A 144,179-nucleotide genomic window follows, 5' to 3' on the forward strand; every position below is an offset into this window, starting at 1 on the left:
CTCTTTAGCAGAGTTACAGGCTTGTCCTATGGCAGTCACATGTTTCTAGTATATGTCTTGCTATGAGTTTTGTGAGAGGATCTCTCGGATTCAGCACCACAGAGTGTTGGCTCGCCTATTTTTTTTACACTTGCATGATGGAAATGTCAACCTTGCAGGGGTGGACTTTACATTGACACCCGAGGTGATATCACATGCCACAGGGATACCTAATGTTGGGGAGGTGCGGAATAAGCGCAAGGTGCTGGATAATGTTCACTTTGAGCCTTTTGTCCGGCCACCATTCATGAGACATTTGGCAGGTGTGTTTCCATTCAGGTTTCTCAGGAGCGAGTATGCTCCCATGATGAGGCTCATCATGCATTATTTTACCTGTGAGGGCAGATTTTCACAGGTATATTCATATCATATTCGCCTCTTGATGCACTTCACCCGAGTGAGGATGATGAACATCCCTGTTTTCTTCTATCAGAACATTCAGAGGATGGTGCCCATGTTACAGAGAAAGAGCCCAGCACAGCAGCATAGGAGCCTGTACCATTATGGTTTGATTCAGCTTGTAGTATTGCATCAGTTGGCTCAGCAGGGCATCTCATGGGAGGAGTTCATCTCTCGTGAGTTTTTCACAGCACCACCCTCGCCACATCCTGAGATTATTCATGAGGAGGGAGGACCATCACAGCAGCATGACATCCCTGTCACTAGACATGTCAGCTCCTCACCTTGGGTTACCTATCAGAAAGGCCCGAGGGCCTTATTTGCAGTAGCTTGGCGAGTACTATCTCCACAGCAGGTGGAAGGGGTCTCGCCTTCATCATCAGCTCAGCGAGTGTTATCTCCACATCAGGTGGAAGGGACCTCGCTCTCTTCAGCAGCACAGGCAGCACAGAGGGGCAAGCAGCCCAAGATTGATGAGGGGCCATCAGGAGTTCCAGATATTGAGCTTGTTGATCTTGAGGCCATTTCTCCGAGCCAAGAGGCAAAGGAGGTCATTCAGCATCTCAGAGCTGAAAATGATGCCTTACAGACGAGATTAGAGGGTGCACAATGGACCATCACATACTTGGAGCAGCGCAACAAACAGTTGGAGGAGGAGAAAGCACTTGATGAGCTGTGGAGGATTCGTAGTGACCGAATCTTGAACCGAAGAAGACCCGGTGACCCATTGCCCGCTGACCGAGAGTCCATGCTCATCCGGGTAAATGCACACTTGGAGAGGCTGTTGGCTAAGGCCAACCAAGAGAAGAAATTGCTGAGGAACATGAAGAACCATTACTGGGCAAGAATGCATGTGTGCAAAGCAAAAATGAAGATGTTTCAAAGGCGGTTGGCCGAGGCACTAAAACGGAGAAAGAGGCCAAATCCCCTCTGTATCTTGGCTGAGGCTTCACTCAAGGATTAAGGCACTAAATAGCCTAGCCACGGCACAAATCCCAAGAAATTTTGAGAATTTTGGGTGAATTTTGGCATTTTTTTGGCAATTTGCAGGTTTTTCCCATTAACGGGTCTCACCGCTCGCGCGACCCTTCATCATGGCAACTCCTTTTGACCAAAACTCAGCATTTCCAGATTTTTCATGCAAAGTTACATATGCTCATGGATGGACTTGAGATTTGGTGAAGTTTTGGGCCTCCAGAAAGTCAAAAAACTAGCAAAAAATGACTTTCTGCCACGTTTTTGAATTGCAGAAAGCAGTCTTGGGAGATTTGATTTTTGATAGGGCAAATGAACTCCAAATTCCAAAATTCCAGTTGGGTTGGAAAGTAGACTCACAGACCTTTCCAACAAGCCTACTTTTGCTCAATTTGGCCACCTGAAAGTGCCCCAAAGATGGCTCTAAAGGCGCGCGACCCGTCAGGCAGGGGCGTGCGACCCGTTAGGCAGTTTTTTCAAAAAATGCACTGTACAGCCCAGAAAACGCAGATTTGACTCAGTTTGACTTTTTGGGATGAAATGTGATTCTCTTTGATGTAATTATTTTACTTTTTAGACACTTTTACTCTTATGTAACACTTCTAGAACATTCATTCATGAAAAGGGTAAATATTAAATGAATGAATTGGTTTCCAAGTTTATAGAGGCAAGTTGTTTTGACTGCCTAGTTTGTAGTGCTTAGTTTAGAAGTGGTTGAAACAGCTCCTAGGATAGTGAGCAAGACCCATGGAGGCAGGGAAAGAGGTTAGATCATCTATATTATGTACTTTCTTGCTCATTTTCATGGTTGGACTCTTGAGGGAGAAGCTATCATTGTATTATTCACTGTATCTCTGCAATTTTTGGCTAAGGAAGACCAGGGTTTTGTAGTCCTCTTTGGGATTCTTGTGGACTCATGTGTTGATGGTGTGTTTCTCAATGTTCTTGTAAGCTTGTTATGCGATTCATTTCCTTTCTTTTAGTTCTGCACATTAAACAAATGAAGTGTTAAAGTAAGAATTCATGCTTGCCATGCTCTGCTTTTAAGTTTGTTTAATTTCAATGTTTTCTTCTGTCTAAAGAGAATTAAAAGTGATTGTTTGCTCTCTTTAGCTCCTCATCTTTCATTCCTTACCATCCACCTCAATCAAAATCATCAATACTGTCTCCTACCTCGCCCCAAAGAACCCCCTGCAGAAACTGTGTCCAATCTCCGCACCCAAAATTGCCATCCCCTCAATTTGCCACCAAAAACCCAAAAAAAACCCCAAATCAAACTCTTTGATCAGTTTACTAGCCTAATATCAGTGTTACCTTGTTGGTCATCTCATCCATTGAAGATTTTACCGAGATAGACCGGAGAGAGCCTTCTCCTGCCCCGTAGGGCTAGCTACGAGGCTAAATGGTTTGATGTTGCCTTGAGGTTTACCTTTCTCAGCCTGAGGTGAAATTTCAAGCGCTAACAAGCGCCTTCATCAAGATATCAACATCCTGATCCTCCGTTGGAATGTATGAAAGTAACATGATTCTCCGCTGCACACAATCTCTGATATGATGGTAGTTGATGTCAATATGCTTAGATCTATCATGAAATAAGATTATCCGAGAGTTTAATGCAACTCTGGTTATCACAGTAAATCATAGTAGGCTCCAAGTGAGAACCGAACAAACCGACCAGGATCTTCCTCATCCATATAGCCTCGCATACAGTCAAACTTGCGGCCATATACTCGGCCTCTGCTGAATTGAGTGCCACGGATCTCTGCTTCCTGCTGTACCAAGAAAATGTTGTCGACCCAATACTGAAGATCCCTCCTCATGTGCACTTTTTGTTCGTTGGGCTCCCTGCCCAATCTGCATCCGTGAAGACACATAGCTTCACCTCATCCTCCTGTCTGTACCACAATCCATATCCCGATGTGCCTCTCAAATAACACAATACATGCTTGCCCGCCTTCTAGAAGAGCTTGGTTGGCTTAACCATAGCTTGTGAAAGCTGGTTAACAGCATAGCATATATCGGGTTGTGTATTGACCAGATACATAAGTGATCCCACCAATTGTCAATAAACAGTGGCATCCACTTCTTCTGCCAAAGTGGCAACCTCCTTCCTCCAAACTCCAGGAAGAGGAGTATCAACAGGCTTGCAGCCATGCATGTTGAACTTCTCCAGTGTCTCTCGAACATACTTACCCTGAGACACAAATAGTCCATCACTGCGCTGCCGAATTTCCAATCCCAGGAAATAATGAAGGAGGCCCAAGTCCTTCATTTCAAACTCCTTAACAAGATCATCCTTGCATGAAAGTATCAATAGCTCATCACCCGTTAGAATTAAATCATCTACATAAAGTACAATGATAAGAAACTTACCTTCCACCACAATTTGGTACAGGTTAGGATCCGCCTCACTCTTGGAGAATCCAAGTCTGGTGAAATAACTATCTATCCGTGTGTACCAAGCACGTGGTGCTTGTTTCAACCCATACAACGCTCTCTTGAGCCTGCACACATGCGACTCGCTGCTGAAGATCTCAAAACCTTTGGGATACTCAATGTACACCTCCTCCTCAATGACTCCATTGAGGAACACAGTCTTCACATCCATCTAATCAATGTGCCATCCCATCTGCGCTGAGAGAGCAAGAATCGTCCGTATGGAAGAATACCTTGCGACAGGTGCAAAGGTATCCTCATAATCGATCCCCTCTATCTGTGAAAAGCCTCGGGCAACAAATCTTTCCTTGTACTTCTCCACACTCCCGTCAGCTGCCTGCTTAACTTTGTAGATCCATCTCGAACCCACCACTGATTTCCCTTCCGGTCTAGGAACAATCTCCCATGCATTGTTTCTGACAATCGAATCATACTCTTCCACCGTGGCATCTACCCATGAGGGATCCTCCACAGATTCCTCGAAAGAGGATGGCTCAGTCCCAACACATTTTCTCATAAGAGCCATGTATCCAGTGTACCGATCAGGTGACTGTCTCTGCCTACATTGGGCTGTAGGTGGTCCTACAACTTTCTCTACATCTTGAGCCAGTCGCTCAGCTTCTGTCAAGCACTTTCGCCCTCTGATGGTTGGCGCTGCATGAGTGGTCTCTTCCACTCCATGAACCTCGTCCTGTGGCTGATCCATGTCCTGAAGCTCATCTTTAGGAACTAATAGCTCCTCATCTATATGCAAGTGTAGCTCCCTCTCAAGCAAACACTTCATGGATTTCTCCTCCTGAAATTTTATATCCCATCGCACAACAGTCTTGCCACTGTCTGGCAAATACACACGATAGTTGTGGGGCATATCAGTGTACCCCACAAATATCCCATCCTTTGCGGTCGGCTCCAGCTTCTTCCTGTCATCCTTCTCACATGCATGTAAACGTTAGAACCAAAAATCCTCAAATGAGAAATATCAGGCCTCTTACCAGAATAAGCCTCCTCGGGTGTACTCATGCCAAGTATCCTGTGAGGACAACGGTTCTGCACATAAACTGCTATATTGCATGCTTCCACCCACAAGTGAAGGGGTAGGCCTTGATCATGCAACATTGCCCGTGCAACACCCACGATCATTCTGTTCTTCTGCTCAGCAACCTCATTCTACTGTGGGTTATGGGGAGCTATGAGCTCTCTTCGAATCCCTTCTGCCTTGCAGAAATCCTTGAGCTCATCAGAGATGTATTCACCACCATTATCACTCCTAAGAGCCTTCACCTTCTTCCCCGATTCCTTCTCGACCAGTGCTTTGAATTCACAGAACTTTGAATATGTCTCGCTCTTCTTCTGCATGAAGAAGATCCAGCACTTACGAGAGAAATCATCAACAAAAATCACATAATACCTGTGTTTTTCTGTCGAAGCTACTGAGAAAGGTCCACACACGTCTGTGTGAATTCTCTCAAGGATTGTCGTGGTGCAACTATCCTTCTCGTGAAAGGTGGCTTTCACAAACTTTCCCAAGGTACACCCCTTGCACTGCTCTGACTGCGCAAGAGTGCGTTTAGGAAGCCCTATAGTGATCTGCTGCAGTATCTTCAAGGCTCCATGGTGAAGGTGACCCAATCTCATGTGCCACAACTCGCCATCATCCTGGCTCACCAATCCTTCTGCCTTGCATGCCATTGTTGCGCATCAATCTACATGCAACTGATAAAGGTTCCTCACTCGAACCCCTATCTTTCGGGTTTCTCTAGTTGTCTTGCTGTGCAGGAAAGCCTTTCCCTCGCTGAAAACAACATCATATCCCTTGTCTTCTAACATCGCCACAGAGATAAGATTATTCTTCAATCCTGGAACATGAATCACTTCCTTCAATACAAAGGGTTTACCAGACCCCCTCTTAAAGGAAATGGTAATGATACCAGTCACACTGTATCTACCATCATCGCCCATCTCGATGTGCACTCCAAGATCTTTTTCCTCCAGATCAGAAAACAAATCTCTATCTCCTGTCATGTGAAAAGAAGCACCACTCTCCAAGAACCACACCGATCCCATAACACTTGAAACCAAGCATGCAATCAATGAAAAATCAAGCTCAAACTGCGAGGCTAGAGCTTCTCCTGCTACAGATCCAATAGCTTGCTTTTTTTTCTTCTTCTGCGGACAATTAGTGGCATAGTGTCTGTGCTGCTGACAGTGAAAGCACTTCACCTTGGACGTGTCCTGCTTCTTGCCTTTCGCACCAGACCGAGAAGCTTTCTTGCTCTTCCCCTTCTTTGCTTTGGCAGCCAAAGTGCAATTTTCTTCATCAGTTCCCTTTGATGAAGATCCGTCCCTGGAATTCCGCCTGATCTCCTCCTGCACAAGATCTGACCAAAGTCTCTCTCATCCTGGCAATTTCTCCTGACCATTGACAAAGTCCTGATAGGAATGCCAACTCTTCAGAAGACCAAGTAGAGCCAAGCTCACCAAGTCCTCATCATCAACAGTTACCCCCACACTTCCTAGCTCATCTCTACACTGAGTGAACTTCGTGAGATACTTGGGCATACTGTCACCCTTCTCGCATTTTATGTTTCTGAGTTTATATTTGAGCACCAACTTCCTCTGATTGCTCTTGCTTTGGAATAGATCTTTCAAAGCTTTCCACATCAAGTATGGAGAAGCCTTACCATGCAGGCTGGACATAATGTGATCCTTCACGCCCTCCAACAGAATCCTTCGACACTTTGCTGTCTTCTTTTGCCAAGCCTCAGCTGCGGCAGCATCAGTGCCTTTTTGTTTCAAAGTGCACTTTATTTTTTTGAAGTGTGCCTCATTGTTTTGATGTGTGCTAAGGCTTGGAAGGGTGAAATTCTCTCCAGCAATGGCTTATTTTTCATATAGAATGTGTTTTTTCACTAAGGGAGGCAACAAAGACTAGGTCACTTATCCTAGAAAGTACTAATGCACTTAGATAGGGAGGAGACCTTAGAAAATACTCTAGTGCACAAGTATGAGAGGAAAATATACATCAATGAGGCTCATGAATAAGCTGCATTCACCTCTTAGTAAGAGGGCTAATGCCTTTACAGCTTGCACTGAGCAGGACGAAAACATGAAGATGACACTTGCAAAATGAGAATGACCTTGAAAGTGATACGTGCCATAACAAAGATAACATGAAAAAGACACTTATTAAAGTGAAAGAAAGTCAAAATAAAAGCCGCAATTATGAAAGTGACACTTGTGGAAGTGAAAGTGGGTAAAAGATGAAAATCAATAAAACTCACCAAAATAGAAGTACAAATGCAACCAAGGTGAGGGATATTGTCAACGAAAGTGCACACTAACTATCGAAATGAGCTCAAAATCACACAGGCACTGTCTTAATGGACGGTTTAAACTTGCGTATAGAAAGTGGGTTCATGAGTTCAACCAAGACTGTGCATGTGTGAGAAAGTGTCTTTAACAGGTAGAACCTGAGAAGAATATTTAAACATATCACAAAACAATAATCAACTGTCAATGGATATGGAACGATAGACTGTAAGATCCTCAGTAGGATCCAAAATTCAAGTGTAGGCAAAATTTTGGAGGGCGTTGATCACGTGTCAGCACACAGTGACACACTAGTAGAACTTCAACTTCTTTGTTTAGGTTTGATTATATAAGTGCAAGGTCTCATTATTTCAAGAAGTATTGATTCTTCTTCTAGATTATATTGGATCCCTACTTGACCTAGTTAGAGATATAGTCCCCTCCATTCCCCTACTCGGTCGAACACATATCACTGCTTACTAAATCAAAATTGTTTTGATATAGGAAATGGTAATATATAACTACAAGTTTAAGATAATCATAGTACGATTTTTCTTCTTTGGTGTTGCTCTACTCCTAACAAGCCTATACAATACCCCGACAGAGTCACTATAGCAAAACAAGCATTGCTTCCCTGCCAATGACCCTGAATAGTACCCTAGTAAAGCTACTGTTTCACCTCCCTTTGCAGTAAGTCTTTCTATTCTTTCGCCCTTTATTTATTTTATTTATAGAATTGTTCTTAGGCACTTATTTATTTCATGAGTGGAAGATTGATCTCGACTTATTGAGAGCATGAGAGGTTGTTCCTTCAAATAAGTTAATTTAGACATTTGATATTGGCTTGCTCTCTAATTGACGGAAAAGATAGAAGCTTGAAAATCTTGCACAAAACATTGACAATCTTTCTTAGAGGAAGAAAGATGTGTCATATCACGTAACCTTAGCCAACTTGCCACCTTACCTTTTCAATGAAAATCATAAGAAAGCAAACCTTGATGGATCCTTGTGAATATACCTACACTTATATTGTCTTTCTTAGAAAATATCAAGAGAGATCAAAACTTTCTTTTAGCAAATGAACTTACTACGTAAGATGTTTCTAATTGATGATGGATTGGATCTTGAAATTTAAAAAAATCATCTTGGAGATCCTAAAATCCTTTGGAGAAATAAAATTCACTTAATAGTGTGGAATGAGGATGAGAATCTTGCAAGGGAAAATAAATTTGATCAAATTCAAAAGGGTTTTCAAGACAGTGAGGACCTAGCATAACCATCAGTGAAGGTTGAAGCACCTCAACTACTTAACAAGTGTCTAAATATTGGGATGATAAACCCTAAAGATCAACTGATATAAAACAACCATAATTAGGTACACCAGTGGGAAAATGATCAATTAAATGATAGTTGTTAGAAAAAGAACCATGATCAGGCAAGCTGATTAAAGCATAAGATTCTCGGTTAGGAAAAAACAAAGGTAGATTAGTTTGCATAGATTTACAAATGCTTTGACTGAAAGAATCATCTTCCTCATATGGTGAATGTTAGGGTCCCACCCTAACCCCCTTATTTATGTAGTGGGATCGAGTCATAGTAAAGAGTCAATAAAGCCCATATTATTAATTGTAAGTGGTTAGCCCGCAATTAATGACGGGACCACAGTTAGTTGCAAATGGGCCATGGTATTAGATAGATGGTATTAATAAAACCCATGGTATTGATCCATGGTATTGCATGTATGAGTCATATATAAAGGATAGAGACTCCCTGCGAGGAGCATCGTGTCTTATTTTTGTATCGAGCTCTGCTCTATTGGAGGTTGCCCCCTCGAAGAGGCCAGTGAACATTGCTTCCTGAATAATAAAATATTTGTTGTTGTCTCTCACTATTCTATGTTCTAGGTATCTTTCTTGACATATTCTGTATTTGGGTATCTTTTGCAGGTTAAGAGCATAACAAGTGGTATCAGAGCACTTTCCAGGGCTAGTGGGATCTCCATTTCTTAGCAAATTGTTTTTTGGCTAGAGACGTGTTCCGGCATCTTTAAACCATGGGATCTGTCGTTGAGCGCATAAACCCGCGGATTTGGGAGGCATGCACGTAGGAAACAAGAGGTTGTCACGCTTGTTAGACTCCCTTGTAACCCCTGTGGGTACCCCTTTGAGTAGTAGCGCATTAGACAGGACCGCGTACGGACTGTCTTCCAAGTACCTTCTGGGTATATTGGAAGCCCCTTAGCTCCTCTGCAACCTCGCCACAGATAAACCGTTGGTCGTCTTGCTGCTACAGTACACCGAGAACAACACTCAGAGAGATTACTCGCCCGTACGATAGGGTAGTCAGGTTGTACCGCTAAGGGTACGGTTGATCCTCCTTAGCTAAAGCCCTGAAACATTGGGTGAGTACTACTATCAGACCCTTATATATATTGCGATTTGTACCACCTGACACTCCTCGAGACCATAGTTCCCTTTTCTATCTGGGGATCACGCATCATCTCTGCCAGATTCACTCACGCAAAGGGGTGCAGTAGCAGCAGACATCAGTCCCGCAGTTCCAAGTTAGCAGACCAGCCATTCCGATCTATTAGATCCATCAGATCTGCAGCAGCAATCTGTTTCGCTGCTCAGAGCTATCCGATCCACCATTCAGATCTCTCAGATCCACCTGATCTGAGTAGTTGTGTGGGGTTCCTATACCGGGGCATGATTTTCGCAGGAATTTTGGTAGCATTGACATTTTGAGGATTCAGCTACTGCAGATCTCCCGGGGTGCTTATTGGTGATCTAGCCCATCAGAATCAGGACAACGAGCTGAGCACGGTGGTACCATTCAATTCTTAGTGATTTTTTTTTTTTTGGGCGATCCCAATTTTCAAGAACATCAGGTCGGTGCATGGTAGAAACTAGAGCTCAAGCTATGGCCAATGAGAGGATGGACAAACCTGAAGAATCCTTGCAATCCCTCCAAATTCAGCTTGACCGACTAACTAGCATAATCCCGAAGGGCAAGGAGGAAGCCCATGAGGAGGCATATATTGGCAATGGACACAGTGGGGGTGAGTCTAGCCACTCTCTTCACCTCAGGGGCCCCCACCAACAATCCTGTCCGTGACCTCCCAAGTTGGATATGCATAAATTTGATGGTTCTCACCCAGTAGCATGGATAGCACAAATGGAGCAGTATTTCAATCTGAATAACATCTTAGATAATGAGACTCAGCTTATGGTGGGGAGCATGTACTTGGAAAATGAAAGGTGGCAATGGTGGGAATGGCATCAACGTTGCAATGGACCTTTTATGACTTGGACCTCCCTCAAAAAAGCTCTTACAGAACGCTTTGAGTAGGAATCTTCTTTCTTGGGTCATCTTACTAAGCTCCGACAGGCTGGCACAGTGGATGAATATATTTTAGCCTTTGAAGCCTTAGCCTTCTGCACTAGGGGTCTCTCCGATGTGTTCTACACAGAATGTTTTATCAACAGTCTTAAAGAAGCCATAAAAGCCCACGTCTTACTTCACCACCCTCCCACATGGATGGAGGCTTGTAAGGTAGCTTGTAATGTGGAATATGCGTTAACAGCCCAGTACAGTCGCCCAAATTTCACCGCTAAGGGTCGCCCCCCACAGGCTCACAGCACGACTCAAACACTTAAGGTTCAAAAGGTGTCACCTGCAGAAATGGCCGAAAGAAGGAAGCACGGATTATGTTACTACTGTGATGAAAAATACTCCCCATGTCATAAATGCAAGGAGCCCAAATTTTTTCAAATTGATGCCATTGATTACAGCTCATCGGAGGAAGATCCACCACTGGAGGAACATGAGGCGGTAGAAGAGGACAACCAAAAGGACAATGTCCCTGACAAACCAGTTATTTCGCTACATGCTTTGGCAGGGATTTCTTCACCTCAAACTCTCAAATCCAGAGGTTTTATTAAACATCGCCTAGTAGTAGTCTTGATTGATAGTGGAAGTACACATAATTTCATCCATCAAAAAGTCGTGGAAGCAGTGCATTTTTTTTGTACAAGCATTTTCTAACTTCCAAGTCCAAATTGCGGATGGGGGCACAATGAAATGTGAAGGTTGATGTGAAAATGTCAAACTTCAAATGGGGGATTATCAGTTGAAGACCCACATGTTTGCCATACATATGGGAGGGTGCAACATTGTCCTCGGTGCTGAATGGCTTCTCACTCTTGGGCCAATCACAATGGATTTCCAGGAGTTATATATGAGTTTTAAGCAGAACAACTCCACACATACCCTCCGTGGACTACAGGTGGGAGCTCCCTCTATCATCAGCTCGCATAGGATGGAAAAATTGCTAAAAGAGGGCCATCATGGAGTTATAGCTCAATTTAATGCCATCCAGGCAGTCGAAACCAAGTCTCTGCCGATTCATCCTAAGATGCAATAGATTTTAAATAACCATTTGCCGGTCTTTGACAAGCCTCATGAGCTTCCACCCTCGAGAGGGGAACATGATCATAGCATCACCTTGGTTCCAGGGGCCCAACCCCCAAATGTGCGCCCATACAGATATCCGTTCACCCAAAAGAATGAAATAGAAAAAATAATCAAGGAACTTTTGGAAGCAGGTGTCATTCGTCCCAGCATTAGTCCTTATTCATCACCGGTGGTCATGGTGCTCAAGAAAGATGGGGAGTGGCACATGTGTCCAGACTTCAAGGCCCTCAATAAGTTGACAGTCAAAGATAAATTTCCCATCCCAGTGGTTGACGATTTGCTGGATGAACTCAATGGGGATCAATTCTTCACTAAGTTGGATCTTCGCTCAGGCTACCACCAAATTTGCATGAAGGAAGTCAACATTCCAAAGACTGCTTTCCAAACTCATGAAGGCCATTATGAGTTCCTGGTCATGCCATTTGGTCTTTTTAATGCCCCATCTACTTTTCAGAGCCTTATGAACCACCTTCTCAAACCATATCTCAGGAAGTTTATCCTTGTCTTCTTCGATAACATCCTCATCTATAGTTGCACTTGGGCCACACATCTTCAGCATGCAGATCTACTCTTGCAACTGCTCCACAAGCATAAATTATTTGTCAAGATGTCCAAGTATTCATTTGGCATGGAAGAAGTTGAGTATTTGGGCCACATTGTGGGGCGTGAAGGTGTCAAGGTGGACCCCAAAAATATCCAGGCAATGCAGGATTGGCCTCAACCTAAGACCTTGAAGAGCCTGAGAGGATTTTTGGGTCTCACAGGCTATTATTGCAAATTTGTCTGCAATTATGGTCGCATAGCGAAGCCCCTCACTCAACTCCTGAAGAAAAATTCATTCTTATGGAATGAGGACGCACAACAGGCATTTAAATCTCTCAAAAATTCCATGTGTTCCACTCCAGTCTTAGCACTACCTGACTTCACCAAATCTTTTTTCATTGAATGTGATGCTTTGGGTACAAGTATTGGGGTGGTCTTAATGCAGGAAGGGAGACCTTTGGCCTTCACAAGCCAACAACTAAGTGGGAAGAATCTGGGCCAATCTACCTATGAGAAGGAAATGATGGCCATTTTATATGTAGTAGAGACCTGGCGACCTTACTTATTGGGGTGACGTTTCCAAATCCGCATAGACCATCACAGTCTTAAATATTTTTTGGAGCAACGCCTATCCTCCCCACAACAAAATAAATGGCTCGCCAAAATGCTGGGATATGATTATGAGATCATTTACAAGAAAGGGCAAGAAAATAGTGTAGCAGATGCATTATCTTGCCAATTTGAGGAGGGAAGTACCCTGCTAGCACTTTCCCTTCCCATTCTAGAATGGATTGAAGAATCTCGCAGGGAATGGTTTTCATATCCTGGGCTCTCCCAACATTTCTCAATTGCAGGCGGATCCAAATTCCACCAAGGGCTACTCGTGGCAGGATGAGATTCTTCGCTACAGGGACAGAGTTGTAATATCACCAACATCCACCCTCAAAGTCACATTTTGGTACAATTGCACTCATCCCCCATTGCAGGACATTCAGGCTTTTAGAAGACATATGCTCGCACCAGAAGATCATTTTTTTGGACAGGCATGAAAAAGGACATCCTCACTTTTGTCACAGAATGCGATGTTTGTCAATGCCACAAAGGAGAGACTGTCAAAGCACCAGGCACATTACAACCGTTGCCCATCCTGGCAGCAATATGGACGGATGTTTCTATGGATTTCATTACAGGTCTTCCAAAGTTAGGAAACAAGTCAGTCATCATGGTGGTTGTGGATAGACTTTCGAAGTATGCTCATTTCTACGCCCTACCCCACTCGTTTACACCGACTTTGGTCGCTCAATCTTTCATGGATCAGATCTTCAAATTGCATGGCATGCCCACTTCTATTGTGTCCGATCGTGACCCGATCTTCACCAGTAATTTTTGGCAGGAACTCTTCAGGCTACAAGGCACCCAACTAAAACTCAGTAATTCTTATCATCCACAAATGGATGGTCAAACGGAAGCCGTGAAGAAATGTCTGGAAACCTACCTTAGGTGTTTCACTTCAGAAAAGCAACATCTTTGGGTACAATGCTTACCTCTGGCTGAATGGCGGTATAACACCAACTATCATGCCACCACCAAAATGACTCCTTATGAAGTAGTATATGGTCAACTCCCTCCTTCCCCTACTTCTTATATCAAGGGGGGCTCAAAGGTACAAGCAGTGGATCAACTCCTACAAAACCGCGCAACCATGCTCGCCCATCTTAGAGAGAATCTTCATCAAGCTCAAAACCGCATGAAGCAACAGGTAGACCAGCATCGCTCAGAGTGCCAATTTCAAGAAGGGGATCATGTCTTTTTGAGGCTGCAACCATATAAGAAAACATCACTCAAAGACAAGGGTTGTCAAAAACTATCTCCAAAATTCTATGGACCATATCAAGTACTTCAGCGCATTGGAGAAGTAGCCTACAAGCTAGCTTTGCCACCTACTGCAAAAATCCATCCAGTTTTCCATGTCTCATGCCTCAAGAAAGTGATTGGGAACAATTGCAAAATTCAAACCAGTCTACTTGAATTGGACGAGGAAGGGTCAATCTGGCTCCAACCTAAACAGGTCCTAGACACACGAGAAAGGCATCTGCGTGGCTGCATGATTAGGGAAGTTCTCGTCAAGTGGAAAGACACCTCTCCGGAAGATGCAACTTGGGAACCAGCCACTATTCTTCAGCAGTTTCCACAGCTTCAGCCTTGAGGACAAGGCTATTCTTAAGGGGGAGGGCATGTTAGGGTCCCACCCTAACCCCCTTATTTATGTAGTGGGATCGAGTCATAGTAAAGAGTCAATAAAGCCCATATTAATAATTGTAAGTGGTTAACCCGCAATTAATGATGGGACCACAGTTAGTTGCAAATGGGCCATGGTATTAGATAGATGGTATTAATAAAACCCATGGTATTGATCCATGGTATTGCATGTATGAGTCATATATAAAGGATAGAGACTCCTTGCGAGGAGCATCGTGTCTTATTTTTGTATTGAGCTCTGCTCTATTGGAGGTTGCCCCCTCGAAGAGGCCAGTGAACATTGCTTCCTGAATAATAAAATATTTGTTGTTGTCTCTCACTATTCTATGTTCTGGGTATATTTCTTCGCATATTCTGTATTTGGGTATCTTTTGTAGGTTAAGAGCATAACAGTGAATGTAACAAAACACCTACTTGTGACGAGTTACAAACTAGATTGTCATCATAATCATTACAAAGGAATGCCAATATGGCAAGCTCATGAAACCAGTTGAGATGTAGTGCACGAAAAAGAGGAACTTGATTCAGCAAATAACATAAGCATTCATTAACACTGAAGAGGATATCTAGTGCCATGAAGAAAATAATTAGTAACAAAATATTCACAAGAAAGATGAGGAGTTGATTTCTTTCAAATGCATCTGATAGACATGAATCCTTTGGCCAATTATAATATTTAGAATGATCAACTTCACATCTCCATACATCCATGAAAGGTATACATTCTAAACCTAAATTTGATATAAGAGACTTACATGAGGAATGTTCAATTGAAACAAAATGCTCAATCCAACTGGAAACAAAATATTGAAAGCTTGAAAAGTTTTACTTGAAATACCACACAACTTTCAAGAGGGAATTTACATCCAGTGAAACCATGCAAAGCAAAGAATTATGCTAGGATTTAGTTAGGGGACACTGCTAGATTTGTGAGGACCTGAAATCACCATGAATGGAAGCTTAAGTTCCTCGAGTCCCTGATGAGTCTAAGAACTTTCAAGAATTGTAGAATTTCATTTTGAAGATTGAATCGGATCGTGCATGGTGTGTGGACAACTACAACCAATAATTGTAATAGGATTAAACTATCCAAATCACATCCATCTACATTAGTAATTTGGATAGAATTTATATCTTCAATAAAGATATTACACAAGTCATAAGGTTATTCTATTTTCACATCTAAGCATAGATAAATCAGACAAATCTCAAGAGTAACCTGGGTAGAATAAATTTCTTGATGCAAAATTGGAAATGACAAGGAATGGAAAGGATGCTTGTGTTATAGACATTTTTGGGCACTGCAACCCCAATAATACATGTCCATAAACCAAGGACTCCTAAGTCCCTAAAAGTGTTGCTTCACACCCTAAAGGAACAAGGTCAACTGATTATATCATCTCCCAGAAGTTCTCCATAGAAAACTGCTCAGAAATGGTCAAAGCTGGACCATACAGACTGCCCAATGTAGAGGGTGCGATGCATCTCACATGCCCAGTGTAAAGGGTGTGATGCATATTGGAAAGCCATTCTGTAGGGTGTGATGGGCGAGAGTAGACAAATGGCAGAGACAGTTTGCAAGGTGGATCGTCATGGAATCTTCTAGAAACTTCTCCTGTGACACTTGCCTCTCTGAATTCGCCCAGGGATGAGTAAGAGATCATCAATCTCCAAGTGGAATCAAGAACTATCAAAAGAGAGGACACTAATCAAAATCCCAGAAGCTAACTCACCTCCCTACAATCATCTATATATGGATCCCTCATCCCAGAGATCCAGAGGTTGGAATTTTGTAACTTGTAAGGAAGTGCTGTTGGTTTCTTGGTGGAATATCATAGTGTTGGGTGATCTAAGCTTTTCATGAGGTGAAGAAGGGCTTTCATGTTGGGAGGATGACGCTGGGTTAGAAAAAATGGTTGTAATCCTCTTTGCTATTCTTGATATTAATAAAGCTATTCAAGTTTTCCTCCACATTCTTGTATGTTTGATGATATATGCATTTGTGTGGTCAATATATAGCTGGTCCTATATTGTTTATGATTGTAGATCTATGTTCTTCGATAGTATTATGCTGCTTTGATTCCACAGGTGCTCTTTGAAGCTGGGAAGACGAAGTCAAAGCGGCAAGGATCTGTCAGAAGGGAGAGGAACCAAGCAAGGAATTAAGCGCAAGACTGAGGTTGGTGTCCTTTGTTCTCCTTTTATCTACTTCTCATAAAGGAAAGCGAAAGTAGTTTTAGTTTGTTTGTTTCTAAGATAGCTACCAGTCTTAGTGGGACTAGCAGCTCCAAGTGGACACTAGATTTCCCGATAACAAAATGGCAACTCCTCTTGGGAGCGAATAGATTGTTTGCTTGTCTATATTTGTTTGTTTTATAAACTTACAGACGGAGCCTGAAGTCAAGCCAGCTAGCCTTCGAACTACATTTGTTGTGCAAGTGCAAAGTAGATCAATGCTACTTTAGTCTATCTCCGGGTTTTGTTTATAAACTGAATAATCGATTTGCAAACATTCTAATTTCCCTAGTGGTGGCTCTAGTAACCTCATTAGATAAGCCCCTGTGATTTCTATTTACTGACTATCATTAGCTCGGCCTAAATCCCTGAACTAAGCTGCAAATTGTGACGCGGAACCATGTTGAAGTCTCATCCCTGGACCATCGCACTTTCTCTTCTTGGGAATCTGGATGCATCGCACCTCCCGTGTGTAGTAGGTTTGCTACATCGCACTTTCCCTATGTTGCAGGTGCGCTGATCAGACAAGACCTCTTCTTTTCTCAAATTTTGGCTTTTGTGTTCACTCTCTTCAGCTTTATTTAGGAGTTTTGCTGTCTGTGATCAGTATACCACTATAGAAACTCCCTTCTTTTCCATCATTCTGCCTCCATCATACAAAGAATTGTGAATGTTTTTATGTATTGTGCGCCACTTACAGTTCTCTTTTACAAAAGTAGCATAATCAAGCTATCGTCTTTTGATTTGAAAGTGTCACAAGTGTCGTTTTCATTCAAAGAAAAGAATTCTATTGTTCTTGATGATCGATTATACAATTACTCTTGTATTTGATTTGAATTAGTAGTTTTTCAAGTGTCAAAGGTAGTTTTCAATTAAAAATCGCAAAGTGTCATCATTATCTTCCTTTCGTTTTTGAAGAGAAATTTGTTCGTACTGCCGCTTTGAAAAGATAATTCAGATTTGTACTTAGCATTCTTCTTGTCATTCACACATTAAGAAAGCTGAAAACAAATACATGCATGTGCATTTTCATTTAGACTGCTTGTTGGTTTGATTTAGGACAGTGCATCTGGTGTGTGCTCTCTGCTCTATATTGAAAGAATATCATCTCTCTTTCTTTAGTAGCTAGGATTTTCATTGCAAAAAGAGGATTAAACGATTGCTTATCATCTTAGATTACATTTTAGGAATTGTATATCTACATCACGTGGTGAACCTGAAAGGAAAATTTCTTAAGAAAGATCAACTGTAAAATAAACTCAATGAACCTAAAAACGCTTTGGAACCTAACACACAACATTTATAAGTCTAGGCTAGAGACGTATTCCAGCGTCGTAAAGCTTGGTAACCATCGCTTTCATTGTTGGTTGGGTGATTCCTTCTCTTTGAGACGACAAGTGCCAGTACAGACATGTTCTCCCATGTACCGTCAAGTATATATTAGGAGACCACAATAGGCTATATCCTTTATCCATAGGAAGCCATGTCTGCTGCCCTATTGATCGCAATGCACTGAACACAACATTTGGGAAGATTGACTGCCGTACCGTAAAAAGTATTCTGTAGTTTTGCAATTGGTTTGGTAATCCCTCTGTATAGATCTCTAGAGTAGTCTCTTTCATTCCTTTTTAGACTCCTTAAAGGAAAAGGTCCATCTGAGCACTTGTCACTTCAAGCTCATTAAAAATCGAAGGCGACTAGAGTCATCTTTTGTTTTTTCTCGACTCTTAAAAATTGAAAAAACAAGTTGTGCCAAAGCGTCTAAAATTCATTTAATTCGGAATCATTTTCCCCTTTATTTTTAGTTGATTGAGTAATCCAAAATTGTGGAAGAAAGTCAATTGAAACCCCATCGTTCACAGAGACTTACGAGTCAACCATCTTTGTGTCCAGAATCAAAACTATTCCGGACGAAGTGAACTTGTTTAACTGGTTTGAAGTCCCTTGGTTTGGTTGGAACAAGTGTTCTGACGCCCTTGGAGACCCTGGTTACTCCAAACATTTTTGGTATCCCTGCCTTTACAGAAGAAGTTCCGCAGCCACTAGAGGACAGTAGAACTGATCCTAGTGTGAAGGTAAACATTTCTATTCTTGAACTGGCTCCATCTACAGCTGATTCAGAAGGTGTTGTTCCCCAAACATCTGTCGCTACAGAATCTATACCTTCTTCGGCACCGGAAATATTTTACGGACCTGATGGTCTACCTCTTCCACCTGGATTGATTGCTATAGAAGAGATTGTGGAGGATCCCCCATCTAGTACTCCATCACATTTTGGAGTTGGGATCACCCTATATCCTTCTTCATCGGAAATTAGTCTACCATTATCGAAAGTTCCTGTAGAATTGCTAGGAAATATTTTGGATAGACTAGATATGTCTGAACACCGTTGACATCTAGGACTGTGTCATCTCACACAGCAGCGGCAGAACTTCCTACTGCCACTCCAACAATTTTCGTCGGCGTACCGTCTGTCGCAACTAGCTCTCAATCGTTGGATGGAATCCATCCATTGGCTGTTTTGACAATATGGTCTATTCCCGTTTATTCATTCGGAATAATATCTGGAATCTCTTATGTTGAGTCTCAGCAAATTGATCCTTCGTAGTGTCAATTTGGGTAGTCTGGCCTCAAAGGAAAATCATTCCCTTAAACACTGGATTACCGTCGTATGGGGGGCAATATGCCCTGTCATTGTCTCCTCCAGGAGGTCAAACATACGAGAGTTCACAACAGAATTCAGGTTATACTGGAATTACATCCAATGGTTGGATGCCAATACTGCCTCAACAACCAAGAGTATTATACTCAATGCAACAAAATCTGCCTATGTCAAATATCCCCAGTACACCGACTATTGTGACGGTGTCGCAAGTTCAAGCATTGCCTGTTGTATGCCAACATCAAGTCTCTTAGGTCGAAATCCAACAACCCCTTGTCTCTACGATGCCACCACAATCATCGATTAGTGGCTCCTTAACTGGAATGACCCAGGCTCAAGCGGGTACCATTACCCCTCATCTTGGTCAAACAGCCAATATTGGACAACAACACATGGTCTCACAACCATGGTTGGTGCAATATCAACAACCACAATTCCAACAAGTTTACCAAGGATCTAAGCACCAAATCTTTGCAAGTAATGGGTAGCCGTATATTCAAAACGGTCAACATCAACCATTTCATAATGGTTATGCCCATCAACCTTACCAAAGTTATCAGCATCAAATGCACTATGCTGGTATGCAAATACCAACTGCTCAGGCAATCCCATCTTATCCTGGGTATGCTTCGCCGAACCTGAATCAACAGTTGCCCTTCCTGGCAACTTTAGAGTTACCAGATCTAAATCGGCTGACAAATGATCCAATCACTTACGCCCCTTGGTGGCCAACAATTCCTCATAAACGTTCGTCAGATATTCCTAAATTTAATGGAAATCCAGGTGAAGGCCCGTCAAATCATGTGATGACCTTTCATCTGTGGTGTTCATCTAACACTCTAAATGATGATTCGATTAGGATTTTCCTTTTTCAGTGAACGTTAACTAGTCTCACAGAAAAATTGTATATCGAATTTCCTAGAGCTTTGTTTGATAACTTTAGTACCCTAGCCACAACCTTTTTAACCCATTTTCAGTTACCCATAAGGTACAAAACAGGAATAGAGCTTCTTACCAATTTCAAGCAAATGACGGCCACTCACATATCCGATCATATTCATGAGTGGCGACGTCATCGTAGAATGGGAAAAACATATGTTCTAATCAGTTGTTGGCTGAATGGTTTATTAAGTCATTGTTACCTTCCATTATAGAAGATGTGGCAAAGGGAGGAGTCGTCACTGAAGACCAAGTCATTGCTCGTGCGCAATATTTAAATTTGATCTATACTCAGTCTAGCATGCTCTACGATAAAATCCTTGATGCTCCTATATCGGAATTTTCCGTTCCTCCCTCTCCTAAATCAAACAAAGACTCTCATGCCGAGGACGGCATGATAGGAACGACTAGCACGAAAACTGTAAAGGCTAAGTTGAAAAAGGCCCGTACGGTTTCAGGTCAAAATGCAAATGAAGAACTTCTCGCCTCAGAAGTAAATGTCGTATCGACTGACAAAGGCAAAGAAACCAAGCAACCAGGAGGCAAGAAGAAAAAGAAAGGGAAGAAGAAGAAACAGGAGGAGTCGTCCCCTGAAAAGACTTCTGCAAACCCTTCTGGAGATAGGAAACCAAATCGTCCATGCCTTATATGTGATGAGGATCATTGGACAAGAGAGTGTCCATATAAAGCTGAGCTTAGAAAATTCTTCAAGAATTCAAAAACCTCGGTGGTATTGACTAATCCATTTCCAAATCCAGGAACAAATCTGGTTGCTAGTGACAATGCTTCCTCGTCCCAAGTGCTAATGTTGTCGGTTTCGAAGCAGCAAAATGATTCTTTAATATCGACAAGGAATAACGATTATGGGAATCCACAACTGTCGGACAACAAGGCCAATGATCAACCTATTAGTTCAACAACAACTTCGACCGAAGTTGTGCCACCCATCATTCCTGAACTAACGATAAAGCCGCCAAAGGGAGTAGTACACAAATCGACATTTAATCCTCGTGCCAGAGCAGCATAGCATTATAATATAGTGGAGGATCAAGCCCAATCGCCATCCACCATGTCGACACTTGAAGTACTGTAAAATTTCCCCTCCCAAAAGTAGGCTTTATTATCATCGATAGGTGGGATTGACCCAATGGATTCCAATATTGTTACCTTTAATCACAAAGGATATGACCCTCAGTTACCAGCTCAACTAGCTTTCCTGATTCAAGTGAAAGCCCTCAACAAAACTATTCATCGAACAATTATTGATGAGGGGGCATCTACATGTATTATGTCGATGAGTTGCTAGAAAACGTTAGGATCTCCACCTTTGTCACGATCTTCGATGACATTAAAATCATTTGATGGACGAACATACACCCCATATGGGATTTTAAGTAACTTGCAAGTCGAACTGGGGGGAAAAACAATAGAAATAGATGTTGAAGTGATTGACGGAAACCTCGATTACAACATCCTACTGGGAAGGCCCTGGATATATGCTATGGTAGCCGTTGTGTTGACCTACCTCAGGAAGATTACATTTCCCTTTCAAGGAGGAATTACAATCGTCGACCAACAAAAATTTCTCCCCAACAGTTCCCAAGTTACGGGAAGCATTCTGATGATCCATGGAAGCCCTCATTTGCTTCAAAATATCGGAGTAGGCCTACTAAAAGACCCTATATTAATGGGGACTTTTTCCCTACTGCCTCCAATCAATCTGGCGGAAGTGGCAATGGTGGGAACCTACAATATGATATCTTCTATTCAAAAGATCTTTGAAAACGATATTGACATGGATCATCTGTAGGTATTGCCTCCAATCCCAATAGAAATATTGTAGCAATCAATGTTTTCGGCATGGGAGGCAAACCCAAATCAATGCTCATCAAGCATTTGGATAGATAGGTCTAAGGAATATGGCACCCCTTCAGATCCTTGGTCGCAAGTACATTCTACAGACGAAGGAATTGTTCAGTAAATGATAATTGATGGGGCATCATGGGAAGATTAGCACCATCATTCCCATCTTCTGGATCACAAGGAAGATACTCCTAGTGACCTTCATCATCCATCAGTTTTTTATTTTAAATCAAATACTGTAAACATGGTGGATTCCGAGCGAAACTTGTCCAATATTGAAGAGACTATCACCATAAATATCTCGACCAAAACAAATGTTGTAGAGAATATTCATGGCGGCAAATCTTGTTCTCCTTCAGAACTGGAGATATATCACGCTCTTTTTCACGAGTTTAGAGATGTATTTGCTTGGTCGTATGATGAAATGCCAGGCATTGACTCGAGCATAGTTGAACATGAAATTGAGATGTATCCAAATGTCAAAACACGACAACGGCTATGACAGGTGCACCCTAAGATAGTCATTTCCATCAAGGTAGAGGTTAAAAAACTTCTCCATGCTAGTTTTATTTACCCGGTTCCACTAACCGATTGGTATCGAATATTGTTCCTGTAATGAAAAAGCAAGGAATGATTAGAGTATGCGTCGATTATAGGGATGTAAATCAAGCTTGTCTGAAAGACAACTACCCTACACCCTTCATTGACCAGATAATTGATGAATGCGCCGGATGTGAAATCTTTTCATTTATGGATGGATTTTCCAGGTATAATCAAATAAATATCTGCCCACAGGACCAGTCAAAGACTGCATTTATTTGTCCGTGGGGCACATTTGTAGATCGCAAGCTACCCTTTGGTTTAAAGAACGTAGGGGCAACATTTCAGAGGGCAATGAATTTGTTATGAAACCAGCTCAAGAAAATATAGAAAAGAAAGATCAACGCCTTAGAATTCAACCTCTTCGAGGGGGCAACCTCCTTTACATTACATAAATGAACAATTCTTGGATGATACAAATGACAAAACCTCCTTTCTATATATAGGAGTCTAAGGAGTCACAATATAATCTAGCCGACCTAACAATAATAATATAAAGCCACAAAAATAATAATAGAGGGATTCTATGGGGCACAGAAATAACAATATGTGGGTAATAGGGGCACAACAATATAAATAAGGGGTATAACTACAATAGTAATGGGGTAATCACTAGTATTATAAGGACCCAACATGCCCCTCTCCTTCAAAAAAAGTGTTTTCATCAACGCTTGAGCAGTTCTGGATACTTCTGCATAAAATTCTCATCCTCCCATGTGGAATCTTCAGCGGATAAGTTCTTCCACTTGATAAGATACTCTGAAATTGATCGATTTCGTAGCTGTCGAGTTCTTGTTTCTGTGACTGCTTCCGGTTCCAATATAATTTTTCCTTCCTCGTCAAGTTCTGGCAATATTGTTTGAACTGGGAGCTTGTCACCTATAACCTTTTTCAAACATGAAACATGGAAAACTGGGTGCAATCGAGAAGCTGCAGGAAGCTCCAATTTGTATGCCATAGTACCAATCTTTTCCAACACCTTGTACGGACCATAATACTTTGGTGATAATTTATTATCCTTCTTAGCTTGCTTTAGCGACATTTGCTTATATGGTTTTAGCCGTAGGAATACCCAATCACCTACATCAAAACTTCTTTCACTGCGATGTTGATCTGCCTGTTGTTTCATTCTATTTTGTGCCAACACGAGGTTATCCTTTAAGGGTTGGAGGACTTGTTGTTGATGTTCGATGTGATGTTCCACTGCCTGAACCTTAGAATTTTCTCTTAAATATGATGTGATTGATGGTGGTTGGTACCCATAAAGTGCCATAAATGGGGTCATTTTTGTTGCTGTATGGAAGGAAGTGTTATACACCATTCAGCCAGAGGCAACCATTTGACCCATTGTGTCTGTTTATCAGATACAAAGCAACGAAGATATCCTTCCAAAAATTTGTTTACTATCTCAGTTTGCCCATCAGATTGAGGATGATAAGATGAGCTATGAGCTAACTGAGTACCAAGACAAGAAAATAATTCTGTCCAAAAATTTCCAGTGAAAATGGGATCTCTGTCACTTACAATAATCTTTGGGTTTCCATGTAGCTTTTGAACTGTTTCCATAAATGCAGTAGAAACTGTACTAGCTTTAAATGGATGTGATAATGCACAAAAGTGTGCATACTTGGTAAGTCTGTCAACTACCACCATGATGACACTCTTTCCCTCAGACTTGGGTAAACCTGTGATAAAATCCATTGAAACCTCCTCCCAACGTTGGCTTGGAATGGATAAAGGTTGTAATAGACCTGGTGTCTTAATTGTTTCAACTTTATTTTGTTGGCAAACCAAACATTCTGCTACAAACTTTTGAATATCTGATTTAAGGCCATCCCAAAAAAATTCCTTCTTAACCCTGTGGTAAGTTTTTAAAAATCCTGAGTGCCCTCCTAAGGGAGAAGTGTGCAATTCCATAAGAATCTTTTGTTTTAGCTGGGAATTCTTACAGAGGTATAAGCGATCTTTGTACCATAATGAATCATTTTGCCAGCTAAATGTATTAGAAGTACTTGAATCTTGTTGTAGCTTTCGAATAAGTGCCCACACTTCTTCGTCATTCTTCCATTCCTCCTTTGCTTCATTTATCCAATCTGGTTGGATAATAGAAATGGCACACAACAATGCTTCCATATCCTCATCCTTTCTTGAGAGTGCATCTGCCACCACATTTTGCTTCCCTTTTTTGTAGATGATTTCAAAGTCGTAACCCAACATCTTTGTGACCCACTTTTGTTGCTCTTCAGAGGATAATCTTTGTTCTAAAATGTATTTAAGACTATCATGATCCGTTTTTACCTTGAAGTGTCTTCCCATTAGGTAGGGTCGCCATTTCTTAAGTGCATGGAGTATTGCCAACATTTCCTTCTCATAAATAGCTTTGCTTAAAAACATTCCCTTGATTGGACGACTTTCAAAAGCAATGGGTCTTTCATCTTGCATTAGAACATCACCAATTCCATTTCCTGAAGCATCACATTCCACAATAAAGGTTTTTGTGAAGTCCGGTGTAGCTAAGACTGGTGCTTGGCACATTGCCTCCTTAAGATGTTTAAAGGCCTTTGTTGCTTCCGGAGTCCATGAAAATGAATCTTTCTTCAATAATGCTGTTAGAGGTGCTGCTATTCTCCCATAATTCTTAACAAACTTGCGATAATACCCTGTCAACCCAAGAAATCCTCGCAGATGCTTTATGGATGTGGGGATTTTCCATTCCTTAATGGCTTTAATTTTGCTAGGGTCTACCTTAACTCCTTCATGAGATACAACATGACCCAAATATTCCACCTCCTGGACTCCAAAGAAACATTTGGATCTTTTTGCATATAATTGTTTCTCCTCCAATAGTTGTAGCACCTTGTCAACATGTTCAACATGATCCTTCCAAGACTTGCTGTAGATTAGTATATCATCAAAAAATACTAACACAAATTTTCTAAGGAATGGTTTGAAAATTGAATTCATCAAACCTTGAAATGTTGAAGGTGCATTGGTAAGGCCAAAAGGCATGACCAAAAATTCATAATGACCCTCTTGAGTTCTAAATGCCATTTTCAGAATGTCTTCAATCTTCATTCTGATTTGATGATATCCCGAACGAAGATCCAACTTGGTGAAGTAAATTGATCCATGCAATTCATCCAGTAATTCATCAATGACAGGAATGGGGAACTTATCTTTAATAGTGAGCTTGTTGAGCTCCCTATAATCTGGACACATGCGCCATGATCCATCCTTCTTGTGCACCAATACTACTGGAGCTGAGAAAGAACTTTGACTCGGTTGAATTATACCAGCCTCTAGCATTTCTGCAACCATACGTTCAATTTCACTTTTTTGGACATATGGATATCTGTACGGCCTAATGATTGGAGGAACACTTCCTGGAATCAGATGAATAGCATGATCATGATCACGCATAGGTGGGAGACCTTTGGGAGTCTCAAATACCTTGGAATGATTGTCCAGGACTTTTTGGAGATCTGGAGAAATAGATGATTCCAATGTGGAAACATCTAGCGAACATAATTGTGCAATTACACCTCTTTGCTCCTTTTTTAGAAGCTTTGTCATGCCATTAGAGCTGATTATCTTTCCTGGTTTCCCTGCAATACCCCTTAATTCAACTTCCTTTCCTTCCACAGAAAAGTTCATGAAAAGTTCTTGAAAATTAAAAGCTATTGTACCCAAGGATTGTAGCCATTGGACTCCTAGTACAACATCAGCACCTCCCATTGGAATGGAAAGCATTGGGCTAGTCAATACATATTCTCCCATGGATAACTTGATATTATGGCACTTTCCAAAAAAATTTGTTGTTCCTCCATTTGCAATCATCACTTGACACTCTGGTGCTGGATATAGGAAGCAATTCAATTCTTTTGCTACCCTACAATGAATAAAATTGTGGGTGCTTCCTGAATCAATCAACACTATATTTTCTTCTTGATTTGTCCTTCTATCTTGATGGTTTGAGGAGTGGTAATTCCCGTCAATGCATTACAAGATATGGTCGGGTTTATTTGTTCTTCATCTAGGCTTTGTTCCTGGAATATATCCTCTTCTTTTGACCTTTCTTGCTCCTTTTCTTCTTCCTCTTCACAATCTATGTAGAATAATTTCTTCTCAGCGCACTTATGACCTTTTGTGTATTTGCTATCACAATTGTAACAAAGCCCTTTTTCTCTTTTTTCTTCCAATTGTTGTGGTGTCAACCTTGTAGGTTGTGGAAGACTATGGGCAACAACACTTCCATCTTTATAGTTGTGAATGGTATGCTTCCTAGTTGCCATAATTTTGCTTTCCATTTTTCTTGCTAACCTGAATGCCTTTTCTAATGAATCAGGTTCCAAAAGGCGCACATCATGTTGGATATTATCCTTTAAAGACCCTATGAACACATCAATCCTATGCTCCTCTGGAATATCTTTTAACCTTATGTTCAATTTTTGGAACTCCTCAATGTGCTCCATTATTGAACCCTTTTGTTTGAGACTTATCATTTGGCTAAAAAAAGTGTTGCTTTTTGTATCCTCATAATGTGCTATCAATTCTTTCGTAAAAATTTCCCAAGTGATAAACTGTTTACGAGAACAAAGCCATTGATACCATACAAACTGATTTGGTTCCAAATATAAAGTTTCCATACGTACCTTTTGTGTGTTTTGCACATTATTGAGATCGAAGAATTGCTCCATCTGTAATATCCATGTGGCGGGATCCTTGCCATCAAACTTCCTCATATCAATTTTTGGAACATGGTGAGTCTTCTATCCAACATTAGAGTCTATGGAATCATGATTAACATTTCTTTTGTTCTCATCATGAGTTTCCTTTAGTACTCTTTCACCCTTAGTGACTATTTCTTGTAGCAACTTATCCATCTTATCATCCATGCCATCAATTTTAGCGTCCATGCCATTCACCTTAGCTTCCATGCCATCCATCTTAGCTTCTACACCTTTCTTTAAACCATCCATCTTAGCTTCTACATCTTTCCTTAAACCATCCATTTTAGATTCTGTTGCTTTTTGTGCAAGTGACACTCGTTGCACTTGTTCTTGTAATTTTGATATATCATATAGCATTTCTTCTTCTTCTTCATGAGTCATGCTAGAGATTTCAGGCTCCTTACTAGGCGTTTGCATTTTCTTTCCTCGGGGCATCAGTTACCGATAATAATTCTCTAATATGCCCTTTGAATTCCTTGAAAATAAATTTTCAAACCAAGCTTAAGCAAAAATTAAAGAAAATCTACACACCTTTTTTCACTTTGTAGGAGCTCGATATTTCCTCCGATGTATCTCTGTACTTTCTAATTATCTAGTTTTGAATTTGTGACCTGTAGTAGCCCTCTGTGTCCTCTTTCCAATGCCACAAGTCTGACCCAAATTGGATTCTCCAAGGAATATTTATGCGAAATCTCCCAGAGTGACTTGATTATAGACTAGTTCAGTAGAGTGAACTTGTACGACATGCCACGTGTCATTGTTTCAACCTTTGACTCTAAAAAATATATAAAAGAAAACTAAAGTCCGTCCTCTTTCTGTACCTTCTTACGAAATTTCAATCTGATGCTCAGAAAGAAAGTTATGACGATTTTCCCCAGGTCACCTGTTTTGAGTGTAATTCAGGAGTCTGCAAAAAGACCAACTTCCTCAGATAATATCTCCGAAAAACTCGTGCGAAAAACTCTGAAATTCAGACCCAAGGTTCAGCGCGATTTCTTCTCAAATGGGTTTTTTTTGCGACTTCTGAAACGTCACAACAAAAACGTTATAGTGAAAATTCCACGATGACCTGTTTGGAGCAGCGAAACCCTAGAATCCAAAGCTCTGATACCAAATGTTATGAAACCAGCTCAAGAAAAGATAGAAAAGAAAGATCAACGCCTTAGAATTCAGCCTCTTCGAGGGGGCAACCTCCTTTACATTACATAAATGAACAATTCTTAGATGATACAAATGACAAAACCTCCTTTCTATATATAGGAGTCTAAGGAGTCACAATACAATCCAGCCGACCTAACAATAATAATATAAAGCCACAAAAATAATAATAGAGGGATTCTATGGGGCACAGAAATAACAATATGTGGGTAATAGGGGCACAACAATATAAATAAGGGGTATAACTACAATAGTAATGGGGTAATCACTAGTATTATAGGGACCCAACAGAATTATGCCTTCAATGAAATCAAAAACATCGTTCAACCATATCTTGATGATCTTACATCTCATTCGGGAAATCAGACCGATCATCCGCAACATTTGAGAGCGATATTTCTACATTGCTGACACTACAAGATACGACTCAATCCACACAAATGTGTGTTTTGTGTTAGTTCTGGTCGTCTACTTGGCTTTGTGGTCTCAAAGGACAAGATTCGTCTTGACCCATGTAAGGTTCAGGCAATCTTAAATTTGCCTCCACCTTCAAATTTGCTTCAGATTCAGAAACTCCAAGGGAAAGAAAACTTTCTAAGGAGGTTCATTCCAAATTACGGCGAACTTGCTAAAGGTTATACTCGTCTATTGAAAAAAGAAGTACCCTTCATCTGGGATCAGGTCGCGCAAGCTTCCTTTGATGCTTTAAAGGAATCCCTAATAAAAGCATCATTAATGTACGCTCCTGATTATCAAAAAGACTTTAACCTGTATCTGGTTGTAGGGGATACGACCATCGCAATGGTTTTAGTTCAAGAAGACAATGGAATTGAACATCCTATATATTATTTGAGTAGAAACTTAAATGATACAGAAAGCAAGTACTCCTATGTTGAAAAGCTAGCTCTCGTAGCTATTCAAGTGATACAGAGATTTCGACACTATGTCCTCTTTCGAAAAACCACCATTCTGTCAGATTGAAACCCCATGACTTATATATTGTCGCGACAGTTACTGGGGGGAAATATTAAAAATGGATAGAAATTCTACAAGATTTTGATCTGGAATTTATAAAATCCAAATCGAAGAAATCCATGGTTTTCACGGAGTTACTATGCGATCTCCCATCGTCGTCCAACGATGCAACACCAGAAGAAGCAATCGTGGACGAATCTTTGTTTATGATATCTTCAAGCAATCTGTGGTATGGAGACATAATCATCTATCTCCAAACCCAAACATATAGGTCTAATACCTCCCACTCGGAATAACGACACATTCGATACCAAGCAAAAGACTACATGATCGTTGGTGATACACTTTACTGTCGTTGTCTCGATACAGTTCTGAGGAGGTGCCTCACCCACGAGGAGGCCGAAAAAGTCCTGAATGATTTCCATTCAGGCTCGTGTGGGGGGCATCAATCCGGTTATGCTACGACGCAAAATATTTTACGAGAAGGATACTTCTAGCCAACAATGTTCAAAGATTGCATAACCGCAGTTAGAAGTTGCCATGCTTGTCAAATCTTCAATCGCAAAACCAGAACACCACCCACACCTTTGCAACCAGTAGCTGCTGTTGGGCCATTTTCCAAATGGGGCATAGATTTCATGACATGTAAGCCCACCTTGACTGGGGGGCATGGGTATATCATAGTCGCAGTAGACTATTTTACCAAATGGGCTGAGGCGATGCCTACATTAAACAACAGTGGTGAAACGGCTGCCCTCTTCTTTTTCAATCATGTAGTCTCCAGATTCAATGTTCCATAGGCCATAGTCACAGATCATGGATCTCATTTTCGCAATCACATGATGGTTGCGTTGGCTACCAAATTAGGGTTGTCCCACGACAGCTCTACTCCGCATTATCCGCAGGCTAACTGACAAGTTGAGGCAATCAACAAGGTCATGAAGCGGATGCTGCAAAGGATGATTGGAGTCCACAACATGAGTTGGCACCTGATCCTGTACTCAGCTTTGTGGGAATACCAGACATCAGTGAGAAATGCAACCGGGTATATGCCTTTTCAACTGGTGTATGGCCTGGAAGCAATCTTACCAGTCTAGTGTGAAATCTCGTCCCTCAAATTCGCGGTTGACCTTCTCCCCGGAACTTCAGAAGAGGAGGCTCGTTTCTTGGAACTAATCCAATTGGATGAAACCCATCGTGACGCCGCTTTGGCTAATGAAGCCCATAAGAAACGAGTCAAGGTGCAATTTGACAAGCATGTCAAACCCCGTGCCTTCTCAACAGGTGACCTGGTCTTACTTTACCACCAGGAGTCCGATAAATTGGGAGCAGGCAAGTTCAAGTATTTATGGATGGGACCCTATATTGTTAAGCGTGTATTAGCAAAAGGAGCCTATGTGTTAGTGGATTATTATGGGATTCCACTGGCGCAACCCCACAACGGGTTGTACCTTAAGCGTTACTATGCTTGACTCAAGATAGTAACCCCTATGATTTTGTTACATTTTTGTTATCGCTAAGGGTAATTATTTTGGTTAAGTGATCCTCTTTTACGTTTGTTGCAAATTTCAGACCTATTGGAATCATTTGTTGTATATGCCAACGGAGCGAGTCGTAGTTCACGGAACCTATCTTCTGCAGCCTGGGCCATCTTCGATCCAAGCAGCGAGTTAGTGAGTTTCAGAGGGGTATGTATTGGTCGATCAACGAACAATATTGTTGAATACAGCGCGTTGATAGAGCTCCTCTCTGATGCCATCACACATGGCATATGCCGACTCATCGTTAGGCTAGACTCACAACTCGTCATCCTACAGCTCACTGGTATCTACTCTGTACGGAATCCAGTTATCTATCGCATGTTCTTAAGGGTCAAGATTTTCAAAAGGCAGTTTGATTCTATTGAATATCAGCATATTTCCATAAACTTCAACACATTAACAGAATCATTAGAAAATTATGTGTTAGATGGACATTTGCAACATTTATAAAAGAAGCATTTCATTAATATTTGCAACGAGATCATGTAACTTAACCAAAATAAAGCTCTGAAAATAAAAAATATATATACAACTATTTATGGTTTATACATAATGTTCTGTAACCAAGACAAAGTCGGTCAAATGACCCGAAACTCAAAATGCTAGGGGGCACCCTAGTCTAATGATGCTGGTGATAACAAGTCACCCCCTGTGCAATCATGCGTAAAAGCCTAGTCCATCGACTTGGCACGCCAGTAGTATGTCATTGCAACCTCAGAGGCAGCTTGTCGGTTCTCACATCTGGAATACCAAGAGAGAGGCCCATGACCTGATCCTATAATTATGAAAGAGTCTCGACAACATCAAGGTCGTGAAGGATAGCCCTCCCCACAGCCTCTCCTGCTGGAATGGTAGCTGGTGCTCTCAGACGTACTGCTGGCCGAACTGGTCCAATATCTGCATGAGCACATGAGTTTTGATTAGTCTTGATAGAAGAAAGCACAAGAACATTATAAAAAGAAATGATAAATAGAGATATGGTCAGATAATTTACCGATAGCACCCCACTGCTCACTAGTCGGCAGCACCAAATCCGGGTCACCCCGGAAATCCATACCAGCATATGGACACTCAGAAAAAAACCATCTCCTGACGATTGAACTACTCAAAGAAGGTATCAGAGAAGGAAACCTGGGACTAACCAGCATGTCGGGCCATAAGGTTGACCCATCTCTACATTCGTGTCTCACTTGGTGGAGGTAAACTAAGTGAAATGTACTGCGGCTCCATCAGTGGGATCTTTTCCAAGGCGAAAGCGGTCAAAATAGAAGCATAGCCAAAGTTCTTGGATTTTCCACTTTTTAGCTTGGTCAATTATTCTTTCATCACAGGCAGTACTGCGTCACACCAGTTGAACACCTTTGGTTCAAGGCATTCCAAGGCATACTGCATATATGACCTGTTAGCCACGTGAAGAGTCGTACTACCAGCTAGTCTAGAAAACGTGTACAGAATGGTCCTCAAGGACCGATCAGTGACATCTCGGATGTTGATCTTGCCATCCCTACTCGGCTAAGATCCCTCTCTGCAATACTGGCAAATATAATCTCTCACGGATTCGCCCCCATGGACAGAACCTGATAATGAAAGAGGGGCACCACGCCTCAATAAACCGGTCAAAAAATAGATGTCCACAATAGTCAAGGGGATAGATTTGCCTCTGATATGAAACACCTGGTTGGTAGGATCCCATGCATCGAGAAGATATTGCAACAAGTTGATTTGCTGCCTCATGCTAGAGATGTGGAAAAGCTTGAACAGGCCACAGTTCCGCAGTGCAGTTACCGTAACCAGATCATGTAAAGCAACCATGTCCTCTTCTTCATGCTCACGTTCTCACCATGTAACAACCATTTTGCTCCGATGAATCTCTGCAAAACAAGCAAGAGAAGAGTCAAGGTCCTGATTTGGCAAAAAGCAGGCAAAAATTCCATGAGAAAACAGTGCAAAAGTTTCCCTTCTCGCACCCATCGCACCCCAATAGTGTACTGGGTGAGATGCATACTGACTGGCCAATGGCCAAGCCAGTATGCATCACACCTTTCGATATAGAAAGGGTGCAATGGAGCCAGGGCGAATTTTTCAAACCCCAGGGGCTCAGAAAAACAAGGAAACATGCTCAGAATTCAAAAAGGAAGGAATGCAACTAAAGAGCTTAGGTTTAGCTCCTACTTGGTCTAGACGGTGCAGAGAATCGTCCATAGAATCTCCTGAAATCAGCTGGTGAAAATCAAGGGGGAAAAGTACCTCCAGAGATCCAACAAACCAAAGTTCAAATGAAATGGTAAAATGAGGGGTAAAAAACCACTTTTAAATTACTTTTCACGTAATTCAAGTAAAATATTAGTGTTTTAACTCTTTTTTCAAGCATATATTGTTCATTTCTAATCGGTTTGATGAAGCAATTGAACAGGCAGTACAATCTTTGAAGGAACAAAGTGATTAGCGATGAAATCAAATAATCAATGATAATTATCACGAGCAGTTTTTATGTGGAGTTCAAGCTTGTTAAAAATTAAACCTAAGAAATGAGCAAATGTTTACCCTAGAGTTTAAGCTCATTAAAAAATGAACCAATTTCCGATAAATAACCATTGTGAATGCATTATCATCAACTTTTGAGGCTTGGTCGTGTTCTCATCATCACCTCCACTCTGTTTTAGCCGATCATTCACCTCCATTTGATTGTTTACCCCTTTTGAGGAAAGCTGCAAAGAGTGATCCTGTTAGCCATCCTTGTGACACTGTCGTGATTGGAAAATTCCAAACCTTACCTAGAATCAGCTGCTACCCGAAATTATCACTCGTTCCACAAAAAACGAGTCTCCTTTAAGCTCTTTTCATCTGATTTGTAAAATATGAAAAGATTGCCAAGTGATTGGCCACTTCAGCTCGTTAAAGTGACCGGAAGTGCTATCCCTCCTCTAGATTTTAATCTTTTTGGACCTGAGGGATTATTACACAAAAAGATCGAGCGCTTGTTTTGTTTGGCTCATTAAAATTACCAAAAATTCATCCCTCTTTTTCGGACTTAAGGGATTATATGACGAAAAAGGATTATTGGAGTTTCTTTACGTCCCTTTCAGACTCTCTAAAATTGAAAAGGACCGAGTTATCTTTGGCGTTAAACTCGTTAAAACCAAATAGCGACAAATTTGTCCATACAGACAAGAATGAGTTTCACTGTCGCTAGGCTCGTTAAAACATAGCGACGGGTTTTCCCGAAGGGCAAATTATAGAACAAGCATATGTTATCCTCCTCAAGCTTGATAAAAATAAAGAGGTACTGGTCAGCAATGACTGGGGAAAAATTGGGAAGAAAACTTGAAGAAACTTTATTGGTAGCAAGTCGCTCTTGAACATGACACTTTCACTCCACGTCCGAGTCGGGTTGGGTTATTCCATTCACCGGTCATATCACCATTGGTCCATCGCACCATCCATATTTGGGGTTAACGCTACCAATCCATGTCAGTGTCGCCGGTATGTTCAAGAGAAGTCGCTCATAGAATTCACCTGTGTCTCATCCGCTGCAATACATTCACGCTCCATTCTTTCATGACTGCCACCCTGAACCCTGTATCATCAGATCGTTTTCACCTCCAAAAATCATTTACTCTGTTCCGTGTCATAGATGTGGGATTCATTAAGGCCCTCCTATGACGAGTCGCTTCTTGTCGACATCAGCTCATTATCCAAGAAGTCGACTTAGGAAAAACCATTTCAGTACTTTAAAGCTTGCATGCCTCAATGGCAAGTTTCTCACTTCCGGCGACAGGTTTACATCAATGGCCTTCGACCGAAAGATTTTGCATGGTGTTCGACGTCAAGTCCCTTTTTCACACCACGCGAATTGTACTGTAGTACCTTGAGGGTCATCATCATTATCGGTGATTCCTCTCACGCCTGTTAATAGCTTACATCATTGGCTGGTAATCAAGCGATGTATTTCCATGTTCGACTCCAGGACATCTTTCACATGGATCGACTTGTACTTCGAGTGAAGATTGGACGAGTTTGAAGACCCCGGATCTAGTTTTATCCATCTGGGTTATGATATATTCAGGAAAATAAAGACATTGAATGTACATCATTACTGCAAAGATGATCATCCGAATCAAAGGATGATGGCTCTATCAGAATCATCAGTCTGCCACACAGACGGCTGTCTGTCTTATGTACATGAAAATGAATTTATAAAGCTGAGCATGGGAATGCCCGCCTCAGCTAGATCATGAAAAACATTAGGAAGATAATGTATTTTATTGTATCTTATTACAGGTCGCCTTCCAACTCGAAAAAAACTTCGGATCCTCATGATAAAGCATTTCACCCGACATCAAAATATTAACGACCTCATGCTTTAGGGGGAAACTGTTATAGACATTTTTGGGCACTGCAACCCCAATCATACATGTCCATAAACCAAGGGGTCCCAAGTCCCTAAAAGTTTTTCTTGACACCCTAAAGGAACAAGGTCAGCTGATTATATCATCTCCCAGAAGTTCTCCACAGAAAACTGCTCAGAACTGGTCAAAGCTGGACCATACAGACTGCCCAGTGCAGACGGTGTGATGCATCTCACCTGCCTAGTGTAAAGGGTGCGATGCATACTGGAAAGCCCTTCTGTAGGGTGCGATGGGAGAGAGTAGACAAATGGCAGAGGCAGTTTGCAAGGTGGATCGTCATGGATTTTTCTAGAAACTTCTCCTGTGACACTTGCCTCTCTGAATTCGCCCAGGGATGAGTAAGAGATCATCAATCTCCAAGTGGAATCAAGAACTATCAGAGAGAGGACACTAATTAAAATCCCAGAAGCTGACTCACCCCCCTGAAATCATCTATATATGGATCCCTCATCCCAGAGATCCAGAGGCTGGAATTTTGTATCTTGTAAGGAAGTGCTATTGGTTTCTTGGTGGAATATCATAGTGTTGGGTGATCTAAGCTTTTCATGAGGTGAAGAAGGGCTTTCATGCTGGGAGGATGACGCTGGGTCAGAACAATTGGTTGTAATCCTCTTTGCTATTCTTGATATTAATAAAGCTATTCAAGTTTTCCTCCACATTCTTGTATGTTTGACGATATATGCATTTGTGCGGTCAATATATATCTGGTCCTATATTGTTTATGATTGTAGATCTCTGTTCTTCGATAGTATTATGCTGCTTTGATTCCATAGGTGCTCTTTGAAGCTGGGAAGACGAAGGCAAAGCGGCAAGGATCTGTCAGAAGGGAGAGGAACCAAGCAAGGAACTAAGCGCAAGACTGAGGTTGGTGTCCTTTGTTCCCCTTTTATCTACTTCTCATAAAGGAAAGTGAAAGTAGTTTTAGTTTGTTTGTTTCTAAGATAGCTACCAGTCTTAGTGGGACTAGCAACTCCGAGTGGACACTAGATTTCCCGATAACAGCTTGCTAAGTTGATTACTTACTTCTCCATCATGGATTACATCACTTCCTTGTGACAATTTATATTTCTTCTTATTGGGTGGGATATTTGAGGAGAGAAACATATAAGCAATAGGACATAAGGAATGAGGGGTTGAAGAAGAAGTTTCCATGGGAGAACCTTCTTTAACCAAATTAGATTATGAATCTAAATCTTCCAAATTAAAATCTTCTTGAGAAACTGAAAGATTAAATGGTGCACTTGGGCATACATCATCACATACAATAATGAAGTCATAATCATCAGGATGATGGTTTTTGAAGACTTCTGATTGATTAGGAAAACCAATTTCATTTTATTCATCATTGATATTTCTAGATTCAAAATCAACCAAGGATGAAAGGACATAATCTTGGCACGGAATATTTAAAAAAATAGAAGAAATATCAAAGGAATCCTCACCTTCATGCTCCTCTACTTGTGAAGAGTGACTAACTTGCACCTGATCACTATTTGGATTTGGAAGAGATTGATCAAGAAAATCTAGGGGTAAGGGATCATGAGAAAAATATGATAGAGGATGAAAGGAATCCAAATAAGATTCAAGACTAGATTTATGAGTGTCAATACCATATTGAGGAATAGAAAGATTATCCTTCTCCATAGGCTTCCGTAACCATTCCAAAGTTTCCTTCATAGGATATGGATCATGAGAGATGGATGAAGGTTGAAGAGGAAAATTAATTATTTGATTTTGTAGATTTTCCAACTTAAACATTATCAAAAGGAGACACCCAATTTGATACTGGAAAAGGAGGAGGACAAGGAACAAAAGGAATAGTAGGTTCCTCCTCTGAGACTGGAGGTGTCTGAAAATTTCTGAAAGTTGGGAGAACAAGAACATTTGGAGGTTTAGATACAAACTGATTCAAAGAGATTCGAACCAAATGTTCAAATGTTTTATTAAAGAAATCCCAATCCATAACTTCCTTAGGGAATCCACAACATAAGTGAAGGAATAGATTACAAAAATACTCAATCAATTCATTAGGGTACATTCTTAGTTGATTAATCCTTTTATAAACATCTTGGTAATCATACCTATCATAACCTTGCCAAATCTCCTTGCGAAAATAATCAAGAGAATGAATAAAGGAAGATGGTAAGGTATGACACTATCAATTAACATGACCATCAAGAGTGAGGAAGAAAAGCACACAAGCAATATCTTCATCATAAATTTCATAATATTCACAAAATTTAATAAAATCAAAGATATGCTTGGATATGGATGTTATATCCTCGCCATCAAACTTCAATTGAAACAAGTCATAAAGAGGCTTATCAGGGATTAAAATTTCACCACTAGATATATGGGAAGAACACCCTCGGAATATGGTTTGAGGATGAGCCATTAAAGATAAGAGATTAAAATAGACTCAATGAGCACATCTTGTAATTTGGCCCTCCTTCTATTGCTAGAAAATGTTGATGGTGTTGGATAGTGCCAACATACAGTGGGTCTCCCTGATGTGAAATCCCAATTAGACCTCACACCTTTTGGAGTAGGAGCCCCATCCAGAGTATCAGCCCAACCACCATAACACCAAGGTTCACCATGGTTTCAACGGATAACATAAGAGATTATATACATAGAACTTGAACAAGAAAGTAAGTTGACATTATGAAACACTGATTAGAATGTGTAAAAGGATACCTTCACAAGTGGGAGATGAGAGTGAGTCTCAAGAAGGAAGTAATAGTAATAAACCAAAAGAAACAAAAGAGAAAAAATAGTTCACATAATTATTGGAAAAGTGAATTAAACACGCATTCAACCAGATGAGTACCAAAGCCACCAAAATAATTCACTTTCTCTAGTACATATGAACACAACATATTCTGAAAACATCCCAAGAATAGTCCTAAAATATTCATGATACATGCATGAAAATGTGTTGGTTCATTAAGTTTCAATTAGGTGAAGGATCCAAGTAAAAAGTTACAATGATGGGGCACTAGTTCTAGTAGTGGAACATTAAGTCACTTCTTTCTTATCCAAAGAGTAGTTATTCTCTCCTATGTCAAGTAAGAGAAGTCAAGAATATCTCTCCAAATATTAAGCCTCTAAAAATCCTTTTTCTTAAGTTATGAGGTTGTTTTCATAACAAGAGAAATGACCTTTCATCTCCTCTTGACTCTTGGTTTACCCTCATGACCCTTGGACTTCTAATGTGTGTTTAGGACTTCTAAACAACTCTTGAACTTTTAAATGACCTTTCGACTTCTCTATGTGACTTTTGTCCATATATGACTATGTGACTTTTCATATTCCACATATGACTCTTGGACTTCCACACATTACATTTTGTCCTTTTCTAGAGAATACATCATTACACCACATGATGATGTGGCATAACATTTTGACACACATTGACTATTATAAGGACATGTACTTCGTGATGAGGTGGTAATTCCAAATTTGTCTTCCTTGTTGCTTCATCTTGCATTCTTGATGGTAAACCTGATATATGATTCATCTTCATGAAATCATTAGGGGACGTTTGAGGTTTAAAATGGGCCTTCTAAGGAAATTATAAAATAATAGTGGAAATAATAAAATAAGATTAGATGACATAATCAAATTTTAGAGGGGAAAAAAAGAAAAAACTATTTTTCAACTCATATTTTAAACTTATCTCCCTATGGGTTTACTCCAATTTCAAGTGGAAACACTCGTTCGATGCATAATATGATTCCTCATCCAAGGAGTACCCATGTTACATACTTTTTATGGACCCTGCTACATGAAAATTGAAAAATACATGAAAAACATGATTGCAACCATGTGTTTTCATGTATTTCTCATTTTTCATGTAGCAGGGTTGATAGAAAGTATAGAACATGGGTCCTCTTTGGATAAGGAATTAAATTTTACATCCAACGAGTGCTCCCACTCAAAATTTGAGTAAAACCGTAGGGAGATAAGTTGAAAATACGAGTTGAAAAAGTAGTTTTATTATTTTATTATTTTTTAATCTTCTTACTTTTTTACTCCAAAAATGGTGAATCATCCCCCATGGTTAACATCATCATCTTGAATCCTATTGGTCCTTATAAAGTTTATTTTGGTTGTACATTTTTCTTAGGAGACCCATTTTAGACCTCAAAATTCCCCTAATGATCCACTTTATTACTTATATTCACCTTCCAAAGGGCCTTGGTTGAGCGTTGTAATCCTCTGAGTCATCATGCAATGTCTTCTTTCTATCTCGGTCCATGATATGCTTCCATGATAGATCTCTTTTGTTCTTCTTCTACACAAGTGTTTCTTTATGATTTCTCCTTGCTATATGCTTTGAGCATTATTTTTTCATGCTAGGAAGTTACTGCTACCTATGAAAATCATTCATGACAAATCAAAATTAGTCTTAAAAACATCTATTATATCACCACCTAGCACATGGAATGATCAACTCATGATAGGCCTGTGAGAGGGTTAAAAGAAGGAGGCTTGATTAGGAGGCCACAGTCAAACTTATCAATGTTTTAGGAAGGCTCCACTCTTCATTTTTACTATGCTAAAGGCAGTGAAAGGTCAAGGCTCACTAGAGGCCTTCAAGGTTCACTTATGTGCTCAAGCAAGAGAGAGAGAGATAACTCAAGGGCACAGGGCATAGGTCCGAAACCAAAAGGAGAATCATCTATTGGTTTAGGGTGTGCTTGTGTGCTCAAGGGACAAAGGAGGGCACAGGTGCACATATCAAAGGAAAAAGTGGCCAATATTTGAGCCTTCCTAGTTCGCTTGTGCACTCAAGAGGAACTAGGAGGGTGCAATTATTTGAGTCAAATGAGCATGCTCAAATGAAGGCTTCACATTTCATGATTGTGCCATGCGCCACAAGGGAAGAGGGAAGGATGAAGGATTCATGCTTCGAGGGTGTGTCATGCTCCCTAAGGCTTCGTGCTTCATGAGTGTGCCATGTACCCTAAGGCTTCATGCTTCGTGAGTGCGTCATGAACTTAAAGGGAGAGAAGGCCTTGTTCTTCTGAAGTGCACATCATTTCTCTGAAGTGTGCTTCATTGTTTTGAAGTGAACCTTGTTGTTCTGAAGTGTGCTTCTTTGTTCTGAAGTTTTCTTAGGCTTGGGAGAGTGTAGTTCTCTCCAACAATGGTTTCTCGTTCATCCGAAATGTGATTTTTCATTGAGGGGGTTGAAAACATCTAGGTCACTTATCCTAGGAAGTATTAATGCGCTAAGAGAGGGAGGAGACCTTAGAAAATACTCTACTACACAAGTATGGGAGGAAAAGATATTTCAATGAAGCTGAAGAATAAGATGCCACTATAGCGAAAAAGGTCATTGGTGAGGGTCAAAAAATGTCATCATAATATTATTGGTGGCGGTCAAAAGAGCCTTCGCCACTCAAAAAAGAACATCACCAAAGGTGGCATCACCAAAAATATAGGTGTTGTAGTGAAATCTAAGGTCCATCACCAATAATAATTTATAATGATAGATAGTGACCATCAGAAATGGTGACAGACCTTACCCTATGTCACAAAAAAACTAAATGTCACCAAAGGTGGCATCGCCAAGAATGTAGGTGTTGTCGTGACATTCAAGGTCTGTCACAAATAATTATTATAATAATGGATAATGTCTGTCACCATTTCATATGAACAACGATGATTTATTGTGGTGGACCTTTCATGGAAGTCACTATTGATGCATATATGTGGAGACATTCATTGACCATCACCATTTCGTATTTTGGTGAGGGTTGAAAAATTTCACCATAAGATCATTGGTGACGATAAAAAGAGCCCTTGTCACTAAAAATTGATCACCAAATCCTACATCACCAAAATTATAGGTGTTGTGGTGACATTTAAGATCTGTTAGGAATAATGATTATAATGACAGATACTGATGTCACCATTTCATATGAACAACAACAAACATTTATGGTGATGGAACTTTCGTGGCCGTTACTATTGACGCATATGTATATGGTGGTGTTCATTGACTGTCACCATTTCATATTTTTGCGAGGGTCAAAAAATGTCATCATAAGCTCATTGGTGATGGTCAAAAGAGCCTCTGTCACAAAAAACTAATCATCACCATTCCATATGAATATCATCCCTGATGGAATCGAATCACCAACCTCCTACTTATAAATTAGGTGCTCTTACATTGATCTAACACCTTGTAAAGAATTATAATTTAGAAAATTAGACCTTTAAAATTTATAAATTTTAAATTCTACAACTTTCATCAACTTATAAAACATTGTAAGGTCTTAGCAAATATTTTACTAAACAAGAAAAATAACATCAAAGTTGTAGGTCCCTACCTAATGGTTATGGAAGTTATTAAAAGTGGGTGGGGGGAAATTAATTACATATAAGATACTCAATATGTTCAGTTGAATACTCAATTAGAAGTGAAACTTTAAAGACATTTACAGCTTATAAATGACCTATAATAATCAAACCTGAAATCTGCAATGACACCAAAGATTGATTTCTCACCTTGTGAATCATGTAAATCTAGTGTGATTGATTTACATGCCACAAAGTAAAATACAGGGAGTATATATGATGCAATTATGAATAATGAGATACATGCTTGAATCATACTAGCTATGGGGTCTAGAAAACTAATTGGGAGTGCTTCTCATTATTAATTAATTCAAGATTTCAAAATACAACGATCAATAACAATGATCTTGAAATGTAACCACTAAACAAATGTTAAAATTTTAAGAAAATAGTTTAGCTAATATCCATAGTGTGTACAAGGATACACTGGAAAAAAATGACACCTACATTCTGTAATTAATTAATTAATTAATACTACAATTTCTTTAGCACTTCCAAATGAACATGGGATTGATAATTACATGCACAGTTTATAATTTATCTATTAAGAAATTAGAATGTAAGTGGAGAGCCTACCATAGGAAAAATTTGCAATAGATAAGGATAAATCACATTAGTATAAATTACAAGGATATAAATAAATTTAAAAAAAAATCATTGCAAGGCCATCAAAGAACTTATGTTCACCTTGTAGCAAAACCATTCCATTCCATACATTACCATAACTATCTCATCATTGATAGTTTTTATTTCCATTTCCATCTCATTCTATTTTCTTTCCATTCCATATTCATCCTTGTTCATTTTTAATAACTTTTCATTAGCCCCTATCCACTGAATAAAATTATCCATCTAAATTCTCACCAACAAGAAAAATCTGCAAATTCCTTTATTTCTATAGGGAGGCTATAGGATTGAGGAAAAGATATAAGTCATGAAAATTTTCATAATCAAGCCTTAATATTTTAAATAGGATATCCCAGAGGCATGACTCATACTCAACAAAAATGAAAAGTTGGAGTACCTCAACTTCTACATGGTATCCTGTACCTCCATAGGAACCCCTGCAGGTAGCCATGTAACAGCTTCAATATATAAAATGCAACATTATATCATAGTATAAGTCACAGTATTATTCACTCGTCCAACACCTCTAGGTATGATTGTACTTTGATGCCTCCCTTTACTAATATTTTTATGCAATTCCATTTACTTGCAAATGGTCAAAATTATATGTAATTTTTTTTATCAAAAAAAAAATTATATATAGAAGGAAAAAAGAGATAGCTTATCATTGTAGCTTGAGCCAAGCAAGGCTAATCTCTTATGTGTAAGAAGTGAAAGGAGGAGATTATATTGATGTTCTCCTATAATTGGTAGAGATACCATAGTCATATGAGACACCAACAATATTCATCCAAAAGGTGACAAAATGTCGCAACGCAAATAGAGGATAAATGAGAAAAAAATAGAGTTTAACCAAAATATATCATTAGCTAAAGTGAAAGGATAATTAAAGAAAAGACATGACTAAAGGTTAAGATTATATTCTTGTTGTTGATCCATTTCATTTTCACTACCCTTTTTGTTCAACCATGCCTACATGTCATTTCACTTCTCCTTGTCCATTTGCTAAAAGAAGAATAATTCTTTCTACAGGATTAGCTACATAAACGACTATAAAATTGCATGATCTACAAGAAACTCTAGATAGGAAGCACAAACAACTAAATAGAAGAAAACTACAACAATAGGAAGTCATTTGGTCTTGTTTTCCCTCTTCTTTTCACTTTTTTTTCAAATTCTACTACTACAATTGTTGCTTGAATGCATATGTTGATTGTTCAAAATTTAGAATCCTTCCTATAAGAATTTCCATAAACAGAAGTATAATATACTAAACTAAAATTTATAAGGCAAGGAAAAAAATATCTATAAAGCAATAGGATAACCCCCTCTCTTTCCAAAAACAACCTTCTATGTGTTCTTCTATAGAATATGGGTGGGGTTTAATGGAAGGGAGCCCACAAACATTGTTAGATTTTATCAGAATATTAGGGTTGTAAACATTTTTAGAGAAGTCGATGGCTGGGGTATTTTGAGAAGAGTTTATGATGATGATGATGTGGCCCTTGAATTTTCCTCAACTTTTAAAACTACAGGGGGAAAAAGTATATGACTGCGGTGAGAAGCAATACATAAGGACTACCATTTAAAATTAGAAATATTCTAAAGCTGATATTGCGAGGCATGAAATCATCAAACGACAATTATTCTTTACCTTTATACGCTGAGATGTCATTCCCATATATTTTTCTTGAAGTCAATGAATGAAAGACATGACTGAACAAAAAACAGGAGATAAAAGCAATATTGAGAAGCCAAATTCAAACCGCACAAGCACAATATTATATTAGTATACAAAAGAATACAATTTGGTAGACATATTGAGCTAAAATTTATATAAAGTACATGATATAACAAAACCTAAAATAACAACAATACAACTCAAGGAAGGAGAGTTTTTCTTTAAAAAACTATGAATCCTTGCATGTTCATGAGCCACATTTATTACTTTTACAATACTTGGGTGGAATATAACAACAATAATTGTTTACGAAATAAAATAAAGAAGAAACAAACCCATGCACACTCTGGAGTGCTTTCCAATTGTTGCACTACAAAACGTATTGTTTCAATCCATTTTTATAATCCCTATCACCTTACCTCTTTTGACCACGAAATTTGATTCAAAAAGGCATTTTCCATTGTATTTGAATAAAAAATTGCATCTTATGTGTTACCTATGTTGTTGTAACTTATTTTTACCCTATTAATTATTTTTTTTCCTTTATGTTCAAAATAAAATAAAATAAAATAATAGAGAAAAATAGAAAAAGAAATAAAATAATGAAAAGAAAAGAGAATTTAAAAAAAAAGTCAAAATAAAGAATAAAAGGGATAGAAAAAGAAATAAAGAATCCCAATAATAGCGTGCACGTTTAAATTCCGCCCATTATAGCTTATTGTATTTTGTATTTGTTATAACAAATTGATTTAATGTGACCACTACCCATCAATAGTTAGCAAAGGCTCAATATTCAACAGCGAAGATTGGTCCCGTTGAGATCAACGTCTCATGGAAAATAGAGGGACCCCTTGCATCCCAGAATGATAAAGGGGGGTTGGGGGAGAGGGGGGTTTGCAAAGTGGATTCAATATATTCTACTTTGTCGATGTGGAAACCCCATAAGAATTATGCCCCCCCTCCACTCAATAACACTTGCTAGTGCCAAATTCCCCCCCCCCCCCCCCCCCCCCCCATCCACTCAATAACACTTGCTAGTGCCAAATCCCCCCCCCACCCCCCACTGCAAATCATTCTCCCTCATTCATATTTCCCACCACCCATACTTCCCGCTATTTCACCACCTATGAACGTCACGCTACATTTAGCCACTATTGTCCTTCCTGCTAAAATTAGAAAATGAATGTGGCTCATTCATATCTCCCGCCAACATTCATCCTTATTTATTACCCCATGCCAATAATGGTCAAGATAACAAAAAAAATTGTTATCAATTCCTAATAAACATTTTTATCCTGTTCAAATCAACCATTTTCCAATTCTGTGTGTCACTACAATTCTTAGAGCGACACTGCAAAAAAAATACCAGCAGACAACAACCTCCAACTATTACATTCCCGAATAACTCTCTCTAAATTTTCTCAGTAATTTTGTTTTTCCTAATGGATTCCCATAAAGTAAAATCGAAAGTGCCTATAGATAATCCTTTGTGTCCCCCTGTCATTAACCTGGACAAACTCCCATTGGTGGACACTCAATTTAAAATTGTAGAGACCAATTGTGAATTTGATCTATACGAACTTCAAAATTGGGCATTTCAAAAATACAAAGAAACAAGCGATGAATTATGTTTTTAGGAATCCCTACTACTCCAGTTTTGTTTCCCTCAAACTCATCACTTTCCAGAATTTGTTGCCCAATGTGGAGCCCGATATCTTCCTAGCCAAAGAGCTGCAATCACCCAAAACAATTAACTTCTTTTCCATAATTGTTGGGTCAATGTGCCAAACCCTCTAGTTGAATTCTCAAGACTCTTTGCACCCTTTTTCTTTTGATACTCTAATGGAAATCTATCAGAAACTTCTTTCTCACAAAGAGCTCACATATTTGAGTAATTTTTACTAGAAAATTCAGAATTACCTAGAATGAACCCACCTTATCCCTCTGCAATGTTTCCTAAGATGCATAGGCAGGTTATCTCCTCAGTGTTTTTTCTATTAGGATATTCTAGTGATCAATGGGTTGATGAAGTAATTTTGGGCTTTTCATTAGTGTTCTCTTTTGGTAAAAAACCTTAAATTATGTTCAACTACAATCAGTTTCTTTTTTATGTAATTCATGAACAATTTTTAAAGTTTGGCACTGAAGGATCATTTAAGCATCAGTCAATATTCATTTAATTTTTATTATATCATCAGTAAAAAAGATTCAACTTTCTTTTAAAAAATTTGGATGTTTAAGGTATACCTTGGCCACTGATCCATTAGACATCTTTAGTGAGAAAAACCTCTGAATATTTTTCTTTTAGTGATTTGTTTAATCAATTCTTGTATATAGCTAATTGTTTGTTAAATAGTGATGCGGTCCCTAGGGTTTCAATGGAGATCAAGAGAATTGTTCATCTGAGTGAGAAAACTAAGGTTGGATACTGGTATTTGTATCAGAATTTCCCTGAACTGAGGATTTATGGCTGCGAGCTTCAACCATATAAATTTCCAGTGTTCCTCCCTATGAGGATTTTTTCACTTGAGTCAATTAGAAAGATGATGAACATGGATGATGTTCAATTTGTTTCTAGAAAACAAAAAGCTAAGTTTAAATTAAAAGGTTCATTCACAGTCAACACTAGAGCTGTAGAAAAATAAGTCAATGACTTATTGAGCCAAATGAAGTTTAAGTTCAGTTTTAATTGGTCATATGATCCATTAGGAGTAATCTCATTAATGAGAATTGCTCAAAAATATGCACCATATATGCATGTGGAAAAAGATGAAATAGAGAGATATGCCAACAAGGAAGAACGGATAGAGAATACATTCCAGGAGATTGAGAATCCAGTTTCCAGTCAAACAACATTGGAAACTCCAAGGATGACAGAAAAAGAGCTAAAGGGACCAAGAGAAAGTATATCTCCAATAGGGTCAGAGTTACAAAAATCAGCATTTAAAGTATTTAAAATGAGGAAAAATATAAATCTTGATGAAGAATCTTCAGAAGCTCAAACTTCTGAAGAGCTTACTACAGTTTTACTATCAACACCATCTCTTTTTTCATTACATAAAATTCCTGAAACCACATTGGATTCTCCTTCTTCTCCAAAACAAAAAACTATTTTTGCAAATTTCTTAGAAATGAAGAAGAAAAATGAGGCCTTAAATACTTCCACATATGCAGAGTTCTGGAAGCATTCTTCCACAACTCAGAATAGATTACTTTCTGCCCTTGACATCTAAAGGTCAGTTCCAATTATCATTTTTGGAACCAAAGGTCGGTGTGGCTAAAAGTGCTGAAGATTATAGAACTTTGATGTTTTCATTTGACACAGAAAATACATCCTATTGATCATATTGAGCTTCATAAGAAAGCATGAGAAATGATATATTCATCTTTGACAAGTTCTGCCATGGAAAATTCTAAGCTACATGCTTCTCTAAATAACATCCATTCCCAATTAGAATTGGAAAAGATGTCTCCCTTAGCAAAAGACACTAAAATCAAGCGGCTTGAAGATTTAGTTATAAAATTAGGATTAGATCCTAAAGATATAAAGGTAGCTAAAGAAATAATCAAAATCAGAAATGTTGATATTCAAGAATTGAGAAAACAGTTGAGGCTAACAACAACTGAACATCCACAAGCTAAAGAAGTAAATCATCTAGAGAAGGAGAAGGAGAACATGTTTTGAATGATTATCGAGCAGAACATACAATTACAAAAGATGGAAGCCGAAATGGAAAACTTGATCAAGGAAAGAGAGCTACAACTTAGTACTAGAGTAACAACTTCTACAGTAGTGACTTCAATAGTAGGAATTTCTACAACAACATTGTCCACAACAAAGACAAAGCCCACTGATCAAAATTTACAGGAGCAGTTATCAAAAGATATGGGAGACTTGTCATTAAAATACATTGCAATTGGAAAACTCATAACTCAATTGGAGAAAATTCAAAATGATGAGATAAGGGTTGATAATACATATCTGGTTGAATTTAAGAAAAAATTCAGATTAACTAGACAATTAGATAAATATGAGAATGAGTCATTAATTGCACAGACATTGGCTGAGGCAAAGGAGAAGATATGTACTGATATAAATTCTACCATCACTAAAATCTAGACATCTATTCAAATTATTTTGAACAAGAGGAGTTAGTGCAAAGATCAAAAGAAGTCATCATTGGAATCAAAGAAGATTTGGAGCACGTGACTAGAGAAGCCAATAATATAATTAAAGTATTCAATTCTAAGAAAAAGAAGAACTTGAAGAATTTGGAATTGAGGACAGAACTGATATTGTCCGAGAGGTAAGAAAAGTTTTGACAAAGAAAAATTTGATGTTATAGTTAGAGAACAAGTGTTAAAACTTAGAAGACAGATTAAAAAGTTTCATAGAAAATTCAATATTCTGTAGAAAAATGGACTTCCAACTCTATGACATTCTAATGGCCAATTGTTCCCACTAGAATATTATCAGTACAAATTGTACCAGATAGTAACAGACATAACCAAATTTGCCAAAGTAAAAGGGATAATAAGTGGTAAAGCATTCCTAAAAGGCCTAGAGTATGATCTTTTCATTCAACATGATGTTAACCATTTGTTCATCACTAAGCCAACTTTTGAAAAATACACAGAAGTCGATGAGGCATATAGGAAAGTAACAAAATTGTCTATCCCGGATGATAAAAGATGGGATAAGTTACTTTAACTCATCGAGTAAAATAGAATACAACGAATTTAGTGACCAGTTACAAGAAAATAAGGAGCACTAAGTTGAAAACGAGGAGCAAAAAGCAGAAAGTTCAGTTAAAGGCAATATTCATCAAATAACATCCTTAAATTGTGTGTTGATTATATGAATTAGTTTAGAATAACTACTTTCTAGTTCTATTTTTGTAAATACAAAACAATTTTAGATATTATCTCATTTTGTAATAAATTTGTGTTTAGATCTAAGAAATTTTGGAATTAGCTTCTATAAATATTTGGTAATTTGAAGAAGTCAAGGTTGAACCCTTGTAATGAAACAGTGACATGATGGTAATGTTCAAAGCCATTTCTGAAGATAATTTAAGGATTCTAGATTCATTTTGAACAACTTGTGCATCTATGTGAATTTTCCTTGTCATAAGTTATGTTTTTCATATTTATTTCTTCACATGTTCAAGGTAATATAGAAGTTTTGGCAAGGATAGATTGAATATCAATCTCCCTAAAAACCCATGCAAAGTTATAATTATTAAAAGAGACTCATTAACTAAACAATTTGTCTTAGCTAATTCCTCTAAATATTTTAATTGTTGCCTTCTGTCATCTTTTGAATGTGTATTGTTTGGCTATAGAAAACTTCTACACGCATATATTGTATATGATAAATTAAATGTTCAATATGAATGTTTAATAGTTATATACCCTCTTAATTTCTTCTTTTCAAATCAATTCGAAGATTAATTCTATTAGGAATGAAAACTGTGCCTTTAGTTCTCTCATAAATACTTATAAATTACATTTGTTTAAATTTTTAATGCACTTGTTATCCATTTAATTCAAAACCTTATTTAGATTATTTTGCGTAGTTCCCCATCCTAGGATTGTCTACAAAGATACAACATCAAGTTGGCATCGTTTTCGGGGAATAGAGATCGAAGTTTGTTTCCCTGGGACAATGATAACACCTACCTCTTAAAGGTGATAAGAGGTTAGTAGGCTAAAATCCTTCACCTGGAGACTCTACATATTAATTTTGGCTTCACGCAGGTGTTAGAGTCGGTCTTGTCGTCCTCCATCAGCGATCAAAGCTCTTTGCATTTGCATAAGTAGGTGTCTCATCAGTGTCAATTTTTGCATCCCATTAGGCATGCCATAACCCTGATGGAGGAGCTGGTGTCTTTGTCCCCCTCTTGGCATTGTTGGATCAGGTCATTTCAGTCCTTAGTCACTTTCAAGCTTGTCTTGTCTTGTCTTGAGGTCAAAATCCTAGGTCTAGGGTTTTGGTCAAGATGGTTTACAAGGTCATGTCTCTGAAGGTCAATAACTGCTCAGCAAGCCAAAGGGATGATTTTAAAGATTTTTCTTCGCAAATTTCAATTTTGTACAGTTAATGTTCACCTTGGATTTAAAAACTCTGTTTTTAAAGCCAAGGTCATTTTTCAAATTTTTGTAAAAAGTGATGAAATTTCAAAAAGCTTCCAAGGACAATATGAAACCCTGGCTCCCTTGCCAAGATCCCTCAGATGATGTCCTTGCAAAAAAAAAATCAAGCAAAAGCATTAAATGAGTCAATTTCAGGATAAAGGAAACCAAAATGGTCAATTTTATAAAGTGTCAAAGAGAAACATTATAAAGTGGGTTTGAGCATGAAATTATTTCAAATCAAAGCTATAAAGGCCCAATCTCCCTCCATCGACCCTCATTGTGCATCCAAGTTGTTTGCAAGAGCGATTGAGTGAAAGTTTGAGCGAATTTGGGAGCTGGACAGGCGCGCGACCCGTCAGCGCCCTCCTTACCAAACCGACTGCAAATTTATCCAAGGACCCTCCGAAATCGCCAAATTGCCAAGGTAGGCTCTCCAAACTTAAGAATGGTTGTTTGTTATGGTCAATGGGAATCTTAATGGCATTTTTAAAGGATCTCCATGTGCAAGATAAAGTTGCTGCATTTTAAATTTGTAAAATTTGCCTAGGGTTTTATGCTGTTTGAAAGGTTTTTCCCATTGTAATCATTTTCCCCATTTCCCATGTCATTTTCCTTATCCTTCTATATAAATTTCCCTTTTAAATTTGTAAAGAAAAATCCAAACCCTACCCCTCTTCCCTAAAAAATGAAAAATTAAGCCCTAACCCTATCTCTCATTACCCATGTAAACAATGTATATAATGATGCATATGCAATGATTTTTGCAATGTTTTTTCCCTTAAATCCCTGTTTTATATGTTTATTCCCATTTTCCCTTTAAAAGTGTCCCTCCCCTAACATTCCCTTCATGCTCCTTTTCCCCCTTGAAACATCATACAAATCAGCATTTTACAAAGCAGAAACAACAATACATTTTGGCCACTTTGCTCCTTAAACAATGTCAGAAACCGAAACTTATGAGCAGAGTGATGACCAAGCATCAGCTTCAGAGATTGAGATACAGAGGAGGCCTCATAAGGGTGGTAAGGGTGGTCATCATAGGCGAGAGGAGCTCACCTCTTTGACAGATTTACAAGCTTGTCCTATGGCAGTCTCATGTTTCCAGTACATGTCTTGCTATGAGTTTTGTGAGAGGATCTCTCAGATTCAGCACCACAGAGAGTTGGCTCGCCTGTTTGTTTTACACTTGCATGATGGACATGTCAACCTTGCTGGGGTGGACTTCACATTGACACCTGAGGTGATTGCACAGGCCACAGGGATACCTAATGTTGGAGAGGTATGGAATAAGCGCAAGGTGCTGGACAGTGTTCATTTTGAGCCTTTTGTTAGACCAGCACTCATGAGACACTTGACAGGAGTGTTTCCCTTCAGATTTCTCAGGAGTGAGTATGCTCCCATGATGAGGCTCATCATGCTCTATTTTACCTGTGAGGGCAGATTTTCACAGGTATATTCATACCATATTCGCCTCTTGATGCACTTCACCCGGGTACGGATGATGAACATCCCTGTTTTCTTCTATCAAAACATTGAGAAGATGGTGTCCATGATGCAGAGGAAGAGCCCGGCACAGCAGTACAGGAGCCTTTACCATTATGGTTTGATTCAGCTAGTGGTATTACATCAGTTGGCTCAGCAGGGCATCTCATGGGAGGAGTTCATCTCTCGTGAGTTTTTCACAACACCATCACCGCCACATCCTGAGGTTATTCATGAGGAGGGAGGACCATCACAGCAGCATGACATCCCCTTCACTAGACATGTCAGCTCCTCACCCGTGGTTACTTATCAGAGAGGCCAGAGGGCCTTATTTGCAGCAGCCAGGCGAGTATTATCTCCACACCAGGTGGAAGGGGTCTCGCCTTCTTCATCGGCTCAGCGAGTGTTATCTCCACATCAGGTGGAAGGGGCCTCGCTTTCTTCAGCAGCACAGGTACCAGGGAGGGGCAAACAGCCCAAGATTGATGAGGGACCATCAAGTGTTCCGGATATAGAGCTTATTGATCTTGATGTCAGTTCTCCTAGCCGAGAGGCAAAGGAGATCATTCAGCACCTCAGAGCTGAAAATGATGCCTTGCAGAGGGGATTAGAGGGGGCACAATGGACCATCACATACCTGGAGCAGCGCAACAAACAGTTGGAGGATGAACAAGCTCTTGATGAGTTGTGGAGGATTCGTAGTGACCGCAATTTGAACCGGAGAAGACCCGGTGATCCATTGCCCGCTGACCGAGAGTCCATGCTCATCCGGGTAAACGCACACTTGGAGAGGCTGTTGGCTAAGGCCAACCAAGAGAAGAAATTTCTGAGAAACATGAAGAACCATTACTGGGCAAGAATGCATGTGTGCAAGGCAAAGATGAAAATGTTCCAAAGGCGGTTGGCCAAGGCACAAAAAAGGAGAAAGAGGCCCGATCCCCTCCATATCTTGGTTGAGGCCTCACTGAAGGACCAAGGAACTAAATAGCCCAGCCACAACACAAATCCCAAGAAATTTTGAAAATTTTGGGTCAATTTTGATTTTTCAGGCAATTTACAGGTTTTTGCTCATTAACGGGTCTCACCCCCCGCGCGACCCTACATCATGGCAACTCCATTTTGCAAAAACTCGGCATTTCCAGACTTTTAATGAGAAGTTACATATGCTCATCAATGGACTTGAGATTTTATGAAGTTTTGGGCCTCCAAAAAGTAAAAAAACAAGCAAAAATTGACTTTCTGCCACATTTTTGAGTTGCAGAAAGCAGTCTTGGGAGATTGCAATTTTGGAGGGGAAAATGACTACCAAATTCAGAAATTCTAGTTGGGTTGGAAAGTAGCTTCCCAGACCTTTCCAACAAGCCTACTCTTGCTCAATTTTTCCACATGGAAGTGCCCCAAATGTGGTCCCAAAGGCGCGCGACCCGTCAGGCAGAGGCGCGCGACCCGTCAGGCAAACTTCTCCAGATTTCAGTGTACAGCTCAGAAAAACGCAGTTTGACCCTGTTTGACTTTTTAGGGTAGATTACTATCCTATTTGATGTAATTAATGTACTCTATTGACACTTTTACTCTTATGTACCTCTTCTAGAAGATTCATTCATGAAAAAGGTGAAAATTAAATGAATGAATTGGTTTCCTAGCTTATAGAGGCAAGTTGTTTTGACTGCCTAGTTTGTAGTGCTTAGTTTAGAAGTGGTTGAAACAGCTCCTAGGATAGTGAGCTCGACGCATGGAGGCAGGGAAAGAGGTTAGATGATCTATATTATGTACTCTCTTGCTCATTTTCATGGTTGAACTCTTGAGGGAGAAGCTATCATTGTATTATTCACTGTATCTCTGCAATTTTTGGCTAAGGAAGACGAGGGTTTTGCAGTCCTTTTTGGGATTCTTGTGGTTACATGTATTGATGGTGTGTTTCCTCTATGTACCTGTAAGTGTGTTATGTGAATCATTTCCTTTAATTTCCTTCTGCACATTAAGCAAACGAAGTGTTAAAGTAAGAATTCATGACTGTCATGCTCTGCTTTTAAGTTTGTTTAATTTCAATGTTTTCTACTGTTTAAGGAGAATTCAAAGTTATTGTTTGCTCTCCTTAGCTCCTCACCTGTCATTCCTGACCATCCACCTCAATCAAAGGCATCAATATGTATCCTATCTCGCCCCAAAGAACCCCCTGCAGAAACTGTGTCCAATCCCCGCACCCAAAATTGCCATTTCCCCAATTTTCCACCAAAAACCCTAAAAACCCCAAATCAACCTTTTTGATCAGTTTACTAGCCTAAAATCAGTGTTACCCTATTGGTTATCTCGCCCATTGAAGATCTTTACTGAGATAGACCGGAGAGAGCCCTCTCCTGCCCCGTAGGGCTAGCTACGAGGCTAAGTGGTTTGATGTGGCCTTGAGGTTTACCTTTCTCAGCCTGAGGTGAAATTTCAAGCACTAACAGCAGGCATACTAGATCTCAGTCAAATCTAGAGCTTTTCTCTCCTTTATTAGATCCAGAGAGATTAGTGAGAATTGCATCTATTAGATGTAGGTTAGAAGCCTCTCTTGCTACTTATTCCTCTATTTTATCTGAAGTACTCTCACAATTTGACCCTTCTCAATTAACTCCAATACATACTGAATTTTCATATATTCCTCCAAAAGTTTTATAACTCATTTTTAGAGTATATCCTCAAACTTCACTATTAGTTCATAAGCTTGAGGCCTTTGAACTGCCTTATTCCCATTTGGAACTTTCTGATAATGAAGAAGATCCTAAACTCTCTGTTTATGAATTTAGACCATTTGATTTTAAATCTTCTATTGTACATACTTATCCCTCTACTTCTACTAAACCTAAAGAGAAAATTATTATTTATACTAATCCTTTAGATTTTGAAGATCCTGGAAAGGTTTTAGCTGAAATTCAAAAATTGGTTATTAATCCTTAGTTTTTCTAGAAACCTAAACCTTCATCACAACCATCTTCCAATAAAGTTGTTTCTCAAAAAAATACAACTCCATTACAACCTCAAATGTTTGGTTTTCAACCAACTATAGCAGCAAAGTATGCAACATTAGTTCTTCCACCACCACCCCAACTTCATGCTTTTCCTTATGGGTATTTCAAACATTTACCTAGATTTAATGGAGAAACAAGGCCATCTGCTGAAGATCACTTGGATGCATTTTTGGATTTTTCTGACAACATGAATATTGAGCATGCATATCTTTACTCAAGAATTTTTTCAATCATTAGAAGGAAATGTTAGAATATGTTTCAGAGAAATACAAGCTAATTGTATTGATTCACAGGCTGAATTAATCAACATTTTAAAAAACCAATCAGGAATAAAAAGGATCATGTTTACTATTTAACAATATTTTAATATTTGAGAGGGAATCCTGGTGAACCTGTTGTAAACCTCCAGTTGTTGCTGCTAAAATTAGGTTTTACAAAGAATTTGAAGATGATTTTGTTGTAATGCTTAGAGAAATAAAATAAGAAACTTTAGCAGACATGCAAACTAATGCATTTGAAGTCGAAGATAATAGGTCAGCATCTAGTAAATTGAAAGGAAAGGCAAAAAATGCTGAAAATAAAATGAAAGCTAGAGAGGAAAGCACCACATCATCAAAAACTAAACATGAAGAACATAAAATTGATGAAACAACCTCTCTACTTATAAATCTATCTAAGAGAATCCCAAGAATGGAAACTCAACCTAGAGTAACCCAAGAAGTTGCAAATAGACCACAAGTTCAATATAGAAGAACTTTTCAACCTAAAATTTTGCAAAGACCAAACATTGATCAGCAAATTCAACCTCCCCTAATGATTGATGATCAAGACCCTGAAGAAAATGTTCCTATTAGCACAAATGATATCAATTATTTTGAAGATCAATCATCTCGGAATATTATTGTTTCAATCAGTCAAGATCAGTTTGTACTTCAAAATCAATAAAACTACCAAATTTTCAAGCATCAAGATTTTTTTGAATTCCTCATTGTTGAATTAAATAGAAGGTATGACTTGAGACCGAGACCAAGACTTAGTAGACCGATCAAAAAATTTACCTTTTATGAACCTCAAGTAAAAGCAAGTGAAACAAAAACATCATCAGTTCAACCACAGAATCAGTTACAAGAACAGAATACTTCTGAAAAATTTGTTCCAACTATTTTTAATGTTGAGAAAGAGTTAGAAAGAGTTAAGATTCCAATTCCATTATCCAAACTCTCCAAAAATCTAGGTTATAAATATCAAGTCTCTAAATGGATTCAATCTTCAAGTGTTGATGCAGAGGGGGATTTCATTAGTTTACAAGATGAAAAAAATTCAGTTGTTTTTTGTCGTAGTTCAGATATGATTGATGAAAGTGTACCTCCTTTTTGTGTCACTTTGAAAGTTCATGATTAATTTTTATACAATTGTATATTAGATTCTGGTGCTTCCCATAATCTAATGCCTAAAGTAATCATGGATCAAGTTCAATTGAAAATCACTAGGCCAGATCATGATCTGTATACTTTTGATTCCAAGAAAGTACCTTTCTTGGGATTAATTAAGGATTTAGTTGTAACACTTTCTCAGATCCCTGCGAAATGTATAGAATTAGACATAGTTGTTTCAGATATTCCCCCAAAATTTGGAATGTTATTTTCAAGATCCTGTTGTGTTAAGTTGGGAGGAATTCTACAAATGGACATGTCCTGTGCTACAATTCTAGTCTATGGAGGTGAACATTTAAGACTATGCATAGAAGTAAGATTCATCAATACAGTTTGTAAAGAAAATCATGCAATTAATCATCCCATTTATCAAATTGATCAAGACTTTGGATAATTTACTCTGGTTGCTAATGATCTTCCAAATCCTCAAATCATTTTTGAAGAAACTGTCAAGACCCCTCACTCGTCAAATACTGACATTTGAAAAATATATTTTGATGGGGAATTTTCTAAAGATGGGATGGAGTTGGAATTATACTCATTTCTCTTGATAATAAAAATATTACCAAATCCTTTAAATTAGATTTTGAAGTCACAAATAATGTGGCAGAATATGAAGCCCTGATTTTAAGATTGGAGTTAGATAAGAGCCTGAAAGTTCAAAACTTGTGAATATATGGTGATTTAGAGTTGATTGTAAAACAAATGAGAAATCTCTGTCAAACTAAGCATCCTAGGCTCAAAGCTTATAGAAATGAAGTTTGGGATTGTGTAGATAATTATTTTCAAGCCTTCAATATCACATCAATCCAAAGAGAAGAAAATATTCATACTACTGATTTCGAAATTTATACTACTTCTTTGAAAATAATTGATCCTCTGCAATTACATTAACAAGTTGAAGTAAAATACAGACTTTTTATTCTTGATAATCTGAAACACTAGCAAGTTTTTGAATATGATGAATAGTTAAAACATTTTTTACAAGCAATTGATGAATTTTCTGCTTTACATGTTGAAGAAGAAAATATTGATGAAACCAAATCAAATGAGGATGATTTAGATTCACATTTTAAAAAAAAAATTGTTGATCATGATATCATTCAATTATCGAATAATTACATCCCAAAGGGCTTGGTTCCCCTTGAATTTTTTTTTTTATCATAATGATGTCTAAAAAACTTCATTACTAAATTCACAATAAGATGTTCAGGACTGTAATATTGGTACTAATGAAGAAATCAGAAATGTTAAAATTTTAGCATTATTGCCTCAAGAAATGAAATAAAAATATATCAATATTTTTAAACATCACAAAGATGTAGTTGCATGGTCATGCAAAGAATTGAAAGCTATGACACAACCATTATTGAGCATAAAATTCCTTTTAAACCAGGAGCTAAACCATTTTAGCATAAATTAAGAAGAATAAATCTAGCCTTTCTTCCAACCATTGAGAAAGAAGTAAAGAAGTTATTGGATGCAAAATTAATTTTTCCCTTAAGATATTCTGAATGGGTAGCTAACCTAGTGTCTATTAGGAAGAAAAATGGAGAAATAAGATGATGTGTTGACTTTAGGAATCTGAACAATTTTTCTTTAAAGGATAATTATCCATTACCAAAGATGGACCAATTACTTCAGAGAATATCAGGTTCTAACCAGATTTCAATGTTAGATGGTTTTTCAGGATATAACTAGATTCTAATTAGTTAAGAAGACAGAGTAAAGACAAAATTTACAACTCCATGGGGCACATTTATGTATGCCAATATGTCATTTGGTTTAATCAACGTTGGAGAAACATTTCAAAGAGAAATGGATTTGGAATTTGTTGGTAAGATAAATAAATTCATTTTCATTTATCTTGATGATTTAACTGTGTTTTTTTATTTTGATGATAAACACATGAAACACTTGAGGAAATTTTTTGAAAGATGCATAAAATATGGGATTTCTTTTAATCCTGAAAAGTCAATTTTCGCAATGAAAGAAGGAAATATATTGAGACATATAATTTCAAAGGAAGGAGTTGTTATTGATCCAAAAAGAGTTTCAACAATTTAGGTAATCATTTTACCTAGAAACAAAAAGGAAATTCAGTCATTTTTAGGAAAAATAAATTTCTTATGAACATTTATACCCAATTATGCTAAGATTGTGAAACATATTACTAATATGCTTAAAAAGGACCATGAAGTTAAATGGATAGTGTAACAAGATAGATATTCGTTTTCATAGATCAAGAAGGAAATTTCAGAAGCCCTAGTACTAGCTAGTCTAGATTACACAAAACTTTTTAGTATATCCTCCTTTGCCTCAGATACTAATATGGCAATTGGTTTACTACAAAGAAATGATGATAAATATGAGAAACCAATTGCCTTTTTCAGTAAGTTTATGAGAGATGTTGAACTGAGATATGACATCATAGAGAAACAAGCTTATGCCTTGGTACAAGATTTTAAAGAATTTAGGATTTGTGTCTTACATTCTCCTATAATTGCTTATGTTCCCAACAATGTAGTAAAAACAGTTATAACTCAACCTGATATAGATGAAAAGAGAGGAAGATGGATTTCTAAGATACTCGAGTTTGATATAGACATCAAACCTACCAAGTTGGTCAAAGGACAAGGTTTAGCTAAACTTATGGTTGAATCAAATTGTAAAATAGTTGGTATCAACACTATCATGTAGATCTCGGGTGAGAAGAAACCACAAGAACCTTCTCAGATTTCAAGTGAGAAGAATCCATAATAACTTTATCAGATTTACATGATAATAATCCACGAGAACCTTCTCAATTTTAGGTGAGAAGAATCTACAAGAACCTTCTTCTAGTGCAATTCTTGTTCCTCTTCCTTTACATATTGATGAAATTTTCCTACTTTCATATTGGTACAAAGGCATAGTGAATTTTCTTCATGATTCTGAGTATCCTCTTGAATTCACAAAGAATCAATGCAATTCTCTTAGACTCAAGGCCATGAAGTATTGTATAATAAATGCAAATTTGTATTGGAAGTATCCTTTGAATATCCTCTTATTATGTTTGACTGAGAGTGAAACTGAAGGAGTAATTGAGTGGTTTCATGAAGGCATTTGCGGAGGACATTATGCTTAGAAGGCAACTACACATAAAATTTTGAGAGAAGGTTTCTATTGGCCCAAATTATTTGCATAGGTTGGAGGAAAGGTGAAGAGTTGTATCCCATGTCAGATATTTGCTGGAAAATAGAGCCTAGTAGCACTTCCCCTTGTTCTAGTTTCAATTGAAGCTCATTTCTGACAATGGGGATTAGATTTCATAGGTGAAATAGTTCTAGCTTCTAGCAATCAACGTAAATGGATATTAACAACCACTGGTTATTTCACAAATTGGGTAGAATAAATTATTGTTAAGAATGAAACTGATACAATGGTGATAAAATTCATTGAAGAAAACATTTTGTCCAAATTTTCTTGCCCCAGACAAATTTTTATAGATAATTCTCAAGATTTCAGTAGTATAAAATGATAGAATTCTGTCAAAAATATCAGATTACATTACATCATTCTACACCTTGTTATCCACAGGGTATTGTGTTGGCAGAATCATCAAATAAAAGTATGATTAAATACATCAAGAAATTATTAGCAAATCACAAAAGGAGTTAGGAAACTCATCTCAAATGTGCAGTATGGGAAAATAGAGTTTCACCTAAAAGATCTATTGGAAAATCTCCTTTTCAACTTCTATATGGAATTGAAGCAATTTTCCCTAGACAGTTAGCATTTCTCCCCAGACAAATTTTTATAGATAATTCTCAAGATTTCAGTAGTATAAAATGATAGAATTCTGTCAAAAATATCAGATTACATTACATCATTCTACACCTTGTTATCCACAGGGTATTGTGTTGGCAGAATCATCAAATAAAAGTATGATTAAATACATCAAAAAAGTATTGGCAAATCACAAAAGGAGTTAGGAAACTCATCTCAAATGTGCAGTATGGGAAAATAGAGTTTCACCTAAAAGATCTATTGGAAAATCTCCTTTTCAACTTGTATATGGAATTGAAGCAATTTTCCCTACACAGTTAGCATTTCTAGTTATGAAGTTTTTACAGGAGTCATATGAAGAAGTAGATGATTTTTCAAGAAGGATCAATCATATCATTGAGTTGAATCAAGACAGAGATGAAGTTCAGCATAAACTTCAACAATATCAAGATAAAATGAAGAGTTTATTTGATAGGAAGGCTAGAGAAAGAGATTTCAGACAAGGAGATCTAGTGCTGAGATGGGATGCTAGAAGAGAGGAAAAAGGCAAGCATGGAAAGTTTGATAATTTATGGTTGGGACCTTTCAGCATTGCAGAAGTGAAGGGAAACAATACATTCATTTTACGGAACCTGGAAGGACAATATTCCTCATTTCCAGTCAATGGGAAATACCTCAAGCATTATATTCGATATTAAATGTTTGCAATCATCATCATTGTAAATTTCTAGTTTTATCTAAATTTTAGCAGCAAGTGTGATTTTCACAACAGAGACTTTATAGCCCGAGTAGTAGGCACATGGCTATGCAAGTTCTTTGCATCCCACAAGGGGAAGCAGTCCCTAGATGGAGTTGATGTTGTAACTTATTTTTACCCTATTAATATTTTTTTTAGTTTTTCCTTTATGTTCAAAAAAAATGAAAAGAAAAGAGAATAAAAAAATATTCAAAAGAAATAAAGAATAAAAGGGATAGAAAAAAATAAAATAAAAAATAAAAAATCCAAATAATAGTTCTCACGTTTAAATGCCACCCATTATAGCTTATTTTATTTTGTATTTTTTTATAATAAATTGATTTGATGTGACCATCGCCTATTAATAGTTAACGAAGGCTCAATATTCAATGGCTATAGGTTTTAACCCCGTATAGAAATTTCCTACATACGAATTCTAAAACATAAAATAAACATTGCGAGAGCATAACACATAAAACACATATACACAAAGATTTTCCCCTGGATCCCAAAACCGAGACTACCAGCTTGATTTTTCATTATGTTCCTTTCAATGTTACAATACATATTTATACATGTTGAAGCATCCAATACCATGGACCAAAAACCATCGCGTCCAAAAAACATGTGCGAAAATCATGCACAAAACCATAGGTGGGTCCGCCCAACCTAACATAGGTTCCAAAACCAAAAAATTTCGGGACGCTGCCCCGGACCCCATAAAGTGGGGTTACGGGTATGCCTCAAACCCCCTGTGACCCCCCCTCGCTACACAATCGGCACAACGAAGGGGGGCTCCGCCCCCCCTCTAACCCCCCAGTTAACTACGTGGGCTAGTCATGGAAAGAATATAACACAACCCAACAATGGCTAATATTGGTCCCACCGAGATCAATGACTCATGCAAAATAGCAGGAGTCCCCGCTTCCCCTACATCCCTGCAACAATTGTTGCCCCCTCTGCTCAATACCAATTACTACTACTACCCCCCTGCAAACAACTCTCCCACATTCATATTTCCCACCACCCATACTTCTTGCTTTTTTCACCACCCGTGAACGTCGCACTACATTTAACGACTACTATCCTTCAAACTAAAATTAGAAAATGACCTTTTCTCATTCATATCTCTCGCCAACATTCATCTGAATTTATTCTCCCACGCCAATAACAGTCAAGATGACAAAACGAAATCATTATCAATTCCTAATAAACATTGTTATCATGTTCAAAATGACCATTTTCCAATTCTTCCTGTCACTGCAATTCTCATAGCAACACTACAAACAAAATCCCAATAGACATCAACCTCCAACTATTACATTCCCAAGTAACTCTCTCTAAAAATTTTTAGTAGTTTTATTCTTCCTAATGACTTCCCATAAAGGAAAATCGAAAGTCCCTGTAGATAATCCTTTGCTGGCCCCTATCATTAACCTGGATGAACTCCCACTGGTTGACACTCAGTTTAAAAATGTAGATACCAATTGTGAATTCGATTTGTACAAACTTCAAAATTGGGCATTTCGAAAGTACAAAGACACTAATGATGAATTTTGTTTTTGGGAATCCCCACTACCCTAGTTTTGTTTCCCTCAAACTCATCACTTTCTAGAATTCATTGCAAGGTGTGGAGCCCAATATATTCCTAGCCAAAGAGTTGTAATCACCCAGAATAATGAAACACTTTTCCATATAACCATTGAGTCAATTTTCCAAGCCCTCCAGCTAAATCCTCGAGAATCTTTACACCCTTTTTCTTCTCATACTCTAATGGAAATCTACCAGAAACTTTCTTTCTCATAGAGAGCTCACATATTTGAGTAATTTTTACTAGAAAACTCAAACTTACCTAGAAAAAAACCACCTTATCCCTCTGCAATGTTTCTTGAGATGTCTAGGTAGGTTATCTCCTTGGTGTCTTCTCTGTTAGGACATCCCAGTGATCAGTGCGTTGATGAAGTTATTTTGGGCTTTCTATCAGTGTTCTCTTCTAATAAAAAGTGTTCCATTATGTTGAACTATAGTCAGTTTCTTTGCAATGTAATTCACGATAAATTTTTAAAGTTTAGCGTTGAAGGATCATTTAAGCATCAATAATCCTTGGTTTACTTGTTCTTATATCATCAGTCAGAAAGATTGAAATTTCCTTTACAAAAGTTGGATGGTGAAGGAAAACCTCGTTAAGTGATTCATTAGAAATATTTAGTGAGAAAAACCTCTGAAGAGTTTTCTTTCAATGATTTTGTTAATAAATTATTATATATAACTACTTGTTTGTTAAAAAGTGATGTAGTCCCCAAGGTTTCAAAATAGATCAATAGAATTTGGATCTGAGTGAGTAGACTAAGGTTAGAGACTAATATTTATACCAGAATTTCACTGAGCTCAGGATTTATAGCTATGAACTTCAACCATATAAATTTCCAGTGTTCCTCCCTATGAGGATTTTTGCACTTGAGTACATTAGATAGATGATGAACATGGATGATGTTCATTTTGTTTCTAGAAAATAAAAATCTTAGTTTCATTTGAAAGTGCAGGTTGGTCCATTCTTAGTCAACATTAGAGCTACAAAAAAAGAAGTCAATGACTAATTGAGCCAAATGAAGTTTAATTTGAGTTTTAATTGGTCATATGCACCATATATGCATGTGGCAAAACCAAAAATAGAGAAATATGCCAACAGGGAAGAATGGAAATAGAATAGATTGCAGAAGATTGAGGAGTCAGTTTCCAATCAAACAACGTTGGAAACTCAAACGATGACCAAAAAAGAGCTAAAGAGACCAAGAGAAAGTATATCTCCAATAGGGTCAGAGTTACAGAAATCAACATTTAACGTATTTAAAAGGAGGGAAACTATAAATCTTGATGAAGAATCTTCAGAAGCTCAAACTTTCGAAGAGATTACTACACTTGTATTATCAGCACAATCTTCATTTTCATTACAACAAATTCCAGAAACCACATTGGATTCTCCTTATTCTCCTTCTTCTCCAAAATGACAAATTATTGTTGCAAAGTTCTTAGAAATGAAGAAGAAAAATGAGGTCTTAAAGACTTCCACATATGCAGAGTTCTCGAAGAAGTCTTCCAAAACTCAGAATATATTACTTTCTTCCCTTGATAGTGAAAAGGGTCAACTCCAATTAGCATTTTTGGAACCAAAAGACCCTATGCTTGAAAGTGCTGAAGATTATAGAACTTCAACGTTTTCATTTTACACAAAGAAAATACATCCTATTGATCAGATTGACCTTCATAAATAAGCATGAGAAATGATATATTCATCTTTGACAAGTTCTGTCATGGAAACTTCTAAGGTACATGATTCTTTTAATAACATCTATTCCCAATTAAAATTGGAAATGTCTTCCTTAGCAAAAGACACTAAAATCAAAGGGCTTGAATATTTAGTTATAAAATTAATATTAGGTCCTAAATCTATAAAGGTAGCTGAGGAAATAATCAAATGCATAAATGTTGATATTCAAGATTTGAGAAAACAATTGAGGCTTCCAACAACTGAAAATCCACAAGCTCAAGAAGTAAATCAACTAGAGAAGGATAAGGAGAACATGCTTCGAATGATTGTCGAGCAGAACATACAAATACAAAACATGGAAGCATAATTGGAAAAGTTAATCAAGGAAAGAGAGATACAACTCAGTACTGGAGTAGCAACTTCTACAGTAGTGACTTCAATAGTAGGAATTTCTACAACAACATTGTCCACAACAGAGATAGAGCCCACTGATCAGAATTCAGTTGAGCAGTTATCAAAAGATATGGGAGACTTGTCATTAAAAGATATTGAAATTGAAAAATTGAGAACTCAACTGGAGAAAATTCAAAATGACAAGATGAGGGTTGATAATACATTTATGGTTGAAGTTTAGAAAAAGTTTAGATTAACCAGACAAATAGAGAAATATGATAACAAGTCATTGATTGCACAAACATTAGCCAAGGTAAAGGACAAGATATGGATTGATATAAATTCTACCATCACTGAACTCTGGAAATCTATTCAAATTATTTTTGAACAGGGGGGTTAATGCAAAGATCAAAAGCAATCATCATAGGAATCAAAGAATATTTGGGGCACATGGCTGGAGAAGCAAATAAGATAATTAAAGTACTCAATTCTAAAATAAAAGAAGAATTGGACGAATTTGGAATTCATTACATAAATTATATTTTCCTAGAGGTAAGAAGATTTTTGGCAAATAAAATTTTGATGTTACAGTTAGAGAAAAAGTGTCAAAACTTGGAAGCATATATTAAAAAGTTTCGCATAAACTTTAATATTCTGCAGTGAAAGGGACTTCTAGCTCTACAACACTCTAGTGGCCAATTGTTCTGACTAGAAGATTATCAGTACAAATTTCACCATATATCAACATGAAAGAACCAAATTTGCCAAAATAAAAGGGATAATCAGATGGAAAGCATTCCTAGAAGGCCTAGAGTATGATATTTTCATTCAACATGAAGTTACCCATTTGTTCATCACTAAGACAACTTTTAAAAAATACACAGAAGTTGATGAGGCATATAGGAAAGTAACAAAATTGTCTATCCCAGATGATAAAAGATGGGATAAGTTACTTTAACTCATCGAGTAAAACAAAATACAACGAATTTAGTGACCAATTAAAGGAAAACATGGAGCACTAAGCTGAAAAGGAGGAGCAAAAAGCAGAAAATTCATTTGAAGGCAATAGTCATCAACTAACATCCTTAAATTGTGTGTTGATTATTTGAATTAGTTTAGAATAACTACCTTCTAGTTCTATTTTTGTAAATACAAAACAATTTCAGATATTATCTCATTTTGTAATAAATTTGTGTTTAGATCTAAGATATTTTGGAATTAGCTTCTATAAGTATTTGGTAATTCGAAGAAGTCAAGTTTGAACCCTTGTAATGAACCAGTCACATGCTTGTAATGTTCAAAGCCATTTCTGAAGATAATTGAAGGATTCTGGATTCATTCTGAACATCTTGTGCATCTATGTGACTTTTCCTTGTTATAAGTTATGTTTTTCATATTTATTTCTTCACATGTTCAAGGTGATATAGAAGTTTGGGCAATGCTAGATTGAATATCAATCTCCCTAAAAGCCACTGCAAAGTTATAATTATTAAAGGAGATTAATTAACTGAATAGTTTGTCTTATTTAATTCCTCTAAATATTTTAATTGTTTCCTTCTGTCATCTTTTGAATGTGTGTATATGATAAATTAAGTGTTCAATATGAATGTTTAATAGTTATATACCCTTTTAATTTCTTCTTTTCAAATCAATTCAAAGATTAATTTTGTTAGGAATGAAAATCAACCCTTTAGTTTTCTCATAAATACTTATAAATTACATATGTTCAAAGGTTTAATGAAATTTTCAACCATTTAAATCAAAACCTTATTTAGATTCTTTGGCATAGTTCCCTAACCTAGAACTATCTACAAAGATACAACAAATGTGATCTCTATCTCCATTGAGACTACTACTTCAAAGCAGTGCTAGAATTGTTGGGTCAAGGCCCCTCTCCTTAAGCATCACAAAAAAATTAGGATCAATCCCTTTATCCTGCAAAATAATGGTCAACTATTGATCACCATCTCTTGCTTTGGTTTTTAGAATTGAACTAATCCTTGGATCATTCAATATTTCCTATAAAATCCTTGCTAATGCCAAGTCTAGGCTTTGTCGATTATAAGAATTCCCCCCTGATTTATTTGACTCAAACCCTTGACATTTTTTTCCACTACTTGAACCAACTGTTGGATGCTTGTTGTGTTATAAACAATGCATTTTTAGTTGTTGATCCACTGAAGTTATTCCATTTTTAGACTCCAAGGAAGTGGAAGCGCAAGAACTATTGTGTAATTCCAAACTTGGCCTTCCACTATTCAAGCTCTCGACACTATGTACATCTTATTGAGAATCTTTAGTTTGAACATGTGTCATGCCATTCTAGGTTGCCCCACCATCACTTTGACTTTGCACATTACTTCTACATATAACTTCTATAGCAGTTGTAATTTGAGCAACTTCAACACTACTTCTACACTTTTCACTTGATTAATATCCTTTAGAGAAACTTGAAGGACTTCCAAGGCTTTTCCTCCTAAATCCCTCCCTTGGGAAAATCATAGTTCTCTCCAAATCATCTCTACTTGTAGTTTATGGACTCACAACAGATAAATGGTGAGTGACAGTTTCCCCTAACAACATTGAAGCCACCACTACATAGCTAATGCAATGACCAAGCTACCTAGAGCATAACCATATGGAAAATTAAACCAACACCTTCAAAACCTACAAATAACATAGATCAGTTAATTCCATTGATAACATACCAATAATATACTCCAAAACATATCAAGAAAAATATGTATATTCCAGCCATAAACAAAGAACTAATTTGACTTTTGAGAAGCTCAAAGCCAAATAAACATGCACCCACATTTGAATATGGAAACAAATATCATGTTAGAAAAAACTTTTTTGGAAACTATTTTACAATAATAGTTGTGTACATCACAAGTTAATCAACCTAGCAAATTAGATCTTAAAATTCCCATAACAAATTCTTAGACCTTGTTTGTAGAACATGTTGACCTAAAGGGAAACTTGCAACACAGTCCCAAAATTTAGTTACCTATAACAACAACAATAATTGATGGTATTCCTCCCAGCAAGTGTGCCTTCTGGGCAGTCAAACCATATAGAATAAAATATACAAATAGTACAACCAGAGACACAAAGTATAGACACCCCAAGTGGGAAGTTTTGTGAATGACCATATTAGGTTAGAAGCATATGTGAATAACATTCTACAAAACTAGCAGGAAGGAACAATTTCGATTAAGAAAATTTAATTATTATTCTCCACATCTAATGACAAAATTAATGTATACCATTAAATGATAATTATCTCAATAACTTTGTATTAATCAAATCAAATCAAATATATGAAATCTTTAAACCACCCAAGGTTTCCTTTTCCTTCTAGGCTTATGTGTTAAATAATCATTAAGATTTGGAGGCTTTGATAAACAGAAAACCATACCAACTTCAATATCATCTACATAAGCAAAATTATGGGACCTTCAGACATACCCATCTATGTCTAGACCTCATACTACAATTGGAAATTATGAAAAGAACTAACACTTAATCAACTTGTTCTTAGCTAATTTTATCAAAGACTGAAAGTAAATAACTAACATGCAGAGTATATACAAAATAATAGAGTTTCCAATAATGTTTACTACGACCACCCCACCCATATTTACCCAATTTCACTGACCTACTAGGGTAAACATTAGATGAAGAGTTACTATGGCGTGACCCAACCTCCTAGCTCCAGTTAAGGAAGTGGATTCAATAAACTGACCACAAATTGACAACTCACCTCATCCCTCGGGGCTATAGGACACTCAAGGGCCAAAGAACCACCTGGGTGACCAAACCTTGAGTTGGTGCTCTTTTTCACACATATTAACCCCCAATGACATGCATGACAAGGCCTCCATGCAGTTATAGACCTCCAATCATATGCACAAATCTGCTTGGGTGTGATTGTGACCCAAATTATCTATTTCAAAGGGAACAATCCTGAGATCTAAGCCTGAATTCCAGGTCAACCTCTAGACCACTGCCCAAAATTTCCTGAAACTTCTCAGAATCATAAATGACATTACAAAAAGGCTAAACATAAAAACTTGAAGGCATAACTTGACCTATAATTCCTATAACATAGCAAGCATTTCATCAAACACATGGAAAACATGTAAGCTATAGGTCATGAAATCTTATCTAATCAAAAAATTCTAAGATTCATCTGAGAATCACTGAGAAGGCCCTATGCCCTTTTCACATAGCTATGACAACACCTATTAGTCCATACATTCATAAACTAATCAATAGCTAAACGATTCATGACAAGAGACATAGAATATACACATCATATGAAAATCATATAACCAGAAAATAACCAACATATAAACCATGGAAACCTAGTCATAGTATCACCAGCATATTTCCAACAATATACATAAATAACAATAGAATAATAGTACTTATTAACAAATGAAGATACCAACCAAGTCAGGGACTTACATGTACCACTTGACCATAGATTGGGCTGAACCGAATCTCTCTTTCAACCAATCACTCCTACGCCATATTCCAAGCATGAATGTGGGATTTCATGGAATAAACCAAGACAAACAAAACCATGGATTCCAGAGGCCAAACCAGCACAACTCTAAACCATTGATTCCACCTCACAGTCGAACATCACTAATACCAACCAAATCAGTCTCTACCCAAGTTGTCCAATGCTCCAGGAAATAGAAACTCAACCCACAACCTTCCATGGCTCTAGAGCATTTGTCCAACCTGGCTCAAAGGACTAGTAACTCATCCCAACAAGGTCTCCAGATAATTTGTCCCAACCTAGTCTCCCTGTTACACAACATTTTGTCACTGTCCCTGTACTCCCCATTCCTTGATCCTGGAGGACTTAAATAGTGAACCCCGCATGCTTTGCCTTCATGAAGAAACTCCCATTATGTCCCTCTTCATGAGCAGATAATTTCCCTTTTGCACCATTTCTCCTGAAACTTTTGTTTTGACCAATTTACAAGACCAATGCTAATGGCCTTTGTCTTCCCAGCACTGATGTGCGGAGATTAACACTATTTCCCCCGCCGATCAGCGCGACTGAGCTGTGTTCCAGTCGCATCAGTCCTATTATGGAAAGTTTTTTAAATTAGAGTTGAAGCTTCCATATCTAGAAGCTCTGTAACAGAAGTCTAGTAAATGGTTTGGCCTGATGGGGTCGAGGATGACAGTTTGGGCTCCTTTCCACTATAATGATGGAACTACCTCAAGGGATAATTCCTTCTCCCATCAGAAGAGGATCCATCTCCCATCCATATTTCCTATATATACCTCCCTTCTTCCCAAGCACAAACTAGTTACATAGTTAGAGTGATTAGTGTGAAAATCAGAATTAGACAAGCAAGCTATTACTAGTTGTGTGAGGGAGAAGTGTTTTTGGTTTGGAGTGAAGCCGAAAGGGAAGAGTCTTTAAACTATTTTTGTTTGAAGCCATCATGAAGTGCTAGCAGAAGTTTGTGGGAACCCAATCTTGTTAGAGGAAGACTGCGACGTCAAGACAAATGGTTGTAATCTCTCTTTGATATTAATATATGCAACTATCTATTGATTTCCTACATGTTTTGTAATATTACATATTCATGTATTGATGCTTCTTGACTCATTAAGTAGGTTGAATTGCAACTTGTCTATTATTATGTTTGTGTGTTGTTGTTGTTTACTTGTTTCAGGAGCTTGAATAAGGAAGCAAGAGATTGCTGGAGCGAGCAAGCAAGGACGTCATCAAGCAGGATAAGAGACCAAGAGATAGGCCATCTTGATTGATTCTAACCTAAGGAAATATTCCATAGAATGTATCTATTGTGGCTAGACCCATCATCGGGCTAGAGGAATTCGTTCATGTTTGCACTTATAATTTTATTTCAACACAAATTGGTGACTCTACTGGGGAGATCCCATATTTTGTTTGTTTTGGATTTCATGGTTTCATGAGAACTTTGCTAGTTTCACGTTTTCCCTTTGGTTCTATTTCTTTTCTCCTGCTTACTGGCCTAAGTCTAAAATTCATAGTAGCAGATCTAGTCCCTGTTTTGAATTTTTTTTTTCCTTAGTTCCCTCGGATAGCACGTTTAATCAGCTGACAGTCGTGCTGACCAGTCTCTGGAGCTTGTTGTCAGTTAGGCAGTCGCGCCGATGCCTGTAAGTGAAGATTAGGGCTTGAACCCAATCTTGGCTAGTGTGTTCTGCTCTTGTGATTTTGACCCCATAGGCCTTCTAGACCATTTTATCCCTGACTAGAAAGCTTCATTTAGCTTGTTTTGTGTGCTTGCTTGGTTTAGCCCACCCTCTGATGTGTTAATTTTGGCCCTGTGTGAAGTTATTTTTTTTTTTTTTTGAATCCCTCGATCAGCGCTAGTTGAAAGTTAGGCAGTCGCGTTGATTAGGCCATCAGCATTAGTTGTAGTATTGTTCAGTCGCTTCGGTCTCAGGGGTAAGGAAAACTCATAATTTCTCCCATTCTAGTGCCAGTGTGTCTTGACCCTCAAACTCTCTTCTTCCGCAAGAGGTGACTAGGATGCTTTGTTTGCTTCATTTTCAATTGAATGAGTGAAGAGTCACGTTTTTTCTCTTATTTTGAGTGTCTCTTTTCTCTTTCCAAGAATATATTACATTGCTTGGTTTATCGATTGAAGCATTCATGTGTTTGGTTTGTTCGATTCAAAGAAGAAGTTGCTTTTAGTTTCATTTATCATGATTTGGATTTGATTGATGCTTGTTTGTTAGGAATTGTGAAAATTTTCATTTAAAGTGCTTTATGTGAAATATTCATTTTGCATTTTTATGAAAAGGAGAACATCATTCTAGTTTACTTAAGCGAAAATATTGCATTAGTAGCATTATTGAGAAGCTAGAATTGCATCATCATAAGCATTGGAAATATAATGAAACTTCTTATGTTGTTATAGGAAGTTTTTTTTTTTTTGTTTTTTTTAGCCTCTTGAGGTCTAGCTAGGATATTGGCTATCTCGCCTGAAGGATTTGAAAAACTAAAAACCAAACTGCCTGAGACTAAACCCAAACTGTCATTACAAAACGCATACTGACTGAGGTTCCAAAACTACTGAACATAAGTAAAACTATTGATGTGAATTTTTTACATAGACAGTGGACCATTAAACAGAGATAGAAAACCAATAGGCATGTTCTTTGACCAGACACTATGATTCCAAAGGATGATGAAATCCAGATCAGGTATCGTGAGCATATGAGGGTGATTCTTCTACAATTTGGCAACCATAACTAGAGAGGTCATCCTCGTCAGATGAAAGGCCTTTATCATATGGCTGATGCCCAGCATCCAGAGGATTTGAGTGCTCCATAGCCGGCTGAGCCAGGAGAGAAGCATTTTTAGGTACCTGAGACTGCTGGCGATGATTTTGAGATGTGCTTGGTATATCATTCATCTTCTGCTCTGAAGTTTCATGCATGGTAGTAGCAGCCACATCTGCGATGCCTTCACTGAGCTGAATCGTGACAGTAGCGACGAAGGAGTGGTTGCTAAGCCTACAAGGGATTTGAAAGTGGGCCGAGTGCTCATGAGAATGATGAGGTTTTGAAATTGCAGCCCTTTGTCCCCTGCTACGGCCACGACCACGACCATGAACAGGCGGACTTTCAGTAGTGGTATCCTCGGAGGAGGAAGAGGCATGGCGCAGGGGTTGACCACGAATGCCTCGTCTGCGGCAACCCATCCTCTGTCTCAGGATGGTCATTATGCCCAGAGGATGGAGAATCGAGAAAACAACAGAACTGGGCTGAACAGGATCAGTGAGAAGGGGGAGAATTGACTTGAATATCAGAGAATTAGGAGAGTTGGAGAGCTTACAGGGGAGGAGAATGCTGAATGGGCAGAGGCGATCGAGTAGAGTCTTAATAGAAGGAGTATCACGAGCCTGTATACCTTGGACACCTGAAACCTCCACCGGATAGAGCTCTGCATCTGCGTGGAAGCTGAAAATGCGAGAGAAGGGAACAGATCTGGGATGGCTATGCGCCATCGGTTTAATGCCGGAGAACCTGTGGGGAATGTCAAACCAAGAGAGCTTGGCTTTGAATGAACTTGGCATAGAATTGAATGCCATCTGCAGGTGGAACCAGGTGGCACGAGGTGTACTCCACGCACCGACTGCTTCCATCGCCATCCTTCGATCATCTATCCTGTGCACCCGCATCCGGGAGTTGTTATGGGAAGATTAAGTGCATTTAGGATATTTATTAGAAAAATATTTCATTCTCTGATTCTTGCATTGATTTTGTGTTCCCTATCTCTCAATTAGTGTTAACTTTCATCAAAGCTAAAGATCTCTTTTCTCATATAGCTGCATATAGGAGTTTTTCCAAATGACAATGGTAGGGCCTTGTAATTGAAACCTAATTCAAGATCAACCATTAAAATTTATTGAATTAACCTATGGAAGCATTGAAACTTAACGCTCACATTTAGTGGTCTAGGCTAGAGATGTGTTCCTGCGTCTTTAAACCTAGCAGTTGTTGTTCACTCTGGCATTAGATAGCACTAGTATAGACTTGTGCTCCTCGTACCATCGTGTATATAAAGGGAGACCCCACTAGGTTTGCAATCCTTTATCTGTTGCAAGCTGAGTCTGTCACCTTGTAAACGTGATACACCGAACATAGCATTCAGGGAGATTGCCTGCCCGTACTTCTCAGTTCGCCGAGAGGTATTATGCAGTTCATGGTTGCCTGGTAATCCTCTTTACCTAGATCATTTAGAGCAGTCACTTGAACTTTTTGACTCATTAAATTTAAAATATTGTTCGATCGCTTGTCATTTCGAGCTTGTTCAAACTGAAAGAGACTAGAGTCACCTTTTGCCCTTTTCTCAACTCTTAAAACATGAAAAGGCAAAGTTTTGTTTCTGTGTTTTAAAATTAACTTCCCGCGAAATATTGTAGAAATTTACAGGGTAAGTTCCTCAGATAGAACACCAAAGGACACCGCTCACAGACAGATCACAGATCAATACACCAGTATTTTTGACGTGGTTAAAACCCTCAAAGAGGGAAACAGTCCATGGCCTGAGCCAACGCGACCACTTCAAGCAATTTATTAATAAAGAATGAAAATTTACATAAGCTTCTTTCATGGACGGGTTAACCTGCAAATGACCCTCCATGCTCTTTAAATAGAGATCATGGACCAATTGGGTGTTAAGCCACGGATCAAGTGTCGGTAATACCGAGGAGAGAATGAACCGTCGGATCACTACATATCGTGACCATCGGATTGTAAGTTACAAAATGTACATATTAAAGAAACACACTTTACCTAACTCTATACTAGACCAAGTTATACTTAACTATTTCCTATGTGTCGAAATATCCTAACATCCCCCTTGTTGTTGAGAAAAGTATCTATTCAGAATGCCCCTATCCCACTCTAAGGTGTGACAGTGCCTTAGCAACAAACAAGGAAAAACTACTTGAGTATTCTTCTTTATGAAATGTAGACGAAGAGGAAGGATAAACTAACCTGTGTCTTGCGCTAGTTTGTTGATCCAATCGCTCCTCTCTTCAATAGCTCCCAACTCCCTGCTCCCTTACCGGCCCAGCTTCACCGAATTCCTGCAAGATCACAGAAGAGAGAAACTACACGAAGATATAGATTTACATTCATAAAAAGCTTAGGATCAGATTAAGCTAAATATGCAAATATAACAAAACATCATTGATACACAGCATGTAGGAGAAACTCAAATAGTTTTATTGATATGATAAGAAAGTCCAAGAGGAGATACAACCAAGTGAGTCCCGATCCAGCATCTACCTCCCAGCAAAGGAATCCCTTCCTCACCTCCAACAAAGCATAAGTCACCCAATGCACTAATCTCAATCTCAAACCAACAACAATTCTCTGCAAAGTACAAAATTCCAGCCCCTGGATCTCTGGGATGAGGGATCCATATATAGATGTAAGCAGAGAGGATGAGTCAGCTTATGTTTTGACTTGTGGCTTCTCTCTGTCAGTTCTTGCTTCCACTTGGAGACTGAGAGCCTCTTACTCATCACTGGTCGAATTCAGTGAGGCAAGTGTCATTGGAGAAGATTCTGGAAGCTTCCATTGTCTTTCCACCTCGTTGAATGACTCTGCCACTTGTCATTTCCCACTCAACACACCTGGGTAGTGCATTCAAGTGCGTTACAATGCACCTAGCCAGTGTATTTGGGTGCTTTGCAGCGCAGGTAGCTAGTGGAGCATCTGAATTGATCCTGATTTGACTAGTTCTGAGTGGTTTTTGGTGGAGAACTTCTGGGAGAAGCTGTCATTGGTTGACCTTGTTCCTTTAGGGGCAGGAACAACACTTTTAGGGACTTTGGATCCCTTGGATTATGGACTTTTCATGCTCAAAGTTGTAAGGCACAAAAATGTCTATAACAGTTGCCCCCTAAAGTATGAGGCCGTTTATCGGGTGAAATGCTTTATTAGGAGGATCCGAAGTTCTTTCATCGTTGGGAGGAGACCTGTAATAAGATACGATACAATACATTATTTTTCATACTGTTTTCATGATCTAGCTGAGGCGGGCATTCCCATGCTCAGCTTTATAAATTCATTTTTTATGTACATAGGATAGACAATCGTCTGATGGTAGACTGATGATTCTGATGAAATCATCATCCTTTTGGTAGGATGATTATCTGTTATGCAATGCTGTACATGTCAATGTCTTTATTTTTCCTGAATATATATCGCAGCCCGGATGGATGAAACTAGATCTGGGGTCTTCAATCTCGTCCGATCTTCACTCTAAGTACAAGTCGATCCATGTGAGAAATGTTTTGAAGTCGAACATGGAAAGACATCGCTTGATTACCAGTCAATGATGTAAACTGTTAACAAGCGCGAGAGGAATCACTGATAAGGATGATGACCCTCAAGGTACTGCAGTACAATTCACGTGGTGTGAATAAAGGACTTGGCGTCGAACACCACACAAAATCTTTCGGTCAAAGGTCATTGATGTATACCTGTCGCCGGAAGTGAGAAACTTGCCATTGAGGCATGCACGCTTCAAAGTACTGAAGGGGGTGTTCCTAGATCAACTTCTTGGATAATGAGTTGATGTCGACAAGAAGCGATCCGTCAAAGGAGGGCCTTAATGTATCCCACATCAGTGACACGGAACGGAGCAAAAGATTTTGATGGAGGTGAAAACGATCTGATGATATATGGTTCAGGGTGGCGGTCATGAAAGAATGAAGTATAATGTATGGCAGTGGATGGGACATGGGTGACTTCTCTGGATGACTTCTCTTGAACATATCGGCGACACTTATATGATGGATTGGTATCATTTACCCCAAAGGTGGATGGTATGGCGAGACCATGGTGATGTGACCGGTGAATGAAACAACCCAACCCAACTCAGGCATGGAGTGGAAGTGTCATGTTCAAGAGTGACTTGCTACCAATAAAGGTTCTTTGAGTTTCTTCCCAATTTTTCCCCAGGCATTGCTGACCAGTACCTCTTTATTTTTGTCAAGCTTGAGGAGGATAACATATGCTTGTTCTATAATTTTCCCTTCGGGCAAACCCATCGCTATGTTTTAACGAGCCTAGCGATAGTGAAACTCGTTCTCATCTAAAGACAAGTTTGTTGCTATTAATCTTTTTAACGATTCTAACGAGAAAAATAACTCGGTCCTTTTCATTTTTCGAGAGTCTGAAAAGGTACGTAAAGTTAACTCCGAAATTCCTTTTTCGTCATCTAATCCCTTAAGTCCGAAAAAGTATAAAAACAAATACAGAAGGGATGAATTTTCGATAGTTTTAACGAGCCGAACAAAACAAGCGCTCGATCTTTTTGTGCAATAATCCCTCAGGTCCAAAAATATTAAAATCTAGAGGAGGGATAGCTCTTCCTGTCGCTTTAACGAGCTGGAAGGCCAAAACTCGGCAATCTTTTAATATTTTACGAGTCAGATGAAAAGAGCTTAAAGAAGACTCGTCTTTTGAGGAACAAGTGATAAAATGGGTAGCATCTGATTCCAGGTAAGGGTTGGAATTTTCCAATCACGGCAGTGTCACAAGGATGGATAGTGAAATCACTCTTCGCAGCTGTTCCTCAAAATGGGTAAACAATCAAATGGAGGTGAATGGTTGGCCAATGGAAAAGTGGAGGTGACTGTGCAAACACGACCAAGGCTTTAATGGATGATAATGTTACATTCACGGTGGTTATTTACTGGAGGATAGTTCATTTTTTAATGAGCTTAAACGCGGGTTGAAACACTTGCTCGGTCTTATGTTTATTTTTTAACGAGCATGAACTATGTGCTAAAACGGCTCGATAATCCAGTCATATGATAAGAATGTCTCATATAAAACGGCAACATTTAGATTTTTTTCCCACTTCCTTTCTTTATGCAAGTTAGGAAACGACTAATCCTCCGAGTTTAAAGGGTTAGCCTACAGGTTTAAAGGGAGGACCTAAAAATTTTAAAAATAAATAGCCGCCCCTTGCTTGCACTCCAAAAGGTTTGCATGCCCCCAGGTATAAAACAGAGTTTTGAGGTCTCCCTCTATTCGAGCTGACAAAACATTCGTTTTATCAGGAAGGGTCACCCTTTATTCGAGCTGACAAAACATTTGTTTTATCAGGAAGGGTACTACCTCTTACAGGCTACCCAAAGATTGTTCTATTTACAGTGTAAACAAAACACTTCTCTGGCGATGTCTACCGAGATAGACAAAGGTGAGTGACAACGAGCGCCAAACACATAACTTTGACAAGAGAATATTATTCTAGAATAACCCCTATCTCAATCACGGACGGGTTACAGACTAGTCATATTCTCCCGTGGAAACATACCCTATACCCGAAGTTTTCCTGCCGAAGCAGACAATGTCGCATGCCCCCTGGGTTCCAGTCATATCCATCCGAATTACTCGCGCTCATCGGGAGGACGGACCATGGGTTGAGACATTTATTGCGTGAAGAGACCATTTAGGGATGGTATATGCCTATTTGCGATGCGTGATCCGGGAAATGAAAGCTGGTCCACGAGCTTGACCACTCTTCCTTCGTGCGGAAAACACATTAATCTAAAGAGTGAGGAGACGATGGCTCCCATGCAATAAATATAGTCTCGTCCAAGGAGTAGGTTATAATCCAAGGGTCCTTGAACGACCATCACGTTCATTTGAACGGTCTTCCCTTTCAATGTTATGGGCACATTGGGGAGGATCCCTAAAGGTCGACTGGTTCCTTTATCAAAGCCTGTCAGATTTCTCATCTCAGGCAAAAGCGATGGTGAACCAAGCGCTTTCCAAGTAGTAGAGGAAAGGATACTCACAGAAGCCCCCTCATCAATGATGGTGCCAGCCATGACCATTCTGTATATTTGGACGATAATTCTGAATGGTATGCTTGCTGGTAAACGGGGTCTGCCTAGTTGATTCCAGTCGAAGGAGACAACTAGGTTGCTTGGAGGTGGGACCGAGTAGACGGCCGAGTACGGCTCTGACGAACTTCATTCCTACGATAAAGGAATGGGTAGGTTGCCCCCATGTTCGTCGGAGTCTGTGTTGATGAAGAGAATTTGGACGGTGTCATCCTTATTCTCCTCAGTGACTGTATCATTCGAAGATAAAACCTCTGAAGGCAAGACCGGGTCAACTGCCACCTCGACCTTTTGACTTTCGTCGGGTATGGATTCAGCTGGTTCATCTTCAATGGCCGGCGCTTCAGCTGACCACTTGAGCGGGACAGCTGGATTTTCAACTAACGAAGGACTTGGCAAGAGTTTTTTATATCCAAGAGGGAGTCGTAACGGTGAAACTGGACGATCATCCAAAACTCTTTTAGCTTCGTCTAAGAAGGGACAATGGTGGATGGCGTGATTGCCTTCGCACAGTTTACAAGGAGATCTAGCTCTCCCTTTTTGTCCTGGGACTTCACTTTCGCTAGTTGACGGTGTGCTTTCAACATGGCTATCAGAGGTTGATGCCACCGGATTGTGAAAACGGGGAGACCAGTCCCTTAGTATCCGAGGGATGCAGGGACAATCTCTGTGAAAGTGGTCTCCCTTGCAAATGACACATGGTGATTTAGGCCTGGTCAGTGCAGTGTGTGGATTTTCGTTAGATGACACTCGTTTGCCCCCAGTCGCTTTTGGCTCCTTCTTCTTCTTCTCTTTCTTCTTCTTTTCCTTCTTCTCCTTAGGAACTTGACTTTTGGCTTTGCCAGCCCCATCAAGTGAAGAGGAAGGAGGAGAGGAAGAATTAGAGGAAGTGGAAGGTTGGTGGGTAACTCTGGACTGGTCTAATTGCTGATTTGACTGTTCAGGAATAGTGGTGTTCTGAACGACATTGGTTGAGAAGAGCCAGACTGGCAAGCCAATTGTCAGTCTTGGAAGCGACAATGTGGCCATATGGGGTGCACCAACATCTCCCCAAGAGGAGAAGGGACTAGGATTTCCACCAAGGGGAATTCCTTGGTTGGTAGGCTCCATTTTCTCAACCTAAAGATCAACGCGGGAAAAAGGGTATGAATATTCCGTTTAAAATAAATTTTAACGACGCTTGGACACAACTTGCTTTTTCAATTTTAAAGAGTCGAGAAAAAGCAAAATATGACTCTAGTCTCCTTCAATTTTTAATGAGCCTGAAGTGACAAGTGCTCAGATGGACCTTTTCTGTTAAGGAGTCTGAAAAGGAACGAAAGGGACTGCTCTGGAGATCTAGGTAGAGGGTGTGCCAAACCAATCGCAAAACCACAGAATACTTTTTAAGGTACGGGCGGTCAATCTTCCCGAATGCTGTGTTCAATGCATTGCGATCAGTAGGGCGGCCGACACGGATTCCTATGGATAAAGGTTTTATGCCTATAGGGGTCTCCCAATATATACTCGATGGTACGTGGGAGCACAATCCGTACTGGCACTTATCGTCTCACAGTGGAGGAATCACCCAACCAACAGTGAGGACAACAGTTACCAGGCTTTACGACGCTGGAACACGTCTCTAGCCTAGACCACTATGTTGTGCGTTAAGTTCCAATGTGTTGTTAAGTTCATTCAATTTATTTTAGGTTGATCTTTCTTAGAAGTTTTCCTTTTTGGATCACCACGAGATGTAGATATAATTCCTAAATGCAGTCTAAAGATGATAAGCAAGCTTTTATCTCTTTTCAACAATGAAAATCCTAGCTACAAGGGGAAAAGAAAGACACAATCTTTTCTCAAAGAGCATAGAGCACACTGTAAATGCACTTTTCCTAAATCAAACCATACAAACTGTCAAAATGCAAATGCACTTGTGCATGTATTTTTTTTCACTTTCTTAATATTGATGCCTAAAAGGAAAGTTGTTGTACAAACTTGAATTCAATTTCAAGTGAAAACACAAACAAGCTTCTTTTCGAAATCAAAAAGACAATTACGACACTTTATGATTTTGAAGTAAACACTTGTTTTGACACTAGAAATTCACAAATCCAAACCAAAAGACAAAAGTAAAAGCGCAATCAACTGTCAACAGCAAACAAACTTTCTCCTAAGATCAAAACGACACTTACGACAGGTCTAGATCTAAGGGCGACAGTATGACTAGTTTACTTTTGTAATGGGAAACTGCAAATGATGTAACAAATACAAAAAAACAAATACAGTTTCTTTTATACAACTGAGGCAGAATTAAGGCAAAGAAAAGGGGTTTTCAAATAGGTACACACATTGATAACAGGCTGCAAAAATCAGAGATAAAACTGAACAAAATGAAGCAAAGAACCACAGCTGCACAAGGCAAAGGTTGATCAGCGCACCTGTTGCACAGAGAAACTGAATTGTAGCACAGGTAGCCCTCTCGGGACCTGCGTTGAAATGCAGAACCTCTTCACAGAGCCTGCGCTGAAGCAGAAACGAGAATTTTCTCTGGGTTCTGGGTCACGGTTTGCAGTTTAATATATGGTTTTTGGCCGGATAAAAGCTATCAGTAAGGTACAATTAGAGGGATGATTTAAAGGAGGACTAAGAGCTATCACAAAGGGTAGTTAGAGCATTTGTGGATCAGCTGTTTAGATCATAAACAGGCGCAGTGAATGGACTAGAGTAGCATATCTCTACTTTGCATTTGTAAATGGCAAACGCAGTTCGATTTGCCACTCCTAAGTTTATGAGAAGAACAACAATAGAAACACAAATAAACTAACTCGATACGCTCCCCAGCGGAGTCGCCATTCTGTTGTTGGGAAAAGTATCTATTCAGAATGCCCCTATCCCACTCTAAGGTGTGACAGTGCCTTAGCAACAAACAAGGAAAAACTACTTGAGCATTCTTCTTTATGAAATGTAGACGAAGAGGAAGGATAAACTAACCTGTGTCTTGCGCTAGTTTGTTGATCCAATCGCTCCTCTCTTCAATAGCTCCCAGCTCCCAGCTCCCTTACTGGCCCAGCTTCACCGAATTCTTGCAAGATCACAGAAGAGAGAAACTACACGAAGATATAGATTTACATTCATAAAAAGCTTAGGATCAGATTAAGCTAAACATGCAAATATAACAAAACATCATTGATACACAACATGTAGGAGAAACTCAAATAGTTTTATTGATATGATAAGAAAGTCCAAGAGGAGATACAACCAAGTGAGTCCCGATCCAGCATCTACCTCCCAGCAAAGGAATCCCTTCCGCACCTCCAACAAAGCATAAGTCACCCAATGCACTAATCTCAATCTCAAACCAACAGCAATTCTCTGCAAAGTACAAAATTCCAGCCCTTGGATCTCTGGGATGAGGGATCCATATATATATGTAAGCAGAGAGGATGAGTCAGCTTATGTTTTGACTTGTGGCTTCTCTCTGTCAGTTCTTGCTTCCACTTGGAGACTGAGAGCCTCTTACTCATCACTGGTCGAATTCAGTGAGTCAAGTGTCATTGGAGAAGATTCTGGAAGCTTCCATTGTCTTTCCACCTCGTTGAATGACTCTGCCACTTGTCATTTCCCGCTCAACGCACCTGGGTTGTGCATTCAAGTGTGTTGCAACACACCTGGCCAGTGTATTTGGGTGCTTTACAACGCAGGCAGCTAGTGGAGCATCTGAATTGATCCTGATTTGACTAGTTCTGAGTGGTTTTTGGTGGAGAACTTCTGGGAGAAGCTGTCATTGGTTGACCTTGTTCCTTTAGGGGCAGGAAAAACACTTTTAGGGACTTTGGATCCCTTGGATTATGCACTTTTCATGCTCAAAGCTGTAAGGCACAAAAATGTCTATAACACCCCCTTAAGAACAACTTGGGATAGGATTGAAGGATTTACAAATATGACACAATAGGAGAAGGAAGGAGGCACTAGAGCCTATCCCCCCTTAGTGAGAACTTCCTGAACTCCAACCATAAATCGAAGTTTAGTGAACTTCGCCTTTGTGAGAGCCTTTGTAAAGATGTCTACAACTTGATCATATGTTGAACAATATTGCACTTCAAGAACATGGTCGTGAATGAGCTTTCTGATGAAGTGCATGTGCAATTCAATGTGTTTGCTGCGCTGATGTTGGACTAGATCTTTGCATAGTTGAATGGCACTTTGATTATCACACCAAAGTGTAGTCGGATGTTGCTGCTGAAAGCCAAACTCTGACAGGATCTGACGAAGCCACAAGGCTTCCTTACTAGCTTCTACGGCACCACGATACTCTGCCTCTGCTGAATAAAGAGAAATGGCACCTTGTTTCTTGCAAGACCATGTAATAAGTCATGAACCAAGAGTGAACACATAACCTCGAACATAACGAAGTATTCTTTTAGCTGCTTTCCAATGAATTTCACGTGGGTTTTGCATAAACCGAGCAACAAGGCCAACAACAAAGGAAAGGTCAAGACGAGTATGGGTTAGATACAAAAGTTTTCCTACAAGTTGACGGTATAAGGTAGCATCAACTTCAGGAGAAGTACAAGTGACTGAAAGTTTGAATTCAGACTGAAAGGGAGAAGGGGCTGGCTTACAGTCTTCCATGTGAAAATGGCGTAGAATATCACAGGCATACTTGGACTGGGAAAGGGAAATACCTTCCTTGGATTGCAAGACTTGAAGACCAAGAAAATAATGTAAGTGTCCTAAGTCTGTCATTTCAAACTTCCTTTTAAGGCTAGTCTTCACATCGTTTATAAGGTTGGGATCACTACCAGTCAGGATAAGTTCATCAACATAAAGAACAAGAATGATAAGAGACTTGCCCACTTTCTTGGTGTAGACAGTATTGTCAGAATGACACCTAGAAAATCCATTTTCTAAAAGAAAGCTATCCATTTTGGCATACCAAGCTCGAGGAGCTTTCTTGAGACCATAAAGGGATTTCTTAAGCCGACATACAAGGCTGGAGTCTGTTTGTATAAATCCAATAGGTTTTTCATATAGATTTCTACATGCAAGTCCCCATGCAAGAAGGCATATTTAACATCCATCTGATGGACTTCCCATTTGAAAGAGGTAGCAAGGGAAAGAACAAGGTGGATAGAGTTCATTTTGGCAACAGGGGAGAAGGTTTCAGTATAGTCAATGCCTTCAACTTGTGAAAAACCCTTAGCAACAAGACGAGATTTATGTTTATCAACTTTCCCATCTGGTCCATACTTGGTTCTGTAAACCCATTTGCATCTAACAAGTTTTCGTCCCTTTGGTAGAGGAACAAGATCCCATGTATCATTTGCTAATAATGAATGATATTCTTCATTCATAGCTGCTTCCCAATCTGGATGGCCTGAAGCTTCTGCAAAGGTGTCAGGATCATAATTCACTGAAGCTTGAACCAGTAAAGAAGAGGCTCTATCAAACTGAGAACGTGTACGTCGCTGATCTGTAGGATCACCGACAAGATCACCTACTGCATCCCGAGTAGCATGGACCCATTTTGGAAGCTGAGGAGCTGAAGGAGGATCCTGAGAAGGTGGGGGAGGATTTTCATCCTCGCTTTCATCATCTGAAGAAGAAATATTTTCAAAAGTAGAAGAGATAGGGAGAGGTGGCACATCTTCCGATCTAGGCTCGTAGGCCGATATATTTTCAGCAAACTTTACATCTCTTCTAATGATAACATTTTTGGACTTAAGTGGAATAAGTCTATATCTGTTGGGTCCCTATAATACTAGTGATTACCCCATTACTATTGTAGTTATACCCCTTATTTATATTGTTGTGCCCCTATTACCCCCATATTGTTATTTCTGTGCCCCATAGAATCCCTCTATTGTTATTTTTGTGGCTTTATATTATTATTTTTAGGTCAGCTGGATTATATTGTGGCTTCTTAGACTCCTATATATAGAAAGGATGTTTTGTCATTTGAATCATCCAAGAATTGTTCATTTATGTAATGTAAAGGAGGTTTCCCCCTCGAAGAGGTTGAATTCTAAGGCGTGGATTTATCTTTTCTATCTTTTCTTGAGCTGGTTTCATAACAATATCCTTTGACATCTTTAGAATATCCAACAAAAATACATTTTTTACTCTTAGGTTCTAAAGCTTTATGTTTCTCATCTGGAATATGGGCCCATGCTTCACTTCGAACAACACGAAAGTGACTTACATCTGGTTTAATTGAGCTCCATGCTTCTTCTGGAGTGATATTCTTTAAAACCTTAGTAGGAGTGCGATTTATTATGTAATTTGCACAGCTAATTGCTTCTGCCCAATAATTAAGACTAAGTCCTTTAGATTGAAGCATACAATTAGCCATTTCCTTTAAGGTGCGATTCTTCCTTTCAGCTACACCATTTTGTTGTGGAGTATATGGAATAGTATGTTGCATTTGAATTCCATTCTCAGTGCAAAAGTTGATGAATTTGTTGTTAACATATTCTCCGCCATTATCAGATCTTAGCTTAAGAATTTGATGTCTAGATTGTTTTTCAAGAAAGGCCTTAAAGGCCAAGAACATGTTAAATACTTCACTCTTTAGTTTCAAGAAGTATACCCAAGTGCGTCTGGAGAAATAATCAATGAAAGTTAAGAAATACTTGTAGCCAGAGAATGAAACAACTGGAAGTGGACCACATAAATCACTATGCACGAGCTGTAAAGGGGCTGAGGCATGCCAAGAGGCACGTTTTTCAAAACTGTCCCGATGATGTTTTCCGAGTACACATCCGGAACAAACACCATCTCTGCAAGATACCATTGGAAGACCTATCACCATATTTTCTTTACATAGATTCTGAAGAGAGTGATAGTTTAAGTGACCAAATCGCTCATGCCAAAGTTTGCTCACTTTATCATTATGAGCGACAAATACTAAGGGAAGATTTGATGACCCAAAGTTGTGAAACTTATACAGCCTTGTAGAATCATCAGTAATGCTAGTAGCTAAAATCTGTCTAGGATCTCTTAGGTCCTTAATTACAACATCGTGAGGTGAAAATTCAACGATTTTACCTTCACCTGAATGAGTTATCTGATATACAGATAGAAGGTTGCAGGATAAGGTTGGAACACATAATACATCATTAAACTGACCATTGTCTAGATGAACAGTTCCAGTCCCTACAACACTAAGAGATCTATCATCACCAACATATATATTTTGGTGTTACAATCATTTAAAGAAGAAAACATGGCTTTGTTTTTCGCCATGTGATAAGAAGCTCCACAATCAATGAGCCACTCATGAGAATGAGAAGAACAAGATACATTTAGTGCATAGCCAGACCGAGATGCTTGACAACCACATGCAAAAAGTGCCATTCCTGAAGATGAAGTTGAAGTTGAAGAGTGCTCAAATGGATGTTATGCTTCTTCATTGCTGCTAACAAGGCTTCCATCTTCTTAAAGCATTTGGATTCTAAGTGGCCATCTCGATTACAAAAGTTGCAATGTCTATTAGTATTCTTCCCTTTGTTTTTATTTGTCTTATCATTTTGTTGAAATGATTTTTCATTTTGAGGCTGAAATTGCTTAGGAACCTTGTTTGGTTTAGGACCATTCCTTTTAGGATACAACTTCTTAGGATTCTTTGGATTTGGTTGCTGCTGGGCGGCTAACGCTTTCTTAGAAGAGTTTCCAAGATTATGAAGACCAAGGTGTAAGAGTTTTTCTTGTTCTCTTATTAGAGAATCACAAAAAGAATCAAAGGGAGGGGACTTGCAGTCTTGTCCTTGAGAAATGAAGGCTTCTCTTGTAGAATGGAAGGTGGAAACAAACACAGAGTAGGCTGGTCCCAACTTAGTAAGAATGGAATAGATAAGGTTACTATCTTCTTTCTTAACCTTAACACCTTCCAAGAGAAGTCTAAGGGTCTTGAACTTGGACAAAAAATCTTCAATGCAAGAAAAATTATTGGGTCCAATGTAAGCAACTCATTTTCAAGTTGATGGGCTCTAAGTTCATTTTTTATTCCAAAAACTTTAGTAATCTGTTTCAATGCTTCATCATGAGTATCAAGTTCTGTAATATGGAATCTAAGATCTGGAGAAATAGACATCCCTATCAACCCACATGCTTGATCTTGCCTTTTTTCTCATTTAGCTGCCTTATCTTCATCTTTCGGTTTGGTTTCTTGGCCTGAAGCTATTCTGTAGAGACCTTTACTTCTAAGTAAATCCACAATGTAGGACCACCATTGGAAGTAGTTGGTGCTGTCAAGAATAAATTGGCATGGACTTTCCATTTTAATAGAAACTGAAGCTATAGATGCTGAAACTAAGTGTTGCAATGGAAAGATCTCGAAAAATTAGTCTGTTTAAAAAAAAAACGGTTCTGAAAACGGCTTCCGGATGAAGAAGTTATGGCTTTTTGAAGAAAATTTGATGAAGATGCCGACGAAGTGTGGGAATGTGCGGAAATGAAAAATCCGCCCCCACAAAAAGGATACTTGAACTCAAGACCTCTACTCTCATAAATTAGCTTTGGACCAAGTGAGCTATACAAAAAGTTTGAGAGAGGGAGAGAGAGAGAGCAAGGGGGGGGGGGGGGGGGGGGGGGGGGGGTTGAAGCTTTCGGTTGCGTGCGTGCTTGCTTTGAGAAAGCTTGTTTTCCCTACAAAACAAAAAACAAAAAACCCAACACAGACATACAAAAAAAACGAACCTTACGGCTCGAAGTTAGCTTTAGCTAGAAACTAAATATTTTCCTTAATGTTTCTGATTTTTCGAGATCACACTAAGGCACAACGGAAAAGAGCATACGCATGAGAAAAATCCTTCCTTTCTGTTTCTGATTTGCCCAGATCGCACAGAGTCGCGGGGAAAAGAGAATACGCAGAAATGAAAGGTATAGATCCAATAATAAAAAAAGCTAAATAAACTGAAACCGAAATAAACAGAGAGAAAATAACTGTAAACTGCAAATAAACACTGTATACCTCCAGATCTTAAAAATGACGCAGCTGGGGCTACCGGAAAACTTTTCGCGTGAAACAAAAGGGGTTCCTCACTGGAACAGATGCTCCCAACATAACAAAGCAGTCCTCTCGGCCCGAAAGCAGTCAAAAATAGTAGATCTAGGAAACGGTAGTCGGATGTAGTTCTACCGGCTTCAGATTTGGATCACCAACGGACGTGGCCCTCAAATAGCTCTGATACCATGTAGGAATTTATAGGGTAAGTTCCTCAAATAGAACACCAAAGGACACCACTCACACACAGATCGCAGATCAATACACTGGTATTTTTGACGTGGTTAAAACCCTCAAAGAGGGAAATAGTCCATGGCCTGAGCCAACGCGGCCACTTCAGGCAATTTATTAATAAAAGAATGAAAATTTACATAAGCTTCTGTCATGGATGGGTTAACCTACAAATGACCCTCCATGCTCTTTAAATAGAGATCATGGACCAATCGGGTGCTAAGCCACGGATCAAGTGTCGATAATACCGAGGAGAGAATGAACTGTCAGATCAGTACATATCGTGACCGTCGGATTGTGAGTTACAAAATATACATAGTAAAGAAACACACTTTACCTAACTCTATACTAGACCAAGTTATACTTAACTATTTCCTATGTGTCAGAATATCCTAACATCCCCCCTTAAGAACAACTTGGGATAGGATTGAAGGATTTACAAATATGACACAATAGGAGAAGGAAGGAGGCATTAGATCCTATAAATATTCCTCGTTAAAGTTATCTTCTTTAGTGATTATTTAGGGTCCAATGGCAACATTTCTAGAGCCTACCAGTCAAGGATTCGCCTTAGATGGGAATCCTGGTCCTTTTCCTTCTTTTGGAAATGTTTGTGCTCCTTATATGGCGACGTTGTCCCTTCCTAGGTTAAACATTGGTTTACATGTCTGGTTATTTTTAACCTCGGTGATCCTGAGTGTCCCAACTCCTACCTCACCATATCCTTCATTTGAATCACATCAAAATGATTCTAAGGTTGACCCCTCACCTTCTTCCCCCATTTCTTCACCCTCCTCTTCTATTTCTCTTGGTGAAATTTTGAAATCCAGTAACCAGGAGGCTAAGAAGAAGAAGAAGAAGTCAAATAAGCAAGAGACCAACCATGCAGCTATTACTCCAAATTCACTTCCCGGCGGCAAACCTTCTGATCCTCCATGGAAGATCAAATTCCCTTGTAGGCTATGTAAGGGTGACCATCTCCTTTGAGACTATCCTGGCATTCCCAGAGTCTTAGAGGTATGGTCTCAAGACCTGAACCAACCATCCCCGTTGACCTCTAGAGATCATGTCGACACTACGCCTTCAGCTAATGATGATAAGATGAAAGGGAAGATTAGATTACCCAGTAGATTATGTGAAGGAGAGCATCTTCTTCACCTTTATCCTCTTATGGATAAAGCTTCCAAAGTTTTGTAGAACCTTGAAGATCCTCAACCACAACTTCCTGTTGGTTATCAAAGGCTTTCTTCTAACCCTCTCCTGATTGGTAAAGAGATTGAATTGGATTCATCTCTTATCCATCCTGCTCTTCTTGAGCGAGAGTCTCTTGTGTCTATCCCTGACCAACCATTGGTCGAAAAGAGTGTCGAATTCGCTCTGCCTTCAGTTGTTCACTATGTTTTGGGAGAGAGTGGTGATCATACTGCTCATGTTCTTCTTGTCTCCTCAGATTCTCATGAATCGAAGAGTGACCCTCCCATCCTAGCTGTTTAGGAAAGTCCTTCTCCTATTCTTGTACATCATGGGGGCAATCATATGATACCCCCACAAAGTAGTTCTATTGTCTCTTTCGATTGGGGTCCATTGACTTCTTTCCGCCTCCCATATTATGTGCCTTTCTAGATTACAACACAAGCCTATAATATGGTAGTACATGGCACTATATTAGATGAAGGTGTGTCTGTTAGCATCATGCCTTCTACTACTTGGCAAGATTTGGGTTCCCCACAGTTGTGCCTATCACCCAGAATCTATTGGCTTTCAACGAAGGAACTAGTCTACCCTTAGGGATCCTTCCGAAGTTCCCTACTACTTTGGGAGGAAAGACTATCTATATAGACGTGATGGTAGTCCAAGGTTTGTTAGATTTCAATCTCCTCCTTGGATGCGACTACGTTTATGTCATTGGAGCTCTTGTTTCTTCGCTTTTCCGTGTGGTTTGTTTTCTGAACGAAGGGAGAATTGTGACTATTGATCGAATATTGTGCATTGGTCACCAAGCGCCTCCTTTGCAACCATCGTCCCATATCGGTTCTTTTTTTCAAGTAGTACCTTCCCAGCCATAGGTTAATTATGTGGCTACTCATTCCGTCTCCACATTTTCTAATGATCACACAAATGGTATTGTACATTATGTACTGGGAGAATTGAAACCCGATCTATCTATGGTACCAATTGACATGTATTCCTCCCAGAGCGGGGTTCTTCCATCTAGTGAAGACCTCTTGGGAGCCATGTTCTCGTATGGTTCATAAACAGATTATGAGGATAGTTCCTAGTCTTGTGTCAACCTCGTCAAAAAAATGAAACAAGGGGTCTGAGCATGGTTCCTTGTCTTGTGTCAAACTTGTTAAAAAATGAATCAAGGAGTTCGAGGATAGTTTCTTCCTATATCAACCTCGTTAAAAAATGAAACATATGTTTGAGGATAGTTATCTTACTATTTCGACCTTGTTAAAAAATGAAACACCTCCCTTTTAAAAATCGAGTCTTTGATTAAGATCTCGTAAAATCCCAGTCGAGTCTTTCCTGGATCTCGAAAGTGAACCTTCATTCCATTCACCTAGATGAATAAAATGAAGCTTGGGGTGCATGTCCCTCGAATTGAATCATTATGTTGGGGACATGAAAACTTATTCAAGCATAGTTTTTCGTTTCAAGCTTGTGTAAATATGAAACCGAACCCAAGCAGAGTTCTCCATGGTTCAAGCTTGTGTAAAAATGAACCCATGCCCAATTTACATCTCATGATTGCTGTTTTTATCACTTAGATGAGCCTTGGTTGTTTCATTCCATTGCCACCATCTCTTTGGCCACTCATATGCTTTCACTTGGTTGTTTTTCCTTTCCTGAGGGACCGTAGCGATGAGTGGTTTAATTAGCCAGCCTCTTGACCATTACATTTTTTGAGCAATTCCTCCATTACAGGAACTGGTTGCTACCCTTTATACCACTCGTTCCTCTAGGCCAAGTCACGTTTCAACTCTTTTCTCGACTTATAAAACTCATATGAAAAGATTGTCAAGTGTTTTTCCTTTTTGACTTGTTAAAGAGAATAAAAATGAGGGGTCCGCTTTTAGCTCTTTTCCAACCCTTTAAAAATGAAAATATGGCCAAGTCCTTGTCGTTTCGAACTCATTAACGGATGTGAAATGCCATGCACCCAGTATAATTTTACCCCTTTTTGGGCTAGGCGGCACTATTCATGAAAAAGTACTCCTTGACTGAAATGGTCAAGCAGTTCTCTCAAGTATTGTTTTCTACCCTTTCAGGCCTGAGAGACAAAAATGTATGAAAAGGGACCATGTGGAGTTTTCTTGTATGTGTCATTTTCAAACTCTCTAAACATGAAAAATATACTGAGTTACACCTTTTTCAGACTCGTTAAAATATTAAACGACATCAGAATCGTCACCATGACGAACACAAGCTTCTACTTCCTAGGGTTCGTTAAACTTACTAGGTCGGATTCATTCGAAGGATGAACTTACAGTGCAAGCATATGCTATCCACTTCAAGCTTGCGATTAAAAAATAATTGGGGTACTCACCAGAAATGGTAGGGGGAAAATTTGGAAATCTATCGAGTCGTGTCGGCAACTCACTCTTGAACATGACACTTTTTGCTTCGTGTCAAGTTGGGACATCCTCCTTTACATCGTTGACCTTCCTGGGTTTGGGCCATTCATTTTTTCCTTCCATCTGATCTCTACTATGTCACCATGACCACCAATCCTATGGATCCAAAAGTTGCAAAACTTCCTATTGTGTCGCCGATATGTTCAAGAGTTATCCTTCTGCAGTTACACTTACCTCTGTTTCTCTGTATCATCCAAAATCATTTTGCATCCTCTCGTCTTGCATCGATGATGTGGGATTCATTATGGCCCTCCTTCGACACGGTCACTTTCCATCGACATCAACTCATTATCCGGGAAGTTGACCGAGAGACTCCCTTCCAGTACCTTAGAGCTTGCATGCCCTAATGGCAAGTTCTTCGCACTCAACGACAAGTTCACATCATTGGCTTTCGATTGAGTGATTTCACGGGTGTTCGACTTCAGTTCCTATATTCACATTCCATGGATTATGTTGATAGTACCTTGAGGGCCATTGTCATTATTGGTGGTTTCTCTCATGCTTGTTAATAGTTTACATCATTGACTAGTAATCAAGCGACTTTCTAGCATGTTCGATGTCAACACATCTATTCGCATGCTAGGATCTGTACTTTGGTTGGGTCGTGTTGGAGCGCAAGACCCTAGACTCAGATCACGAAAGTCTAGGTTGTGAAGTGGTGTGACATGCTTATGATGATATGCATGTCTCTATTAGATGGATGGCTACGACCAAACCATGAGTTCTCATATGTGATCCTTCTCATTATTGGATGGTTGTGCCCATACCTGGATCCATTTACATGATCATTCTATGGATGGATGCGTCCATGCCACGATTCATGTATCATTTGACAGAGATCTCAGTTTATGTATATGTATATGTACTTTCTTGCAGGCTTTCTGATGGCAGACCGGTTCCCTGCACTAATTTATAAAGCATTTCATCCCTCACTCCGGTTCGGCCTTCATGCTTTAGGGGGCATTTCTTACACAAAATTTTGTCACTATCCCTATACTCCCCATTCCTTGATCCTGGAGGACCTCTACAGTGAACCCTGCATGCTTTGCCTTCATGAAGAAACTCCCATTATGTCCCTCTTCATGAGCATATCATTTCCCTTTTGCACCATTTCCCCTGAAATTTCTGTTTTTCCCAATTTACAAGATGAGCGCTAATGACCTTTGTCTCCCTTGTATCGATGTACAGATATTAGCACTATTCCTCGCGCCGATCGGTGTGACTGAGCTGTGTTGCATTCGCGTCGGCCTTGTTATGGAAAGTTTTTTAAATTAGAGTTGAAGCTTCCGTCTCTAGAAGCTTTGTAACAGAAGTCTGGTAAATGGTTTGGCCGGATGGGGTTGAGGATGATAGTTTGGAATCCTTTCCCCTATAATGATGGAACTACCTCAAGGGATAAGTCCTTCTCCCATCATAAGAGAATCCATCTCCCATCCATATTTCCTATATAAACCTCCCTTCTTCCCAAGTACAAACTAGTTACATAGTTAGAGTGATTAGTGTGAAAATCAAAATTAGACAAGCAAGCTATTACTAGTTGTAGCGATCTAGTTGTGTGAGGGAGAAGTGTGTTTGGTTTGGAGTGAAGCCTAAAGGGAAGAGTCTTTAAACTATTGTTGTTTAAAGCCATCATGAAGTGCAGCAGAAGTGTGTGGGAACCTGGTCTTGTCATAGCAAGAATGTGACGTCAAGACAAATGGTTGTAATCTCTCTTTGATATTAATATATGCAACTATCGATTGATTTCCTACATGTCTTGTAATATTACATATTCATGTTTTGATGCTTCTTGACTCATTAAGTAGGTTGAATTGCAATTTTTATATTATTATGTTTGTGTGTTGTTGTTGTTTACTTGTTTTAGGAGCTTGAAGAAGGAAGCAAGAGATTGCTGGAGCGAGCAAGCGAGGACATCATCAAGCAAGATAAGTGACCAAGAGGTAGGACCTCTTGATTGATTCTAACCTAAGGAAATCTTCCATAGAATGTATCTATTATGGCTAGACCCATCATCGGGCTAGAGGAATTTGTTCGTGTCCGCACTTATAATTTTACTTCACCACATTCCAGGACTAGTAACTCAATCCAAGTTGTTACGTGGCTTCCAGAGTGTTTGTTCCAACCCACGGTTGTAATGAATTATGAGCACCAATCATAAACAGTCAAGTGGAAAAAAAACCCACAACACCATGGCTATCCAAGAAAGGGCAAGGCAAGGCTAAAACCATTGTTAATCTAGTTTATCCTCCATGGAAATGACAACTCATAACCAAATAATCACATGCATATACCATGCATCCATAAATCAACAAGGAGATCATACATGCAACCTATTACATGCAAAGCAATCTGACTATAGCTATTGGTCCCGCTTTCCCCGTGTTCTTCCCTACTTTCTCCAAATACAATGTATGCCAAAGTGCTCCAAGAATACTCTAAATGTGCAAGAGTATGAGAGAGTGATAGAATAGAATCAGAGAGCCAAAGACTGAACTAACAAAAGCTAAACCAACAAAAGTTGTGAACTGATCCTTAGAAGCCATTTTATCATTGAGGCCTTTATTTTCTTCATTTTCCCCTCAATTTGCCTCTCATGCAAACATGTGACCTTTCATATCCCTTTTCTCCTATTTTAATTTATTTCATAAATAAAATTCCAATTATTGCTACTTTACCTTTTCCAGTTCCTTTGCTAATTTCCATAGCCATCAATTAATCACAAGTGATACCCATCACTATGGTTTTCCCAACATTCAACTTTGGAATACATGTCCCATAACCTTGGTATTATTTTATTTACATGGAAAATCAACCAGGGGTTGTTACAAACCCCTCCCCCTTGGGGGAACACTATCCTCAATGTTCAATGACCCTTATAAACCAACAAAACAGATGTTTCCCATGGAGCTTTATAACACATATCGATGCAGCATTTACATCAAATCATACTGATGTGATAATGACCATCATACCATGAACACCATACCACTTATTGGAGCTTTATAACATAGGTTTCTTGAAATATTTACATACATATGCATATGCATATAACCAAAACAATACATCAAAACAATATCATGGCACATCCACTCAATTAGGGAATACATAAGGATACATAGCCCACATCTAATCAACCATATCTCATGTAGCTTCATCGGGCCCAAAGTGCTTCCACTACACTTTAACTTGCTCAATTGCTCGATTCTAGAGCATGGGTATATTCCATTGCAAAATGCATTGAGGTTCCAACTGAAATTCTCCTTCTGGTTCCACCTACAATACATAAAAATCAATCATATTATCAACATCTTTTACAAACTTCTTAAGCATTGACACATGAAAACATCATGGACTTTCACTGTCAAAGGCAAAGAAAGTTGGTAGGCCAGTGGTCCAATCCTCTCAAGGATCTTGAAAGGCCCACAATACCAAGGTTCCAGCTTGGAACATGATCCAATACTCAAGAAAATCTTCTTGGGCTTGATACCCAAGTAAAAATGTTCCCCAACCTAAAAATCCTTAAATAGCCTGTGATGATCTACATAACTCTTCTGCATGTCATGTCATAACTTCATATTATTCTTGGTAACCTGCATTTCCTCATCCATTTTTTCCAACATATCTAGTCTAATAAAATTCCATGTTCACTGGATCGCTCCAACTGATGGGACTATTACAACTCTGCCAAAAAAGTGCCTCAAATAGACTCATCTTCAATGATTCATAATACCCATTGTTATATACAAACTCCACCAGTGGAAGATACTCTTCCCACTTACGTTGTTGATGCATGACATACATCCTCAACATGTCCTCAAGGATCATGTTGACCCTCTCTATCTGTCCATATTTCTATGGAGGATAAGTTGTACTGAAGGCTAACTTTATCCCCAAACCTACAAACAACTCCTTCCAAAACCCGAAAGTGAACTTGGCATCTCTATAAAATACAATCTTCTTAGGAGTACCAAGTAACCTCACTATCTCCCTGATAAATACCTAAGCTAACTCACTCGTTGAATTTTTAGACTTCATTGGAATGAAGTGAGCTACCTTAATCAACTTGTCAACCACAATCATAATAGAATCATGTTGTCTAGATTTCCTCAGCAAACCTATAATGAAGTCCATGGAAATGACCTCCCATTTCCACTCTGGAATTTGACTTGGCTGTAATAAACCACTTGGATTCTTACACTCTACTTTTACATGCTAATAATCTAAACATCTCAAAACATCCTCAACCACCTCTTTCATCAATTTCGACCAATGGTAGAACTTCTTAACCATTATCAATGTCTTCTAATATCCAAAGTGACCTTAATACGTCTTAGCATGAAATTCATGTACGCTAATCTTCTTGAGGTCATTGTCATCTCACACATAGATCATGTCCCCAAATATGACCAACCCATCTGTCATGAGGTGATAATCCACATCCTTTTCACCTATACCCTGATATTGTAACCTGTGCTTAAGATGCTTGTACCTGGAATCCCGTTGTCATGCTTGCAAGATCTACTCCTGCAAGTTTTTCCCATATATACTCATAGTTACAATGTCATTTTCCTGTACTCTTCTACTAAGAGCATCTGCAACCTTGTTCTCTTTACCCTTAATGTACTTGATCTCAAATTAAAACTCAATGAATGTAGCCAACCGCCTAGCTTTCCTGGCATTCAGATTAGGTTGGTCAAACAAGTAACTCAACCCACTATGATCACTCATCAAAATGAACCTCCTACTAAGAAGATAATGTCTCCACATCTTCAATGCATGAATGATTTATGCCAACTCAAGATCATGAGTCACGTAATTATGCTCGTGATCATTCAATTTTCCTGACTCATGGCATGTAACCTATCCTTCCTGCATTGGGACTCCATCAAGTCCTCTGTTTCAAGCATATGTACATACGAAAAACTCTTTGTCTGGATATACAATCTTTATAACTAGAGAATTTGTAAGAAACTACTTCAACTACTCAAAAATAGGCACACACTCTTCTGTCCATTCAAAAATATTTCCTTTTCTCTGCAAGGATGTAATAGGATAGCAAATTTATGAGAAGTTCCCGATGAACCTTTTTTGATAACCTGCTAATGCCATGAATGATCTAACCTCATCCACATTTATAGGATCTACCCATTCCATGATATATATAATATTTTCTAGATCCACTACTATGCCTTCATTGGAAACCACATGCCCTAAGTAATGAACCTTTGTCTTGAAGAAACTGCACTTACTAAGATTAGCATACAGCTGATCCTCTCTTAGAAATATCATCACTACTACTAAGTGTTTTGCGTGCTCTTCCACATTCTTAGAATATATCAATATGTCATCAATTAATACTATCACAAAATTGTCTAAATAAGGATGCAACATACTATTCATCAAACACAAGAAAGTAGTTGGAGCATTATTTAAACCAAAAGAAACAACAACAAACTCATAATGCCCATACCTAGTCTGGAAAGCAATCTTGTATATGTCCTCTTCTTTGATGTGTTCCTGATGATATCCTATCTTAATTCTATTTTCGAGAACTTTGTTGCTCCCTTCAACTAATCAAACAAGTCATCAATCTGTGACAAAGGGTGCATGTTCTTGATCGTCACCTTATTCAACTGTCTGTAATCACTGCATAACCTGAAAGTACCATCTCTTTTCCTCACAAACAATATTGGTTCATCTCAAGGTGATACACTTGGCCTAATGTATCCCTTGTCAAGCATTTCCTTCAACTGCAACTTCAGTTCCACCAACTCCGGAGTGCTCATCCTGTAAGGTTCCTTCGATGCTAGTGTTGCTCTTGAAATCAACTCAATAGAAAATTCCACTTCCCTATGAGGCGATAACTCTGATATATTTGTTGGAAATACATCTTGAAACTACTACAAAACCAAATTCCTGTTCAAGAATTTCGCATCATCAACGTCCTTAATTTTATCACTAGAAATATGAATTTCAAACAATACACATCCTTTCCTACAATTATGATTTTCTTGCATAGTTGTAACCATTCTCATTAATGTATGCTTCTTCTTACCCTGCAATACTCTCTTCTCTCTATCGTCATCCAAGCACTCAATAGCATTGTCATAGCAATCTACCTTAGTTCTGTGGATGTACAACCAATACATAATGAACAACATAATGTATGATCCAAACGGAAGCACATTTAAATGCGTTGATGTAGACACACTATTCAGTTGAAATGCACAATACCTTACCCAATTATGAAATCTTTTCTTGTACCTATAGCCAACTGCACCAACCAAGACTCTACATGCACTTCTTAATTCAAGAAACACTCACCCACCAAGTCATGATTGATATAACGTATATCCAAGGTAAATCAAAATAGAAACAACTTGATCACAAACCTTACCTTCTAACTCAATAATAGATTCCTGATGATCAACCTGCCTATTATCTAATGTTGCATAAATATGAGGAATACTCTGTCCAACATCCCCAACTATTTGTGCCTCCCGAGCACTATAAATATGCAGCCTCCCGACCTGATATCATGGAAAATCTCTCATGCAGAGATCCTTGAAACAAGTCCAACACTGCAAAGGCTTCCTATTGTCACCCTTGTTCTTCTCCTCATACTGAAATCCCTGTCCTCTGTCAACTGCATTGAATTTCTTGTATGATGCCACATTCTCCTTGTCATTTGCATCTTGAGGTTTTCCTCTCTTCTTAGTCCACTTTCCTTTATTCTTCTCATTACCTTTCCAATGTTGTTTAGACTCAATCTTGCACTTCAGTTTCTCATAACATTGCTTCAACTTTCTGATGGCGTCCTCCAACGATTTAGACTCATCAAACTCAATTATATCTTTGAATGATAGCAAAAACCCACTAATGAATCTCTCAATCTTTTATTTCTCCTCCTTAAGATAAGGAATATATCTCAACAACTCCAAGAATTTGCTAGTATACTCCTCATCGATCATAGAACCCATCTTCAACTCATAGAACTTATTTTTCCTATCATCATAGTATCTTTCATATAGATACTTCTTCCTGAAAAGTCTCTCGAACTCACTCCAATTCAACTCCTCTTCTCGAATACCTCTCACATTCCTCACATCCGCCTACCAAATGTTTAATTTTCCTTTAAGATTGAAAGTAGTTATCCTAGCCTTCATATTCTTCGAATAATCATGCAATCTAAAAAACTTATTCATCCCAAGAAACCAAGCTTCTATATCTTGTGACTTCTTCATTTCTCGATCAAATGTAGGAGTATTTTCTTTCTTAAACTCCTCTAAAAAGCATTTCTTCTCACTCCTCCCATACGAATGGTGATAGTGACGATGATGTTGTCTCTCTGAACCAAAAATAGAATAGAACCCATGGCCGTTACCCCTCCTTTCAAGTGTATCAAAGAACCTACCATCTTTGACTGTGTCATCCATGTCAAACCTATATCCTGATTGAGACTTGTTTCCATATGCCCCATTGGTCCTTTCCTCCTGTCCATGGCTGATCCTAAGCAGTTTCTATGCTATGGAAAGTGTTTCCTATGACTGAATGATCCCGTTGTTATCCTCCTTACAAATTATTATATCTACTTTCAAACCTCTCAAAGTATTTACTATATCATGGGAGTACTCACCACCATGTTGTTCATCTAATCTGTAGGGAGAATCATGTGAATTTTAGTTCACCATTGTGCTTGTCATATTGATCTTTTACTTCCTCCAAACATACCATGTTAGATAAACCAAATATAAACATAATCAACATACCTCAATGGAGTTTAGGGGAGGCTATCTCATCTACAAAATCAATCCGGATTAGCATGATAACACCAACTGCATACAATTGCCCTATGCACAACAACCATAACCATGACAAAGCATGCATAACTACCACATATACATTGACATGCATGCATGACAAACACATTCTAGTCATCCAGTCCAAGTGTTGAACTTGAGAGCTCTAATACCAATCTGTAACCAGCTCTCCCATATTTACCCACTGTCATTGGCCTATCAGGGTAAACATGAGATGAAGAGTTACTATGACATGACTTGACCTCCTAGCTCCAGTTAAGGAAGTGGGGCCAACAAACTAACCACAAACTAACAACTCACCTCATTCCTCAGGGCTATAGGACACGCGGGGGCCAAAGAACCATCCTAGGTGACCAAACCTTGAGTTAGGGATCCTTTTCACACACTTTAACCCCCAATTGCATGCATGAAAATGCCTCCATGCGATTATAGGCCTCCAACCACATGCATGAAAAGGCCTCCATGTAGTTATAGGCCTTCAACCACATGCACAAGCCTACATGGGTGTGGTTGTGACCCAAATTGTCTAGTTCAGAGGGAGAGGTCTCGAGATCTTAGCCTCAATTCTAGGTCATCCTCCATACCACTCCCTAGAACTTCCTGAAACTTCTCAGAATCATAATTGACATGACAACAAGGCTAAGCATACGAACTTGAAGAAGAAACCTGACCTAGACTGCCTAGAACATAACAGACATTTCTCCAAACACATGGAAAACATGAAAGCTATAGGTCATGAATGCATATTTGATCCAAAAATTCTAAGATTCATATGAGAATCACCAAGAAGGCCTTATTCCCTCTCCATATAGCTACAACAACACTCGTTAGTCCATACATTCATCAATTGATCAATAGATAAACAATTCATGATAAGATCCATAGAAGATACACATCATATGAACAACATATAACCAGAAAAAAGCCAACATATAAACCATGGCAACCCAACCATAATATCACCAACATATTTCCAATAATATACATAAATCATAATAGAAGAATAGCTCTTATTAACAAATGAAGATACCAACCAAGTCAGGGACTTCCACGTACCACCTAACCATAGAGTGGGCTAAACCAAATCTCTCTTTTAGCTAATCACACCCATCCTATATTCTAGGCATGAATGTGGTATCTCATGGAATAAACCAAGAAAAACCAAACTAGGTCTTCTAGATGTGAAACCACCTCAACCCTCAACCAATGATTCCACCTCACGATCGGAAATCACTAACACCAACTAGATCGGTCTCTACCCAAGTTGTCTAGGGCTCCAGGAACTAGTAACTCAACCCAAAACCTTCCAGGACTCCAAAACGTGTGTCCAACTAGATCTAGGGACTAGTAACTCAACCCAACAAGGGCTCGAGATAATTTTTCCCAACCTAGGCTACAAGACTAGTAACTCAACCCAAGGTTTTCTAGGGCTTCCAGAGAGTTTGTTCCAACCCATGGCCATAAGGAATTCTAAGCACTAATCATAAAACAATCAAGTGAAAAAAAACCCAAAACACAATGGTTATCTAGTAAATGGAAAGGCAAGGCTAAAACCATTGTCAATCTAGGCAATCCTCAATGCCAATGACAACTCAGAACCAAATAATCACATTCATATACCATGCATCCATAAATCAACAAGGAGAGCATACATGCAACTTGTTACTTGCAAATCAATCTAGTTGTAGCTATTGATCCCATTGTCCCCTTGTGCTTTCCTATTTTCCCTTGCCTTATTTCTCCAAATCCAATGTGTGCCAAAGTGCTCCAAGAATGCTCCAAGAATACTCTAAGTGTGCAAGAGTATGAGAGAATGAGAGAATAGAATGTGAGAGCCAAAGAATGAACTGACAAAAGATAAACCAGAAAAAGTTGTGAACGAATCATCATAAGCCTTTTTATCATTGAGGCCTCTATTTTCTTCATTTTCCTTCACTTTTCCTTAAATTTCCCTCTCAGTCAAATTTGTGACCTTTCATCTCCCTTTTCTTCTATTTTCATTTATTTCATAAATAAAATGCCAAGTATTGCCACTTTTCCTTTGCCAATTTCCATAACCATGAATTAATCACAAGTGATACCCATGACTATATTTTTTCTAGCATTCATCTTGGAATACATATCCCATGACCTTGATCTTATTTTATTTACATAGAAAATCAACTAGGGGTTGTTACATTTACCATGAAAAACCATTCTACATATAAAACACATGTTGATATCTAGAGCTATTGCGAAAACATCAAAGAAAAACCCAGATGTTGAATATACATCCTTCCTGTTGTTACATAAATAACCAAAATTTCATATCCACTCCTGCAAGAATACAAAAATTTCATACCCACTCCTACAAAAGTATTGCAACAACTCCTGCAAGAATACAAAAATGTACACTTTTTAAGAAGTATGGCCTGAGAATTTAAACCAATGCATAAGGATTTATTCGAAACAAAATGAAAATACCATAAGAACTTGGAATTTTAAATTACACCATATCATGCCTCCTTCTCATAGTGGATTAAGATGTTGAAAAATCTAGGGTAGCTTAGTAAGGGAATACAAATTTGATTTCTCTTTAACTTTGATATATGCTTGTAATCTTATTATTAAATTATTCTATTTATTACTATTATTATATCTCTTTGATCATCAAACAACTACCAAAAACAAGAAAACAAATAGACACCAGATGTAGGCACTTGGCCAGGGGAAAACCCATATTGAGGGGAAAAGCCCAATCAAACTCTTTCACTAGTAGATTCAAATAAGATTGAGACAGCCTAGACCTTTGACAAATACATGGAGTTACTCCATCCACCAAGTCATCTATTGGCACAAATTTCTTCACATCAAATCTACTTATAACCTGACTCCTCTGCAACTTCTGAAAATAACCTTATAAAACTCGATTATTTCTCAGCTCCCACAATCAAAGATTTTAGTCATGTAATATTGTAATCCTTCTTTGACATATTTGTTCAACCTCTTTCACAAATATCTTTTTCCTTTCTGCCTCTATGAACTTGTATCAAGAGAAATTGCATATTGAAATGGATTGTCGTTATGTATAATCTCACAAGATCGAATGCTCCTTTATATATAGTCACATGGACTTGGATAAGCATGGTTTGATAGTAGGATTACTTTGGCTATCCAAAGTGGAGTATGTACCATGATGAGGTGGTCTCATGTCCTATGGAATTTTCCTCCCAACATTTTTCTCTTATCTTGTGAAAGATAGAGTGTACCTGTCAAGGCCTTGGGTAGTGTGACAATACTAGCTACATGATTCTCGTCAATATGGATCTCTTCTTATAAGAACTTTTCAAATGGAGTATTGTCCTTGTACTGATTGGAAAATTATGAATACCTCCCTAGTTAAGATGGAGTGTTGGAAAATGTTACTAGTTTCAGTCTTCATAATTGTCATTTTGTCTCATGTCATGATGTAATTACATATTGATCAAAAGAAGAAAGAATATTGTAAAAATAAATATTTATATAAAACATGGGTTTCATGTTTTATTATTTTTTCAATAGGTCATGCATCCATTTCATGTCTTTCATATTGTCTTGAGTCAAAGGATCATTGTCATTATGTAAAGACCCTTTTGGGCATCATTTTTTATTTTAGAAAAATGATTAAAGTGCTCCCAAGTACAAGTAAGCCAACTAGCTAAAGTCGACCTCAAAATGGGCTTGACTAGCTCTTAAAGGATATAAAAGGAGGACATCTGGCCTCCTTTGGCGATGATCATATGCACTTCATTTTCAGAGCAAATTTGTGGTTAAGAAACTTGTGTGAAGTACAAAAGAAGGGACAATTTTAGTTGAAGAGAAATATGCCCTAGAAGACATGGAAGGTATATAGTATGTGAAATTCCTTGCATATTTTCATATCTCAAGTTACAAGAAGACTATACATTTTATGATTGAAATTCAAGAAGAGAAGATGGGCTAGTTGATTGACCCATGTCTTGATGGAAGAAAAAGGTCTTGTGTAAGTCTTAGAAGTCTCCTTTGAAGTTGATAATAAGAGAAGTTCTTGTGGGTTTTCCCATGTTGAAGGGGTTTTAACCTAGCGTTGAGCCTATATCTTCTGTTCATGTGATCTTTATTTTTTGGCATTTATTTGATGATGAAGAACATAAACACAATAATGATAAGAAGATACTAATATCAAAAGTAAATTTCATCTAAGAAAAATGTTAAGTTTAATATGTTTCCCTAACAATTTTCCAACATTAAGTTCAAATCACTACTCTTTCTTCTCTACAATTAGTTTCATTACATAATCCTCAATGAAATTTTTGTTAAACTCCCACAATTATAGCTCAAGTTCCATTTTTAGAGTGAATGGTCTCCCTTTTGGTTCAATACAAAATCCATATCTTTCATGCATTCTGTCTAACTGGGATTGATGTCAACATGTATGATTCATTTGCATTTTTAGATAATACTTCCTTCTTAACCTATCCATTATTATCATTGTAAAGGCATTCATCTAAAACCTTCTCCTTGCAGTCAATGGCCCACTATTTGAAGTTGTATTGTTTCTTCTGCCTGGTTATTCTTTTGTTTCTTTTGCCATGAAAAAGATGTGTCTTACACTTATTGCTTTAAAGGGTGTTGAATGATCATTGTATATAATACCTTGATCATGGATAAAGAAGAAAGAGGGTTTTTAATAATGAAAATGAGACCTCGTGGTGACAGACCTTTAATCCCCTCTTTTTTGTCTTCGACTTCTGCTATCAAGTTTTTTTCTACTTCACTAGCATTCCCTATTCTAGGCTCATCCTGGCAAGTTTGTTACTAGATAGACCTCCATAACAATTTCAAACAAATTTAGAAAGCACAAACCAAACTTCTGTAAAGGACTTTGTATCGTAAATTAGATTTCCATATTAGTTTCTAGGCACAAAATCAAATCTTTGTAATACTAGTAGACATAAATGAGATGTTTTTATTATTTAACATTTTGATTATTGTTGGGCATAAAATTAGAGATCTAAATCTGATCGCTAGCATGTAAGAACATAGTTCAAGGTGTTACATCTATTGGTTAGGCATGAAAAACAAAGGATAGAGCTCTTAATGAAATTGATGGACATGTAAAAAAAATTTTTGGACTCTAAATAGATGTTGAGAATAAAATAATGTAGAATGAACTTTTGAGACGTCATAGGGCATAGAACATAACTAAAATGACCTTTTTAGTAATTCACAAGGTAATTCCAAAACGCTTGATATATATGTAAACCGACTTTTGAAATATGCAAAATGTAATTTACACCTTCATATTGATCTAGTGGAAAGAAATTGCAATTCATACCCTCACTGTAACCATTCCATGATTCTAAATGATCTGAGACATCAACGAGGAAAAGGGGAAACTACCAAACTTGTTGAAGGTCAGACAAAAAAACTATTGCAAGACCTATATATAGCCTATGATCACAAGGATTTAATACCAATGGATATGGTATAGATATCCTAAATTGACATGAAGAAAGATTCAAGGAACATGCTCATGAAAACACATAACTAAATGTTTTTTTTAACTCTCAGCTTACAGGTATACTTGAAAAGAAAACATCATGTATGCTTCCTTGGAAGAAAAGAGTTGTTTTATAAGAAAAGGCATTTCTTAGATAAATGACAACTTACACAATAAACAAAGGAATATAAAGAGAATCTACAACTTACAAGCTACACAGATGAGATTTCCATTCCAATAATATATGAACTCAAGTAAAATACCCACAAAGGGAAAAACATACTACAATACAAAACAACTAAGATAAAATCAAATCTATATCACAAGAAGAGAAATTTAACTCCATGGTGATCATACAACTCCCATTCAAATTTTCCTCAGATGGCTAGTTTTCATGATCCATCCAATTCAAAAAATCAAAAAAGGTTAATCTTTGATGCATTACAAATCATAAGCTCCCATAACTCTTATTGGTTATGCCATAAAATTAAATGGAAATTTAATTTTGCAAACAAGTAATTGAAGTAAAAATACTTCAAATTCAAGCCAAATTTAAGCTTGCACTCTAGGGTAAGCCAATAAGAAAATAAAAAATATATATGAAACAAAACTCAAAAGTATTTCACCTTAGGATGCATAAATAACAGAGGAAAAAAATTGGATTTTATCTAAAAGATTCCCTACATTGACTAAGAACAACTGACAATAGAGGCTATATGGATGTTTAGAGTGAAAGCCGAAAACATGGATACATATTTATAAAATACACTGCCTTCAAAACCAATAGGAATTTCCTCTACCCTAGACTGTGAATAGCTGAGGAATTACCCCTCACTGAGGAATGAAAATTGGGATGCGGCACATTGATCTTCTCAGAATCTGCAAAGATAAGGCTATTGGACTGGAAGAGTCGACCTAAAAGAATTTCCCCAAAAAAACAAAGATATTGTCCATATGAAAGTCAAGATCATGCAACACCTTTCTAATCATCCTATTTTTTTCATACTGAAATTTGAATATTATTCATGAAGGTGCAAATTTTCTGTATTTTATGATGGAACTATGCTCTAGGAGATGCTTGATCGATGACATGTCTAAAAATATAGCTACTCTCAAAATAAGGTTGCATAAATTAGTATGTAGTAGTATGTTCTTCTCCTTCCTAGTATTCAAATTTCAAGCAGTGGGGTTGCAAGACATTTTCCTCTCTTAGTCAAGTTTTTAAATTTCAAACACCTTATCCCCTACCCCAGGTCCAAGATGTGACCATGGTATGTATTTTCCTCATTTCACCTCTTGGATAATAGTTTTCTAGTGACATTCTGGTGAGTGGTTCTCTTTGGTCTCCCACACAACCTCCAATGAAATTTGGTACTCCCCCTTGGCAATGCATACAGGCACAGTAGTACCTACAAGCACTACCATGTTACCTCTAGTCATCTTCCTCTAGGAAAGCCATTTGGAATCAAAATCCTGATGTCATTCAAGAAATCATATCTTATCGGCTCCATATCTCTGAGGATACTAAAAGGGAAATTGAGGACATGGAAAGGAAGTGAAGTGGAAATGATAACAACTCTCCTAGGAGAAAGTGGAGGTAGAAATCAAAGAGTGGATCTATGGCTCAGTCTATGGACTTGGCCTATTGAACTAAGTTTGGTCCCCTTTGCTCTGCATCAAGGGCTAGTTACATTCTTGACTCGACTCTCAACCATATTCTTCTTATGTGTATCATTTTCACCACTAACCTTATTGTGCATCTCACTAGATCCTCTTGAAATGTGGATTCCCAATTTTTTATTTGTAAAGTTGACCCCTCCCTAACTTGTGACTATATTTCATAGTGCAAGGGAAAGTACTTTTTATTTTCTACCAATGTTTTTAGAGAGAAACTGGAACGAGCAAAATAATTTGGTTAGAAATGGCTTCCCAATATTGGAAATGAATAGTTTTGTATGGAACCGATCACTCCATTTTGAACCCATTAGTTCTGTACTGGCCAAGAATGGCCCACTTAACCACCTTAACATAGAGATTTTTCTTTTTTTTAAATGAAAAATAAAACCCTAAACCTAATCCTATATCTATCCCCTATCTATTTCATGATGCCTCCCTCCATTTTTCTCACACCCTTCACTTCATAGCTTGTGAGTTTGGGAAGAATTTGGCAAGTATTAATTTAACATCATTCTTGTGCTGCGTTGGAATTATTCTTGGGCCACTTTGGTGTATTAAATTGGAAAATACTTTCTATTTGTTCAAGTGCTCTTTCTGAGACTTTTATTGACTATGTTTTGGCGCTACTATTTTTTTGTTTTGAAATTGCTCTTTTTCTTATTTGGACCTATTGTTTCCCTCATTCAAAGTACATATTTGGATCTTCTTGTGTTGTTTATTTGGATCTTTGATTAGAAGATTGTGTTGGTATGTAAAAAAAATCATATAACCCTTCCTCTCTTTACCAAAGACTTGTTTTTTCCGGGAAAGAAAGGAGCAAGGATTTATTTGCAGGTTTGTTTTTGTTGGTAAAGTAATTACCATGGTTATAGAACACAGAAAATACTTTGCATGGGACCATTTCCAAGTGTTTGGGGAGAAATGGTATGAAATCACTACCATCATGGAAGTCAATGGGTGCAAACCAGGTGGGGGTGTGGGGTACGATGGGATGGGGTGGGGGTGTATACAACGGTGGAAAAAATACTTAGCAAAAGAGGGAAGGAAAATTAAGCCTTGATTATAAACATCCCCTGAAATAAAAGCCAAGATGCAAGGCATTTTGGATGCCTATAACTCACATAGAGATAAACTTAAATAGACTAAAAAATAGATAGGGAGAGTTCAAGTTTACATGATATTGAAAATCCCATTTTTGAAGAATCATCGTGTTTGATTGTCGTTGAACTCTCTTAAAGAAGAGGTTGCTTCTAGCACATCCTATCCTAAGAGGACTAGGTTTGACTAATTATTTCTACCCTGCACCACCCCTGGGGCTCATCCCACTATTGATAGTAATGGAAGGAGTTTGGTTGTGATCATGATAAAAAATGTACCTATGCTTCTGATCATCTTAAAATGATCTGCATCCTTTGGAGTAAATAGAGTATATATAACTTGCCAAAAGTTCCATATATTGTTTGGATTATATTCTTAATCAAAATGGTAGTCAGGATCCCATCTTCCTCGTTCATGCCCCATCCACTAAAACTTGAAAGATCTATGCATTATGTTTACAACTTTAAATTATTCTATATACAAGCACTCTTAGGCACATGGCCTGTATACACATCTTTTTTCAAACTTTCATTTTTAAGATTTTTCTTCGAGGAAAATATTAGGCACACATGGATGTGAATAGTCATGAATGATAGAATAATGAAATGTATTTCTTATTAACGTAGATGTACATTTATAATACATTTGTGTGATTGTTGGATTCATATTCCAATGCCTCTTGGACTCCCTTTGACCGTTCACCTCTCACATCTTAACCCTTGGTGGATTAGGTGTCCAACATTTCCCCCTTTAATCCGAAGGGGGATGTATGATTCCAAGAAGAGAGATGTAATAAAAAATGTGCAAAATTGCATGGTAGCACTAGGTTGAATTTTCTCTCTGAAATGTTGGCATAAGCTGGTGGTTTAAGGATGACTACCAACACTGGAATGCTTAATCCAATTCCTAGAACTCTTCCAAAACTGGCAAGAGGTTGAAGTCTTCTGCTAGAGGAAGTGCTCCTAATTCTTTGAAGAGGGAGACCTTCACATGAAAAAGGGAGGTCTGCAACCTCCGTAAAAAGGGAGAACCTCAACCTGAAAAGGGAGGTCCTCAACCTACGTAAAAAGGGAGAACCTCAACCTAAAAAGGAAGGTCTCAACCTGTGGTGGTTTAAGGATGACCACTAAATTTGGAATGCTTAATGCAATTCCTAGAAATCTTCCAAAACTGGAAAGAATTTGAAGTCTTCTCCTAGAGGAAGTGTCCCCAATTCTTTAAAGAGGGAGAAGCTCAATCTAAAAATGGAGGTCTCAACCCCGCATCGATAGTTTAAGGATAGTTTAAGGCTGACAACCAACAAAAGGCATGCTCAGGGGCATGTCTATCTTTGGCTACAAGTTTGAATCCAGTATGGCAGGTTGTGGTTCAGGCTCGCTTGATGTGGCTTTGAATCTTATACATGACCATCACTTCCCCCCATGTCAAATACAAGGTGATATGATGTAGAAAACTAAACTGTAAGATTGTTCAGTACTCTAGAACAAATTCTGTCAAATGACGAAAATATCTTCTTGGTTGTTGAAGCCCATTGCAAGAAGCGATCCATCCAAGGTGAATCTTTGTTCTTGTAGGAGGTTCGTTTCTAAAGCATTTGTTTGAATGATGAGTTGTTTTATGATAGTGATCACATGGATGAAGATCAAAACAATGATCTTTCATATGGCCAACTCAGACACAATGTTGGAATTTAACAATCTGTTGTGGCTGCTGTGGAAGAGGACCAGAATCAGAAACAAATGATGGTGAACTGTTATGAAGAAACCCAACACTTTGAAATCGAATGGGCTTGGAATAGTCTTGAATATCAAAGTATGCCACCTTAACATATCCAAGACCTGTTATGTGCTTGTTGTTGACAAGCTCTTCCCAAGGCCTGATGATTGGGTTGGGAAATGTAGACTGAATTGTTGCATTTGCATGCAAATCTGCTCTTGAACTAGGAACTTAATGTGATTCAACATCAAATTTATATTCTTGCTTCTAATGGGAGTTTGTCTCAATGTTTTGAATAGAAACAGGTTTAGAAGGATGACTCCACTATTTTAATTATTCTTTCTACAACTTTGATTCAAACTACAAAAATTCAATGTTTTCTTGTGCATGTTGTAGACAGGTCTGAATTTCAAAGAGAGAGTCTTTGTTGATTTGGAATGTGTTGTTAGTAGCTGAGTGTATCATAGTATTGAGGAACTATAATACTTCACCACAATTAGAGCCATTTCACAACAAACGCACCATTATTACTACCAATACAAATGTCTTCTCTCCTCCACAAAATACTGCTTTTATATAAAGTGCAGAGAATACACTGACAAGGGTTTTATTTATTCATAAAGACAACTCTATAAACAACGTTGGTGCAATCATATAGCTCTTCCAATACATAGCAAGGCATATTTTACCCATGACACTAGTATACCAACACTTTAGCAATAAATGTGACTCCAAAATTAGTGTTTGACGCACATACCAGGGTCTGCAACTACACAACACAGAGAATGGCACCTAATCAATGCAGAGAGATGCACATATATTGCTAAGGACTCGCACTGTGTATAAACCATTTACTCTGCAACCCATCTCAAAAGTATATCACAACTCCAATGAATATATAGATACCACCAAGGTAGATAAATACAATTCAATGTTCAACCAATTCTTATTAACGCACTTTACATACCATAGTTACCAACCACATGGCGCACAACAACATAGTTCCAATGGAAAGAGCATTCAAAACACTCAAACAAATACATAGGACCACCATTTGAAGCCTTAATGTCGAGCTCCTTCGAAGTACCGCTGGGAACTCGACAATAATATCAAAGAACTTAGTCGTAGCCCTTTCTTTCAATCCAAACAAGGAATTCCTTTAATATCTTCTCAATGGTTAGAGAGCACAAATTATTAAAACCAAAAACTTTTCCCCTCCGTCAATTGCAATCCTTTACTCAATTGATGGGTGAAGCAACTATAAATTTGGATGATGAGGCAAACCAATAATACCACTTACAACATTCTAGTACACCAATATTATGACTATGCAACACACTTAATAGAACGAATATCTTTAGGAAGAAAAGGAAAAAAAGTCCAAGAATTCATCTAAGAATCATAAATCCAGATGTGGAAAGAAACCAGACCTCCACATGTAGAAATCCACTTGTTCCATATGTCCACTAGTCTTCCGGTGTGTGCCTAGTTCACATCCTCATCATCGAAAAATTCTGCACTTCTTTCTACTTGGCAGTGCTAAAAATACATCCTCGATCCACTTATCACCATCAAAATACTAACAAAATTTTCAATCACGGGAGGAAATATTTATCAAATTTGACAGAATAAATAACAATTAAACAATGATTATTCGATCTCGAAAGGAAGAGTAAAGAAAGCAATGGTGATGATGCCTAATAGAAGAAGTAGAATGAATACCCTCAGCACTGAACACCATGCGACCAACATATATCGTGACAAGAGATGACCCGGGCAGTTGAGAGTGTTTCAAGAGTTTTGACATCAAAACTTCAACACACAGTAATCTTTGATCAACGTGAAAGGGTACCTTGAATGTCATTTATTGAATGCCTCAGAAAAATTGAAATATAGATATATGATCTTTTGGCATAACATATGTAATTAGATTGTTTTCACTACTGGGAAGAGGTCATGGTTGATTTGAAATACCATAAGGGAAAATTGTAATGCAGGTGACATTCGGTGGAACAAAGCCTACTCAGCGTAAATAGGAAAAGATTAATAATTAAGATTACACCATGCGTTAAAAAAAATTATAACAGTTGTCCTCCCATATAAAGTTGTGAATTTTGTTGGACAGATAGAACTGAATATATATCATGAACTACTTGTCTCATTGATATCATCCATTGTGTATCTAATACTCTGTGGACACCCTCAGAGTTATATGCAGCAATCAGATGTGATGTTAAACCAAGGAGAGCGCTTAATAGAGAGAATTGGTTAAAACACTAAATTAAGACATGTCGTTTTCAGAATACAAAGCAAGGTTGAAAAATGTATAGTGTGGCAAAACTACAGGTCCTGAGAAGGACAGTTCTAAGGGGCTATAAAATGGTAGACCTACCAACAAATATGTAAAATTAGGCTCAAAAATTAGGCTCACAATGATTATGCAGGGCAGGAATACCCCTACAACTCTGATACCATGTTAGGAAGACATGAATGTGAACAGTCATGAATGATAGTGTTATCACTCAGGTTGTCCCTTGGCTCCTTAAGGGATATGGCCGAGGTAACCACAAACCAATCTTTGGGCTGCAGGTCCTAGCCTACCTGTAGTCAGAGAGGGCTCTCTCTTTAAAATTTAACTTTTTTTTGGGTTGATTTTAGGCTAGTTATGGTGTACATGAGTTTTGTTTTGATTTTGGTGGGAAGGATGATGTTTTCAAGCAGAGTTGGGATGCATAGAGTGAGGAGTTCAAACCATTGGGCATGGAGTCATGGATTAGGGCTTGCTGTTGCGTTTTCTTGGTCACAAGAGGAATACAGAGCAGGATAGCTACACATAGAACAATATCAGGCTGGAATAAAGATGGAATGAAGGTTAGAGATGAAAGGCAACTAAGAATCTTTCATTAGCTAACAGAGAGGGAAGGTGAATGAAAGTTTGTCTAGGAGCAGTCAAGAATTCCTAAATAATAGTCATATGTGAAAGAAACAGGGTAAACATGATCATTTAAGTATGCATATTCATAACCATTTCTGAAGAAAACATATAGAAATAACAAGAACTGAGCATAGGGTGCAGTCAAGCAAAACCTAAGCTATTCTTCTTTCTTGCTATTTAGATGGTAATACAATGGTGGCATAAACATATGTAAACTGTAAACAGAGGTAGAAAAACACTTATTGAGCCATGTAGTAGCACAGGAATTCCACAGTCACTCTTTGGCCATTAAATAACACAACAGTGAGTTCTTCATCCAAAGCAATCCAGCAGTCTTTGATTATAGAGCTCTCAAAGTATACAGCGTAAGTCTAGAATGAGGATTATCAACCAACCAACCCCAAATACGTTCTATGGGGAGGTATATATACAAAAACGAGATACAAAATATCTAGGTGATGACTCTTCAAGCAATAAATTACATCACCAACTCTTGCGAGGGAGTAAATGAAGAATTAAACACTGCAGTTAATATTGGCTTGCTAGCTGTCTATTTTTTCAGAAAACTTTGACTTTCTGGGCTGAATGAGTCGGCTACCTGCTGCGCATTTATTCCACGTGTGTTTCCCTGATGCTGGTACGCTGCCTGTTGCTGTCTGGGTCTTTATCCTATGTGCTCGGCTTCTTAGCATTTTGATGAACTGTAGTTATCACTTCAATTCTATTTTATGCTGATTTACCTTTGACAGGTGTATCATGCCATCTGTATATGCTGAACTGTAGCTTGATCAAAAAGAATTAATAAACAAAATCACCTGAGCAATGTCTCTATCATCCCTTTCCACCAATCCTTTGTAGGTAGCTAATGCCTTTGTATCTTTACCAGTGTTTCATCAGTTTCTGTGTATCTATGAAAAGTGGGTTGGAATTCGAACAGGTGGTTTATCTCATGTGCAATATAGAATAGATTTTCTAATTTATCAAAGACACTCTGTCCTGATGGAGGCCCTGTATCTTCTGAAGTGCTTGAGGAAGCTGTGATTTGGTTGGCAGCAAAATTATTCACTCTATTGGCATAAAGGTCATGTGACAGCAGTCTTCCAGCACTGGTTAATAAACTTGGTAGCCCTCTGCTATGTAATGTCATGATCTTTGTCTTAAACTCATCCACCTTTGTTTGCATTTCTTGGAATTTTCTGTCCAATGTCTGCACAAAATTCCTAAGGGTTAACACCCTTTTTATTAGCAAAATAGTTTCAGTCTTGTTACTGATTCCTAATGCTGCCAGCTACCCTTTGGTGTGAGTATTCAAAAATTGGATCATTCTATTTGCTTTCTCGGGCATATTTATTAAAGATGCTCTAGCTTTTTGGTTTTCAAACTGAGCTAAGTTTATCAAATCCATTTGCTCATGAATGGTTTCAATGGATTGCCATTGGTCTGTAATGGATTGGCCAATTTTGGCCCACAAAATTTTCTTGATATCTGCTAGAGTTCTATCGAAGGTAAGCTCTTTCTCTAGCTCCTTTATTCTTTTTTCCAAGGCTTTGACTTCTCTTGTCTTCTCAGCTACATCCTGCTTTGATTTGTCATATTTTCCCTCAATTGTAGCTAGCTTTTCCTTGGTTTCTTTCAATTCTACCATTTGCAATTCCAGAGCTTCTATTTCCTTCATCATATTGTCCATTCTCAAGCTGGTGCCTTGCTCTGTAGGTGCTGAAGTAGTGGCTGAAATTGGTGCTGAGCTTGAAGCGCCTGCTTGTGATGTTGTAACAGTGGGAGGGACTGTTGTGGTGGCCGTGGGAGGAGCAGCTGTAAGAATCTGAGCTATTTGAATTGGCTGATAGGCCAACTCTCCATGTCTTCCCTACAATGATGCCTCCAAGGCACTCTCTGTCTCTACCAAACTTTTATGTAAGGTTGTAAGCAAAGCTACCACATCCTACTCCTCTTTTTGTTGTGCCTTTGCTGATTGGTAGGGGCCATCCTTATTAGCTGGTTGTACAGTTGTAATCTTACTGGCTCATTCCTAGCCTTGATATCAGTAAATGCTTTTTTAATATCAGAGGGTTGTATGCCCTGTTGCCTTGTGGATGTTACTTCCACTCCCTGCTGTCTCTCTTGCTCCTGCTGAAAGGAGCTGGCCGATGTCTCCATGCTTGGGGGAATTTGCTGTTCTGTGGGTGCCTCTGGCATTTCTTCCTCTGAAAAAGGATTTAACCTTTGTCTCTTCTCTCCTTGCTGCTCTGTAGATGTCCCTGGAGGGGTCTCTTCCTGCCTATCTCTCTTCTTTGCCCTTTCCTCATTAAGAGGTGTCTGCAATACTGGAATTTCTGTCACCTTTGTTTGTGTAGAAGGGTCTTGCCCTTGGCTTTGTTCATCAGTAGAAACCGGCTGATCTGCCATTGCTTCTTGCTATCCCAAATCGTGCACCTATTTTTCTGAATGATGGACCTCTTTTCCTTTATCTGTTGTTGTAGGTGATGCACCTACTTGGGCAGGTTGCTGGTGGGCCGTGGCAGAAGAGGTGCCTTCCCCAATGTTCCGAGGAGCTGTAAAAAACACCTGTCCACAAGATTCCAAGTCAACAGATTTTTCCAGATTCTTGATTGCTTTTTCTGTTATTTCTTCTTCAGTGAATTCTTCAACTAGAGTGCCCTTTACCCACTCTTGTTGATTAGCAAATTGCTCAATTTGAGGGATAGTGCAGTGTTCATATGCTGCAAGCCTGTATTTGATTCTTCTAAGGCTTATGAAGTGATTGGGGTCATATGGTGCCCAATAAAAGCTTTTCTTTAGCTTGAGTTTCTCCCTTAGAATCTGGTCAGCATCCTTCCATGCTTCATCCTTCTTATTGAAAATAAAGGGACCCAATTGATTTTTGATTTTTAGCTATGCCTTTTTGCTTTTGCCAAAGAAATGCACCATATCTGCATTACCAAATTGCTGAAAGTAGTCTAAGGCAAATAGTCTCATGGGTACATATTTGGGCAGTCAGTAGGGGCCTAATCACAGCCATAAACCTTGATTATGGTGTGGTTTTGGTAGAAATACCAGTCACCAATGCTGTAGCTTTTGGAAAGCTGTAGAATCTTTTGCATCTCATCAGTGAGTCTAGGGGGAGGATCTGTTGATAGTAAGCAGGTAGCCGGATAGATAAACAGGTCAATGAACTCACAGTATGTGTATGGGGAGTAACTAATATGATGGAATGCTGATGACCAAAATATGATTGACCTCCTCTCCCCTCTAGCATCCAATTTTTTGAGGACAACTGGGAAACTTTCAGACTAATAATATAGCAGCAAATGATAGATGTATGAGGTGTATTTGAATACCCTTTCCCTTTCTAGGCTCATGAATTTCTCATGAATCTTATCAGCAATGAAGGTGGCATAATCATACTGGACAGCGGGGGTTGTCCTGGAGCGAAGATAGACATCAAGGCAAAGATAATGTTGTCCATAATCTCACTTGTTCTGAATCCCAGGATGTAGGAGATCATATCTATAAGCATTTTTCCCTCCTCGGTAAATGCAACATGGAGATAAGGGATTGTAAATCTGGAGTAACAGTCTGGGGGCATAAACAACTTAGCAATTCGGTCAATCTCTGCAGGGGGAAATTTTGATGCTTGATCTAGTAGATTCTTCATGGAAAGGGGGGCCAATGGCTGAGTTGGTTTGAATTGCAACATCTCATTGATAGACTGAGGAGTAATGTAGAAGAGGACCTTACTAGCAGGGCTCATCACTACCCTCTGAGAAGGATCATAATTGGAACAACAGTGATGGATGAGGTCAGGAAAAACATTTACTAAGGGCCAGTAGTAGATGGGCATGTTGGACTCCCATATTTTTAAGGGATCAGTTTTGTTTCTGAATTTATTCCTTATCTCACAAAAGGCTTGAAGATGAGGCTTTACCCCTTCCATGTCATCAATTTGATAATCTCTATCTACCAGTGGAAGCCATTCTAGCTGTCTATGGGGTGCATTTAGTGGAGCAATGTTAAGGGCAACTGGGGCCTCCATGTTTCGACAATGATTACAGTTGGATTAGGCCTGTATTTCAGCAGAAAACAGAGTTCTGATAATGGTTTTCTGGGCAAGGAACTCACAGTTTCAAGTTCTGTGCAGAGCTGTTTTTGAGGAGTAAAACTTAATAAAATGAAGACTGTGCAAGGCTCTGCAATTAGTACACTGGAAAGGGGAAAAATAAAGGGCTTTAGCAACCTGTTCTTAGTGATTCCGTGGGTGAACTGGAGCTGCAATTTGAGCTGGCGGTGGCAGTTTTATCAGGGGGGCAGAGATGCCAGGTTTTGGCCACAACTATAGTTATGTGGGGCAGAGAGGAGAAGGTTGCAGGTGCCAATATGTTTCAATGTGAATTTTCAGGTGTACTTGGCTAATTTTGCAGAGAAATCATGAAAAACAGGGTTATTGGTGCTTTTCGGGTAAATATATGTTCACTTGGAGAAATGTTGTGGTGAATGGCTGCGAGCAGAGGCTGAACAGGTCGGGTTGCAGGTCGAGCAGGTCTTGGTGACTGTCAGGCATGTTGAATGCACAGTGAACGTGAGTGGCATGCAAAAGTTTGCAATGTTTTCTTGCATAAAAAACAAGTGGAAACGATGTTTTTTGCCACTTTTAACACAAATTTGGGCTTTTGCAGCATTTTGGCGCTTTTTTCATATGACATCAGCATGACGTCATCGGCGGGTCCCGGGTACGGCAGGGTGACATGGTAGTTGACTGGGCCGATGACATGGCACAGGACACGGGGGTGGGGTAGGGACATAGGCAGATGCGGTGGAAATGACATGGGGTGACAATGGGTCGACCAAGAGTGACGTAAGAGGCGACGTGGCACTGACGTCGGGGGCGGAGAGACAGAAGGCAGTTTGTGGTTTTATCGGACCGCCTTTTGTACGGGAGCGGTATTTGTCAGAGGGGCTCCGATACAATCAAAACGGGACACCTGTCTTTTGTACGGCGGAGAAATCGCTAGGCTATCGGAGGCTAACCGTCGATCGTCGGGGCGGCTTCGAAATCGGTGAGAGCCATCGGATGGGGAGGGCCCGATCTGACGGTGGACGGAACTGTGAGCTACGGGTACGATAATGTACGGGGCCCGCTAAATATTATATCATTTGTTTATATGGCGGGGGTTCAAAACTTTGGGTTTGTGGGTTTTGCGGGTTATTTGCGCTGGAAGTGTTTAATGTTTAAATAAACATTTGAACACCCAATATTAACAAAGAGCGCAAAAAGGGTAGAATATTAAGGTTTAAGGGTAAGGGGGAGTGGTTATTAATTTAACTAGAGGTTAAATTAACACCGGGTTAGGACGCGGAAGGGTTAATAGTAGTCCCAGATGGACTATTATTCCCCTAAACTATGTTTATATGGCTATACTGCCATAGGGTGGGATATTTAATACATTTTTGGGATTTTATATAGTTTTTTGTAGAAGTAGGGAAGGGGAAGTGGTTTCAGGGAGCTATATAATAGAATTAGGGGTTAATATGAGTTTATGGATTGAAATTGAATGGATGAATGCTAAGTCCATAGTATGAAAACTTAGAGATAGGAAGATGAAAGGATTTTTTTATTTTGAGGAAAAACCTGTGAACAGATTTGAAACCAACGTTTCGAACTAGCTTAGTGAGTCCATCATCAGGGCAATGAGATTTGTTTTTGAGAAGAGAGAGCGTGAAAATTACGGAGCTTATTAATAGTTATTTGAAAAATATTGTTGTTGTCTTCATTAGTAGTCGCCTTATGAATGGTATTTTCATTAATACTTATTTGAATTTATTTAATTAGATAGCTCTTTATTATATTTATTTATTTAGTTATAATTTTATTATATTATTCTTTATTTATATATATATATAATTTATTATTTAAATTTCAAATAAAATAACTCTATTATCTATTTATTATTATTTTTATTATTATTATTATCATTATTATTTATTTATTTATTAATTTATTTTTATTTATTATATATTATTATTGTTAATTTACTTGGTTATAATTTTATTATATTATTGTTTATATATATATATAATTATTTATATTTTTAATAAAATAAATCTATTACTTGTATATTATTATTTTTAATAAGTACATATTTATTTAGATAGATATTTATTATATTTATTATATATTATTATTATTTATATATTTAGTTATAATTTTATTATATTATTGTTTATTTATATATATAGTTTATTATTTAAATTTCAAATAAAATAAATCTATTATTTATTTATTATTATCATTGTTATTATTTATTAATTTATTAATTATTTTTATTTATTTATTTTAAATGAATAAAAATAAATTAATAAATACCTATTTAATTAGATACGTTTTTATTATATTTATTATATATTATTATTGTTTATTTGTTTGGTTATAATTTCATTATATTATTGTTTATTTATTTTTATTTATTTATTATAAATAAATAAAAATAATTTAATAAATACCTATTTATTTAGATAAGTATTTATTATATATTATTATTGCTTATTTATTTGGTTATAATTTTATTATATAATTGTTTTTATATATATCTATATATATATATATATATATATATAATTTATTATTTATATTTTTAATAAAATAAATCTATTATTTATATATTATTATTTATAAGGAGTACCTAGGTATTTATTCTATTTATTATATATTATTTTTATATATTTGGTTATAATTTTATATATATTGTTATATATATATATATATATATATATTTATATATATATATATATATATATATATATGACAAATAAAATAAATCTAATAAATTATTTTTATTTATTTATTATAGGTGAATAAAAATAAATTAATAAATACCTATTTATTGAGATAGGTTTTAATTATATTTATTATATAGTATTATTGTTTGTTTATTTGGTTATAATTTTATTATATTATTGTTTATTTATATATATAATTTGTTATTTAAATTTCAAATAAATAAATCTATTATTTATTTATTACTGCTGCTGCTGTTGTTGTTGTTATTAGTATTATTATTTTTATTATTTTTATTACATATTTATTATTATTATTATTATTATTGGATTTCAGAGATCTGTGGTTTGAGCTTATTGAATTTTTGACCGGAGAATCCACAGTAGTAGAATTTTTACACCAACGTTTCGAATCCCAAATGGGATCCATCATCAGGGTAAGAGAAAGATGATAAAAGAAGAGCCAGATGGAAGAAATAAGAAATGAAGATCTGAAGCTCTTCTTTTTATCCTTACTCTCACGCTTTCGAGTGCAAGGATTTCACTCCAAGTATCCCCTCCGTACAGGGATAAGATATTGGATTTCAGAGATCTGTGGTTTGAGCTCAAACCAAAGATCTCTGAAATCCAATATCTTATCCCTGTACGGAGGGGATACTTGGAGTGAAATCCTTGCACTCGAAAGCGTGAGAGTAAGGATAAAAAGAAGAGCTTCAGATTCCATCTGGCTCTTCTTTTATCATCTTTCTCTTACCCTGATGATGGATCCCATTTGGGATTCGAAACGTTGGTGTAAAAATTCTACTACTGTGGATTCTCCGGTCAAAAATTATTATTATTATTATGATACCTGGAAACCCTATTAAATAAAATAAAAAAGCAATAACCATAATAATTAATAAATATATAATCATCATCATAATAATAATAATAATAATAATAATAATAGATTTATTTATTTGAAATTTAAATAACAAATTATATATATATATATATATATATATATATATATATATATATATATAAATAGCAATAATATAATAAAATTATAACCAAATAAACAAACAATAATACTATATAATAAATATAATTAAAACCTATCTCAATAAATAGGTATTTATTAATTTATTTTTATTCACCTATAATAAATAAATAAAAATAAATAATAAATAATAATAATAATAATAATAATAATAATAATAATAATAATAATAATTAATAGATTTATTTTATTTGTAATTTAAATAACAAACTATATATATATATAAATAAACAATAATATAATAAAATTATAACCAAATATATAAATAATAATAATATATAATAAATAGAATAAATACCTATCTAAACTAATAGGTACTCATTATAAATAATAATATATAAATAATAGATTTATTTTATTAAAAATATAAATAATAAATTATATATATAAACAATTATATAATAAAATTATAACTAAATAAATAAGCAATAATAATATATAATAAATATAATATATACCTATAATAAATAGGTATTTATTAAATTATTTTTATTTATTTATAATAAATAAATAAACAATAATATAGTAAAATTATAACCAAACAAATAAACAATAATAATATATAATAAATCTAATAAAAACTTATCTAATTAAATAGGTATTTATTAATTTATTTTTATTCATTTATAATAAATAAAAAAAATAATTAATAAATTAATAAATAATAACAATGATAATAATAAATAAATAATAATAAATAAATAATAGATTTATTTTATTTGAAATTTAAATAATAAACTATATATATACATATATATATATAAACAATAATATAATAAAATTATAACTAAATATATAAATAATATTAATATATAATAAATACCTATCTAAATAAATATGTACTTATTAAAAATAATAATATACAACTAATAGATTTATTTTATTAAAAATATAAATAATAAATTATATATATATATATATATAAATAAACAATAATATAATAAAATTATAACCGAGTAAATTAACAATAATAATATATAATAAATAAAATAAATACCTATCTAAATAAATAGGTATTTAGTAATTTATTTTTTATTTATAATAAATAAATAAAAATAAATAAATAAATAATAATGATAATAATAATAATAATAAAAATAATAATAAATAGATAATAGAGTTATTTTATTTGAAATTTAAATAATAAATTCTATATATATATATATATATATAAAGAATAATATAATAAAATTATAACTAAATAAATAAATATAATAAAGAACTATCTAATTAAATAAATTAAAATAAGTATTAATGAAAATACCATTCATAAGCCAGCTTCTAATGAAGACAACATCAATATTTTTCAAATAAATATTAATAAGCTCCGTAATTTTCACGCTCTCTCTTCTCAAAAACAAATCTCATTGCCCTGATGATGGACTCACTAAGCTAGTCCGAAACGTTGGTTTCAAATCTGTTCACAGGTTTTTCCTCAAAATAAAAAAATTCTATCGGCCTATATGGACTCCCTCTTTAACAAGATGAAAGGAGTATAGAATGATTTTTACACAAGAAATGTGGCTTCTTTTCATTGAATAAAGTCAAAGCTTGACTTAGTATTTTTACAAAAATGAAGTGATAACAGGATTGGTTGGGCAGATCCCAAGGTTCTTCAAGGGTGTTAGTAAGAAACTTTGAGGGGGGGGGGGGGGGGGGGGGGTGAAAGGGAGTTAGACATGCTTCCATCATTCTGCCATCAAGCAACTGCTTTGGCATTTCTTTCATTGATGAGGCAAGCTGTAATTGACAATGCATCAGGTGATCAAGACCTTGCTTTCTGCAACATCAAACTACCTACCCAGCCTAATACACCTAACATTTTTTCTTCCTTTTGAATGGGTGCACTTAGACTTGCAGACCCTGATTATCCTCTTTTCTTTTGACTGCCCTCCTATCTAAATCTACCCTTATCTCTTCCAAGGGCCCAGATTAAGCAGTTGGGCTCCTTAATTTCTCTACCTAGCTACTCATCTACCAAGCTTGAACTGTTTGGATAGATATTCATTCTCTAGTCTAGAACAAGCAATTTAAACCATGGCATGGTCCAGATTGAACTGTTGGGCCATCCATCAAACTAGCAGTGGCATTTGAACTAGCCACTTTCCTGGTCTTTCTTTGGGGTTCATTTTTATCATTTTTTCTGACCAATTTACTCTTTTTGCCCTTTGATAATTCTTTTAGGGCATACCCTCTTCACATTTTTTAACTTTCCACTAATGCCTTTTTTTACAAAATATGGAACCTTTGCAGCATGAAAAGATGAACATATTTGGCACTTCCACTGTCAATCATGAAAAATGAAACCTATTGGTATAGGAACCTAACAGATAGAACAATGAATTGCACTCCTTATTAACATAGATGTACATTTACAATACATTGGTGTGACAATTGGATTCATATTCCAATGTGTCTTGGAATCCCTTTGATTATTCAGCTCCCACACCTTAACTTTTCACAGATTAGGTGTCCAACATAAAATCTTGAGAAATAATTTGACAATGTATATATATTTAGAATATTTGTCTTCAAATTTGAAAACTGATTTTTAGTGACTATCCTAAAGATATGTGAGCTCCATATGACAGTATTTGGCTATTGCTTTTATATAGTACTTTGTAACACCCCCTTAACTGTCCTTTATTTTTTTTGGCTCAAGTTAAATTGAACATATTTACCATATTATTTTATCCCCTTAAGAAGACTAAAATGGGATCACAAGGGTGGAAAAAGAGCATATTTCATATCTGGAATAGCTGGGATGGATCTGATGAAATTAATGCAGAGAAAGGACATGCTTAATATGTTTTTGTGTAGTTACAATCTACTTGTTAGTATATAAAATTACAATGCAATTCAATGCTAATGTATATTTATTATATAGTAGTCATATGATGTAAAGACAATGTTTGAATTGATCCTTGTATCTTAAATATATACTTGTTTCATATGGATGCATGTCCAACAATGTTGTCAAAGCTAGCCTATGGGTGTTTCTCTTTCTTGCAATATTGTTATTTTCATTTATTTCCCTATACTTGAGATACACATGATTGGGCTTTACTTTTCTATTTCTTGCAATTATTTTACCTATATGCCTAAAATTTGGTAGGCAAATCGGGCTTGCAAGAAAAAGGAAATAATGAATGTTGTTTCCTTTGTCCATGTTAATTGTGTACATTAGTGTTGTTAAACTTTGGGTCACTGCAGATGATCTACAACTACTTTTTCTGCAAAAAGAATAATTTGGGATAGAATATCCCATAATGGCTATGATATTAAAATGAAACCTTATCATCCTCTGACACTTTTCAAGTTTAATAAATATGAGTATTTAAAAGTTAATTTAGTCCATAATTTGCTCAACTGGGAATAGTTAAGTTTTCTATGAACTTAAAGATTAAACACATTCATGTGAAACACAACATCGTAAAAATGAACAACCATGTGATAATGGAGTTCACTCCTCTTGAGATACGTCTTCGGGCCCTTGCCACAATGGCTAGGACTCTTTATTGATCTCAACAACAAAAAGAGTACACTATAAATCTTTGACTCATAAAGTAAACCTTCTTCTAGAGTGGCACTTGCTTCTCCTTCAAAGAAATCTCACTCATAGGTTGACTCCCTTCAGCGAACAATGATGTTGTCAAAAGAAAATGACTCTCTCACAATAGGTCTTTGTCCTCATTTTGAGATCAAAAAGCATAAAACCTACTACTTCATCATGAAGTGTTGAAATGGTATTTTCTCACAAAAAAACTGAGAATAGATTGAAAATGGTTTCTTTAATGGAGAAATAGTTTTTGCAAATGCATTTAGAAGAATGGAAAACCCCTATCTAGGCTCTTTCCATGCTAAAAAAGGTCTACAATGACCTCCAAAAAGTCTATGTCTGCAACACTAAAAGACTTAGCTCTATAAAAATTCCCACATACATTTGTCATTTCACAAAACTGATGTTTCCATTGAGTTCAAAACACCCCAAAACCCCTATGTAGGTTCTTCTTAGGTTCAAAAACACTGAAAAATGACCAAGTTAGGTCTTTTTCTCCATTTCTTTGTTATATGTTCTATAAAATGACAAGATTGACAAACCAAACAATGAATTACTCCATTTTGCTAACCATCGAGTGAAAATTTGGCCTAGGGATGACAAAATTCTTGTCAAAAATGGTGCAATTTTTCACCTCTTTTAAATGTGCCAATAGGCCTTACCACCAAATTTTTAGCCCCTATGGGCAGTCATATCGGCATATATGGCCATGACCTAGTGCCTCATGTCAACCCTTCCTCCTTTCACTCCATCACTTGTCAGGTGGCCACATGGGATCGAGGCTAGGGCCTAACACCCGACCCACCCGCCTGTGCTCTCGCCATTGGTTACATGCCTGTTGTGGGTGTTAATGAGACCCGAGGGCTGGGCTAACCACTTGCCCCACCCCACTCGTTGCATGCTCATTCATGTCGATATATGAAACCTAGGGTTGGGGCCAAGTGCTCCACCCCCTTCCCCCAACACCCCAATCACTATAATTCAATTATAAACGAGGTTATAAATAGGTTAATAACTATTTGCATGGCATCACAGTAAATTGTGGTCTTGTCTTGTGGGAGGTCTAAGGGTCAAACCCTGTCGAGGCCCTTTGGCCCTGTTGCAAAAATTTTGGCCAATAACAAAGTCCCACGTGGCACCTCTCATTGGGCCATGTGGCACATCTTAATTGGGCCACTCAACAACCAATAAAAACGTGACACCTTGTACAGTACAATCATTCCTTGTGGTTGTATGTGATTGGCCCACTTTTTTGTCATAACTACACAGTCAGCTGATGACATCATCGTAAGACATTCCTAGTCAACATCCAGTGAACCCTATAAGTTGAATTTTTAGTTGTTTGTAAAAAATTTCAGAATGTGATAACTTTCACATACACTGTCGGATTGAGGCGATTCAAGTGGAATTGGAATCAGAATGAGAAACACTACGATTTGGCACTAGTTTCAAGTGATTTCAAGAGCTTTGATTTTTGAGAAATTTTGACCCCTTAGATCATTATGGATCATTCCTCCCCACTAGGAACCTTTTGGGCCACCAAAAGCTTGTTTTTACTCAGCAAGTAGGTGAGGATACAACTCCGTCACTTTCCTGATCTCAATCCACTTTTCCTTTCTTGGATTGGTGCCTTTGAGCCCCATTGGAAGATACTTCACATTGCCTCTGCATGAATTTCTAATCCTCCTGTTAAGAATTGAGTCTCCCTGTAACTCATCTAAAAATTCAGGAGAAAAATATTCAATAGATGAATCTGAACATTCTCTTCATGACCATATTTCCTTCGCAGCTCATACAATCTTCATCTTGGAGTCTTCCTTGCTAATATACATCCAAACTTGACCTTCCACTTGGAAATCATGATCAACTCTATGCTTGACATGCCTCACATTGTACTTGGCTTTGCTTTCCTCAAGATGCTCTTATACTCATTGATGCATTGGATGCATTTTCTCAATGAAATTCTTGGATTTGTCCAAATCACTATGTCCATCCACTGCAAAATCTTTACCAAAGATAAAATACAAATGAGACTTTGGCAAATAACTCAACCAAGCTTCAAATAGAAATGACAATGTAAACTATCAAATGAGAACTGTACTGAGTACCCGTTTTTTTGAGGTAGCAAAAAAATAATCCAAGTTTGAAAAGTGTTGATTCATAATACACTCTTTTTCTAACACATTTTTGACACTTTAAATTTTCTTATGTATCAAGTATAAACATTATTTTTAAAATGTTAGTGATTTTCATGTTGATTTTGAAAAGTGTTGATGCAACGTCAACCCCGTTTTTTAGAGGACTTATTTTTGACACTTTAAATTTTCTAATGTATTAAGTGTGGATAACTGTTTTTTTAAATTTAACAATTTTTTAAGTAGTCATCTTTATCTTCTTCCCTGAGATATTTATTTTTAAGTGTTTTTCAAGTTTTTGTTTTTTTGTTTTTTTTGTAGTGGGATCTTTGTTCTTTTGCATAGTTAAAAAAAAATGGCCGATATTTTAAAGTTTCAATCTTCTATATATTTATCTATCATTAATTAATATTTCAATGCACATCAAATAATTATCACTAAAAAAACAATAATTTTTATCATTTGACATAAAAATACACATTTTGAATATAGATATAACAAAAAATTCACATATTTTGAGACTTTTTTGCTAAAAATGACATGTCAAATAAACAATTTTTATGGTAAAAATTTAACAAAAATAGTTTAAAAAATAGCAACTTTTATAAATTTTATGTCAAATAATAATAATAATAATAATAATCACATTTTTTTTCAAAAAATAATTATTCACATAAAAATTAAATTGAAAATCACATAATACAAATATTAAATATATAACAACAATAACTAAATACTTATTCTTCTCATAAAATCTCAAAGCCAAAACATTACAAGTATAACTAATTAATAGTTCAATATAATGTGTTTGATTTGCAAGCATAATTTAAATTTAATCAATAATATCTTATAATCCACGCTCTTCATCTTCTAGAGTTTCATTATTGTCTTCTTCCATAATATTTTGTGCTTTAGTTGGTCATTTTCCTCTTCTGATGAACATTGATGTGTACAAATCTCCCAAAATATCCATTTCCAATCATTCCATCTAATGGTGGTTGAGGTTCCTTTGCCTTTTCTGCCACACATGATTCATTAAAATCTCCTTTCCTCAAACCAACTTCTCGCATTGCATCTAGAAGAAATTGAATATCATTAATTCTTTGTTGAAAAAATTTGCATTGTACTAAGTCATTTTCAATGACAATGTAATTTCTTCCTTTTTGTAGGCAACATGCTGGTGTTGTACCTAATCATCAAGTACAAAAGAAATAATTAAGTGAATTAGTATAAACACATAAAAGTTAAAAATGAAAATACTGAAATTCAATTTTATATAATAAAACTTATATGAGCTTGAGAATAAATCCAAAAACCAATCTTCTTCATTTGAACATAAAACTACAAGATAGTTAATCAATGACTGGGGTTTTAATAAATGTTAACTATCTCTCCTTTTGCTTCTTTCTCTTCATATGCTAGTTTTTTTACAATAGCATCATGAACTAGTACTTCGCTATGACTCTTTCCATCTACCCGATTTAGAATCATAGGTTTATAGCTATCATATTTTATCCAACATTCAACATGAATGAACTCACAATCACTTATAATTGGTTGATCTTCGCAACCAATAAGATTTGACTTTTTCTTGTAACATGAAATAGTAAAATTTCAATTAACTTGTACATAAATGATTTTTTTAACATTAATCAAACATAAAATTTCAATGTCTTACCATGTAAGTTGCATCCTTGAGTTTTCTTTCCCCCCTGAAGCTTAGTAATAGCATTGCAAATTGTGTGTCTGAATTAAACGTCACAAATTTCCAAAATGGTGATGTTTTGACTTACAAAAATCTCGTAACCACTTTAGTGAAATCTTGATAAGTATAAGGGTCACTATCATATTCAATGTTTGGGATATTGAAACCATGAGGAATATCTGTAGTAACTAGGGAATAATCCCTTTTAGGTATGAGTTTTGCAATGTTTTCACATTCACCTTGTATTATTTGATATTGGGTAGTCAAGATCCCATTCCAAATGAAATGAGTAAGACTAGGATCAAGTTCAACATTCCTAAGATGGTTCTTTCTTAGCCTTTCTATCTTAATGTTTTCAATAAAGGGTATGAAACTATTTGGTACTCCATTTGCATCTGTATTTGACATTTTTAATGAGATAAACAAATTATGTATAAGTTATAACATAAAAATAATATACATATGAATAAAAATGAATGTATAAATCAACATAACTTTTTAAATGCAAGCTAAAAATCTTTTAGTGTTGATGTAGAACTTGAATCTAGGTAGTTGTGTACAACATCATCCCAACTATATTCATTCAACAATTTAACCATCTGTTATTGTATTTTCATGTAAACCTTGTGACTGAATAAATAAAGTAAAAATTTTTAATATAATGATATGTATAACAAATACTACCAATAACAATATGTTATATTTAAAAGAAAATTATAATCTAAAAATAAGTAAAAATAATTCAACAATCTTGCTTTTGAAATTCCTTGCACATTTCATCCAATGATAAGTCCCCTGACTTCACATGAGATAATATTGTTTTGACAAGTTTTTAATCCTTCACTCCTTGCATTTCTCTCCAAGGTGTGATAGTCATATCTTCTGGAAGAAGCTTAATTTCAGGACTTGATTTACTGCTGATACATATCAATGGTTTAGAGTTTTTGACTTTCTAGTTTTTTATGGCAATATTCTCCCACATGTCAAAAATCTCATTATTCAATTCTCATATCTCTCTAGATCTAAACGCCAACTGGAAAATGTTATCCATACCTATGAATATTTCTAAATTTACTTTTCCACCTTTTGAATTAATTTTTTCCTCAATTTGATAACTTATTTCCATATAACATTCCTTCTGAAAGGTTAGACTAATCTTAGTCTTATCTCCACTACATTTTAATTCAAATTCACTATGAATAAATCTAACCCTTTGGATGAAATTCGTAGACATCCTATACTCATTATCTATATTATGATCCCATGCCAATAAATTTTATTATGTATCTGTTAAACCAGCATAAATGATACATTTCATTATTTCAAAAAGTAGGTTATGAGATATTCCTCCGTCAATTATCTTTTAGCTTCTACATAATGGCTCCCCCAATCACATAATATTTGTATTCCAAACATCTTGATTTATCAAATGGCTTTTTGTTGGGAACTTGAATTGGATCAACAAGAAATACATAATCAACCACATGTGCATATGGATTGTACCTAATTAGTTTCTTCAAGTTGTGAAAATGCAGGTGGTGTGGATTTCTAATTTGATATTTAAATTTTCCATCATTTGGCTTATATATTTGGTTGACATCAAGTTGAAATGTACGACCACCCTCAATTAATTTTGTGTTCATCAACTGATTTCAAATGGCATTCTATTTTGTTTTAATAATGCCATCCTCTAAATCATCGCCTGGTGTAATGATTTCCTTGCTTTCTCTTGAGCTTTCACTATGATCTTCATTGCTACCTATGATTTTTTTAGAATGGCCAACTTTTGATTTCGTCCTCTTATCAGTTATCATATTTTCTTCTACATAAGAAATATCCTCATCATCAAATGGAAGGGAGGCATTCCTGGGCATTTTTTATTTTGGTATTTTATGGCTCTTCTCATTTCCAACATTAATTATAATCTCATTCCCGATAATGGCAACATATTCTTAAACTTCATCTTCCTCATCTTCAAAAGTAACATGTCTAGCTTTACTAGATTGATCCACTATATGCATTCTTTGTTGATCCGTTGTGTGTAGTCTTGTAGCATCATGAAGTAACTTGTTTTTCTTCTTTTTCATATCTTCTTCCAACTCTGTGTGGAAACCATTGACCACATTCATAATATCACGCTTTATGAAATAAACCCCCCCCCCAAAGAAAATAGAAATACCCTCAACAAAATTGTATCAAACAATATGTCAATAATAAGTTACTTATAGAAAATATAATGATATAGTTACAATAATGCAAAACACATAAATATAAATAAGAAAACTTACATTGTTTTGTGCAATGTCGTTTACGATTTGTTTACATATCTTTGTAGAATCTTCCTCTATGTCATACATCGACAATGCAAAATGATATCTAATATTCTCATGTGACTTGAGTGGTTTTGTAAGTACATAAACAAATTTTGTATTCAACACCAAACATATGGTGAGTACTTTTCCCACCACCTCATAACTTCAACCATCGTAAATCATAGCAACATATAGATATATCTGTAGATCTTCCTCGCCTTCTATATCTTTCACATACCATGCAAATTTTGTACACTTCACCTCTTGTGATTTCATCGAATATGAAATCATCTTCTTTTCCTTTGAGGGGCCACTTGCTGGATTTTTACCAACTCGCTCAGGTCGGTTTTGTTCAACAATATTCTTTGAGGGTCCACCTGCAACTTTAGATGATGCAATTGTTGTATTTGGTCCAGAAAGATTCACAGAGACCTTCCTTGATGCCATTTTCCTACAAAATAATATATATATATATATATATATATATATATATTAGAAAAAAACCCATTTATTAAGACAATAAAAAAACATTTAACTTTTAACTTTAATAATTATAGGTTATGTGCCTCGATGAGGGCACCTCCCATGGGCACCCATGGCCCCAAGGCCATGGGCCTAGGCCTGGGTGGACGAGATGCCCCCACCCAGACATGCTACTTAGGGGCCCTGGCCACCCAAGGACCCTGGACCGCGTGCCTAGGTGGGGCCAACTCCCTAGGTCGCATGTGAGGGTGCGGGTGTGTTAGGCACCCCTACCTAGGCATGCAGCCAAGGAGCCACACCCAAGGCTCCTGAGCCACGTGCTTGGGCGGGGCCACCTCCCTGGGTCGCATGCGAGGGCGCGGGCGGGTGGGGCACCCCTGCCTAGGCATGTAGCCCAAGGGCCCTGGGCACCTAGGTCCCCTTGACCACGTGCTTGGGCACAGGAAGGTGAGGCACCCCCACCAAGGCACATGACCCAAGACTAATTCTAAGAATCATCCCTAGGAACCCATGGACCCTGGGTTGTGTGCCTAGGCACAACAACCCACTAGCACGCAGGGGGTGGGTGAGGCACAGGGTGCCTAGGCCCATGGCCTGTGGGCATTGGACACCTAGGGCCCATGGGCTGTGGGCCTATGTAGGGGAAAGTGAGCCTGGCCCAGGTGTGATTTTTTTTAATATTTTGTTTTGAAAAAAAAAATCTATTTGTTTAAATAAATGTAAAAAAATTAAAAATATGTTGGAATTGGTTTTTACTTTTTTATCCTAGAGGAACATAGAAGCCCACCTAACACATAACTACTAGCAAACTTATGGGGGTTTACAACCTGTCCTTAGTGGGATTTGAACTTAGGTCTGCCTTGTTTCAACAATTTCCTAAATTTCAAACTAATGAATTGAGTTGCACCCGAAGAAAAAGAAAAAGAAAATAAATAAAAATGTTTTGTCAACATAAAACAACCTATTTTCCCCAAATTCCTCGTTGAGTGGTCAAAATAGAAGGGAAACTAACATTTGAAATGCGAAAATATGTTGTTGAATGTCTTGCCGATGAAAATGTAGCTCCTCTGCAACATCACTCCAAGATTTTTAAAAAAACCTCCAAAAGACTTAATGTGATGTGAGGAATAGTGACAACAAAAGTTATTATATAGCGGAGATTATGGAATTGCTTTATCGATTCTTGAATGTGGGATTAAAAATAAAATTAGAAAAATTTAACATATAGTTAATATTATGATGATACACTGTTAAATGTGGGATAAAAAATATTATAAAAAATAACTTAATTATCTAGTAAATGTTAAATAATTTAAGTAAAAGATTTATTTTAATTTTGGAGGAATGTATTAAAAGAAAATTTGTGTGAAAATTTTGAATGGAAAGTAGGGTCAAAATTTTCAAGACAAAATTTTAGTAGAATATTTTCAAATAAATTCTAGAAAGAATTTAAGAGGGAAATATTTCAAATGAAATTTTTGGATGGAAATTTTTTGGTGAAAAATTTTATGGGGAAACTTTGGAGGGAAATTTTCATTCTTTAAGCTATAAATTTTCATTGGGAGAGAGTATGTTTGTATCATTTAACATCTTCTGTTTGAAAGTCATGGATTCTTATGATAGTGAAGTTTCTCTTTATGGAGCATTGACATCTTCGTCGTGTAACAACTCTATTCATATTGATCAATATAATAGGAATTATTTCACTATGAATAGAGAGTCAAATTTTCCACTTAGTCCTAATCCTAAGGAATATGTGTTATAGACATTTTTGTTCCTTACAGCATTGAGCATGAAATGTCCATAATCTAAGGAATCCAAAGTCCCTAAACATGTTGTTCCTACCCCTAGAGGAACAAGGCTAACAAACCACAACAATTCACAGAAGTTCTCCACCAGAAACTACTCAAAAACAAGTCAATTCAGGATCATTTCAGTGGCTACACTAGCTGTTTGCGCTGAATGTCAAAGCCAACACTGGCTACCTGTGTTGAATGTCAAAGGGAACACTGGCTACCTGCACTGAACGAGAATGGACATGTGGCAAGCTCATTTCTCAAGGTGTCAAAACCCAGGAAGCTTCCAAAATGACACTTGCCTCAGGGAATTCGACTGGTGATGAGTAAGAGGTTCCAAATCTCCAAGTGGAAGCAAGAACCTCCAAGTGGAATCAAGAACTGACAGAGGGAGAGGACACTAGTCAGATCTCAAGCTGACTCATCCTCTCTCCAAACATCTATATATGGATCTCTCTTCCATGAGATCTACAGGCTGGAATTTTGTTATTGCAAAGAATTGTTGTTGGTTTGAGATTGGAATCATTGGGTGCTTAATGCTTTGAAGGGGGTGAAGATAGGAATTCCATTTGCTGGGAAGGAGATGCTGGATTGGAGCCCTTTGGGTTGTATCTCTTCCTGAACCTTGTTATTCATCAATAAAGCTATCTTGGTTTCTCCTATATACTGATGTATTTCTTGATGTATAATTGCATTAGTATGTTTAGTTTATTTCTAATCTTGAACTAGTTATGAATATGAATCCATGCCTTGTGTAGTGTTCTCCTCTTGTGATCTTGCAGAAACCTCTTGAAGCTGGGCGAGCGAGAAGGCAAGTAGTTGGGAACTCTCCAAGAGAAGAGAAGTTGGATTGAGGGACAAACGGAAGACACCGGTTAGTCCATCCATCTATCTCTCCATTCTTAATTCATAAAGGAAGAATACTAGAATAGTTGTCTCTGTTTGTTGCTAAGGCACTGTCACACCTTAGGTGGATAGGATCGTCCTGCATAGGCATTTTTCCCCACAACAAATTGGCGACTCCACTGGGGAGATCTGTTTAGTCATTTTATTTGTGTTTCTATCATTGTTTGTTTCATAGACTCGACAGCAACAATCGAACTGCATCTGCTATTCCTGGATGCAAAGTAGACAGTTGCTGCTTTGATCCAATCACTGGACTTATCTATGATCTGAACAATGGACTCACAAATGATTTGATGATCCTTTGTGATAGATCTTAGTACTCCCTCAAAGCATCCCTTTGATTACACCTTGCTTGTTGCTTTTATTTGGCCTGAAACAGTAGATTAAATAGCAATCTGTGACCCAGAACCAGTGAGAAACGAGAGTTTCTCCTTCAGCGCAGACCCAGTGAAGGGATTCTGCATTTCAATGCAGGTCCCGTGAAGGCTACCTGTGCTGAATGTCAAAACCCCTGTGTTGAGGTTGCGCTGAACCAGTTTGGCCTTGTGCAGCTGGGGTTCTCTGCTCTGTTTTGCCTTGTTTTGATCTCTGATTTTTGCAGCCTGTAACCAGCATAGGTACCAGTCTGATAACTCCTTTTCTCTGCTTAGATTCCGCATCCTTTTGTACAAAAAGACTGTGAGTGTTTTTATGTGTTTGTGGCATCATTTGCAGTTTTCCTTTGCATGAGTGAAATAATCATCCTGTAGCCCTTGATTCAGATCTGTTGATTGTGATCTTAGGAGAGAGTTCATTGGCTGTTTGCAGTTGATTATACATTTGCTTTTGCTTATTGGTTTGAGTTTGTATCTTTTGAGTGTCAAAACAAGTATTCATTTCGAAAATCGTTAAGTGTTGTAATCTCTTCTACCCTCTCTGATTTCGAAAAAGCAAACTTGTTTGTATTTGTCATTTAAAAGCAAATACAAAGTTGTACAAAAAGCTTTCTTTGTAGGCATCAATACTAAGAAAGCGGAAAACAAACACCTGCATTGTGCATTTTCATCTTGATAGTTTGCATGTCTAATTTAGGAAAAGTGCATTAGAGTGTGCTGATTGCTCTTTGAGAAAAGATGGTGTCTTTCTTTTCCCTTAGTAGCTAGGATTTTCAAAGTTGAAAAGATATAAAGCTTGCTTATCATCTTTAGACTGCATTTAGGAATTGTATCATACATCTCGTGGTGAACCTTGAAAGGAAAACTTCTAAAAAGATCAACCTAAAATAAATTGAATGAACTTAACAATGCTTTGCAACATAACGCACAACATAGAGGTCTAGGCTAGAGACGTGTTCCGGCGTCGTAAAGCCTGGTGACTGTCGATCTCGTTGATGGTGGGTGATTCCTCCTGAGGGACGATAGCGCTAGTACGGATTGTGCTCCCACGTACCATCGCGTATATATTGGGAGACCCCTATAGGCATAAAACCTTTATCCTTAGGAAGCCGTGTCGGCCGCCCTACTGATCGCAATGCACTGAACACAGCATTCAGGAAGATCGACTGCCCGTACCCTAAAAAGTATTCTGTGGTTTTGTGAAAAGTTTGGCATACCCTCTGCCTAGAACTCCAGAGCAGTTCCTTTTGGCCTTTTTCAGACTCTATAATAGAAAAAGTCCATCCGAGCATTTGTCACTTCGGGCTCGTTAAAACATCGAAGGAGACTAGAGTCATCTTTAGCTTTTTCTCGACTCTTTAAAATTGAAAAAGCAAGTTGTGTCTTAAGCGTCGTTAAAATTTATTTTAAACGGAACAATCACCCCTATTCCTGCGTTGATCTTTAGGTTGAAAAATGGAGCACACCAACCAAGGAATTCCCCTTGGTGGAAATCCTAGTCCCTTCTCCTCTTAGGGAGATGTTGGTGCGCCCCACATGGCCACATTGTCACTTCCAGGACTGACGATTGGCCTGCCGGTCTGGCTCTTTTCAACCAATGTCGTTCAAACCACCACTATTCCTGAACAGTCAAGTCAACAGTTAGACCAGACCAGAGTTGCCAACCAGCCTTCTACTTCATCTAACTCTTCCTCTCCTCCTTCCTCTTCGCTTGAAGGAACTGGTAAAACAAAAAACCAAGTTCCTAAGGAGAGGAAGGAAAAGAAGAAGAAAGAGAAGAAGAAGAAGGAGGCAAAAGCGACTGGGGGCAAACAAGGGTCGTCTGACAAAAATCCACACACGGCACTGACCAGGCCTAAATCGCCATGTGTCATATGCAAGGGAGACCACTTCCACAGAGATTGTCCCTGCATCCCTCGGATACTAAGGGACTGGTCTCCCCATTTGCACAATTTGGTAGTGTCGACCTCTGATAGTCATGTTGACAGCTCACCGTCGACTAGTGAAAGTGAAGTCCCAGGAAAGAGAGGGAAAGCTAGATTTCCCTGCAAACTGTGTGAAGGTGACCATGCCATCCACCGTTGTCCCTTCTTAGATGAGGCTAAACGAGTTTTGGAAGATCGCCCAATTTTACGAGCGCAACTTCCTCCTGGATATCAAAAACTCCTGCCAAGTCCTTCACTAGTTGAGAAACCGGCTGGCCCACCCAGGTGGTCAGCCAAAGCACCTATCATTGAAGATGAACCGTCTGGATCCATGCCTGACGAAAGTCAAAAGGTTGAGGCGGCAGTTGACCCGGTTTTGCCTTCAGAGGCTCTATCTTCGAATGATACCGTCACAGAGGAGAATAAATACGACACCGTCCAAATTCTCTTCATCAACACAGACTCCGACGAGCAAGGGGGCCATTTTCCCATTCCTTTATCGCAGGAAGGAACTTTGTCAGAGTCATACCCGGCCGTCTACTCGGTCCCACCACCAAGCAACCTAGTTGTCTCGTTCAACTGGAACCAACTAGGCAGACCTCGGTTGCCAGCAAGCATACCATTCAAAATTATCGTTCAAATATACAGAATGGTAATGGCTGGCACTATCATTGATGAGGGGGCATCTGTGAGTATCCTTTCCTCTATTGCTTGGAAAGCGCTTCGTTCGCCAGCGCTTTTGCCTGAAATGAGAAATCTATGAGGCTTTGATAAAGGAACCAGTCGACCTTTAGGGATCCTCCCCAATGTGCCCATAACATTGAAAGGGAAGACCGTTCAAATGAATGTGATGGTCGTTCAAGGACCCTTGGATTATAACCTACTCCTTGGACGAGACTATATATATTGCATGGGGGCCCTCGTCTCCTCACTCTTTAGAGTAATGTGTTTTCCACATGAAGGAAGAATGGTCAAGCTCGTGGACCAACTTTCATTTCTCGGATCACGCATCGCAAATAGTCATGTACCATCCCTAAATGGTCTATTCACGCAAGAAGTGTCTCAACCCACGGTCCGTCCTCCTGATGAGCGCGAGTAATCCAAGAGGATATGACTGGAACCCAGGGGGCATGCGTCCTGGTCTGCTTCGACAGGAAAACTTTGGGTATAGGGTAGGTTTCCGCGGGAGAATATGACTAGTCCGTACCCCGTCCGTCTAGGAAGAGGGGTTGTTCTAGAATAAGATTCTTTTGTCAAAGTTATGTGAGTTGGCGGGCATCGTCGCTCACCTTTGTCTATTTCGGTAGATATTGCCGAGGAAGTGTTTTGTTTGAAAGATTAACGAGACAATCTTTGGGTAACCTGAAAGAGGTAAGCCTCTCTCGTTAAAACAAATGTTTTGACGGAAAAGAAGTAGAGGTAACCTTGAAACTCTGTTTTATGCCTGGGGGCATGCAAACCTTTTGGAGTGCAAGCAAGGGGCGGCTATTTATTTTTTAAATTTTTAGGTCCTTCCCTTTAAACCTGTAGGTCTAACCCTTTAAACTCGTAGGATTAGTCGTTTCCGAACTTGCACAATGAAAGGATGCGAGGCATAGCTTCGTGAGGTGAAGCTCCATAAAAAATAGAATCTCAATGAGACACTCTTATCATATGACTGGGTATTCGAGCAGTTTTAGCACACAGTTCATGCTCGTTAAAAAATAAACGCAAGATCTGAGCAGTTTTAGCACATAGTTCATGCTCGTTAAAAAATAAACATAAGATCGAGCAAATGTTTCCACCCGCGTTTAAGCTCGTTAAAAAAATGAACTATCCCGGTAAATAACCACTGTGAATGTAATATCATCAGCCATTAAAGCCTTGGTCGTGTTTGCACCGTCACCTCCACTTTTCATTTGGCCGATCGTTCACCTCCATATGATTGTTTACCCATTTTGAGGAACAACTACGAAGAGTGATTTCACCTAGCCATCCTTGTGACACTACCGTGATTGGAAAATTCCAACCTGTACCCGGAATCAGCTGCTAACCCTGTTTATCACTCGTTCCTCAAAAGACGAGTCTTCTTTAAGCTCTTTTCAACTAACTCGTAAAATATGAAAAGATTGCCGAGTCCTTGGCCTTCCAGCTCGTTAAAGGGACAGGAAGTGCTATCCCTCCTCTAGATTTTAATCTTTTTGGACCTGAGGGATTATTGCACAAAAAGATCGAACGCTTGTTTTATTCGGCTCGTTAAAACTATCGAAAACTCATCCCTTCTGTATTGTTTTATACTTTTTCGGACTTAAGGGATTAGATGATGAAAAAGGACTTTTGGAGTTAACTTTATGTACCTTTTCAGACTCTCTAAAAATGAAAAGGACCGAGTTATCCTTGTCGTTAGACTCGTTAAAATCACTAAATAGCGACAAACTTGTCTTTAGACGAGAATGAGTTTCACTATCGATAGGCTCGTTAAAACATAGCGATGATCTTTCCCGAAGGGCAGGTTATAGAACAAGCATATGTTATCCTCCTCAAGCTTGAGAAAAATAAAGAGGTACTGGTCAGCAATGACTGGGGAAAAATTGGGAGAAACTAAAGAAAACTTTGATGGTAGCAAGTCGCTCTTGAACATGACACTTTTCCTCCGTACCACAATCGGGTTGGGTTGTTTCATTCACCGGTCACATCCATGGTCTCGCCATACCATCCGTATTTGGGGTAATGCTACCGATCCATCGCATCAGTGTCGCCACATGTTCAAGAGAAGTCGTTCAGAAAAGTCAACCGTGTCCCATCCACTGCCATACATTATCCTTCATCCTTTCATGACCGCCACCCTGAATCATATGTCACAGATCGTTTTCACCTCCATTAAAATCATTAGCTCCGTTCCGTGTCACTGATGTGGGATTCATTAAGGCCCTCCTTTGACGGATCGCTTCTTGTCGACATCAGCTCATTATCCAAGAAGTTGATCTAGGAACAACCCCTTTCAGTACTTTGAAGCTTGCATGCCTCAATGGCAAGTTTCTCACTTCCGGCGACAGGTATACATAAATGACCTTCGACTGAAAGATTTTGCGTGGTGTTCGATGCCAAGTCCTTTATTCACACCACGTGAATTGTACTGCAGTACCTTGAGGTTCATTATCATTATCGGCGATTCCTCTCGCGCTTGTTAACGGTTTACGTCATTGACCGGTAATCAAGCGATGTCTTTCCATGTTCGACTCCAGAACATTTCTCACATGGATCGACTTGTACTTAGAGTGAAGATCGAACGAGTTTGAAGACCCCGGATCTAGTTTCATCCATCCGGGCTGCGATATATATTCAGGAAAGATAAAGACATTGACATGTACATCATTGCAGCAGATAATCATCCTACTCAAAGGATGATAATTTCATCAAAATTATTAGTCTACCATCAGACGATTGTCTGTTCTATGTATAGAAAAATGAATTTATAAAGCTGAGCATGGGAATGCTCGCCTCAGCTAGATCATGAAAGCAGTATGAAAAATAATGTATTGTATTTTATCTTATTACAGGTCTCCTCCCAGCATTGGATGAACTTCGGATCCCCCTGATAAAGCATTTCACCCGATAAACAGCCTCATACTTTAGGGGGCAACTGTTATAGACATTTTTGTGCCTTACAACATTGAGCATGAAATGTCCATAATCTAAGGGATCCAAAGTCCCTAAACATGTTGTTCCTACCCCTAGAGGAACAAGGCTAACAAACCACAGCAATTCACAGAAGTTCTCCACCAGAAACTACTCAAAAACAAGTCAATTCAGGATCATTTCAGTGGCTACACTAGCTATTTGCGCTGAATGTCAAAGCCAACACTGGCTACCTGCGTTGAATGTCAAAGGGAACACTGGCTACCTGCGCTGAACGATAATGGACATGTGGCAAGCTCATTTCTCAAGGTGTCAAAACCCAGGAAGCTTCCAAAATGACACTTGCCTCAGGGAATTCGACTGGTGATGAGTAAGAGGTTCCAAATCTCCAAGTGGAAGCAAGAACCTCCAAGTGGAATCAAGAACTGACAGAGGGAGAGGACACTAGTCAGATCTCAAGCTGACTCATCCTCTCTCCAAACATCTATATATGTATCTCCCTTCCATGAGATCTACAGGCTGGAATTTTGTTATTGCAAAGAATTGTTGTTGGTTTGAGATTGGAATCATTGGGTGCTTAATGCTTTGAAGGGGGTGAAGATAGGAATTCCATTTGCTGGGAAGGAGATACTGGATTGGAGCCCTTTGGGTTGTATCTCTTCCTGAACCTTGTTATTCATCAATAAAGCTATCTTGGTTTCTCCTATATACTGATGTATTTCTTAATGTATAATTGCATTAGTATGTTTAGTTTATTTCTAATCCTGAACTAGTTATGAATATGAATCCATGCCTTGTGTAGTGTTCTCCTCTTGTGATCTTGCAGAAACCTCTTGAAGCTGGGCGAGTGAGAAGGCAAGTAGCTGGGAACTCTCCAAGAGAAGAGAAGCTGGATCGAGGGACAAACGAAAGACACTGGTTAGTCCATCCATCTATCTCTCCATTCTTAATTCATAAAGGAAGAATACTAGAATAGCTATCTCTGTTTGTTGCTAAGGCACTGTCACACCTTAGGTGGATAGGATCGTCCTGCATAGGCATTTTTCCCCACAACAATATGATAAAAACATGGAAGAAGGGCCTGATGAAGAAATTCAAATAAATAGAGAGTCACATTTTTCACTTAGTCCTAATCCTAAGGAATATGACAGCAATAATGACGAAGGTGTTGTGGCCACCAACAACCCCCCTCTTTGTTTGGTATTAGCGATAACACCAAGCAAATGGGGACCCTTAATAAAAATCCAAAAAAACATTTTATCAAAATTTTTGTATTTTAACTCCCTAAAGCTGCATCGCATCACGAGAAGAGAGTGAAACGTTTTCCTATGCGCATAATAAAGCTGCGAAGAAGCGATGCGAAATTCATCGCATCGCATATATTGTGAAGCACTCTTAAATGAAAAACTTAAGGAATCTCCGATGGCCGATATGCGACGTCGCATATCGCAACATCGCATAAGTAGCACACAATGATTGGATGACTAAGCACGATTTGCGATTCGCAATCTGCAATCTGCGATATTGCGATCTGCGATGTTGCGATCTGCGATGTATGCGATCATCAATTCCTGCGATGACACATCTTGGCGACGCAATCCTCGATACTGCGATGCGAGTCGCAGAAATCACCCAACGCAAAATTTCCTCGACATAGTATTCAAGGAAGGCTGTCTGTAGACCAAGATTGGGCGCGCGCCTTAAAAGAAATTAATGATTATACGCCAAAGTATCCAAGAAGGATTGTGTTGTGTTTTTCAAAGAGTCAGTTCATTATGGGTGTCATGATTATGCATTCATTAGAGCTTAAAGCTTTCATGTCAATCTTTTCATCATTACTCTTTTCCTTTGCGTAAATTGTAAGACAACAAATAACATAAAGCAATGTGCAGGAAACATCTAAGGAAAAGGGGAAAGCGTCAATGCTCGGAGAACAGAGAAGAGATGCCTTCACAAACGGATGCCGCATGCAATAGAACCACAGGTTCCAGAGTATCACTCAACAGATACTGATGTCAATAGGCCATCCAAAACTTAGAATCAAAGGCGCACAAAAGCAGCATGTTTACAAAAGATCCTGAAGCTTAGACTGGGTAAAGCGAAAAAGAAAAAGGCGCTAAAGAGGGAAAACACACCAGAAAAGCCTGGAACAAAGAAAGGAGGCAGTTTTCAATACAGAAAATTGTTCAGAGAGCAAAGTCCCTAACTTATTCAGTCATTCGCAAGGTCAGAAACCGAAATAGAAAAAGCACAATCAGTTTGAGAGAAATTTGGGTTATTACCAAGTATACACACAGTGAATACACCAAGCCAGAGGAAGATTTTCGAAAATATCTTCTAGTTTGCTAGAAAGCGGTGCCAGCGCTTGTTATTTCTATTTTCGTGGCTCAAACGAAAGGAGAAGACGACCAGCCAACTCTTCCCAGGCGGATGTTGCATTGCTTACAGCACTAAGGAGCAAATACAGAAACGGTTAGAAATTAGATTCAATTTTTAGAAATAAATTTGCTTTAGTAGAAGGGCGGTCATTTAAAACCGTGTCCTAAGTTTATGTAATTAAGATTAATTAGTTAGTAGTATTTAAACCCTTCTCAGGCATTTGGAGAAGGGTCCAGAAATTTGTCAAAAAAACTTGTCCTCAGAACATGCACTTTTGCACCCTCAGAGGGTGTTTTTTATGAATGGATGGATCGAGATTTATCAATGTTTGCATTTGATGTCTACTACTAATGTTGCACTTTTGTACTCTTAGTAGATGTTAGAACAAGCAGAGATAAATCGTTGTTGCTTGAAGCTTATGAGTGGAACCAGTCATAAATGGTACTTTTATCTCTTCACCATTTCTGTTTATATTCTTAAAGTGATATACAGTTTTCAGTTGTTTATATGTTAATGCATGAATGTGTGGGTTACCATTTGGCACTTCTGTACGGTGGAGTCATTTATTTGTGTTTGATATATGAATAACTTATTATGCGATATGCTGTTCACAACTGTTTTGCTTAACTTTTTATGCAAAGTGGTTTATCTTAATTGATTTCTATTCTTATGATAGCTGAATGATCTTTATTACCAGTTATTGTTCGAAATCTCTTTAGATCGCATAATAGAACAAATACACCCCGGGTTAGCGTAGATTAGATGTGTTGTTTCTCATTAGATTACAATAGCATAGAGCTAGTTTAGAAGTTTGAATTTAAATTAGCTTTAAATACTCCTAGATCAGCATCATCCAACTCTACACACACACACACCCCTTAGATTGGGAAACTGGTCCCATTATTCCCAGTTGGACCCGCTATACCAAACGGATAAGGAGCTGCCAACCAAGGTCCGGACCGGGTGGGTATCCCCCTTGTTGTCGACCCGATTTTCGGGGCTTCAACATATTTGGCGCTAGAAGGAGGGCCCGAACTATGAATGGCACCTAAATCAAAATCTAAATACCATTATGAGAGTAAATCGCCCTCATCAACTCCCCCGACTTCCCAAGTACGTTTAAATCCAGAGTCAGAAGTCGCTCGAGTATCAACCACTGCTACATACCCCAATATTTCAGACCAATTTACCATTGAACCCCCTGAAGTTCAAACTCTAATTCGTAAACTCCAGGGATTTTCTATTTTTGCACAGAGGTCTGATAAATCTCAAAGCAGCGTGACTTCACAGTACAATCCTGCTCATCCCCTGACCAGATTAAAGAGTGAAAAATTTGGCATCCAGCCAACTGAATTCCCTCTCCCCAGCAGGAAAAGAGCAAGGAAAACACCTCCAGAGTCTGACAGTGAGACTCTTTCATCTACGTCGTCCATTTCAACTCCCTCACCGCGAAGTCAGCCACCCACATCTTCATTCCAAACAACTCATCCATCTTCCACAACCCCTCCTCTTCAATCATCAAAGATCATAATATCTTCATCTTCCCAGCATCAGGGATCATCCTCTACACTTTCATTTTCTAGCAGCTCAATGATGGCCCAGTCTCCATGGAACAATCCTGGGGCAATTTTAATGCCTCCACCCCTGAGCCAAATATCGGCCCATCCTGAGAAATGGCTACCCAAATTCAATCCAGAAGTAGGCATGCTAGCTGAAGAGCATATTAATAATTTCATGCTTTCTGTCAATCTCAACGGAGTTACCAACGAGGATGCTGTCGTCCGGCTTTTTCCCTATACAATGCAAGGAACAGCCGGGTCATGGTACTTTTCATTACCTTCCAGGTCTATCACAAGTTGGGACATTTTTCAAAGTCAATTCCTTACCAAGTTTGGTGATGACAGATCTACGACGATGTTAATCAATTACCTATCCAATCTTAAAGCCGAGGCTACAGAACCCATCAAAGATTTCAATTTACGATTCAATAAAATCCTCAACAAAATTCCCGCTACTTCCCAACCCAGCGAAGAAGTAAGATGTGAATGGTATATTACGGCCTTACCATCAAACTTGGCAATCTTCATGGATAGGGAAAATAAGACAACCTTAGTTGAAAACTTGACAGAGGCGATAGCAGTAGAGAAACGCGTAGTAGCCCTGGAAAAAAGATCTGCGATAGAGGAACGCAATCTAAGAAAGTCTCCTTCAAGGAAGACCCCAAGAAGAAACAAACGAAAGACCCTTTCGATTTGGAAGGATTACAAAAAGCATTAAAAACCATGTCCAATGAGATGATTGACATAAAAAAAAAGTAGCAGAAACTTCTTCAAAAAAGCCCTACAGAGCTTTTAAAAAAAGTCCTTCAATAGATGTGAAACCACCCAATGCTATCTCAAACGTCGAATCCAAAGAAGAGGAAGAAGAAGAGAATACCACTGAAGGGCAGACCGATAACGAAGAAGTTGTGGAACTACAAGGAATGTGGGATTTCATCCTCCCGCAAGAAGAATATCAAGAAGTATTTCCAGTTAGCACACGAAGCAAAGATCAACTTGATCCTCCCCAAACTACCCCTAAGCAGAAGGGCGCAAACCCTCCAGCAAAAGATAAAGTCGCAATAAAGAAAACGACCGCTAAAGCGACTCAATATAGCCCAGTCCAATCAGATCAAACACCTCCATCAAGAACACTGATTGTGTCGGATGAAATGGAGTACAATATTATTGATGACATGAAAAAGACTAGGGCTAATATCACTCTTTATGAATTGAGCAAATTGAAACATCAACAGAAGATAATGATGAAAGAATTACATGCCGTGCCTACTACATCTTTGCCTACAACTGTAGCTTCCCACAACATGGGAAGACCTCCAACCAACACGATCAATAAAGTTGACCCAAATGACATCGCCTTGATTGGAGGAAGATCAAGGTCTCACACTCCCCCTTTTCTTCTCACTTATGAAATTTTCAATAAAAATGTGCACAATTGTTTGGTAGATTCTGGTGCTTCAACGAATATTTTACCCAGATCAATATGTGCCAAGTTGAATGTTCAACCACAAAAATACGCAGTGCGCATATTTCAGCTTGATCGATCTCAAGTCGAAGTGATTGGTGAACTTAATCAAGTGACCATAAGATTGTCGTCTAACCCGAAGGTGTGTCAGGTTATTGACATTCTAGTAGCTGATATCCCAGAATTCTATGGCTTGATTCTTAGCAGGGATTGGTCCGAAAAACTCCATGGATACTTCTCAACTGACTGGTCGCACATGTGGTTACCCTACAATGGTAAACCGAATCAAATAAAGGTTGAACGAGAGTTACACCAGAAGTACATAGTAACGGAATTGGAAGGAGAAAATGAAGCAATAGCATACAATAGCAGTATCATAGGCAATTACTCGGTAGATTCTTTCCTCGGCAATTTCAATGCTCATACCTCACCTTACTTAAAAAATTCAGTTTTGTCCCAAGTCGAAATTTTTTCCCAAACTGATAATTCAAAGTGTGTTAATTTTTTAGATAAACCTGTAAATACATCTTTGTTTTGGAAATTATATTTTGATGGCTCTAAATCTAACGAGGGAGCAGGAGCAGGATGCGTTCTGATTAGCCCAGAGGGAAATAAGACCATGCTTACGTGCAGACTTGAATTCGATTGCACAAATAATACAGCGGAATACGAAGCCTTGGTGCAAGGCCTAT

The sequence above is a fragment of the Pinus tabuliformis genome, chromosome 1_2 (assembly GCF_031772625.1).
Source record: "Pinus tabuliformis cultivar Carrire ecotype Pingquan chromosome 1_2, CPIR1, whole genome shotgun sequence".
NCBI lineage: Eukaryota > Viridiplantae > Streptophyta > Pinopsida > Pinales > Pinaceae > Pinus > Pinus tabuliformis.